The sequence below is a fragment of the Oncorhynchus masou genome, chromosome 14 (genome assembly GCF_036934945.1).
Source record: "Oncorhynchus masou masou isolate Uvic2021 chromosome 14, UVic_Omas_1.1, whole genome shotgun sequence".
NCBI classification, from domain to species: domain Eukaryota; kingdom Metazoa; phylum Chordata; class Actinopteri; order Salmoniformes; family Salmonidae; genus Oncorhynchus; species Oncorhynchus masou.
This window is the reverse complement of record NC_088225.1, coordinates 10,369,719-10,513,897: the sequence shown is the minus strand read 5'-3', so window position 1 is coordinate 10,513,897 and position 144,179 is coordinate 10,369,719. Positions and strand designations below refer to the sequence as shown.

The 144,179-nt window shown below is 42.4% G+C and overlaps 8 protein-coding genes across 15 annotated transcripts; 4 read left to right on the top strand and 4 right to left on the bottom strand.

The window, feature by feature from the left end:
* Positions 1-39,978: 39,978 nt before the first annotated feature.
* On the bottom strand, positions 39,979-42,207 carry LOC135554183 (ADP-ribosylation factor-like protein 4D). Of its 2 annotated transcripts, none has more exons than XM_064986303.1 (2): positions 42,068-42,207; positions 39,979-41,343 (listed from the first exon to the last, which is right to left on the bottom strand). In XM_064986303.1, the coding sequence occupies exon 2, from the start codon at positions 41,198-41,200 to the stop codon at positions 40,595-40,597; it is 606 nt and encodes a 201-aa protein (XP_064842375.1). In that variant the 5' UTR covers positions 41,201-41,343; positions 42,068-42,207; the 3' UTR covers positions 39,979-40,594. The 2 variants fall into 2 exon arrangements, with proteins under 2 accessions (XP_064842375.1, XP_064842376.1); XM_064986304.1 differs by having other exon boundaries at positions 39,979-41,304.
* Positions 42,208-48,192: 5,985 nt separating this feature from the next.
* Positions 48,193-54,851, bottom strand: LOC135554181 (transmembrane protein 106B-like). 4 transcript variants are annotated; one of them, XM_064986300.1, is made up of 7 exons: positions 54,782-54,851; positions 53,435-53,645; positions 52,584-52,737; positions 52,288-52,428; positions 52,133-52,176; positions 48,785-48,838; positions 48,193-48,310 (listed from the first exon to the last, which is right to left on the bottom strand). In XM_064986300.1, exons 2-7 carry the CDS (start codon positions 53,641-53,643, stop codon positions 48,193-48,195), a joined length of 720 nt encoding a protein of 239 aa, XP_064842372.1. In that variant the 5' UTR covers positions 53,644-53,645; positions 54,782-54,851. The 4 variants fall into 4 exon arrangements, with proteins under 4 accessions (XP_064842372.1, XP_064842371.1, XP_064842374.1 ...); XM_064986299.1 differs by having other exon boundaries at positions 53,435-53,648; positions 54,782-54,835; XM_064986302.1 differs by having other exon boundaries at positions 53,435-53,648; positions 54,778-54,796.
* Positions 54,852-55,206: 355 nt separating this feature from the next.
* Positions 55,207-67,864, bottom strand: LOC135554166 (next to BRCA1 gene 1 protein-like). Of its 2 annotated transcripts, none has more exons than XM_064986273.1 (19): positions 67,628-67,864; positions 64,212-64,274; positions 64,095-64,113; positions 63,981-64,003; positions 63,638-63,823; positions 62,927-63,004; positions 62,569-62,765; positions 62,110-62,235; positions 61,626-61,829; positions 61,251-61,410; positions 60,825-61,094; positions 60,467-60,674; positions 60,054-60,341; positions 59,787-59,954; positions 59,257-59,662; positions 59,053-59,135; positions 58,567-58,642; positions 58,288-58,384; positions 55,207-58,069 (listed from the first exon to the last, which is right to left on the bottom strand). In XM_064986273.1, the coding sequence occupies exons 1-19, from the start codon at positions 67,727-67,729 to the stop codon at positions 57,896-57,898; spliced, it is 2,928 nt and encodes a 975-aa protein (XP_064842345.1). In that variant the 5' UTR covers positions 67,730-67,864; the 3' UTR covers positions 55,207-57,895. The 2 variants fall into 2 exon arrangements, 1 of the variants encoding a protein (XP_064842345.1); XR_010457659.1 differs by having other exon boundaries at positions 57,984-58,069; positions 58,544-58,642.
* Positions 67,865-67,926: 62 nt separating this feature from the next.
* Positions 67,927-77,475, top strand: LOC135554178 (proteasome activator complex subunit 3-like). Its single transcript, XM_064986294.1, has 11 exons — positions 67,927-68,226; positions 68,782-68,814; positions 69,024-69,086; positions 71,143-71,247; positions 75,238-75,289; positions 75,531-75,646; positions 75,782-75,850; positions 76,010-76,077; positions 76,184-76,238; positions 76,324-76,410; positions 76,534-77,475. Exons 1-11 carry the CDS (start codon positions 68,182-68,184, stop codon positions 76,612-76,614), a joined length of 774 nt encoding a protein of 257 aa, XP_064842366.1. The 5' UTR covers positions 67,927-68,181; the 3' UTR covers positions 76,615-77,475.
* A 6,535-nt stretch (positions 77,476-84,010) lies between these two features.
* LOC135554167 (amine oxidase [copper-containing] 3-like) lies at positions 84,011-87,343 on the top strand. Its single transcript, XM_064986274.1, has 4 exons — positions 84,011-85,627; positions 85,844-86,129; positions 86,237-86,369; positions 86,495-87,343. Exons 1-4 carry the CDS (start codon positions 84,055-84,057, stop codon positions 86,774-86,776), a joined length of 2,274 nt encoding a protein of 757 aa, XP_064842346.1. The 5' UTR covers positions 84,011-84,054; the 3' UTR covers positions 86,777-87,343.
* Positions 87,344-92,101: 4,758 nt separating this feature from the next.
* Positions 92,102-95,279, top strand: LOC135554172 (glucose-6-phosphatase catalytic subunit 1-like). Its single transcript, XM_064986287.1, has 5 exons — positions 92,102-92,538; positions 92,762-92,871; positions 93,730-93,835; positions 93,981-94,096; positions 94,330-95,279. The coding sequence occupies exons 1-5, from the start codon at positions 92,321-92,323 to the stop codon at positions 94,836-94,838; spliced, it is 1,059 nt and encodes a 352-aa protein (XP_064842359.1). The 5' UTR covers positions 92,102-92,320; the 3' UTR covers positions 94,839-95,279.
* A 3,807-nt stretch (positions 95,280-99,086) lies between these two features.
* Positions 99,087-114,095, top strand: LOC135554168 (histone acetyltransferase KAT7-like). 3 transcript variants are annotated; one of them, XM_064986277.1, is made up of 14 exons: positions 99,087-99,236; positions 105,232-105,379; positions 106,211-106,372; positions 108,054-108,293; positions 108,471-108,553; positions 108,708-108,794; positions 108,982-109,080; positions 109,365-109,475; positions 109,961-110,146; positions 110,287-110,376; positions 110,483-110,623; positions 110,711-110,804; positions 110,934-111,187; positions 111,775-114,095. In XM_064986277.1, the coding sequence occupies exons 1-14, from the start codon at positions 99,222-99,224 to the stop codon at positions 111,871-111,873; spliced, it is 1,809 nt and encodes a 602-aa protein (XP_064842349.1). In that variant the 5' UTR covers positions 99,087-99,221; the 3' UTR covers positions 111,874-114,095. The 3 variants fall into 3 exon arrangements, with proteins under 3 accessions (XP_064842349.1, XP_064842350.1, XP_064842351.1); XM_064986278.1 differs by lacking the exon at positions 108,982-109,080; XM_064986279.1 differs by lacking the exons at positions 108,982-109,080; positions 109,365-109,475.
* Positions 114,096-124,992: 10,897 nt separating this feature from the next.
* LOC135554175 (shiftless antiviral inhibitor of ribosomal frameshifting protein homolog) lies at positions 124,993-130,562 on the bottom strand. Its single transcript, XM_064986289.1, has 9 exons — positions 130,161-130,562; positions 129,550-129,685; positions 128,815-128,864; positions 128,587-128,646; positions 128,225-128,266; positions 127,927-128,082; positions 127,595-127,698; positions 127,344-127,504; positions 124,993-127,122 (listed from the first exon to the last, which is right to left on the bottom strand). Exons 1-9 carry the CDS (start codon positions 130,185-130,187, stop codon positions 126,905-126,907), a joined length of 954 nt encoding a protein of 317 aa, XP_064842361.1. The 5' UTR covers positions 130,188-130,562; the 3' UTR covers positions 124,993-126,904.
* Positions 130,563-144,179: the final 13,617 nt, after the last annotated feature.

The window sequence follows — 144,179 nt, the reverse complement described above, 5'->3', positions numbered from 1 at the left end:
CCTGCTTTACTTCCACAAAATAACGTTTAATGTTGCTTTATTACAATTTCTTCATCTGCCTAGTCACCTTTATGAGTTAAATAAAGCTTAATTCATCTCCTGCTACATTGCATGGGCGGACTGGGACAAAAATTAGGCCCTGGCATTTTATCCGTGCCAGCCCACATCACTGTGCCCACTGCCAACTCACCCCTTTCCACAGAGGGTTCTACCTGGAACCAAAAAGGGATCTCCAGTGCAGTGCAGCATTTCTCAACTATTTCTGTACCAGTGACTGGCGAGAGATGGTCCTTCTCCTCTTTTTTAACCAGCTCATGTTTAAAACAAATACAATATATAAAAGCCCCACTGGAGATACAACTCACCACTATAACTGTGCCTCTGTTCTAGCCATTTTGTTTGCCTCCCTGTTGTGCTGCCCATCTCTCTCAGTATTTTCTCTGCTGTCACTGTGCTTTTTGTTCTCGGTCTGTCTGCTTAAAGGGCTATTCCGCCACTTTTCAATCTCATTGTCATTATCTCCAGCAAAATACCAGTGTCTACATGTGTGAAACGGCACATTTCCACGTTTTGTAGGAAAACGTACAGTGTTAAAAGGTTCTACCTGATGACATCATCAAAAGTCACAACATTTTAAGAACAGTGATGTTCAAACACTATGAGATTCACAGTGATGTGGGGAGCAAAAAAATACCATCCCTTTGGCTAGAAACTCGTGGCAGGATTTGAAAATCACATTTTTTTTAAAACTTTTAATCCTACCCTGTTATTATAAGGGCACAAGGCGAGACCCAGATGCAGACACAGGAGGCAGATGGTTAGAGTCTTAGTTGTTTAATTATATCCAAAAGGACTAGGCAAGAGAATGGTCGTGGACAGGCAAAATGTAAAAACCAGATTCTGAGTCCATGAGGTACAAAGTTGCAGACAGGCTCGATGTCAGGGCAAGCAGAGGGTCAGGCGGGTGGGTACGGAGTCCAGAAACAAACAGGCAAAGGTTAAAACCGGGAAGACTAGAAAAAGAGAATAGAAAACAGGAGCTTGGGGAAAAACATGCTGGTTGACTTGAAAACAAGACAAACTGGCACAGAGAGACAGGAAACACAGGGATAAATACACTGGTGAAAATAAGTGACATCTGGAGGAGGTGGAGAAAATCACAAGAACAGGTGGAACAGATCAGAGTGTGACAGTGATGTCACAGAGAAGCTCTTTTTTAGGAGGTTTCTTCTTATCTTTTTAATGACGGATCACAGAAACAAACAGTTTTCACATATGTAGACACTGGTTTGGTGCTGGAGATCATGGATGTGGGGTTGAAAAGTGGCGGAACGTTTACGGAAGCCGTAAACATTTTAAAAGCCAAGCAAAAGACTTAGGCTACAGTATCTTGCAAATTTGTGCCTATCATATGTTCCGCTGAATCAACACCTACCCTTAGTGTTAATTACTATTACAGGGCTCCAGACTAATATGTTCCCCTGAATCAACACTTACCCTTAATGTTAATTACTATTGCAGGGCTCCAGACTAACATGTTCCCCTGAATCAACACTTACCCTTACTGTTAATTACTATTGCAGGGCTCCAGACTAACATGTTCCCCTGAATCAACACCTACCCTTAGTGTTAATTACTATCACAGGGCTCCAGACTAACATGTTCCCCTGAATCAACACCTACCCTTAGTGTTAATTACTATTACAGGGCTCCAGACTAACATGTTCCCCTGAATCAACACCTACCCTTAGTGTTAATTACTATTACAGGGCTCCAGACTAACATGTTCCCCTGAATCAACACCTACCCTTAGTGTTAATTACTATTACAGGGCTCCAGACTAACATGTTCCCCTGAATCAACACCTACCCTTAGTGTTAATTACTATTACAGGGCTCCAGAATAACATGTTCCCCTGAATCAACACCTACCCTTAGTGTTAATTACTATTACAGGGCTCCAGACTAATATGTTCCCCTGAATCAACACCTACCCTTAGTGTTAATTACTATTACAGGGCTCCAGACTAATATGTTCCCCTGAATCAACACCTACCCTTAGTGTTAATTACTATTACAGGGCTCCAGAATAACATGTTCCCCTGAATCAACACCTACCCTTAGTGTTAATTATTATTATTATGCAGCGTTTGATTTTGAATGTGGGGAGCCGGCTGTTACCCACTGATCAGTAGTAGTATAACAGAGAAATTGCACAAAAACCTTAAACATTTTTCTTAAAAGGTTGCAGGCCATGTCACATTTTCATTGATTTATTTTTATATACCCAAAAATATTTTGGTGTGTCAACTTCGACCAGCCCAAAAATATTGTCTAGCCCATCTGGCATTTGCCAGAGTTGCCAGATGGCTAATCTGCCCCTGCTAGGTTGTGTGGTCTTTTCCTTCATAATGTGAAGTTGATGAAAGAAAGAATATGATGCATTTAGAAGTCTCATTACTTTTACAGTGAACACTTCCTCTAGGGTTATGTTGTTTTGGTTGTGAATTAGATATGGAGCCTACAGTGGAGGCAGTCTGAAAGATGAAAAACTAACCTTCAGAAAGGCAGAATGAACAAATAAAAAAGGAAGCCTTCCATTCTGATAGAAAAAGTTGTGTACTTAAGGATCAGTATTTAGTACCATCATTATCACATAAAATAGTTTCAGCTGTCAAAAACCTCTAAACTCAAAAACGGCAATGTAGAATCTCAGCTCTGTCAGCGTATCGATCCTTGTCTGTCTTCTTGCTTCATCTTCGTCCTTTGAGAAAAGGAAGAAAACAGGAGGGCTCCATCTTGAATGAAAATAAAAAATAAAAGTTGTTCTTTAAAGCTGCATGACTTTAATAATTCAGGTGAAAGGGCCGTCTTTGCTCATTTTCACCCTGGATAAGAGAGGTGGTATGTAATGGGTTGGGGGGGGGTTTCAAGGTGCTCTTGAAGCAGAATTAATGTGCTTGTGTGTGAGGGAGTTTATGCCCCTCTCTCTATTCTCTTCCTCTCTTCCTCATTCTCTCTTTCTCTCCCTCCTCTCCGCATTGCAGCAAACGATGCCAGCTCAGGACGAGGCTCCAGTGGCTGGCATGTCCTCAGGCTCTGGCACACTCCCGCTGTCACCTCCCATGGGGCCTGTGTATGTGTGAGTGTGATGGGTGCCTGCGTGTGTATCTGTGAGCGGGCGTGCATCAATGTATGTATGTGTGTGCGTGTGTGTGTGTGTGTTTACATTCAGATCCTGTCAGAGAAGTTGCTCTCCTGTTGGCAGGTCACAGATCACAGATCACAGCAGCACAAACCAAGGCCACCTTCTGTCTGGGTGTCAATGCAATTGAAAATTCCACAGACTCCCTGCTGGGTTCTGTAATAGCTTGGTTAGTTACTTCCTTCCTGTCCTTTTCTCCTTAAGTGTCCTCGGTGTGCTGCGTGACTATGGGCAGGATGCTGCATACCAGCTATGACCTACATACTGTAGTCATCAGCAGATAGGAGGGAGGGAGGGAGAGAGAGTATGTTTAATCACAACCAGGAAGAAAAGAACAGGACTCTGGCTATTGCACTGTGACGTCATCAACCTACACGTTGCATTGGCTACCAAGGTCGATACCACACACACTCACTCGCATACACATATTGCTACATGGTAGCAACACAACATGGTAACAGCACAAAACATGGTACAAACATTATTGGGCACAGACAACAGCACAATGGGCAAGAAGCTAGAGACAACAATACATCACACGAAGCAGCCACGACTGACAGTAAGAGTGTCCATGATTGAGTCTTTGAATGAAGAGATTGAGATAAAACTGTCCAGTTTGAGTGTTTGTTGCAGCTCGTTCCAGTCGCTAGCTACAGTGAACTGAAAAGACGAGCGACCCAGGGATATGTGTGCTTTGGGGACCTTTAACAGAATGTGACTGGCAGAACGGGTGTTGTATGTGGAGGATGAGGGCTACAGTAGATATCTCAGATAGGGGGAAGTGAGGCCTAAGAGGGTTTTATAAATAAATATCAACCAGTGGGTCTTGCGACGGGTATACAGAGATGACCAGTTAACAGAGGAGTATAGAGTGCAGTGATGTGTCCTATAAGGAACATTGGTGGCAAATCTGATGTCCGAATGGTAAAGAACATCTAGCCGCTCGAGAGCACCCTTACTTGCCGATATATAAATTGTCTCCGTAATCTAGCATGGGTAGGATGGTCATCTGAATTAGGGTTAGTTTGGCAGCTGTAGTGAAAGAGGAGCGATTACGATAGAGGAAACCAAGTCTAGATTTAACTTTAGCCTGCAGCTTTGATATGTGCTGAGAGAAGGACAGTGTATCGTCTAGTCATACTCCCAAGTACTTGTATGAGGTGACTACCTCAAGCTCTAAACCCTCAGAGGTAGTAATAACACCTGTGGGAGGAGGGGCATTCTTCTTACCAAACCACATTACCTTTGTTTTGGAGGTGTTCAGAACAAGGTTAAGGGCATAGAAAGCTTGTTGGACACTAAGAAAGCTTTGTTGTCGAGCATTTAACACAAAATCTGGGGAGGGGCCAGCTGAGTATAAGACTGTATCAACTACATATAAATGGATGAGAGAGCTTCCTACTGCCTGAGCTACGATGTTGATCTAAAGTGAGAAGAGCAAGGGGCCTAGGATCGAGCCTTGGGGTACTCCATTGGTGACAGGCAGTGGCAGAGACAGCAGATTTTCTGACTTTATACACTGCACACTTTGAGAGAGGTAGTTAGCAAACCAGCTCAAAGACCCCTCAGAGACACCAATACTCCTTAGCCGGCCCACAAGAATGGAATGGTCTACCGTATCAAAAGCTTTGTCCAAGTCAATAAAAATAGTTGAGCAATATTGCTTAGAATCAAGGGCAATGGTGACATCATTGAGGACCTTTAAGGTTGCAGAAACACATCCATAACCTGAGCGGAAATGCATACCCGAGAGAATACTATAGACATCAAGAAAGCCAGTCAGTTTTTCTACCATTTTTGATAAACAGGGCAAAATAGAAATAGGCCTATAACAGTTAGGATCAGCTTGATCTCCCCCTTTAAATAAAGGACGAACCGTGGCTGCATTCCAAGCAATAGGAACCTCCCCAGAAAGGAGAGACAGGTTAAAAAGGTTGGAGATGATAGGGGCAACAACCTTAAAGAAGAAAGGGTCTAAACCATCTGACCCAGATGTTTTTTGGGGGTCAAGTTTAAGGAGCTCCTTTAGCACCTCAGACTCAGTGACTGACTGCAGGGAGAAAGTTTGTAGCTGGGCAGGGGGGGAAAGGAAAAGCATCAGGGATAGTCACATTAGAAAGGGTGAGAGATGAGGAAATGTTGGACGGCAAGGAGGCATGGCTGAGTCAAATAGGAATCCTGACTTCATGAAGTGGTGATTAAAGAGCTCAGCCATGTGCTTCTAGTCAGTAACCACATCATCAACATTAAGGGGTATGGGACATGGGCAGCTGTGAGCAGGAGGGTTTATTCTTCAGGTCTTTAATCTTTTTCCAGAACTTCTTGGTGTTAGGCCCACAGAGAGAGAACTGCTCCTTAAAGTAAGAGCTTAGATCAGATAGGGTACAGGCCGGTGCTGATGGAGGACGATAGCACCCAGTAACAGTCAACAAAGAGCTATTTGAAAGTTTAATGCTTAAAACCAGCAAATCAAATTGTTTGGGGACAGACTTGTTGGAGACAACCGAGCACTGAAGGTGATCCTTGGTAAAGATTGCCACTCCCCCACCTTTGCCGAAAAAAAGGTTATAACCAGAAAGGTTGATATCAGTATTCAAAACACTCTTCCTTAACCACGTCTCAATAATGACTAACACATCTGGATTGGAGCTGTGAACCCACACTTTCAATTGATCCATTTTAGGTAATAAGCTTCTTATGTCCGTGTTTCTATGTTCATAACAGTTTTGTTATATTTCAGTCTTCTGTGATGTATATCAAGTGTAATATTGGGATGCAAACTGAAAATGTATTACATTTCAACTCTATATCTTACATAATACAGGTGTATTGTTTTTTTAAGCCCATAACCATGTCAAATCAAAGTTTATTTGTCATGTGCGCCAAATACAACAGGTGTAGACCTTACAGTGAAATGCTTACTTACAGGCTCTAACCAGTAGTGCCAAATATGTATTAGGTGAACAATAGGTAGGTAAAGAAATAAAACAACAGTAAAAAAGACAGGCTATACACAGTAGCGAGGCTATAAAAGTAGAGAGGCTACATACAGATACCGGTTCGTCAAGCTGATTGAGGTATTATGTACATGTAGATATGGTTAAAGTGACTATGCATATATGATGAACAGAGAGTAGCAGTAGCGTAAAAGAGGGGTTGGTGGGTGGTGGGCGGGACACAATGCACGTGTGATGTGTATACTTTTGTTTTCAAAGTCGATTGTTTTAAGACAACCAAGAATCCCTCTGTGTGACCCTGATTTCGCCTGCAGTATGAAAAGGTCCAATGCAGCTGTTTTTAACTCAATATCTAATCATTTCTGGGTAGTAATTAAGTACTTTACTGTGATTGTTTTCAATTCAAATGGTCAAAAAGGAACAATAATGGCTTCTTAGCAAAGAGCAACTTCTCAAGCAAGAATGTTGCTATGACTGTCTGCGAATGATCTGAGTGAGAGGCCTGATTGGACGAGCCTAATGGAAGCGACAAGTAACCAGAAAACTAGTTGTTATTTGTAGAATGGTTTATTAACTTATACTGGCTGATGATGTCACCAGGCAGGCCAAAACTCCTACCAAAACAGGCTGAAATTTCAGGCAATATTTTTAAACAGCTCTTTTGCTAAAATGGCATTGTCATCATTTTTACAATTTAACAGTATTATTCCAACCTCAGAGCGTGGAAATATATATGTATACAACATAGGGAAATCATGTTTTTGACTGCACTGGGCCTTTTAAAGTAATCTGTTATGTTTATATTTAATAATTGTACACAACATTATAATCTAGTACCAAAGCTCCATGATTTATGTAGTGGAGTAATATTTAGGCAATGTGCAGTTATGTAAATTCACTTGACTTTTCAAATTAATACGGAAATATGGCAATGACTAACTACACTTATGTAATGCACTTTACACACAAAAGAACAGAAACACCTCCCAGATTGGATAAACTGATAAGTAACAGTAGTAGACATGATAGAAGTGATGTACAGATAATTATCTGATCTGGTCTGGGTGATGAGCTTAATTCAGTGCTTTAATTCTCTTCTACCACAAATCAATGCTGTGTTTTATTGTCTCATGTATATTGCACATTATAATGTGAGTTATGTGGACTGCCAGTAAAATACTTGGTTTTCCACACCTCTTTACCACACCTCTGTGATGCCCAACGATGGTCTCTGCTGGTTTGAGCTTGTTCGTCTGAGATGTGGGCAGTAGCAGTAGCTGGGGCATCCCAGTGCAGTGGTCATAATAAATGTTGATTCACTGCATCTGCCAGCCATGCTACTCCTCCTTGCCCTGGGCCTCTTAGTAAGAGCTGACTCATTGGTCCACCATCACATTTCTTTCATCAAACAAGGTCTGCAGCCTCTTGTAGTACCATATCTCCCTTTATTATGTATTGTTTAGTATTTTATGGATTTAAAATGACTATTTGTATATATTTTTTTCTATATTATTCGTGAGCTTGTACTTGATTCAGCAATGATGGGGAAACAGTAGGAAATTATGTTATGACATACTGTCTGTTTTGTGCTCATGTAGATGAATTGTAATGTGATACGATGAACATTTGGTGTCTGATTCTAGTTAATCCCTGTTCCTTTTCTCTCCTTTTCACCAGGACTCAGGGCTCCAGCAGAGGGCTTGTGGATATCTGATATGCCGTTTGACTGGAGGCGTGCTGCAGTATGCGGCACAGGGAGAAGAAAACATGCAGAAACGTATTCATGTGGCAAGGTCTAGTAAAGATTGGAAGGGTAAGATGCCTCCTCTAATAATACTCTGTGCAATTGGATAAAAGAGAGCATTCTAGAAAATCCCACCGCTGCCACTACTTCTCAATCCACCTAACAGCGGACAGACAAAATGGAAGCCGTTGCAGTTATAAAAATGCCCTTGAGATGCCCACTTTTATACTTAATCTCTTACTGGAATCCTAGTTTTCCTACTGTACTGTATGACTGAGGGAGTTGGCTGCCAGCTTAAAAAACTTCTTAGGGTTGAGATCCCGCAAACGGGATCGATATGACAACAGCTAGTGAAAGTGCAGGGCGACAAATTCAAAACAACAGAAATCCCATAATTAAAATTCCACAAACATACAAGTATTTCACAACATTTTAAAGATACACTTCTTGTTAACCCCACCACAATGTCCGATTTCAAATAGGCTTTACGGCGTAAGCACCACAAACGATTATGTTAGGTCAGAGCCAAGTCACAGAAAAACACAGCCATTTTCCAGCCAAAGAGAGGAGTCACAAAAATCAGAAATAGAGATAGAATTAATCACTAACCTTTGATGATCTTCATCAGATGACACTCATAGGACTTGATGTTACACAATACATGTATGTTTTGTTCGATAAAGTTCATATTTATATCAAAAAATCTCAGTATACATTGACGCATTATGTTCAGTAGTTCCAAAAACATCCAGTGATTTGCAGAGAGCCACATCAATTTACAGAACTACTCATTATAAATGTTGATAAAAATACGAGTGTTATACAGCAGATGAAATGTCAAACAGTTCCGTTACAGTCCGTAGAAACATGTCAAACGATGTATAGAATCAATCTTTAGGATGTTTTTAACATAAATCTTCAATAATGTTCCAACCAGAGAATTCCTTTGTCTGTAGAATTGCGATGGAACAGAGCTCGCTCTCACGTGAACGAGCGTCACGAGCTCAAGGCATTCTGGCAGACCTCTGACTCATTCCCCTCTCATTCGGCCCCACTTCACAGTAGAAGCATCAAACAAGGTTCTAAAGACGTTTGACATCTAGTGGAAGCCGTAGGAAGTCCAACATGACCAATATCCCACTGTATATTCAATAGGGAATGAGTTGAAAAACGACCAACCTCAGATTTCTCACTTCCTGGTTGGATTTTTTTCTCAGGTTTTTGCCTGCCATATGAGTTCTGTTATACTCACAGACATCATTCAAACAGTTTTAGAAACGTCAGAGTGTTTTCTATCCTAATATAATAGTACTATGCATATATTAGCAACTGGGACTGAGTAGCAGGCCGTTTACTCTGGGCACCTCTGGGCACCTTATTCATCCAAGCTACTCAATACTGCCCCCAGCCATAAGAAGTTATTAACACATTATATTCTGCTGAACCAGGCTCAGGTTTGTGTGAGTTGAGTCAGTTCCCTGCCATAGTCCACACATTAAGATACTGAACCAGGGTCAGCCAGTTGTTGTGAATGAGGTCACTGGTGATGATTGAAGTGACGCAAGCCTGCCACTCATACTTGCTTGCATTAGAGGCTGGTACTGGGGTTGCATGCCCATTCGGGAGATTCCATGCTTGTCATTCTGGGAATGCCTAGGAATCAATGAGCCTCTGGATTGGGACCATGTCATTGCACAGCACAGTACATCAGGATATACAGTATCAGAACACACACACACACACACACACACACACACACACACACACACACACACACACACACACACACACACACACACACACACACACACACACACACACACGCGCACACACACACGCGCACACACACACGCGCACACACACACACACACACACAGAGAGAGGGTGAGGGAGAGAGAATGGAGTACAACAGTGGACAAGCACAGAAACTCTTGAAACAGGAAGCACACACATTAACAGCCCACTAACATAGACACCTTTGTCTATCAATCTTAATGTTTTGAGTCTGAGAAATAAGATGGATGAAAAATAAAAAGATGGGTAACTGGAGCAGGAGGTCAGAACTAATGTTTGTTGTCTATCTGGGCCAGGCCGGGAGAGACCAGGGAACACCCACGGCATGAAAGCAGCAGCAGTATCAAGTCTATCCTTGTTCTCTGTCTTGTGGGCGGTGCTACTAGCAACCAGCACGGGGGATGGATCATGTTCAGATAAAATCATTTGCCAAGCAGATGCCAGGGAGACTTGTATTTTGTGTTAATCCTTCCTGGTCAGTCAAAGGCTTTTAGAAAAAAAAGTTATAATTTCATTGTTTTCTACAAAGTCATGAAGAGTTCTCATTTTCGAAGCACATGTTCATGCATGATGTTCATGAAGCGTTTATAGGCTGTATCAACTATATTTACGTTCTTCTTATGGTTTTACATTCATGAATACATGTTATTGTCTAATTATACATGACTCCGGCTTTGCTAGGTTTTGGGACAGACGTAATAAGAAATTACACAGCCTCATGCCATCACAAGGCCTAGCTCGTAAACTTTAGTGACCTCATTTCCTATTCACAATGCCATGGTGTCACTTGGTATGTTGAGAATGTTTGTTAACTAGGTGTGGTCATGACTTGAAAATTCACTGCGCTATGTAGCCTGGTACAGTTAGGACTGTTCATGATACACAGCACAGACAGGTCACAGACCTGACGAACAAGATCCCCCAGTTGAGAGAGGCCATACGGGTTCCTTCTCTCTATAACAGCAAAACTAGTAAGTTGCATCACTCAGATGGGTGCAATTGGTGAGGGTGTTTGAGGTAGGTAAGTGCTGTGGAATGTTTTTATCTGAAAGGTGATTAAGTACATATTCGAAAAAGGATGTAGGTCACCAGTCACATCAGAAAAAAAGATTTGGTGACATCCATTTCTGTAACATTGGAAATATGTTATCAATCTGTTTTTGGCCACTGTGTCCATCTGGCCCCCCAAAAATATCCCAGTTCCCCAGGGCAGTGATTGGGGACATTGCTCTGTGTAGTGACGTTAAACGGGTGTCCTGACTCTCTTTGGTCACTAAAGATCCCATGCAACTTATCATAAGAGTAGGGGTGTTAAACCCGGTGTCCTGGTTAAATTCCCAATCTGGCCCTCATATCATCATGGCCACCTTATCATCCCCAGCTTCCAATAGGCTCATTCATCCCACCTCCTCTCTCCTGTAACTATTCCCCAGATCATCGCTTTAAATGAGAATATGTTCTCAGTCAACTTACCTGGTTAAGAAAAAAATTAATAAATAAAAGACAATTGCTAACACTCCAAGACTGTGTGTTTGGTAAAAATCTGTGTGATAGTTGACTAGGAGCCCTAGTCCCTCAGCCCAATCTCTATATAAATAAGGATTGTCACACACACACACACTTCCATGGCAACACAAGGCAGTCTACAATCTCACCTAAATTGTATTTCACAACTTTGATGATACCATTGTTTTCTTAAAGGAACAAACTGTGTTACTATTGTTTGTTTTCTCCTCCCCATGTTGACTCACCACAAATACAACCTGGTTCATTCTTCTCTTCCAGAAAACCTGCATTTCTGTCATTCCTTTGTATCCACAGCTGCTCCCTGCAAGTTTCAACTTTTACAGTAAGAGCACTTGCACAAGTACAGTGTAATGCCCTTCTTGCAAGCTCCAAACCCAACAATGCAGTGATCAATATCAATGTAGCACTAAAAATAACATAAGGTAGAACAAAAACACAAGAGATGAAAATAAGAAGAACTTGAGAAAGAAGCTACATACAGTGCCTTCAGAAAGTATTCACACCCCTTGACTTTTTCCACATTTTGTTGTGTTACAGCCTGAACCCCATAATGTCAAAGTGGAATTATGTTTTTAGAAATGTTAATAATATGAATTAAAATAGAAAAAGCTGAAATGTTTTGAGTCAGTAAGTATTCAACCCCTTTGTTATGACAAGCCTAAATAAGTTGAGGAAAACACTGACCTCTTATCGTCGCCGGTGAACAGGCCTACCACCGCCGTGTCGTAAGCAAAATTATGGTGTTTGGGGTGTGAACAGGAGGTACAGGAGGGGACTAAACACACACCCCTGTGGGGCCCTAGTGTTGAGGTTCAGCATGGTGGATGTAAGGGATTTCCTCCTCTTCTTCCGAAGAGGAGAGGCGAGAAGGATCGGAGGACCAATATGCGGCGTCGTAAGTGTCCATGGTTCTTTTAATAAGAAATACTACACATGAACAACTGAATACAAAAAACGTGGAACGAATGAAACCCAAAACAGTACCGTGTGGTGAACAACACAGACACGGAAACAAACACCCACAAACAAACAGTGAAACCCAGGCTACCGAAGTATGATTCTCAATCAGAGACAACTAATGACACCTGCCTCTGATTGAGAACCACACTAGGCCGAAACATAGAAATACCCAAATCATAGAAAAACAAACATAGACTGCCCACCCCAACTCACGCCCTGACCATACTAAATAATGACAAAACAAAGGAAATAAAGGTCAGAACGTGACAGTGGAGGTGATGTTGCCTATTCTCACCACCTGGGGTAGGCCCGTCAAAAAATCCAGGATCCAGTTGCAGAGGAAGGTGTTCAGTCCCAGGGTCCTAAGCTTGCAGAGAGGCTAGTCAGGCAGGTTTTAGGCTCTTTTATGCTAAGCTAACGTTAGGTTAGTTATTAAGTAACATTCCTGTGCATCTTACACATGGTTTCCAATTGGCATAATGTGACATTCTAAATCTGGGCATATAGAACATACATTGAGCAAAGGTTCCTAGTAACATCTTGAACTTTCTGTTTACTCTCTCTGAAATTCTTGCATATATTACTTTTACTTGGCTGTGTTATGGTTGCTCTGGGATCATTATAGAGTTTTTATACCTGTTTAACTGCCTCCAATCCCTTCATTCCCCTGTAAACAAACACACTCCCCAGCCAGCCAGCGCCAGCCACCAAGGCCCTGATTATCAGTCCTGATGTTGCTCTAGGATCTGTCTCGCTGAGATCCATTCAACAGACTGTCTAAATATAGCCATGGTGGACCAGGCAGGATGGGACTTGTGGACTTGTTTTCTTTGGACAGTTGCAGCAGTGTTTTTGTTTTAGTCGCAGGAGAAATGTTTTTACCAGACACTTGGTAAGAGACCTGGGGACTGTGGTGGATGGTTAACACATTCGTTATCTTACCACTGCACTGGACAACAGGGGTACATTTGAGATAGACCACTGCAGTTTCCCACATTTCTGAAGCTATACTTTTCAGGTTGCCTGTCAAGTCTATAGGCAATGTTTTGTAGAGAGCTAAATATAGTGGCAAGAACATTCCATCTGACTAAAAGGAAATGGTGTCACTTGCTGTGTATGAGTTCGAGGTTTTAAGTGATTTTGCTTTCATAAGGAAAAAGGTCATAATAATTTATCATAACCACAGGGTTGCTGTACTGCACATTCCCTACAAACAAAAACCTGCAGTGCACATCTTGAAAGGGAGTTTGAGAGCCGGTTGACTGTAAGAGTATGTCTCATAGCTAAAAACCCATGTCACTCCACTGAGAGGCCCTCACACCCACACACATCCCACACAGACCACTCCCTTGTTTCCTAAAGCCCAGTTCACTTGTGGCTGTTGAGTTCATCTGTCAGAACTGCTTCCCCGGCCTAGAATCCCCCTCTACTGTCCTTCAGAGGAAGACACAACACAACACAGCAACACATATAGTTGGTAGACTGTAAAAACGGATGTGTGCGTATGGGAGATGGGTATTTTTAGTGTTGACTGACCCTATTTTGTGATCTTTGTGTTTTTACAGAGCTTTCTTATCTAGAACAATAGCTCTACTAACTCCAGTTTGTTCCGGTATTGAGTTCATGACTCAAGGACAGGTAAACAATAGGCCTGTGTCCTACTGGGACATCCCATCAAACAAAAACGAAAGCACCCATGTGATTCAATATGATGCACAAGAGATTAGTGTTGTAGAAGACTGCGATTCCTGGCCAGCAAACATACATACAGATGTAGGATCTCCATTTGATCACTCTTTTGTTGCTGAAAAATGTATTTGAGGTTTAAAAAGGCTTCTAAAGTTTGTCATTTCCACTTTAAAATGTCAGACTTGATTTGTCCTAACGAAAAATGTATCAACGCCCACAAAAATGTTACATTAATTCTAATCCACATAATAACTCACAATTCCTGTTGCTGCAGGATTGTTTTCTTGACGTAGCAAACTGGCTCAAATTAAGATCCTACATCTGTAATGACAATAGAAAACAATACAATACACAATATACAGAAGGTTCTATTTATGCCTGGATGTACAATCTTAGCTTCTAAACAAATTTGATGCCCTAATGACGGCCAAATTAATGTCCATCAAGGGGTAAATCATGTTTTGATCGAAGCGAAATAGCTATGTTCATTTCAGGAATATGTGAGGGAAATGCGTTAGTGATTCTGAACCTTCAGCAATCTGAAAATCTGCTAGAACTGTCTGCTAGAATTTGAGATTAAATTCAGAGGTTTTGCATTTTTTAGAACCACCACAATATGTCTGGCAATAAAAAATACATTTGAAGACCAAATATTTATCCCCAGACTTGAATTGAATTTTTCCCTTTGTGAGTTTCAAACAGCATAGGCTAATCACAGGGCATTATTCAATCACTATTTAAAGGCCCAGTGAAGTAGAAATTCTGCTTTCCTGTTTTTTTGTATCATATTGTACAACAGTTGATGAAACTAACACTGTAAAAGTGTGAAGAAATTTGATCCGTGTTATTTCCTGATAGTTGATGGTTGAAAATGCAATCTATCAGGGTGGAGTTTTTTGCTTGCCTGGTGACATTATAAATTAATTTAGACCAATAACGAAGACAGTTCCAAACCTCAAACTTCATTGCTTAAGAAATAGGCCTAGATTCGATCAGATCAAGTGTTAACTAGCAATAGCAGACACCCACATAGAGGACAGGGGGCCGGGTCTAGCCTTTTGGGAGCCCTAAGCGACACCCCCCACCTAAAAACATTTTAGTGGCCCCCCCTCTTGACCGTGATTTTTTAAAAACTTTTATTTGAAAGTGAATTTTCTTGAAATTCTATACATTTTACCATGCGGTAGAGATAATTAATTGAGTGACTGTCGGTGACTGACATAACAAAACCAAAAAAATTGGTGGTTTGGTGGTGTCAGAGGTGAAATGGAGGTAGAACTGGATTGGAGCCATTCAATCTGTGAGCAGCTGCTCTTGCGATCATTGTCATGAAGCCACGCCCACATATTCAGAACAAGAAAGTGCAGGCTATATAGAAATAATTACGCTCAAATTGAAAAATCGTTCAACTAAATAATAAGGATTTCTATCATCCTAGTTGAGATGTAGATTACATCTCACAGTGTTGTAACTTGTAAAAAAGGCTGCATGGGGTTTCTGTTAATGTGACTCAGCCAATGGCAACGTGCAGCCAATGGCAACATCCATTTTGTAATGCCAGGAGTCATTTGTGGATTTGACAGACATAATGCAGTTCCACCTCTGATACCATCAAAACAACTTCTTTACGGATGTTGGCTAAAGCGGATCTGAAGCCATTTTTGACTCTTTCTGACCATTTTAATGGAAAACTATTACAGTAAGTTATTAGTTGTTCCCTAGAAATTATCTGATTTTGAGATAAAAACGGCTGCATTGGGCCTTTAATATGCTTGACTGCCCTTCACACAGAGATATACGACTGGTCTCCTTGAGAGGTTCAAACACAGCTGATATTGCGGGCATATGGGACTGGAAATCCCAGAAGGCATTGGGAGGGGTGTGCCATCGCAGTAGTTGGAGGGATGGGGGGTTATAGGGAGCTGAGCCTCCTGCATATCTGATGAGAGTGGAGAACAGAAGATTTGGGGGTTATGGAGAGGGGGGGGGGGGTCAGGGAGGAGAGGGGGTCAGGCATAGATGATGGAAACCCAAAACAAAGAGACACAAAGACAAGCCTCGACCTTGAGCTTACAAAAGGCACACGCTCGACCGCAGGGGATTCACCCTAACCCTGACCCTGTCTCTGCCAATGACAATGGCCCATAAGTGCTCCTCATTACTTCTCATGTGGTCTCCATTTCATACCACGCCTTTCAAGATCAAAATGTCTCTAGAAGACGATCCTGGAGAGAGCAATTTCAAGTTAAAAGTGTTTGCGTGATAAGCTGGTTAGTCAACTGGTCAACTGCTTAAGGATTGTCTCCAAAAAACCATAAACAATATTGAAAAACTATACCCTCAACCTGTTCTTGGTTCTTTCTCTATACAGTAGTGTCTACTAACATTTTTGGTGGCAATCTTCAAAAGCTTGCATTTACTGAGGGAAAGGAGTACACCATACGTGCCTCTTAACCCTCGACCCTGACACAGCCGCAAAAAAATAAACCTAATTTCCAACTATTTAGACTGGGAGAGCTACCTCTCCAGGTAGATAATAACTGTTGTAATCACCAAGAGAAACCAAACTGTTACTGTGGCAACCAGGTCTGACATGGGAAGACCCCTTACTGAAAATAGGAGACAAGTAGACATTTTTGTGAGGGCGGTATACATTTTGTGTGTCAAATATGATTTTAAAAGGTTATGAGGTTGAATATCCAATGCGAAAAAATGCACAGCCTTAAGCTCCTGAGTGGGGCAGTGGTCTAAGGCACTGCATCACAGTGCAAGTCCTTGGTTCAAATCCAGAATGTAACACATCTGGCTGTGATTGGGAGTGCCATAGGGCAGGGCACAATTGGCCCAGGATAGGCTGTCATTGTAAATAATAATTTATTCTTAACTGACTCGCCCAGTTAAATAAAGGTTAAAAAAAAAATATTACGTAATCCTAGTTGTTTGTCAAGGATCAGTTGGAAAACATGTAATTTACCGTGTTGTATGTTGCATTTAGTGTACCATCTTCCACAGGAAGTCATATCATCAACATACAATTATGTGTTTGCTTGGGTGTTCAGGCAGACCAGGGACTGCGGTTTGTGGTGGCACAGAGGAAGTGGACAGTCTGTCACTGAGACAGACAGGCAGGAGACATGCAAATCAGATGACTTTTAAATGGACCATGATGATATCAAAGATAGAAATGACGTAAATGTTTTTCTCTCTCCTCTGGAACTTCTAACAAGCTCCCGTTGTTGATGTGTAACTTAAATACAGGTTTCCATAAAAGGGAAAAACGTTATAGATTAACATGAATAACGTAATAGTTCAGAATGATAATGAGGTACTATGTACCATGAACATTTGCACAGATATGGCAGTTGATAAGCAGGAGCCCAAAAAATGTGCATTGTAACAATCAGTTTTAAATGTTGGATATGGACTTGTGGTGAGTTTAAACTAAATCAATAGGATTAGCAATGGTTCAACTGTGACTGTGAGCATACACCACAAACTTTATCTTCCTCATACTCCCTGGGGTCAAATCAGTTCAACTCTCCCAGGCACCCATCGCCACCTTCCAAAAAAAGACATTCCCTTCCACTCCCTCTGTATTTCATTCTCTTGGCGGTTGCTCCCTTATTGCAGTATTAGCTATAATTACCCCTGGCTGTCCCCCCAGCATTTAATCTGCCCGTTTCTCTCTCCCTCTCCCTCCCTCCATAGGCTAATTGTGGAGCGGGGGATCTGTATGTGGCCTGACTGTGGCGTGATCCTTTGAGCTCTATCATGGCTGAGACGGAGACAGAGTCGGAGCTCAGAGACGTTAATCAGACTTGTCATGCCAGAGGCTTGGAACTGCAATGAGCAGTGCAGAAAGTGATGAGTGACTCTTTCTGCAGAGACTTGTTAGAAGGGGTCAAGAAGGGTCAAGAAGGGAGTAGAGTGAGTGGTCAATTGGAGGGCGAGGGCACCCCTAATGATAATATAAATAAATCAATACAAAATTAAGGAAACATTAAGAGCTGTATTTGTCAAAAATACGACATGGTCTAATGTGCATCAATCAATTTCCGATGGACTCTAAATATATAGCACAGCCCCAACTCCCAGGCCTCCAGTCATGTTTTTCCATCCATGACAATGTACGTTCTTAATTGACTCCTACACAGTGTCTCTATGACGTGTGTTCCTTGAGCCCTTCCTGTCCTTGTTCTTCCAGCTCTGTGTTTTCCTCCTATCAGGTGCCAGCCTTCAGGTGGGAACCCAGGTGACCTGTGGTGGTGTTTAGGGTTTAGCTCTGTGACGTCAGAAGCTCAGTATGTCAGAAGAAAAGGAGCCCAGGTTGGCTGCAGACAGACCTGCTCTAAATAAAGCTCAGGTCAACCTGCCTGCACGTAACATTGGTGCTCACATGGTGTCCTTGACAAGTGAAAGATTGGCATACTGCCTTTAGAGGTATCTTCTTGCTGTTGAACAGGCTAATTGGAATGTTCGCTGTATATTTTGAGAATTTTCCCAAAAATTCTGTTGTTTTGGAGTCTGTCCAGAATTAAGCAAACAGTCACAGAAGGAGAGGGTGCTAGTTAGCTTAAGAATAATAATAATACTCTCCCAGTGGGGAATAGGGCCAATGCCTGTGAGAGAGGAAAGGAGATGATGAGACCCAAGAGGCAAGGGGAATCAGATGGACTGTGGAGAGAAAAGTCACTAAGTGTTCCTGCTGAGACAGTATCTGACAGCACCACAAAACAAGTTTGTCTGTGTTCCTATTGCTCGGGCTCTCTTTCGCACACGCACACGCACACGCACACACACACACACACACAGCTCCAATTTGGGTCCTCTTCGTTCTAAATATACAGATCTGAGACTGAGATTCATCAAAAGAGCTTCTTCCTCATCACATTCTAATGCAAACCACAAACACAAAGAACACCTCGACACCGAGCACACTACACTAACAACATAATTACAGGGCCGTTAATTTGGGTCGCTTGGGTGCATATACGAAAGACTGTGATAATTGGGCCTTGCGAGCCTGGGATGCTACAGTGGAAGAGTGGAAGACAATGAGGATAGTGTGCGGCCATGTGGGATGGAGAGAAGGAGACAGACAGGCGAGTGGATGACAGACCTGTGGATTCCCTCCCCCCAGGTGTGACAAACAAAGGGGCTGTTGTGGAGGAGTACAAGAGCTCTGTAGTAGGCTGCAATTACATGGAGGAGAGAGAGAGACAAAGGAGAGAGAGAGAGCGAGAGACACAGAGGGAGAGAGAGAGAGAGAGAGAGAGAGGGAGAGAGACAGGGAGAGAGAGAGTGAGAGTGAGAGAAGGGAGTGAGTGAGTGTGAGAATGGAGAAGTAGAGACAGAGAAGGAGATAGATATTGAGGGGGAGAGAGAGGGACAAGGAGGGAGAGGAGAGAAGCAGAGGTCATTGAGAGATAAGATAGGAGAGGTAGAGGGAGAGAGAGAGAAAAGGAGGAAAAGGAGGAGAGGAACAGAGCAATGTAGTGCAGGCTCAGAGAGAGAGACACAGCTAGGCAGTGAAAGTGAAAAATAGGAGAAAATGGTTGAGACAGAGATGGGAAGCTTTTCAAAGATTTGTAGAGATAAATAAGAAGATGAGGGATAGGGGTATATGGGAGAGAAGACAGAGTTAGAATCCACTAGCTGACAAATACTAGGCTACAGGGGACAATCATCAGCCAAATGCATAGGACCGGGGACAAACACTGTCAAAAATGAAAAGCTTTGTCATTGTCAATATTATTGATGTTTATCATTTCGTTGATAAATCATGTATCCCTTGTACTTATGGTTTACAAATCTTTTGCTTATTTGACACATTGACAGGGGGAATACATACAGGGCGACATCTGACAAGTACATAGTGAGAAAGGGGAGTTACTGTTGAATCAGGCTGTGGTTGTATTTAACCCAGATAAGGGACATGAATGCACTGGTCCAGACAGTACAAAGACTGAGCACAAACACGTCAGCTGTTGGCTTATAGGTCCATACTATAAGTCCATACTGTAATAATTGTTTTTCTCAGATGATCATGTGATACAGTGATACACAGTAACTAACTGCACATATACCATTTGTCTCAAGTGTCTGATAATAACCACAGTGTAATCACTACTTGTTTTCTGACAAACCAAGTGCTACTGGATACATAACCCCAAAATACCTATAAAGATTTTATCACATGCACCGAGTACAACAGGTGTAGACCTTACAGTGAAATGCTTACTTACAAGCCCGTAACCAACAATGCAGTTTTAAGAAAATACCAACAAAAAAAGTAGGAGATTAGAAAAACAAAAAATTAAGGAGCAGCAGTAAATAACAATAGTGGGTCTATATACAGGGGGTACCAGTTCAGAGTCAATGTGCGGGGCCGACAGTGTCGAGGTAATTATGTACATGCAGGTAGGGTTATTAAAGTGGCTATACATAGATAATAACAGAGAGTAGCAGCAGCGTATGGGGTGGGGGAGTGTAAATTGTCTGGGTAGCCATTTGATTAGCTGTTCAGGAGTCTTATGGATTGGGGGTAGAAGCTGTTTAGAAGCCTCTTGGACCCAGACTTGGAGCTCCGGTACCGCTTGACGTGCAGCAGCAGAGAGAACAGTTTATGACTAGGTTGGCTGGAGTCTTTGATAATTTTTAGGGCCTTCCTCTGACCACGCCTTGTATAGAGGTCCTGGATGGCAGGAAGATTGGCCTCGGTGATGTACTGGGACGTATGCACTACCCTCTGTAGTGCCTTGCGGTCGGGGAGAACTTGCAGTTGCCATACCAGGCAGCGATTCAACCCGTCAGGATGCTCTCGATGGTGCAGCTGTATAACCTTTTGAGGATCTGAGGGCCAGTACCAAATATTTTTTCCTGAGGGGGAATAGGTTTTAACGTGCCCTCTTCACAGCTATCTTGATGTGCTTGGACCATGTTAGTTTGTTGGTGATGTGGACGCCAAGGAACTTGAAGCTCTCAAACTGTTCCACTACAGCCCCGTCGATGAGAATGGGGGCGTACTCGTTCCTCCTCGTTTCCTTTAGTCCACAATTATCTCCTTTGTCTTGATCACGTTGAGGGAGAGGTTGTTGTCCTGGCACCACAGTCATGTCTCTAACCTCCTCCCTATAGGCTGTCTCATCGTTGTCGGTGATCAGGCCTACCACTGTTGTGTCATCAGCAAGGTTAATGATGTTGTTAGTGTCGTGCCTGGCCGTACAGTCATGAGTGAACAGGGAGTACAGGAGGGGACTAGGCACACACCCCTGAGGGGCCCCCAGTGTTGAGGATCAGCGTGGCGGATGTGCTGTTACCTACCCTTACCACCTGGGGGCGGCCAGTCAGGAAGTCTTGGATCCAGTTGCAGAGGGAGGTGTTTAGTCCCATGGTCCTTGGCTTAGTGATGAGCTTTGAGGGCACTATGGTGTTGAACGCTGAGCTGTAGTCAATGAATAGCATTCTCACATAGGTGTTCCTTTTGTCCAGGTGGAACAGGGCAGTGGGGAGTGCAATAGCTTGAATCATCTGTGGATCTGTTAGGGTGGTATGCAAATTGGAGTGGGTCTGGGGTTTCTGGGATGATGGTGTTGATGTGAGCCATGGCCAGCACTTCAAAGCACTTCATGGCTACAGATGTGAGTGCTACGGGTTGGTAGTCATTTAGGCAGGTTACCTTAGTGTTCTTGGGCACAGGAACTATGGTGGTCTGCTTGAAACATGTTGGTATTACAGACTCAGTCAGGGAAAGGTTGAAAATGTCAGTGAAGCCACTTGACAGTTGGTCAGCGCATACTCTCTCTCTAGCCTTACATTACAGTATGCAAACATGCATGTACACTTTTATACTACATATCCTCCATAGGCACACATACTGTCATTTGCAGCTGCACATAAAGATATGCACATACTTTTGCGTATACCATAAAGTAGAGCAGGCAGTAGGCTAATGAATAATGTATGTGGAGAAGGATAACATTAGTGGTGGATGTGAGAGGATGTTCTCAGAAGATACTGCCTGGTTCTAGAATGGACAGGGGGAGAAATATGAATTCTAAAGAGGATTAAATAAATGTCTAAATGACGTGTGTGGAATTCCTATTTTATTACTCAGCTCCACCTTTTCCTGTCTGCATCACTGATCCACAGAGTGGAAAATCCAAAGTCCAAACTGTCTGGATGATCTCTGAAATGGGAAAAACAGATTCGCACTTGATAGGCTAACAACCGTATGCAAACTAGCTTTGGTAAGGAAGTCAACAAGACAGTCTCTCCTGAGTTTGTCTGTCTGTCTGGGAGAAAATGTTATTTGCAGATTGTCATAAAAAGTGGGGGAAAAGTACTTTAACATCTATTCCCTGATGACCAGTGTGTGGGATGATAGCCATGGTTTGTTGAGTCCTGTTTTCCCCTTCAAATCTGTGGTGTGACTCTGGCCATGTGTTCTGACTAGGGCCAGATGGGATGCTGGGTAATCTTAGGCAAGCGCTAACAAATCTCTCGAGGTTGGAACTAATTCAATGAATGAATTGTATCTACTGTTTTTCAGTAGCAGAACGATCCCAAAAATAAAGGCAGAGAGTGAATTTCTCACACATACATATTTACAGATGGTGGCAGCGTTGGGATCATGTGGCATTGCATTGTGTGTTTTGAAACCCAATCCCATAGATACTTCCTAGGGTTTTACCCAAGACACCCTGCACCACTATTTTTGTCCCAGATCTGGTTCACCTACTCCGTTCAAAACTGTAACATTTACAGGTTTATGGGAAAACCTGGCCATGAGCCTAAATGCTTATGGGCAAGTCTTACCTGATCCAACAACCCAACCTTTAAAGATCCAAAAAAAAAGGAGAAAAAAATGGTGTCTCCTTATGTCTTCAACAAGCTTATATGTCTCCTTATGTCTTCACCAAGATGAATCTACATTACATCCTATATGTGGAGGCTCGTCACACATCAGTGCTGGTTCCATTTCAGTCTAACGCATAATGTTCCACAGAAATATGTGGGCAGTAATATTGACTTCATACACTGTTTTCTTTGTCTGAAAAAGATCCTGTGTTCATGGGAGAAACATGGTTGTCATAAAATGTGGCTTTTTATCCTGGATAAAAGAATGCTTTTGCTAATATAATTTACCAAGGTCATTTTTGTGTGTGTGTGTATGACAGTCATAATTACGCAGACAAACCAACATTGATAGGCTTACATTGATTGGCTTACAACAATTGCCCTTTATTTACAGTTCAATGCCAAACTAAACCGACGTGCAGAAGAACAAATCTTCACATGGTGTTATGTGACTATTTCTTGTGTCGTCTTTCTCTACTTTCTTTTCTGCCATGTTGTGTTACCATGTCAAGGCTAGGACTGTTGTTTTGTCTGGTTCCCCAGCACATCTGGCTGAGCTCAGTTGTTTCAAAATGAAACAGTCAAATAAAAATCCAAGCACTCGTTGAAAGTATCAATGGTAATCAAAACAATAGGTTGGAAAACCAGCAGGGCATTTCAGTGGCATTGCTGCTAAACAGTCTGAGACTAACATTTCCCTTTGCAAGACAAGCAGATCTGAGGTGAGATCTTTCTACAGGGGCCGACTGATCCATCTTCCCCTCCTCCTCTTCCTCCGCATGCTCCTCCCCACTCCTCCTGTGCCACACATGGTTCAGTCTCTCCTGCTGGGGCTGAAATAGCTGTGGTGGATTAGACATGGAGGGGGACCAGTCCAAGTGTTAACTGTGCTACATGGCACTCACATCGGAAGGAATATCGGATTTTGAGAGAGGCTATCCACTCTCAAGGTATTGTTCTACTTCGAGTGTTGAAATGTAAAGATTATAATCCCAAACATTTTAAAAAAGAGCCGTAAGATTGTAAAGAAATCAATTTTGTCCATGAAGTGTGACTTCGTGCAACAAAGCAACGCTTGAGATTTAATGGACCAAGAACAACCTCTGTGTGATATCCACTTCTCTGTGTCCTCAGCTTGTACAAAGAGACCCCAAGGGAAGTGTTTGTCACCAAATCTCATTAAAGTAGTACAGGCACTTGGACAAAGGCAGGACATAAAGTGGAGAATAGGGGGTTGCCATTGCTTGATTGGCAGTAACATTTTGTGACCTCCCTGTGCAGCAGGGTCCCTCACTTTACGACCAGGATTTAGGAGCTCAGTGGCGGCCAGGGTGAGGATGAGGTACAGGTTGGGTGGGAGTGTTGTGAGTGTCTCCTCTGCGGGGGCTGGCAGACTAATTATCCACACCAAAGGACTCACCAACATCGAAGAGGTCTGTGGATTTATAGCCTGTTGTCACCCTTCTCATCCCTGTTATGTCCGGCTTTTGTTCAGGCTGAGGCTCCCCCACTCGTTGATTTAAAGCGTGGGTCTACCACCTCACTCTGAAAGAGACAGATATCTTCAAACATTTCTGTTTATACAATCTGTCTATGCAGCACCTCCAGACACAAACACACAGTGAAAACCTCCAGACTCCCAGACATCACAACTCAGACATACAGCAACATCCAGGGAGAACCTTTTCAATATCAAACCTAACACTAAAACTGACCCTCACAAGTCTCCAAACACTAACAAGCACACCCTGTATGAAACCAGTAAGGTTGATGCATTATTCACAGAAGGAAACCTGTGTGCAGACTAAACATACAGTAGACAGAACCTTCTGTTGTTGTGAATCAATGTGATAAAATATTCAGCACTGTTGTTTTAGTCTATTTTATTTTTGTTTTTTATTTTTTTTCTCCCCAATTTCGTGGTATCCATCGCTGCAACTCCCGTACGGACTCGGGAGAGGCGAAGGTCAAGAGAGGCGAAGGTCAAGGGCCGTGCGTACTCCAAAACACAACCCAACCAAGCCGCACTGCTTCTTTGACACAATGCCCGCTTAACCCGGAAACCAGCCATACCAATGTGTCAGAGGAAACACTGTACACCTGGCAACAGTGTCAGCGTGCATGCACCAGCCAGCCACAGGATTTGCTAGAGCACGATGGGACAAGGACATCCCTGCCGGCCAAACCCTCCCCTAACCCGGACGACTCTGGGCCAGTTGTTCACCGCCGCCCCATGGACCCAGTCACGGCCGGCTGTGACAGAGCCTGGATTCAAACCAGGATCTCTAGTGGCAACTGTGCCACTCAGGAGAACAGCACTGTTTTTTTTTGTTTAGTCTCAGAGTTATCTTAGATCTGAAGAAAGTCATGTCAGGTCAAACTCAAACCTTTGATATTACATGGGCAGACATGTTTATTAAAGAGAAAGTGCATTCAGAAAGTATTCAGACCCCTTGACTTTTTCCACATTTTGTTATGTTACAGCCTTATTCTAAAAAGGATGACATGTTTTTTTTTATTCTCATCAATCTACACACAATACCCCACAAATTTGCAAATGTATTACTAAATAAAAAAACAGAAATCTCATTTACATAAGTGTTCAGACCCTTTACTCAGTACTTTGTTGAAGCACTTTTGGCAGCGATTACAGCCTTGAGTATTCTTGGGTCTGTATTTGTTTTTTTTCCGCCATTCTTCTCTGCAGATCCTCTTAAGCTCTGTCAGGTTGAATGGGGAGCGTTGCTGCACAGCTATTTTCAGGTCTCTCCAGAGATGTTCAATCGGGTTCAAGTCCGGGCTCTGGGTGGGCCTCTCAAGGACACTCAGATCCTTGTCTAAAAACCACTCCTGCATTGTCTTGGCTGTGTGCTTAAGGTTGTTGTCCTGTTGGAAAGTAAACCTTTACCCCAGTCTGTGGTCCTGAGAGCTCTGGAGCAGGTTTTCATCAAGGATCTCTCTGTACTTTGCTCCGTTCATCTTTCCCTCGATGCTGACTAGTCTCGCAGTCCCAGCCACTGAAAAACATTCCCACAACATGATGCTGCCACCACCATGCTTCACCATAGCGATGGTGCGAGGTTTCGTCCAGATGTGACGGTTGGCATTCAGGCCAAAGAGTTCAATCTTGGTTCTCATGGTTTGAGAGTCTTTAGGTGTCTTTTGGCTAAATCCAAGCAGGCTGTCATGTGACTTTTACTGGCTTCTGTCTAGCCACTCTACCATAAAGGCCTGATTGGTGGAGTGCTGCAGAGATGGTTGTCCTTCTGAAAGTTTCTCCTATCTCCACAGAGGGACTCCGAAGATTTGTCAGAGTGACCATCAGGTTCTTGGTCACGTCTCTGACCAATGCCCTTCTCCCTGACTCCTCAGTTTGTGGGACCTTATATGGACAAAAGGTCAGATTTCGTAACCTAATAAACTCAGCAACAAAAGAAACGTTCCTTTTTCAGGACCTTGTCTTTCAAAGATAATTTGTAAAAATCCAAATAACTTCACAGATATTCATTGTAAAAGGTTTAAACACCGTTTCCTATGCTTGTTCGATGAACCATAAACAATTAATGAACATGCACCTGTGGAATGGTCGTCAAGACACTAACAGCTTATAGACGGTAGGCAATTAAGGTCACAGTTATGAAAACTTAGGACACTAAAGAGGCCTTTCTACTGACTCTGAAAAACACCAAAAGAAAGATGCCCAGGGTCTCTGCTCATCTGCATGAATGTGCCTTAGGCATGCTGCAAGGAGGCATGAGGACTGCAGATGTGGCCAGGGCAATAAATTGCAATGTCCGTACTATGAAACGCCTAAGACAGCGCTACAGGGAGACAAGATGGACAGCTGATCATCCTCGCAGTGGCAGACCACGTGTAACAACACCTGCACGGGATCGGTACATCCAAATATCACACCGGCAGGTCAGGTACAGGATGGCAACAACAACTGCCGGAGTTACACCAGGAATGCACAATCCCTCCATCAGTGCTCAGACTGTCCACAATAGGCTGAGAGGCTGGACTGAGGGCTTGTAGGCCTGTTGTAAGGAAGGTCCCCACCAGACATCACCGGCAACAATGTCGCCTATGGGCACAAACCCACAGTTGCTGAACCAGCCAAGACCGGCAAAAAGTGCTCTTCACTGAAGAGTCGCGGTTTTGTCTCACCAGGGGTGATGGTCGGATTTGTGTTTATCGTCGAAGGAATGAGCGTTACACCAAGGCCTGTACTCTGGAGCGTGATCGATTTGGAGGTGGAGGGTCAATCATGATCTGGGGCGGTGTGTCACAGCATCATCGGATTGAGATTGTTGTTATTGCAGGCAATCACAACGCTGTGCGTTACAGGGAAGACATCCTCCTCCCTCATGTGGTACCCTTCCTGCAGGCTCATCCTGACATGACCCTCCAGTATGACAATGCCACCAGCCATACTGCTCGTTCCGTGCGTGATTTCCTGCAAGACAGGAATGTCAGTGTTCTACCATGGCCAGCGAAGAGCCCGGATCTCAATCCCATTGAGCACGTCTGGGACCTGGCCTAGGGCCATTCCCCCCAGAAATGTCCAGGAACTTTCAGGTTCCTTGGTAGAAGAGTGGGGTAACATCTCACAGCAAGAACTGGCAAATTTGGTGCAGTCCATGAGGAGGAGATGCACTGCAGTATTTAATGCAGCTGGTGGCCACACCAGATACTGACGGTTACTTTTGATTTTGACCCCCCCTTTGTTCAGGGACACATTATTCCATTTCTGTTCGTCACAAGTCTGTGGAACTTGTTCAGTTTATTTCTCAGTTGTTCATACAAATATTTACACATGTTAAGTTTGCTGAAAAAAAATATAGTTGACAGTGAGAGGATGTTTATTTTTAACATCTGATAATAAACACAGAGCTCTGTTGACAGAGCTGTGCAGCTTTATTGCCAAAACTTTTGAGGATTTTACATTTAGTTGACGTTGTCTTCCAAGTTGTTTCTGCAGGTTGCAAATAGCAAAATTAGAATCACTCAAGCTGAATTAAATGTAAAAGGATTTGAAAATAAAAAGCTTGGGGTATGCTACGTGCTCCGTTGACATTTCACAGAAACCTTTTTATGTGAGTAATGTGCGTGTCGGATAAAAAAAATCTCATGACAGGCCCGATGGAAACAGAATTTGTTTTGGAAATCTTTCCAAATGTTGACATAACAAAATACGGTAGATGCTCCTTTCCAATAAATATCGAGGGTCTTATTCTGGTGACATGATCATCGATGCTTGTCTGCTGTTTGACAAATAAAAATAATCTTGCTCTTTTGCCCATAATAGTCTTATCATGTGGGCTATACATGTGCTCTAGCCAAGAGCACGCGCACATGCCAATAACAGAGTGGGCACACTTGCTATATCGCAATTTTTTTCGTGAGAAAGCCGTCAGTAGAGTTGAAAATGTAATGGAACAAATGGGAATTTAACTGCAAACAGTATTTTTATGTGCACTATGTCGTCATGTATTTTCATGTGCACTATGTCGTCATGTATTTTCATGTGCACTGTCGTCATGCAAAGCCTTTTCTCTGTAACAAGTCAATTTGATGGAAACATCTCTGGTGGGAAAATGTGCATATTGTTTAAATGCAGATTTTAGAATTTTTGCATGAAAATCTGTCTCCTATTGGATGGAAACCAAACTATTGATACACTTGTTTTTGTGAGAAGTTTTTGAAAAAGCACAGGAACTTTGCATTAATATGAACAGCGTATATCATGTCTCAAAATCGATGTCTCTTATTTTTATGCTGTTTTATGTCCTCCAGATTTGAGGAGAAAGATGACAAGTTCAGTGGTAGCCCTTAATTCTCACACAGCATCTGACACCATGCTATGTTACTAATTTTGACCATCCTACCAGGGTAAAAACTTCAATACGTTTTGAACGGATTATGATAGAGATGAGGTTTGGACAATTGGTTTTCTTAGAGGATCATCATCACAATTAACATCTTATTTTACCCATTGGTCAAAATATGCATTTTTTTATTTTACACCGTAAAAAGTAGCAACAGTTTAATCCAAGAGACGACAAACATTATTATGAGCTAATGACCTAGGTCTAACCTTGATAAGCTATTTTGTTTTGAACAAAACCTGTTCGTAACCAGGAGCTACTACCAATAATCTATTGTGTTATCATATTGGTTAGTCAAACAGTGCAGAGCGAGAGTACAATGCTGAACATGATAAAATCCCACCAATGAACCCAGCCCCCATATTAAAGGTTAATGTGGGGGCTGCACCTCTGATGATATACAGCCCGGCCCCACAAAAGCAGTAAATGTCTGATGCTTCCAGAGGGTCACTCTTGGTAACCTGCCAGTGGTTTCTGTGGCTCCCGAAAGGGAGGATGGTCAGCATTTGGGTGCGTTGTCATCCAGAGAGAAACTCTAATGCCTCCATCCTCTCTGGCTGCATCTGTCTGTGTCAGTTCAGTGTGTTGCCTATCTTCGTCCATTACATTTCTTCACAGCTTTTCAACACCCCCTTGTCTCGGGTGTTAATTTAAATGTCTATTTCCATTTCACATTCCTAAAAAGGTCCTAACAGATCAAAATAGAGGAGACCAGCGGGGACCAACGCAGCATCAATTACTCATGATGTTAGTAATTAAGCATGTAAGCCTGTTGGGAGGTTAAGTTTACACTGAGTGTACAAAACATTAGGAACACCTTCCTAATATTTAGTAGCGCTCCCTTTGCCCTCAGAACAGCTTCAATTTGTCGGGGCATGGACTGTACAAGGTGCCGAAAGCGTTCCACAGGGATGCTGGCCTATGTTGACTCCAATGCGTCCCCACAATTGTGTCAAGTTGGCTGGGTGTCCTTTTGGTGGTGGATGAGAATGAGGGAGCAAGATAAAAAATAAAAATATGACCATGACCTTATTTCTATTACAGCATATTTGATGACTATCATTCATATTCCATTCACCCAGCTATATGTAACATTGATAGGTTTAGACTACTACATTATACTCACATTTTCCCTATACCCATCATGAGGTTGCTACAACCTAGCCTACGAATGAAAGTTTACAACATAGGTGCACAGGTCAAGAGAAGATTTGAGTAATCAAGGTGACAGTGACACATTAAGTACCGCCTTGCACACTCTTGCCTGCATCTAGCTGATCTAGGGTGGCATCATTAGTTGCAAATTAATGTTATTTTATCCCCATTTAGTGCCGTTTGCTTCTGTTTAAGAACTGTTTTTCAACAGAATCTGCAAAATGTACACACCTGATCACCCGCAAACACTGTTCACTTTCATAGCAGCCACATACAAACAGCATGATCACTTTGCTCGTTATATAATTCCTTCTTGCATCTACGCGCTCTCCTCCTCTCACCTTTTTCCTTCGCTTGTGGACTTCATTGCACAACACAACAGCTTTCTGTGACCAGGTGAAGAAAGCCAAACCTTTCCAAGCCAAACATTCATATCATAACCACTAACCGCTAAACACAGCCTACATCGTTGTCACCATATTAGCTAACTTCATAGTCAACATAATTACTAAAACTAACACGTTAGTAAATCCACTACAATCCTGCAGTACAGTGTCGAGCAAGCAGTTTAGCAGTTACACCGGTGGACTCAGTGGCAATAAATTAATCAAATCGAAAGCTTACCTTAACTTGGAAGAGTTCCAGTGTTGGATAGCCATGGTCAGCTAGGTAACATAGCATCCCCCTCTGTTTTGAGCCGGGTGTTTGAGCAGGCTAAACTAGCTAGCTGCATTTGCTAGCTAAGTAAGTGAAAGTGAAAAAAATAAAACAAAATATAGCTAGCTCTATCTCTCTTGCATTTCTTAAACAATTAATTTGTTCAAAACTGTTCAACTATTGTCTTTCTCTCTTCGAGTCAACTGCTCACCACAATATATGCACTGCAGTGCTAGCTGTAGCTTATGCTTTCAGTACTAGATTAATTCTCTGATCATTTGATTAGGTGGACAACATGTCAGTTCATGTTGCAAGAGCTCTGATAGGTTGGAGGACGTACTCCGGAAGTTGCATTATTACTGTGTCAGTCTATGGAAGGTAGTGAGAACTCTGAGCTTCCTAGGTTTTGTATTGAAGTCAATGTACCCAGAGGAGGACAGAAATGAGCTGTCCTCCGGCTACACCGTAGTGCTACCCTACAGAGCGCTGTTGAGGCTACTGTAGACCATTGCAAAACTGTGTTTTAATTAATTATTTGGTGACATGAATACACTCTATTTAGTATAGTTTTATCTAAACAGGATAACTTATTTTAATGTTTCACTATTTTATTTTTGTGAAATTTCACTAAGGAGGGTGGTCCTCCTCTTCCTCATCTGAGGAACCTCCACTGCTTGATACACACAGGAAACTGTTGAGTGTGAGAAAAATCCTTCTTTAACCTGTCTCCTCCTCTTCATCTACACTGATTAAAGTGGATTTAAGAAGTGATATCAATAAGGGATCATAGCTTTCACCTGGATTCACTTGGTCAGTCAATGTTTTGTGCACTCAGTGTATATGTTAGAGAATACGGACGGAAATGAGGACGGAAACTTCAATTCAGGAGAAATAAGCCAACAAAATGTTTTATGCATTCATATAGTGGAATAGTGTTCTGTAGCTTTCATAGGGCTCTATTCAATCCATATCGCGGAAGTTCAGCATTACAGCGTAATTGAAATTTAAAGGCAATGTCACCGCATTGGTGGAGACCACATTCACAGTAAACGCTGCATATGTTGGGTTAATCGGACAGTACCTTTAAATGTCTAGTGCGCAATCTGTAATGCTTCAGGATACAGATTGAAAAGAGCCCATCACCTTCATATTTCCGGTAATCATTTCAGATATTGGTATGTAGCTGGTATTTTGAGGGCCGTCAATACTCTTCAATAATATTACAAAACCAAAAACTTTGAAGGAGCCTTTAAAGGGGAATTTTAAATAGGCTGTATGAATTTGTATGTAGAGGAAGAGGGTTTACCAGATGGTTGCATGTTAAGATCCCAAGCGGTGCATATTACATGCTGTGCCCTTGAGAGGGGCACTTAACTTGGATTGTTTCATTGTGTGCATCGTGCCTTTAAATGGATTACCTGTTAAATATATGCATATCTGAATAGAACAGAACAGAGGTAGAATGGAAAGAGAAGAAGGATTTGAAGCTTAAAAGGTTATTGGGTCCTTTATAATCAACAACAGTCTCAGACAGACTTGATTATCTTCACATGGAGCTTTTATCATATCCATGTTGTTCTTTTAAAGCCTGACTGACACTGCTAATGGTGTTATATATGCAGACAATGCAGACAAACTGGTGATACATTCCTTGAATGTCTGGCATAGAGTGGCACCTTGCTGAGTAATCTAGCAGGAGTCAACCTCTACATGCAAGACTGGTGGTGAGACCTGAAAACTGAGTTTTACAGCTGAGGCTCTTAAGTGGAACATAGTAAAACCAAATGTTGACTAAAATGTGTGATTACTTTGACATGAAAGTCTGTATGTAATGATTACACTTCTCTGTATGTTTCATACACAGCTCACGCAAAGATGTGGAAAACCAATACTCATTTTCCCATGTCCTCTCTCATTCAGAAATTACTCAAACTTTCCCTGGCATGATGGTGTGCCGTAGACTCCATAATGGCGCAAATCGAGAGGTAGAGTGCCCAGGGCCCGGGGTGGTAAACTAATCATCAGTCTACTTGACAGGCTACACCACACTATCAGACCCATCATATAAAATCCCTGAATCATTTCAAAACAACAGCCGTTGTTTCTCGGGTGATGTCATCAACTGGAGGGTATAACAGCTGCTATGGCCAAGCTGAGATCCAGACTGTAACTGTTTGCCCTGCAGTGCTGTGTCCCTGTGTGGTGCTCTGACAGTCTGTTTCCAGAGAGCAGCAAAGCTAAAGGCCAAGGAGAGCCAAGCAGAGCAGATTCTCCAACCTCAGCTGCTCCAATTAAAGCTTTGCTGGACTGTTCAGGCAGACATCCAAGCCCCAGAGAGTAAAACAACCAGTTTTGTGTCCTAATACCACCCTCTTCTCCCTTGCTCTCCCTTATCCCGGCACCCATCTTGGCTGTTAGATAATCCTTACTCCCCTGGGCCAGTACTTTATAGTGAAAACAAACTGTGATCAGCAGACTGCCGGGGCTGTGAGGAGCGACGGGGAGAAAAAGCAGAGACACTGTGGGCTCTGTTAACTTACATCATGTCACTTGTCTGTCATGAGGTAAATGGTCAGTGATAGAGAGAAACAATACAGACTTGATCAGTGATAACAAATTGGATGCACATAACGATGTACTTCATAACAGTACTACAAGTGATGTAACCAGCCCACATGTTATTCTTCCTTTTGCGGGCTTTTCACAAAAAAAGCACAATTCCATTTAGTTAAACTCTCCAAATAGTTCCAGAACTATACTTCTCGCTTGTGTCACACCACCACCAAAAGACGGCAATTAATTAAATATCCACTGGTGTGGCAAAATTGTAGAATGGGCTGGACAGAGTTCCCAAAGCGTTTAATGAGAACATTCCTGAGTGTAATAGCGGATGAAGTATCCTGGGAGCTCACAGCTTGGGCTGAGGCTAGAGAGAGACACATTTCAATGGCGCAGAGAGAGAGAGAGAGAGACGTTTCAATGGCGCAGAGAGAGAGAGAGAGAGAGAGAGAGAGAGAGACGTTTCAATGGCGCAGAGAGAGAGAGAGAGAGAGACGTTTCAATGGCGCAGAGAGAGAGAGACGTTTCAATGGCGCAGAGAGAGAGAGAGAGAGAGACGTTTCAATGGCGCAGAGAGAGAGAGAGAGACATTTCAATGGCGCAGAGAGAGAGAGAGAGACGTTTCAATGGCGCAGAGAGAGAGACGTTTCAATGGCGCAGAGAGAGAGAGAGAGAGAGACGTTTCAATGGCGCAGAGAGAGAGAGAGAGAGACGTTTCAATGGCGCAGAGAGAGAGAGAGAGACGTTTCAATGGCGCAGAGAGAGAGACGTTTCAATGGCGCAGAGAGAGAGAGACGTTTCAATAGCGCAGAGAGAGAGACGTTTCAATGGCGCAGAGAGAGACGTTTCAATGGCGCAGAGAGAGAGAGAGAGAGAAAGAGACGTTTCAATGGTGCAGAGAGAGAGAGAGAGAGACGTTTCAATGGCGCAGAGAGAGAGAGAGAGAGAGAGACGTTTCAATGGCGCAGAGAGAGAGAGAGAGAGAATAAAAATGAGAGGAACACAAAGATATTGTTTTCATGCACAAATGCATTCTTATCTTAAGGCCACTGTGGTAAACACCAAGTCAGTCTCTCACTGTCTCCCCCACACACACTGACTAACATAGACCACACACTTGTCCTACATTGTACACTAACCTACTGATTTCTGACAGTTTTAGATCTCTACTACCTACATTGAAAAATAACATTGTCCGGGGGCAGATAGGAACATTTTGCAATATGAGTGATAAGCAAGCAAGGACATCTACCCAGAACTAACTGTCAGCATGGACTGTCTTCGCATTGAGAGAGGAACTTTATGGGCCAAACAAGATATCACAGAGGAAGAGAAACAATAACAGATGATGGGTCTTATATTTGCACTTACAAACCAATGGCAGAGTTGTCCATTCATTTAAAAACATGTTTTTTTGACCTCTTGTTTTAATGGAAAACTTTGGTACAGAAAAATACATACTTATCTGAGAACCAAAGTAGGTTTGTGCTTTACTGTCCAAACCATTTCATTGTACCCTGGTGTTGTGGGTTACAACAAGGCCCTGAGGCCAAGTGCTAAATGACTGTTTGTAGCAGATAAATCACACAATCTAGATGGAATTACACAGATGCTGATCTAGAGCTAGTTTTTACACCAGGATTATAAGAGGGTATACTGATCCTAGATCTGTGTCTATGGGAAAACTTCTACCTGAAGATTGCAGCACAGTGCCAAATAAACAGGATCTGATTGACGACCGTGTGAGGTAGAGACAAGTCTCTTTAATTGCCTCCTTAACGCCTGAGAGAGCCATGTCTCACAAGGCGCTGTGCTTGTTTCCCGAGCAACCATGTTTGTTGACAGGTCTTAGTTGGGTTTGCTCTGTTCTCGTTGGAACATGGAGTAACAGGTTGCAGGCATATGGGTGCAATAAACACAAACACTATGTTGCCCCTTATGATTCCTCAGTTGTCCTCACTGTGACACAGTATTTAACAGTTAACCTGACTTCTAATAATAATGTGATGTTAGCCTTTCAACATCTCACATCTCCTTGCAAGACACCACACCTGGGTTTAAATGACTAAATTATATTCACATACATAAAGTAAGTATTCAGATATTTTTTCTTTGAAAAAAAAACAAATAGTTGAATATGCGAATGTATTTGGAAATACACTTGGAAAGTATTGGCATGTATTTTCAAACACAAATACGATATTATTTAAAAACTCCCATGCATTTGAACTCAGTTCTGTTTGGTCCTAGGGTTATTTGAAATAACGTATTTGGAAACAAGTATTTAAAAATATCTTCAAGTAGTAGGCTATATATATATAGGAAGCCATTTTTTAAAAATGCTTTCAAATACTTCAAATAGTAAGTTGATTTGGCACCACATTATTCGGAAATAGTAAAAAAATACAGAATATAAGTATTTAAATGACAAATACTAAACCCAGGACTGCAAGACACACAGATATGTGACCAAGGCCAATCCATGTATGAATATCCCCATTCACCATTCATTATTCCCAATAGTAGGAGGCAGATCCCCTTCCAGACACCAGTGCAGGAGCTGATTGCACAGTAAAAATTTCAGGTCACATCGTTATAGAGTCACTCATTGGAATTGGCACTTGTTCCACCAGCCTGGCTAAGACAGTAATGGAGCCGGGTTGACCTCTATGGATGGGCCAGAACAGAAGACATAATTTACCTCCTGGCCCTCAGTGTCAAATAGAGTATTAGAATGTCCAACGCAGAGAGACCCCTGGATCTGCCTATTAACCCCAATAACCCATTAAAAGGTACAGAGGCAAGATAGGATGTTATGTATGCAAAGAGTGGTTTGTACAGGCAAAAGGAGAGATATTGATCTCTCTTTCACCATGGTTTCAGTTAGATTTGCTTTCATAAAATTGCAGATTTCTGATGCTGTCTTGTCACTTTTATCAAAAATGGACTACAGTTTAATAAGAGAAGCTACATTTATCGTACATCATCACATCTTCAAAGATGAATATCAAAAACATAACAGATGGCTTTGTTTGAGATCACACGTGAAGCTGAACTTGCAAGTGGCGCTAAATCTCCCTTTGTGCACACAAGCACAACCCCAGGTCATTGGAGAGAAACAGAAACACTAAGAGAGCACTCAACTGATGGCCCATCTGTCAACCAGCTGTATTCATGCAAAAGCAGGGACTATCTCAAATGGAAAAGATAGAAGAATGACAAGATTATTTCATGTTCTACCAGGAACTTGTAAGCAAAACATTTGGCAGCAAATATACTTACAACATTCATAGAAGATTCTTGTAATATCTGACTTATATGTTGCATGTATTATATTATATAAACCATACAAGAGACAGGTAAGCTAAGCCTTCTAAAGTCTCATACATGGGACATAATCATTTCAAAGCACTTGCATACCACTGTCTGGTGTCACTGACACATGCAATGTGACAATTATTGAAAAAAATAAGCAAAGTTCACTGTGAGGATGAGTGGAAGGAGGAGGAGCAGGAGTAGGAGAGGGTGAAGAGGAGGAGAAGATGGTGAAGAGGAGGAAAGGAGGAAGACAGGAGGAAATTGATGAATGACTAATAGCAGAAGTTCATCTATTTAGTTATTAAGTGGAGATCTCCAACAATCATTCTCATGACAGCACATTAGTAATGTGACAAATATCATAGCTAAACTGGCTTAGTGACAAATATCATAGCTAAGCTGGGCTTGGTTAAAACCCTGGGTGGGAGACCAAAGGCATAGCTGAAAATACATCAACTGTCTAGCACGAGATGCTGCCCAACCTTAACCATTGAAACGCATACCTGAAAATGTTAAAGTATTATATTTTTCTTATAACTGTTTTTTTATATTTTTTTTACATGTTGACTTTAAAAAAAAAGTGAAACCTATAAGGAAAGCATTTATTTTGTTACATTCTCAGCACATACACATTCCTTATAATATTCATAGATGACTCATATTTTATCTCAAATACTGCCATATCTTTGTGGGAAATGCACCACATCATGTACTCACTTGTGTATGTCATATAAGGCATATACATGAACACATATACAAATACACCACTGCCATACAAGATTCGCACTTTATTTTCATGATTCTTTTCCATATGCGGTGTAGTTGGTATCACTACTGTGGGACTGGCTTAAAAATCACTGACGTTGACATCAAGCTTGGGGTTAACCACGTGTTCTCTTGATAAGTGTGTGAATTGGACCATTTTATTTTCCTGCTAAGCATTCAACATGAAACGAGTACTTGTGGGTGTCAGGGAAAATGTATGGAGTAAAAAGTATATTTTCTTTAGAAATGTAGTGAAGTAAAAGTAAAGGTTGTCAAAAATATAAATAGTAAAGTAAAGTACAGATACCGCAAAAAACAAATTAAGTAGTACTTTCAGCTCATTGGCTGTCAGACTGGGTATCTCCTTTAGTGCCTGGGGGACAGTGCATAGCCAGGCCTGTGTCACTGCTCAGCTATTCTTTAGAGTGGCTGTGAATCACAGGGTTTGTTTGATATAATAGAGCTTCACGCAAGCTTGATAGCTTGCCTCTGCACACCCTTCACTGCTATGACGTACTAGCTGCAAGCTATACTATGGGAGCAACAACCTGTCAAATTCTTCTGCTCGACTTGTACCCACCCTTACAAAGCATTCCCTGTGAAGTACGTAAAAGTAAACTACAAGACCTACACTGCAGTTCAAGTACACAAATAAGTTGGAATTTTTTACCCTTGAGAAAAAGTACTCCTTAGCACAGACTAATTTCCCTGCCTTATTACCTCAAAGCTGAGGGGCGGCAGTGTAGCCTAGTGGTTAGAGCATTGGACTAGTAACCGAAAGGTTGCAAGTTCAAATCCCCAAGCTGACAAGGTACAAAATCTGTCATTCTGCCCCTGAACAGGCAGTTAACCCGCTGTTCCTAGGCCATCATTGAAAATAAGAATTTGTTCTTAACTGACTTGCCTAGTAAAATAAAGGGGAAAAAAAATTGGAGAGGTAATGTTCTATTCAGGAAGCACGATGTGTGAGCCAACTTAAATTACCCATAAAGCTATAGCCTCCCATAGAATGTGGAGATACACATCAGAAACACCCTAAATTACAGCACTGGCCCAGGGGGGGTGAAATGTAGCGTGCAGGGCATATTTAGGCATCAGGGCCTAAATATGTTAGCATCCAAGCTGGATGAATACTTCTACTGAAAAATGTTTCCTTAACTTCAATTCATGTAGACCTGCTTTACATGGTTTTGGTATTGAGCCTTGGGAGAGCAGAGCACTTTGATGAAATCTCAAAAACACACTAATCAAATAAAAGTTGAATTGCATTTAACTTGGCTACTGTGTTTTCTGTGCTGGTTTGAGTCAATACTGCTGACTAATCCAGCTCAAGTTGCTGACACACAAGGTAATTGGATTTGGTATCGTATCAGTAGAAGTGTATAGTTGGTGGTGAGACTGTGGCCGTGACGGGGGTTGGGGGGGGGGGGGGCTGGGTATTGGTGGGTCCTTCTTACATTCCTGCATGACTTGTCTTCCCAGATCGGCCTGCAGGCCGTCCGCACACTAGGTGTCTCATTTATGCCCTGAACAAATGTGCATGAAAACTAGTCTTATTGAATGGCAACATTTAATTGAAGAATCCTTACTTGACCAATCACCGACGAAGGGGTGTAGACTTCAACTAGCCTCAATAAGAAAAGTGCGCTCAAACAGCCCATCAAAAAAAACTGCTGAACACCAAAACGTCACAAAATTTGCAAAAACTGTTTCAACTGGGAAGTATACGGTAAGCTTAAGGGTGAAAATGTCTCCAAAACAAAGGTGATGCAATTGGAATAACAGCATGGACACAAAACCTCAAAGGTAGCAATACATACCCCCAAAAATGTGTGAGAGACAATTCAAAGACATTGTATTAATCTGGTCATGGCCCCATTACCTGATAAATAGAATGACCAAAAATAGACTAAAGTGAAGGTTTTCGTGTGCTGGTGTAGGCACCTAGCCTCCATTATGGATTTGAATTATGTGGTACGTTTGAAGTCAGCTTTCCTTTCATATGGCTTTCAAATATTTATACAGGCCAAACTCTGTAGCTCCTTGAGCCTGTTTCATGGTATTATGTGAACATACAAAAATCAAACAACTTCTACTAAATCTGGTGATTTCCACTATACAATATGGGTCACTTGTTCAAACCTGTAGATTATCGCTACTGATGAAATACATCTGAGAAACCAGTTACATATTAGCACCGGGCAAGAACTAGGTTATTTTCATTGTGGCACTATTGCCAAAGTAGTGCACTGTGTCAGGAAGTGACTTAATCTCAGGTTTAGAATTGCCTGTGGTTTTTGGGCTACCATTTAACACTGCCCTTTCTCTCAATGGAAGGTGAGATGTCCTTCAAGAAAATTCTAACAACTATTACCAATTATCTATGAGCTAATTACACCATTTGTCTAATACATTTTCTGATCAATTAATGACTTAATGGAGCTAAAAATAGATCTATAAAATAACTGGAAAACTGACAATGAACATCCTTAGACTTCTGATGTGAAAATCACTAATTAAATGTCATTGAAGAATACAGGTAAGCAGTTCCTCTTGCGATTGATGCAAAAGCTATGATTGATAAGCCAAAGAGATGGTTCGTTCTTTAAACGATCTCTGCCAGGGTGGGATCCAGCAGGCAGATGTTAAAGGAAAGATTAGTAATTGAAATAGAAACACAAGCCGTTGTCTCCTGAATCCAAAGGACACTTTTTCAATGACGTTAAGAAAAACTCCCTCAAAAGCACAAAAAGGGAAACTGGACCAAGGACCTATAAGTTATAGGGACCCTAGGTGTTCTGTTGAGAATACCATTAAGTGCACAAACATTTTGATATAACAAGGGCAAACTAACACTTGGTCAGCATGGTCATATAAACAGATGGAAAGGGGGACTCCCAGATAATGTCTTCAATAATTTATTCACTTGTAAGTATTACAAAAAAATATGTACACAATGTAAAAACATATTAGTTGTAACAACTTCACACATTTAAGTCCATCATGACAAGCAAAACTGTGGTAAAAACTTGCATCATGGTTAGCAGCCTCAGGCCTCGTGCCAGCAGGCATTTTAGTTCCAATGCCATCCGAACAGTGGGATGAAATACTGTCCCTCTTTTGATCTACAAAAGCGTCGTCTTTTCCAACGGGGAACCACCTCCGTGAAACAAAGTGAACTACAAGGTAAACTAAATTAGAACTACTACAAGGTAAACTAAATTAGAACTACCATACATCACTGGACATTTGGACTAGACCGTGTCGACACCACAACTTGATAAAAAGAAAGGAGGGCAATGTTTATAGAACAAAAGAGCCACTGTAAAGGGCTTAACGTAGTCCGTGCTGTGTCCAACGTATAGTATAACAGGTCCATTTCTCTGTCCTCTGGACTGACCGTCACTGGGAAACCAGAAGCAGATGCGTCAGGGCACAAATTTCCCATAAAATTCCAAGGAACACTAACGAGGTCCATTCTGCGGGCGAAGCGCCTTTCGGAAGCTCAGACGTACAGCTCATCTCTTCTTCTTACTGTGTCTGAGCAGCTTCTTCCTCTTTAGGATCATTTCATATAGTTTCTCCAGGCCGGGTTGGAGCCCCTGGCCATTCAGCGCGCTACATCCCTGGGTGTGGTGCAGTGTGGAGTTGCTAAGCTCGTGGAGGGCCAAGGCCTTCTCCACCTCCACAGCAGAGACTGCAGAGTCCAAGTCCTGCTTGTTGGCAAGCACCAGAATTGGTACTCCCTGGTTCTCTGCCGAGCGACTGATGCGGTGGAGCTCCACCTTGGCCTCCTCCATGCGCTCAGCCTCTGCAGCATCCACAACAAACACCAGGCCATCAGTGCGACGTGTGTATGACTTCCACAGGGGCCGCAGCTTCTCCTGACCGCCAACATCCCACACCTGGAAGGTGGTGGTGGCCCGCGAGCTTCCAACTGCTACTTTAATCCTTTCAGTGTTGAAGCCCTTTGTGGGGATAGTCTCCACAAACTCCCGCAGCTTTAGTCTGTACAGCAGGGAGGTCTTTCCTGCAGAGTCCAGGCCAATGACGACCACATGCAGAGACTGGAAGTTGGGGAGGAAAGGAGTGTTGGGGGCAATCTCTGTTAGCTGGTTGCCCATTCTGGCTGGTTGCCTGGTCCTGATAGTGAGGTGGCAGACTAGTCAGGGAGGTGGTGGGTGTCTCCAGAGAGGTGAAGCCTTCACACCTACTTCAAAGGCAGCAGCTGCAGACCAGGAGACAGACAACCAGACTCACTGATGACCTTGTAAAAAGAAAGGAAACTGGCAAGATTAGATATGTTTTATAGATGGCACCATGGCTGACAATCATTTATAAGTTTAGTCTACTGACACTGCTTTGGGGAAAAAATTAACTGCCCATTTCAGTTAGCCACACGTTTCTCAAAACAACCCTGCGTATCTTTCCATAGCAGAAAAAAAACGAGTTTCAATATGTAATTATATGGAAATGTAACTGAATTGCCATTACTGTTTAACAACACTGGCTAAAATCCTGTTCACTTTTTCTTACATGGCAATACGAGTAGAGTGTACAGAAAAACGAATTGACAACATTGAAATGTGTTTTGTCAATAAGGCACAGAATATTCTGGTCCTTTGTATGTAATGTTACTTCAGCAAACGTCTCTCCTGTGTCCGGTTGGCTCGTTACATATGCGGCTGCATAGTAACGCTGGTGTCGCTGACGCAAGCTAACTAGTTAAAATTAACGCGAAATAAACAGATAGTACATCACTTTAATGAAGTGTTGGCCGTCTAGGTAGATAGTTGGCTAACAATTCTTTAGTTGTAAGTAATTCCAGTTGGGTTAACAAACATTGGCTAGTTACTGTGCTGCACTTGCAATGCTGGCTCTGTCCGTGCGACAAACAATATCTAAAATTCGTGACACTTAGCGTTAATTAGTTAGCTAGTTGAACTGAACCAAACAAACGATGTTAGTTAGAACATTACACGTAATCTTACCTTTATAGCGTGTCTGTATTGAATCAGACAACATAATTCCAACACAGACAAGCACAAATCCACACTGAAGAAGAAGAATTCCAAAAGAAGCGGTGCTAGAACCACCAGCGTCCCTCTACTCGAATCTCCAGACAAGGAATAGAACCAAAGGTGCTGAGCGCGACTGAAGAACACAACCCCCACGAGTGACGTAACGAGAACACTCCCAGTCGCAGCCTCCCCCGAATGCAATGACTTTTAAATGGAAAGTGGTCAGAGGTCAACTTTTGAGCTCTTATCGACAGTAATCAGTCCATTGCTTTTGGAATTGTCAAACTAAAGGCATAAACAAAGTAGCATGTGTGTACGCTTAGCTTGGTTGGCTGTCTTGGCTGTTCACCTTTTTTTATTTAATCAAAACATAATCGTAAACCACTAAACAGTAACCTATTTCATATTCTGACATGAGACGTCATGTTCAGTAGCCTATGAGAACTGTATACCAGCAAAAATCATGGAAATATGTGTATAAAGTAGTTGGGGTTGCCGCTTGAGGTCCTTCTGCTCTGAACAAAGTTGGGGGCAGCAAGGGGACAATGGATCGACTGTGGCAATTTGAATGCTAATGCCTTTGTAGTCTTTTCCTTGAACAGCACCATGATAACACTTCAGTGAATGAGCCGCTGGAGTTGGAGTGCCCTGTATTCATAGGGCATGTGTTATGCAACCAGCCAGATCATATCAGCATATCTGGGAGGAATCCAGTTACTACTCTCAGCACAACACTTGCTGGTTGTAGCCTGTCATAAGGGGAGGATGCAAAACTGTGTGCAGATTTGAGAATAGAGTGGTTATCAGATGTACCCACAGTGCAGCAAATGGAGGGCAGATATCGCACATGGGAGTTAAATGAAAACTCACAGGGGAATTGAAATTGAGAAATTGTGTCAGCGTGTGCAACAATAATGATCTTTCCTGCAGAGCAGGATTTCATGCCGAAGGGTCTGCCTCTGAGCGAACTCAGTAATTACATGCAGTCAACGTTCAAATCACTGACAAATTATCTTTCCAGTGAAGCAAATCAAATCAAAAATACTGTGCTTCTTCTCTCATCGTAAATTCCCTCGATCTGCGCACACACACAACACATACATTTTTACTGTCATTGTCACAAGGGAACAACCTCAATATACAATGGACAATTATTAATTGCCACTACATTCATAGAGCAGTTGCTATCTTAACAAACAATTGGAAAATTATAAATTGGGTACCAATGAACTTTTAGGGCTGAATATATCATGCAGAATATATGTTTCTAAGTAGACTGTCTATGCATCTACTTATGTATTGTCATTGGCAATTACTGTGTTTGCTTTGTATGAGAAAAAAAGTCTAGAAAAACAAATAGGCCTATGTTTTTTAGATTAAAAAAACAACATAAAAGCTTTGATCAATTGGAATTTGAATGCAAGAGAAAAGGCCTCCAGACTGAATCAGTAGAAAGGAGCTGGTAGCCTTGTGGTTAGAGCGTTGGGCAAGAAAACGAAACCCTGAGCCTGCAAGGTACAACTCTGTCGTTCTCCCCCTGAACAAGGCAGTCCACTGCTCCTAAACTGTTATTGTAAATAAGAATTTGTTCTTAATAACCGACTTGCGTGGTTAAAAAAGGGGGTGTTTTACTAAACATGACAGTAGCGCCCTCTACCGACTAATAATGGAAATACATCCATATATTGTAAAACTTACACCTGAAAGATTCACAGGTGCAAAACTATTGCAGAACGACAATGCATTTGGTAAGTTACCAAACGTGCATTGCACATATTACATGATCAAATGGGTTGGAGACTTCCAGACTCCTCAGGTGAGAATTGTATCTCCAGAGGGTGAACTACTGGGGTGAGTAATTATTTACCTTTATCTATGACGCCACCAACTCAAGGGAGCGTTCAGTTGCTAGGTAACTTGCGAGGCAGGTGGGAAATACTTGAAGATGGAAAATTGAGGTCGTCATCGTCATCATTAGCTACCTGCTTGAGGCTGCTGAAGTCCACCTTGCCTCTGAGGGCAAAACAGCTTTTTTTTCTCCAGGGATTGTTGTAAGTGAAAGATCCAATAATTCTTTGTCATTTTTGCATGCTGAATTTAACAGGGTATATATGTTTTTCCTTATCAATGTAATATTTTAAAGTAGCTGTACTTGCAAATCATTTTATTTTGCTACATTCCTCATTGTATATCTTATTTCAATCGGTTAACCTAGATTAATAATCAACATAGCAGATCCAGTACATCAAGAGGTTCATTTTAATGTCTTACATGATTTTCTTTAATTAATGGCTGTTCGTGTGGTTACTCTAGGTTATGTTTATACTATCCAGGGACAGCTATTGCCTTTTTTTTACACACATTCATTGAAACTTCTAATGCAGCAGTGTGGAGACATAGAGGGAATAACATCAGTGGCCCCTGTTTATATTAAGACAAAGACAAGACATTGTGTTGGTATGTCATTAATCAGAATTGGCGAAACGGTGATATTGGGATTTGTCTGTCTATCAGGTTACAGCACTGGCACTGTGGTTTAATGATAGTTAGCTCCACTCTCCCACAGATGCTGGTGTAGGATGTCTGCTATGCATTGGGAAGCCCGGCGCCGGCAGACCATGGTGGACCGCAGGATGTCCAGGGCCAAGCAGCAGGTAGGCTTGTTCCATAATTGATTAGCACCGGAGGTGGAAACCAAAATCGGACATGTGACACCCATGTGAGGGGTCAACCTCATTTCCTATTATTAGTTTTGAAGGTTGTGTCCCTCTGGTCATACCTTACGCCTCAGCTGAATGTTTCATGTGTGCCAGCACTGACCGAGAGCCAATGAATAGCCTTGAAATTCAGGAAAACGTCTGAATCGTCTGAACGTCTGAATCCCTCACCTTCAGGTGGCATTAAATGTCATTGGCTTACGCTTATATATTCAAGCACCTCTTGAAACAGCAGAGCAAGGTGCTACTGTACTCTTATTCAAAGTTAATTGCTGCAACACAGTCCATTATCACTTACAAATAAGTTTGCAAGTTCCTTGTGGTAATTTGGTATTGAGAACAGGGATCATTGTATAGGATCGCAACTCCACCACATTTTGGATGTTCAACATTGACCGGTATTCAGAACTTGGAGGACATTAACACCTGTCTAAGTGGAGGGTGTAAAACCAACCCGTCACTTGGGGTGAACCCCTCCCTGTCTGAGGTGTGCAACTGTTTACAAAACTGTGAAGTAGTGTACAACTCCCCAGGTTATGTGCAAAATATCTCAGGTGCATGTGGTGTTTTTGCTGCATGTCAGGGTGCCTCAAGTAAACAGCATTTACAAGTACCTGTTTTGTTTGTGCAGATGACAAAGGACCCTTCAGAGCCAAGCTCAAAGCCACTGGCAGAGTCTAACACACCAGCTCAGCAGCCAGGTAATATCTAAATGTTTAATTTGCACCGTTTTTGTTGTACCTAAAAGGGTGACAAACTACTAACAAAACCATATTCATTATAAGACATGCTCATGTTATGTCTCATGACTAGGCCTTTCAGAAAAGCGACTTTTTTTAAACTTATTTGTAAATCTCTGAACCTGCAACCACAACCATCTTCTGACTGTAATTCAGGCAAATAAGGTAATCACATCTCATAAGCAAACAATTACATGCCCAGAGGCTTCTGTTTAAGGAGTTATATCTGTGGGCTCATGTTCCAACATGACTTTGCCTTGTCGTCCAGCAAGTAGCCCACAATACCAGAGCCATTAATCCCCAATTGACTCCAACACTTTGAGAACAATGGAATTACAATTTACTCTCCAAAGCCTTCTATTGGCTCATGAATATCTCTGTAATCTGGTAGCTTCTTGCTTGCAGGCACATCAATGATTTCCATTAACTGAGTCAACAACAGCCTATCCCCCAGAGGTGACATGGACACACATCCTCACCACAAACAGAAAACCTCCCATTTAGGAGGAATGCTCAGATCGGAGTGGTCTACACTAGTCAAGTTTCCCAACTCCAGTCCTGGGGATAACACAGGACCACAGCACAAGCATAACATATGTTTATGATCTAAACATCAATAATTGAAGCAGGTGTGTTAGTGCTGGTATTGAACAAAAATGTGCGGTCACGTGGGTACCCGGGACGAAAATAGAACCAACTGTCTATACAGTTTGATAATTATAATGGCTCTAGCCTGACCAAATCAAGTCTCCACAGTAGCAGAGGGTGTCACGCTCCACCGTCCTCTCATTAGAATGAGGTCTGTTAAATAATATATGGGGCCATGCTCTGCACTCCTACTGTGTAGTGTCTCAAATATCACAGATGAGGAGTTATGGGGATTGGAAACCTGAGGTTTGTGGCAGGCAGCCAAATCTTGGGTTGTGTTCAGTAGAAACAAACAGGAGAAAATGCTTGGTTACAAGTTCAGGTAGTGGTAATTATATTCTGCTTCAAAAAAATTTCCCTGTTTCATTCTTACTGGATGCAACCTCCAGTGAGTGCCTGTCGTTGGAGAGAAATGACTAGAAGTAGTCGCCAGCCCGTTGACATGGGTCACGTACAGTTCATTGGCATGGCCACCTGCATTGTGCTATTTTGCAGGTAAATTATCAACTGTGAAACTACAGTCTCAGACAACTGGACCAGGATAACATGTTCTTAGTAACAGAACGCAGATTACAACATATCTGTACAAAGTCCTGGAGTACTCTATGAGCACTTTGATGACTTCCTCTCTTGACCGTAGTATCCACTAACGTGCCATTATCTTCTCCTTCTTGTCTTCCAGCCGTGACAGAATGTTCACACTGCAAAAACAAGCTCCAGTCCAGTGCTAAGATTGACAACAGATACTCTGTGAGTGAATGGGATACACCGTGATAATGCTATGTATTATTGATATACAGTACATAAGATTATAGGAGTGTTTTTATTTCTCAACATTACAGTCCATACAGTACTCCCAGCAGTGGTGAAGAGCCCATATCCAGTCATTGGTGAAGACGACCCATATGGACTGGACCAAACTGTCATCAAGGAAACTTTTTCTATGTAACTTTAGCACCACTTAGCGGCCGTTTAAATATACAACATCCTTTAATTATGTGACCAAACAAGGAACTTGTATTCTATTTTCTCAGGCTTCGTGATTTCATTATTGAATCATTTAAAATGCATAGAATGTGTTTCACTGATCTGACAAAGGTGGAAACAATGCACTAAAACCCTTAACATAAGAGGAAGTAAATATTAAGAGTATTTGAACAGACCATAAGAAACATTGCCATGATTTTGCTGTAGTGCAAGAACAAGGGAGTAAATTAGTTGTTTCCCCATTCCAAAAATACCCGTGGTGACACTACAAGTCTATGTGGATTCCAAACAATGTAACCATTTTTCCCTCACTAATGATCCAATTTCAGTGACACAGAAAAACCATAGGTGATTTAATATCCAGATCTTGTTAGAGCTGTTAGAATTAGTATACAATTAGAGATGATGGTTTAACATAGAAATCACATGTGGTCAGCAGTCAAAGACAGAGAACTGTAATTCCCATGTGATTCCATAGAAAAGTTGTGTGATCAATGCTACATAGTTGTATGCATAACGTTAAGAATACTTACATGGTTTTATCTACTTTAACCAATTAAAACACATACAAAAGTAATTTACTTGTTTGTAGAAGTGCACCGACAATCTGTTTTATAGGAAATTTTGCACAAATATAACATCTGAATTAAATTTGTGCAAATTTGTAGTCTTTCAGTTTCAGAGGAGCTCTTTCAGTAGGATATAGTGGCAAAAAAAGTAATGTTCACAGTGCAGAGCCTCCAACCACAGCGATGACCCTACTTATAAAGCTCTAAAGAGGTGCATAAAAAAGACAAACAGAACATTTTAGAGCTTTAATTTGAATTTCAAGCTCCACATTTTTGTTGTTTCTTTCTTCCCCATAACATTTGGATTTTGCAAGAAAAACCATATGGTTTTTGACCACACTGTCACACGGTTGTTCTCCACAGTTCACCTCATGACCTGCTCCTCAGTCTTCCCCCTCACCCTTGTCATCCTGCCCCTAATGGAGCCCTTGTTCTCAGGGTGTAGGGTTGATGAGGTGGGGTGTTGTGGTGTTAGACCCACAGTCGATGTATTCAAACGTGTCCAGGGAAAGCTGCTCAAAGTGGGCCAGGTAGTAGACAGTCATTGACATCCTGAGGGAGGAGGATGGTTACAGATTATACAATTTTTCATCTATTATTTATCAAATGTAATGCTAATTTATGTAATTGTACCAGACTTAGGTCAGCCAGCGATTAAGGTTTCCTAACCGCAACCATGAAATAAACTCTCTCTTAAACCATCACTGTAAAAACTGGGCCATGTTAACAAGCAATACAGCCCTTTTATATCCCTTCCTCGGAGTTTAACCGCTAATAAGAAATAAATAGGTCAGTCTCTGACCCCATTGGTTCACTAGGTGAGTGAAGTTGTGTGTCGGTTTATCATCAAAACATTTAGTCATGAACTATTATGGTATTACATTTTTTGTCCACTGAACACAGATTCAACATGATTCTTGTTCATTGTTGAATATATGCATTATAATCTAAATGGATCATCTGTGGGAGCAAAGCTACATTTGGGGGGGTGTTTTACCCATACTAACTGACTGGGCACATACTCACTGAAGATGGACAAATAACGTGTGGATCTTGATCGTAGATTTCTTGCAGTAATTGCTGGGAAGAATAAATTGGAGAAAATCATGAATAACTTCAACCCACTGGGCACAAACTAGTTGAATTAGCGCTGTTTCAATGTAATTTGACAACTTATTGTGATGTGAAATCTATGGAAAATACATTGATTTGAAAAGAAGTCATCAACTGTTGTTTTGAGGGTTACATTTCAACAACAGGATTATGTATGTCATCATGGTAACCACATTTGAGACATTGTATAAAATGTTGAATTTGTAACTTTAAAACAGTCAGAACTTCAATGTTATATCCACTATCAGAAAAAAAACAATAGGCTGGGCAGCACCTCCTACTGAAGAATTATTCCATCTACAGCTACCCTTGTGTCTCCCATTCAGGTTTTTAACCAAGCCCAACTTAGCTATGAGATTTATCATTGACTATTACCAATGTGCTATCGTGACAATTATTATTGAGAGATCTCCACTTTAAAACAAAATAAATTCACTGTTGCTAGCAAAGTCATTCCAAAGGGTAGGTTTAACAGTAAATTCAAATATGATCATACTTTAGCACTTATCATCAATGATGCTATTTAGGCCAATATCGCATTTGCAAAGTCATCAGTTTTTTAAATTCAACCTAGAATTAACCTAAAAATAGACAATACAATAGGCCTAGCGTTTCAAGCTCTGGTTGACTTCAAATCGAATGAGATGCACCTTCTACTTGAAAGTTACATTCGTGCCAATGACTTAATCTGGCTGTAATTCCAAATGTATAATGTGTGTTGGATCTCCATCTTAACCAAAATGTTCAAGAATAGGACTAAATACATTCAAACTTTATTTAAAGTGCATTGAAAGTTTAATTTAATCCTATTCTTTAATTTAGATTTTTGGTTAAGATGGCTTCATGAATACAACATAACATTGTTAATTTGTAGACAAACTGGATTTTAAAACCAGACTAAGACAGTGGCACAGATGGAACTATCCAAGCAGATGATTAAAACCTTCAAACATCTCGTGTAGGCTTACCCTGGCGTGACATTTTGTAACCATGTATATCTCTCAGATAAGGTGATTTTTATCAATATAGTCGCCTCTCTTTACTCAGATTCTAAAACTCAAATTAGCATCAAAGTAGACATCATGCAAAACTACAAATCCCTGCGCGTCATCTCTTGCTGACACCTTTGCTAACAAGTAGTGTTAATTTAAAACTTGCACAAGAAATATATTAATTACTAAATTTAGATAGTTAATCCAAAGATTCTTACTTTTGCCTCGATTTGGCAGTCTCATCCAGATCATCATGGCATTTGTAGTTCTGTATGATATTAGCTGCTAATGTGGCTTAGTGTTAAATGTTTTAGGGGTAAATACAGGCAAATATATTGATATATCACTTAGTCCTAGAGACTACACAGTTATCAAAAATATCATTCCAGGGTAAGCCTATACGAAACAGCCCTTATTTCAAGTGTTTCTAAAATCCCCTATGGGAAAAATGAATGGTGGGAACTCTATTGGAACCATTTCCTTGCTTGACTGCTAAGTTTTATGGGAATTATGACTCATACTGTGGTACTCTATGGGACTAAGCCAGTTGCTCAGATGGAACTAGCCAAGCAGTAGAGCCAGGTAACTGCCAAAATAATGGAAACACTTGCGTAAACGAGGGATAAAATGAATATTGAAACCGGTATCCGGAGTGAATTAAGCAATTAACATCCCCATCATGATAATGGTCATGTATAAAAATGCTTGGCAGGCCACTATTTTGGCTACGGCCAATAGGATAATAAGTACCCCCATCCACAGGGCACGAGTGGTCACTGTATGGTTTGATGAGCATGAAAATGAGGTGAACCATATGCCATATCAGTAAGCAGATCTCAACCCAATTAAAACACTTATGGGAGATTCTGGAGCGCACCTGAGACGGCATTCTCCAACAACAACACACCAAATTACAGAATTTCTCATGGAAGAATGGTGTCGCATTCTCATAGAGTTTCAGACACTTGTAGAATCTATGCCAGGGTGCATTGAAGCTGTTCTGGCCCAACACCCTATTAAGATGCTTTAGGTTGGCGTTTCCTTTATTTTGACAGTTACCCATACATCTCCTTTAAAAAAATGTTGATATTTGGTTGCGTTGTCAACCAAACAATTCAATGTTACTTCTGTAATAGGGTAAATTGTTTAAAGTTAAGGCTATCTTACAAGAGAACGTAACATTCAACCTTAAAATGAGTAACATATCCAAGGCCACATTGAGGATACTGTAACTATACATTTATGTAACCATATAAAAGTCTGCATGTTCAAAAAGCACACAGGTCCTCACAGGTCTGTGGAGATTTCACAAATTCTGTCATCTGTGTAGAATATCGAAAGGCATTGATCAGTTGCACCATATACTTTTAATGTAATCTCAACTGCAATCTAGGCCATTTGGTTCTGCTTTTAAAAGAAGTGCAGTGAAAACCACCTGTTTTATCAATAAACAAAATATGACATTGCTTTCCCATTTGAACTTTGCTGGGCTTTTAAAATGCTTGAAAGCACAGTGATATACATTTGGGGGTGACGACAACCACAAATTGAATTGTTATTCCAATGGAATTTGGTTGAAAGCATAGTGACAACACAATGGAAATTCATCTGTCTTTTTGAGTGGGTAAATGTAGGTTGAAATCTTATTGATCAACATGTTAACCAAATTTTAACCAAGTTTCCACGTTAAAAAGACATGGGTGGGAATGCGTTTGACTACTTTCAGTCCAGAGGCACTTTCATTTTGTGAAAAGGAATTGCTACTGCTAGTGACAATTAGCCTGCAACACATGGAGAAAAAAAATGGAGATGGATTGCACATGCCAGTGCTCCCAGCTAAGCAGGTTATGCTAGTTTATGTACTTTTGTAAGACAAATACTTAATATCTGTTCAAACATTTAATAGTCATGCCTCAAAGTTGCTCTAAATACGAAAAAAAAAAAACATTTACAGTTTTGCTCAGTCTATATACATTATTTAAACCTAGCCAAGAAAATGGAAGAGAATAACTGTCTGTAGAGCACACAAAATAAATTCTCACATTTACAGCGAATGAGTTACATTACTTTCACATGACAACATGCCAATCAAAATAAGCCAACTTTACAGCACAACAACATTAAAAGGACTGCGTCACTATATTGTAAATGTGTTACCATGGCACTTTGTGTAACCAAACAGACACAAAAGCAGCTTTATGTCTCACTACTGACGCGATGGAATAATCAGCACCAGACACAATTTAACCAAGGTTATACTTGTACTTACTTCAGACCCTCCTCCACTAGCGTGACAGGAATCTCAAAGGCAAACTGTCAGGGGAAATAATGAAGAGTGTTAGTGAGTCAAGTAACAATATTTAGAGGCTTTCAGAAGTTAACATCTCCGCAATATAGCAGTTGGTAATGATGGGAGGTGCTCACCGTTTTGTCCGTGAGTGGTTTGACGGTGGTGACATTTTTCACATTAGCCTTGCCCACAACCGTTTTATCAAAAAGAGCCTGCACTGTCAAGTTGTAGGCCTGAACTGTAAAAAAGTTGTCATTGGTAATATTCAGGATGTTCTGTGATGGGAGAGAGACAAGGCGATTATTACATTCACCTCCAAAAACACACTCCAGTGATGCAGAGGAAGAGACAAGAGGCCAATAATTTTATGGCAAAGCCCAGAGAAACCAACTGTGTGGTATATGAATGAATAAGGCCAATGAGGTCTCACCGTGATGTTCATTTGGACAGTGGTCGGGGTAAAGTAAACATAGACAGACTTGACAGCCCCAGGTGAGAGGATGACACTGCGAGGAAACAAGAAGAAGAGGACCAGCGAGCTGACCAGCAGGCACAGCGTCACCGACACAGTGACATACAACTTCCTGTAGGGGGACATGATATGTACAAGTTGAGTATTGATTGAAGGCCCAGTGCAGTCAATGTTTTTTTCTTTGTTTAATATCACATTGTACAACAGCTGATGAAATTAACACTGTAAAAGTGTGCTTTTCTTTGGTTTGAAAATGTAATCTACACAGGATGTTCTAATCAGCAGGTTTGCATGGGCAGGTGTTTTATATTTCCATGGTCACATCCCCATGTGGTTAGTAGACCAATAACAAAAAGCTCCAAATCTCTGCAAATAACAGCTAATTTTCCTCTCTCCAGTCATGCTGCATTCAACTGCTAGTTGGAACTCTAAAATGTACAACTTGCTAACTGGTTGTTATACACATGCTGCTTTCAAGGAATCAGCAAGCCGGGTGTTCCGACGAGCATGTGAACGTGGCATATGACCACATTGCTAGAGAAAGTTTAGCTAAAAAGCTTGTTAATTGAAATATATTACAGTAAGTTAATTCATTGTTACCCTGCATTGCATTGGCCATTTTAACATACCGCAAGTGTTTTCATGCAGTATACACAAAACACACCTAGATACAGATGCCCACTCACGGAACACAATAATACTTTGCACACACACTGAACATCTCTACACACCATAGACTTAAAAGACCTTCTAAATGCTGCATGTGGGAAATAAAACAAGTGTTGCTATAAATCTCAACAAGGTCTTACGTGTGTCGTGGTTTCAGCCTCTGATCGGAGCAGGGGATCACTGCCACCAATTTGCTCTCCTGGCCTCGTGGGATGCGGCCCGTGCCCTGGCAGGTTGGGCAGTCCAGTGTTTCCTCAGAGTGTCTCCTGTTAGAGGTCTTTCTCCTGTCCTGCTGGGGTACGATGGCCTGCTCATCATTCTCACTGGGTTGACTGGAACCAGCTCCCATGCCTACTAAAGAGACAGTCATATATACAGGTAACTGCCAAAATAATGGAAACACCAATATCAGGTGTCTTAACAGGGCTTTGGGCCACTACGAACCACCAGAACAGCTTCAATGCACCTTGGCATAGATTCTACAAGTGTCTGGAACTCTATTGGAGGGATGCGACACCATTCTTCCACAAGAAATGTCTAAATTTGGTGTTCTGTTGATGGTGGTGGAAAACGCTGTATAAGGTGCTGCCCCAGAATCTCCCATAAGTGTTCAATTGTGTAGAGATTTGGTTACTGAGACACACACACACACCTGCAGGGAAACATTTGACTCCCATTCAAAATCCTATTTTCCCTAACCCCCCCCCTAGAAATAACCTTTTATTTGTGGTGACCTGCAAATAGTCCCCAGTCAGGCAAATTTTTGTTTGTTTACAATTATTGTGGGTACCAGTATGCACTCCTCTGAGACCCCTCTTTCAAAGTCACTGAGCTCTCTTCTTCTAGCCAAAATAATAGGCAACTGGGGATTTTTTATATGACCCAAAGCATGATGGGATGTTAATTGCTCAATTAACTCATCTGCTTTCAATATACTTTGTATCCCTCTTTTACGCAAGCGTTTCCTTTATTTTGGAAGTTGCTTCACATCAATATAATGATACTTTACTATTTGATATTTGTGACGACAAAGGATTATATTTTATGTATGTATGTGCTTTGCTGTCTTGGTGGATTTCAATGGAGGTTATTTTAAATGCATACAATTAGACGATGTCTGACTTCGCAGACACCATAAGTATGAACCAATTAGATCGAATTCGGCTTTGGCCATACATCAAACATTTTATGTGAATTAAGACTACAATTTAGCAAATAACCGTGGGCGAACGTTAGTTTGAATCTAAACAGAAATTTGACTACGCATTTATAACACTCCGCATACATCTTGTGATGAGTTTCGTTTCTCTGCCACCCCTGAAGAAAACAACTTGTTTCACTGTGTTTACTTGCCTTGTTTATGGGGTGTTACGATTTATAATGACGGCGCCGTCATCAAGATTATCTGTAATCTAACTCCACACAATACGCCTCACAGCAGTCGTGAAAATGGTCTAATATTATTTTTATGTTGGTCACATACTCACTAAGCAGTGGAGCAATTCCCTATCCAGATGAAGGTCACGCAGCGTAATTTTGCTGCCACCTACAGGAAAGAATTAAAGCGGCTATATGTAACTTTTTGGGGAACACGAACAAACTCACAAAGAGGAGTTCTCGATCTGTAATTTTCATCGAAGGGAAGTCTAAGAAGCGGTATTTTTATGCTTCCCGTGATTGTTTTATTTTCGAATCTTTTACTTTCAGTTTTGTACACCAGCTTCAAACAGCTGAAAATACAATATTTTTAGTTATGGAAAATATTTCAGTGGTTTAGAGGGTACAATTATTATTTACACTGCACTTGCTAGTAGTCAAACTGAAAATAGGCAAACGTTAGCAACCAGAACAATTTCTGCATAGTGCATCTTTAATAGGTATACTCCCACTTATTCAAAAAAGGAGTGACATCTAAGTGTAGTGACTTTTATTAGATACAATATATTTGTACATCACAGGTAGCCTATGTCTTTTAATTGCCTGGGAACCCAACATTGAATTGCATTGAATTCTAGGTCGGCAGAAACGAGCGTTTGAATCAGGAAAGTTTGCTTTCACGATCTCTACAAGCCAGAATGTTGAATAAAATTATATTTTTACGTACTTTACCGGTTGTCTTTTGTGGTTGGTCCTTTTGGTGGAAGGAATGTCAGACAATATCCACAGGAAAGTATAATTACATTCAGATTTCACCTGAAGCATGAGCAAAACCATGTAAACACGTGCACGGCAAGTAATGCATGTATTTTTTATCATGTGTGCATGCTGGTAAAGTACATTAACATATTTTATTCAACATCGAATTCGTGAGTATAAACTTTTCCTGATTCAAATGCTAAATTCTGCCGACCTAGAATTCAGTGCAATTCAACGTTCCAGGTAAATCTTAAGTGCAACACAAAAAGAGTTCAGACAATCTGCACATTATCCCTCCCAAAAAGTTCTCATTCTTCACCCTCTATGAAAATATCCTGCCCATATATGGAAGGTATGAATGTTTCAAGTACATGTAGACATTTATGAATCGCACTGTTTCTGACCTCCATTAACCTGCCATAATGTCTGACATATAAGTTTTCCACTGTGGGAAAAGCTTACGTGAATTCAAAAGACCACAATCCTTATTGTCCTTGAATTTAGTTTCGCTTTGACACCCTAAAAGTTGACTCAAAAGTAGCAATAAATCAGATACCATCACCTGGTAGGACTGTACATTTGAGTCATTTAGCAGACACTTATCCTTTGGTAAGACCCTAACCCTAAGAACCATTAAGACTACACTATTCCAAAATAGGGTCGATTCAAAGTGTTTTTGTATTAATGATTTTTACCAACATCCATTTGCTACATTATATGACTGCCCACTGTAAGTGTTCATTCTTTTTCACAATGCTCACAACCCTGTCAATTTCCCCTTAGTGTACAATACTTAAGCAAACCTTTCCCGTATCTTTTCTTCAAATATAAACATATTAGTACAGTGGAAATTCAAGCACAATGACGTGAGCAAGCTTCAACCAGAAGAACATAGGCAAATCTTCCTTTACATTTCAGAAACAGCCCTCAAGCAATCAAGTCTAAAACAAAAACATCTTTTAACAATGACCTCCTAGGATCACCTGAAACACGTTAGCATTTCCTTATTGAAAAATAATAAAAGCATTTCAAACTAGTTACATAATGCTTGATTTCAGTTTAAGTTCTGAAAGAACTTGACGTACATTTAAAAAATAATAATGATGCCAAGTGGAACGAGTCAATGCTTTTGATATATCATGATCACCAGGCCCCCTGTATGGTTCTGAAAAGAACCCCCTCCATCTGAGGACAATATTGAGCAGATTGAAGACATTTTGTAAAGGACGTTAATTCATTTCTTGATAAAATCCCTTCAACAGGACATTAAAAATTATAACATCCTTCACTTCTTGAGCAGCTAGTCTTTTGGGTTTGCATCAATATTTATTTATTCCATGTGCAACAAAAGAAATAATTTGTATATTATATTTACATGATTTTTCTTTTTAAACCCAAATATACTCATAGTTAAGAATGGTGATTAATATACCCTCTCAAAATGGAATTAAATGGAGTGCATCAATGTAATGGTCCTCATTTCAAAAATACTTCATGTGTACACCATTACGCACAGATATCCATAGCATGTTGTCAGCCATGGCACGACAACACAGAAAGTAGGGGAATGATTATCTTCAATCAATAAGACACGCACCGTGTCTACAGTACGCTGATACTTTGAACAGTTAAGCTGAGAAAGGTTTAAGCATGTGGTGGTGAGTGTTTGTGTGTGTTTTTAATTGCTGTGATCTGAACGAAGCATAGCGTTCTTCAACACTGACAGTCATTCCCACTTGGAACGAGGACCCTGACGTGTCCACTATTCAAACACTCTATGAAGTTGATTAACGTCATACAATGTTGACTACTGCCACAGCTTATAGAAGTAAGTCCTATATGGTTCTGTCTCTCTGTGATAAATATTACACCCAACACCCCTTCAGCTAATCTCACACCTGTTCCTGTAACTCTTGTTGAATATACCTGGTCTATGGCTGCATATTCAGCCTGTATTCCAATCTATGATTTCAAGGGTGAGTATACTGTTTAACAGGAATGGCTTGGCAATAGCAACTTGTGATATGTTTGCCATTTGTTACCACAGCAATGAAGGTGTTCTCCTGGAAAGAGTAGCCCACCTCCTCCACCCCCCTTCGGTCTCCTCCTTTCCTATGCAAAAGCCAACAGCCAGAAACGGCCATGTTAAATGAATATACATACATACATACATACATACATAACATACATACATACATACATACATAACATACATACATACATACATACATACATACATACATACATACATACATACATACATACATACATACATACATACATACATACATACATACTGTAGCTATTTGATAGTCTAAATATCCCAAAGTCCGTGGGAATGTCTCTAGGTCATAAATCAGGATACCTCCTGTCAACTTGGTCCCAATCTAAAAAGAGGAAGAAGAGACAAGAGGTTAAGGCATCAGAGGTTAAACCCATGACGCCACCCCCGCTCTTCTTTCTCCTCAGTAGCGGGTGGAGTACCAGTCATTGTCGGTCATCTGGACCAGTTCGTTGACCACGTCCAGCAGGTTGTAGTTGTGTTTCTTCAGCAGCCGCTGGTTGAGCGGCCGGTCACCAAAGCCCATCTCCACCAGCACCCCCATCATGGTGTCCTGGGTGGCTCCATCCACTGGGGGCTGCAGGAAGGACAGTATACTGTTTAAAATACACCTCCTAGATACTAACGACTCTGATAGTCAGCAATGACATGTTAAAGTAGCCTCACAATGGTGGCATTCCAGTTCGATGTCTCAACCACCATGTTGATATGACATAGCACTCCTCTGAGATTGCAAAAAGGATGACCGTGAATGCTATCATTAACAGTACTGTAGGAAGTGAATGGAGGACTGACCTGCACTGGGCCAGGCTGCCCAGTGAACAGAGCCTTGTAGGCGGATGCTGCGACAGACAGGGCTCCTTTCACCAGGCCTCCAGTGATGCCTGGGTGCCTAGAAGGAACAAGACAGACAGAGAGGGCCAGGGAGTGAGTCTTACTGACACCATTTTGTTTCTGGTCAGCCAACACTAACATCATTAAATTGACATTCCACTTTAACAAATCTCTTTTAACAAGAGAGATCTAGGAAAATATTAGCATCTGAACTGACTGAGTTGCACATCAGGGTCCCACCTAGGGTCTTCGGAGTTGTCTTCTGAGTCATCAGAAGCAGATGGGCTGTCTGGTTGGCTGTCTGGCTGCTTGGAACCTTTCAGACACAACCACAGAGATGACTGGTTGGTTATGTTCTGGGAAAAGGATATACCGATATGCTCATATGCTCATATGGATAAGTTGTAGCGCTCTAGAGGGGAGTGTATACAAGGTGCTCTTTGACAAGAATAACTCTCCAAGCAGACCTCTACTCCATAGCCATTGACCTCGTGCTTGGTACTTGCGTTCGTTAGAACCAAGCAGACATATTGTACTTCATGTGGTATTGTACATACCGCTGAATGCCCAAACAGAAAAAAGGCACTGCAGCAAGCAGAAAACATTATTACTGTTAGGGCATTGTCGTCAGTTAGGCCCAACTTCCTTCATGTGACGAGCAAAAACACTTTGTTTCCTTTAGTTGCTGGAACTACTGTTCAGTATGTGACCGTGTGTGTTCCTTACCATCCTCTGACTCCCCCGGCTGGTAGACCTCAGTCCTGTCCAGGGACTCCACTGCTGCCTCGGTCTGATCATTGCAGTCTAGGCTGAAGACAACACCAACAATATACATCTACATTTTGGAACATCTCAGCAATTTAGCACTGTCAAAGTGTGTAATAGCACTGTAAACCTATTTCCAAGCACTGCTGGCCCAAGGTTTCTCACCTGGGTGTAAGAGCTGAGTTGAGCCGAGGGGGTGCCACCACCACAGGGGTTAGGGGCACGGCGTCCAAAGTCTGGGAGGTGCACAGCATATCGTTGGCGCTGCTGGAGCCTGAAACCGTCTCTTCTGCTTCATCGTGCTCCCCCTCGGGAGTGGTACGGCCCTGGTGGTCAGGGTCTGTGGGCTTGTCGGGGGCGTCGCCAGGCTGGGAGAGGGCGGAGCTGTACATGGACTCTCCCAGCGGGCGGCTGGTGTCGAAGCAGTCAGGGAGGATGATGATGTAATCCTCGGATGAGGCAGAGGAGGAACGGCTGCGGGGGCCCCTGTTCTCCTCTGTCAACTCTCCTTTATCTTCGTCCCCGCTGGCGTCCACGCAGATGCTCTCGATGTCTGACTCCAGACCCTCATCTGCAAACGGTCAAACTATTTAATTGTTGTTTTTTACCTGACAATAGGGCCCAGATTTGAGCTCAAGTGGTATTTATCAACCAATCAACTAATTGAAAACAGGAGGATAAGTTGGGCCAATCACCTGGCATCATCAGCTCTGGTATAGCCATCTGGGGTGGTGCTAGGGCTGTGAGAGGAGCCACAGGTAATATGTCCCGGGTTTTCTCCAACCTCGCCTCCAAACGCTTCTCAACACCTTTCCCTTTAAGAGAAGAGGAGGCGGAGCCACCTTGGGCTGCTGGGCGGACCACTGTGAAGATCAGGGAAAGTAATTTTGGTTATACTATGTTATGGCCCTTAATCTGGTATTAACATAGGCTTAATATGGAACTAATTAATAAAAACTCACCTTTGCCGGGGCAGTTCCCACGCAGGGGTGTGTGGTCTGGGGCCTCCTCCAGTGTGAGCGAGCGCATCACCGTCTCACACACAAACTGAGTCCCGCTCATATCCTCCTCTCCCTCCTCCTGGGCTGGAACCCGGCCCCCCTCTGCCCCTGGCCCCAGGCCCTGAGACGGCTGGATGCTTTTGACTCCCTGGGCCTGATGGGCCTCTGCTTCCTCCTGGATCAACCCCAGGGTGGGCTTCTCCTGCAGGGCACCGTCATGGGGCAGTGGGGATATGCACGGGGTCATATCTGTGTGGAAGGGAAAGAGAGAATGAGAGAGAAATTCAGAAAAAGAGACAGAGAGACCCTAAGTGCAGTCAACTGATTCGGAACACCCTGCAGATTTAGCATGTGAATAGCAATGGAAGGCTTACCTGCCGGGGTGTTGTTGGGCACACTCTCTATTTCCTGAACAATGTTGATGTCCAGCAGCTCAAAGGAGAGTAAGTCCTGGGCTGTGAGCAGGTCCACAGAGGGAATGTAGTATTCTCCTTCGTCTTGGTCCACTGACATGAGTGCTTGGTCCCTAGAGGCTGCAGTACCAGACTTCCCACCCTTATCTGTGGAGAGGGGGTTCTTCCCCTGTAGAGTACCAGCAGATTGAAATATGTTACCCAGACAGAATACATACTTAACTGAGATTACTACCATATTTTCCAGATAACTACAGCATTGTATAGCAGTTTGGGATTGGCCACTGAGAACCAAAGTCAAGAGGATGGGTGGACTTGCCTGAGGGGTGACACAGGGCGACACCAGCACGCCATCTGCCATCACGGCTGCAGGGGCCAGGGGGTCCACCACAATGCTGCACCAGACGCGAGGGCCAAACTGCTCCCCACCGTGTGCCAGACGCCAGTGGGAGGTGTATGAGCCTTCCAGGGCTGGGGCGCATAGGGCCACGCTTACCACGCCCACCTGACCTGGCTGCAGGAAAGGCACAGCCACCTCACGCCAGCGGTCACCCGACGCCACCGCCAGATTCCCCCACATGAACTTCAGCTGAAAAGGAGATGGGGGTAGAGAGAGAAAGAGACTGTCAATGTTATGCCTAACTCTCATTGTCGTGTCCTCCTTTCTGCTAAGAGTACTGTGGCTGTCAATGGTAACCTCAGATAATGTGCATATCCCAGGTGCATCCTCATCCCATAATAGTACCTTGGTTTCAGAGCTCCAGCTCACGCTGCCAGTGTTTCTCATCTTCCAGTACTTGATGAACTTCGTGCCCGGGCGAAGACGAGTCCCATCAGGCAGGTTCTCATCCAGGAACAGGGCTGTCATGGCTGGCACCACCAGAGGGCAGGGTCGCTTGGGACGTCTGGTGGACACAGCGCCAAAATACACTATTAAACCACAGAACATCTCTACAAAGCACAACTCTCGCTGTCCTTTCCCTCCTTTTGACAGCAGTCTAACTACAGAAACAAGACCTGTGCCTCTCACTGATTTGACCTTAAGATACTGCTGGCAAGGCTTTGTATTCAGTGTATCTCCTTTCATCTAATTTTGGCGAACTGTCCCTTTAAGACGTACTCTGGGCTGTTGGCCTGGGTGGCCCTGGGTTGGAGCAGGACGGGGGAGGAGCTCCCGTCGCCAGCAGCACTCCACTGCAGGCCCCTCCTTTCCATCTTCAGCTGCTTCCTGATCTCCTTTACCTCCGCCTTCAGCTGACGCTTCTCAGCCTTCAGACGCTGCTTCTCCGCCTTACGGAAGCTCCGGTCCCCTCGCCGGTAGAACCTGGGGACGAGGTAGGGAAGGGGAGAATGCAAGGGTTTCTGATTGGCCATCATAGAACTTTATCTGTCCTGACAACCTTCTGATGACAATGATCATTGTAGGATTGAAAATTACAAACACAAAACAACCCCCAAAATGGAGAGCCATTTCTCATATCAAACGATAGCAGCCCCATAAACAAGAATTAATTCACATTGGCACCCCATGAGCATTAAATGAGGTTCCAAAAAGTGAATATGTAACTGTTACAATATGTAATATTTTCCAGCCCTGGTCTTACCTGCTGTGGTCTGGGGCTGGTGAGCCGTGCTCAGGGATGGAGAGGGGTGTTCTGGCTCTCACCAGGTTGTGGCTGGGGTCATGGGAGAAGCTGCAGGGCTCACACAGTGTGCAGGACGTACACACACTGGGAAAAAGAAACCAGACATTCAGGGAGCGGCACACCAAACAAAGGCCCTTCTGATTATTTTAAACTGATCTTCTTTGGTTTCGCATACTGAAGAAATGGAAATGACAACTGATCGAAGGAATTAGTTTGTTCTGGAGCAACACAATGTATGTTGGAGGCACTAAATTCAAAGTATGTGGGAGTAGGCTATTTACAAAAACATGTAAGAAAATATCTGATTACACTGGTGTTTATTTACCTTAACTCACATTTTAACTAATTCACATTTGTCAATGTCTTTTGTCAAACTCTTTCTCGAAGCCACCTCTCTTCTCATCCACCCCTTCTCACCTGCACTGGTATCCTCCCCCAGCGGTCTGGCCCCGGCAGCTGCTGCAGGCAGGGGTGGAACTAGGACCCCCAGGCAGGGTGGAGGAGGTCACCTCAGGGATCTGGGCCTCAGCCCCAATGGGCTTGTGAATGCAGCACTGGCCCGAGAACTCCCGACAGATCTTCTCCACTGCCTCCCTCACTACTTGGTCTTTGAACTGGATGACAAGAGTGTGGGTTACTGGTTAGCTAGTGAGTTTAATTTCAATCTAGAAAAATATACACATACAACCATATAATGTCAAGGTTAAGTGGTGTGATTCTAAATAGTACATTCATTGACGATAAAACCACAGTAATTTCCAAATCATCTCCTCACCTTCTCCATGTAAGATGTAAACCATGCTGGAGGTGTCTTATCTTCCTCTTTGGTCCCCTTTAGTTCTTTCATGATCACCTTGGAAACCAAAGTAGAAACACATCGGTGAGAAATCAGACAAATAAGCCATATTTATTTTTAGGACACGCAATGATTTAGTTTGGTCTTTACTTTTATTAAATTAATACCTAATGACACAAAAGCTCATCCAATTTGAAAGAATTAGCTATATAAAAGTAATAGTGCTGAGCGAGTAGTACTTTGAGGTCAGGTTTGATTATAAAAACAACATTAAATACACTATGCATTATGTGGGTTGAATGCTGTAACACAGAATAAAGCAATGAATGAAAATCCCATGATGATGGTAGTGACTGATCATTACTGCTTATCAACCATCATTTATTCACCATACATTAATGAAATATTTCAGTTGTGTATATTATATTTGTTTTATTTGATTACTTTATTGGGCCAATTGTGCGCTGCCCTATGGGACTCACGATCACGGCCAGTTGTGATACAGCCCGGGATCGAACCCGGGTCTGTAGTGACGCCTCTAACCGCTGCACCACTTGGTCCCTATAATTTAACCAACATTGGCCCATTAGTTGTTTAAAAACCGAAACATAACCAAAATGTTGGTTAATCGCTCAGCACTATTTAGTAGGAAGTATACAGTAGTGTGCATATCTATAGCTCTGTCCTTACCATGCCCTGTTCGGGGACAGCAGCCTGGACTTTCCGGCTCACCACCTGAGCCAGGGTTGGGCAGTGCTGTGGGGGACGGAACCCTCTCTTGGGCTCCCCTCCACTGGCCTTGGCCGGCACACGCGTGGGCTGACCCCTGGTCTCATACACATTCATATGCAGCCGGTTCCCTTGCCTGGATGCACTCTGATGAAATCAACAGAGGAATGATGGTCAATGTATTGCTTTGTTACTGAAAGGTGTATTTTGGATCCTGCCTCAGGTAACAGTTCCACTTCACTTGAACCTTTTGTCATCATAAGGCCTAAGCAGGGACAGGAGTCAGATTTAAGTTACCACCTACCTTTAATGCCTCCTCATACTCCACTAGAAGAGGAAAAATATAATTATTGGACATGTTACATTGAACAACTAATTAATATTATGTTTGGTACAAAATAAGTGTTTTATTACTCACTTTGGCTGTTTATGGATACCTGAAACACAAAACGGAAATGTATTGCAACAACATTGTAATAGCATTGTATTACCAGTCCCAACAAATTAACATTGCCGTAACTCTTCGCTCACTCACCTCCTCATTCTCCTCATCAAAATAAGTAACTTGTAGATTACACAGGCCAAAGGACCTTTTCACCTGTAGACAAAAGACACAATCTATAAACCACCCAGTGTATTACATGATTCAGCAAGCTGTATCTCAGACAAAGGACAGGCGCCTCCAAAAGGAATAAAAGTGATCCTTTCAAGAAGAGCCAAAAATCAATCATCTTATCACGGTTATATTTAGGCTATGCCGTAGTATCCCATATTTGCTCATTGAATGAACAAGCAGGGCTATGATGTAGCATATGATGCTTGAAAGGAAAATTGATCGGTCTCCTTGAAGGCAATGCCATGGCAACATGGAGACACAATGGCATTTTCAATGAGGATGAACTCCGTGACTGGTGACTGGACAGCAGAGTGACAATGGAGTCTGAGCTTGCTGCTGCCAGGAGATTCAGAGGCAAACAGTCTCATAAGCTCTCCATATAGGACAAACAACAACTGGCATCTACCATTCAGTCTTGCACTCACTGAAATTAAGATGTCCCATTTTACTGTGGGAAGAGAGAGAATGCAGCCCATTGCAAGATATTTTATTGGCTTGTTTTGGAAAGTGACACATCTTGGCACAAGGGGATGTTGTCAGATGAGGTGGCTTGGCTCAAATGTTTATTTTGACATCATATGGCTGGGCTGTTAAACCCTGGAGTGAGAGACGGAACCCTCAAGTGTCATAAGCCAGACTCGCCCTCGAATCAATACCACCCACAATGACGTCAAAAAGCCTATAGTACTAACATGAACCAAGCTATCATAGGTGAGTAACATGTTCTGTTATTGTAGTTATGAAAAGGAAATGAAAACCACAGAGAACTAGCAACATTAACTGTAGCACGCAGTGTAGCCCTCCATCTCAATAGCCTGACTGTTGTCAATAAAGTGTCACTAGGTTAAATATGAATTAATCCCAAAATGATGCAACTGAATAATAGATGATACTGGGGATTTTTTGTATATATATATCTTTACCTTTATTTAACTAGGCAAGTCAGTTATTAAGAACAAATTATTATTTACAATGATGGCCTACCAAAAGGCTTCCTGCGGGGGAGGGGGCTGGGATTATTTCATTGTTTTATTTTTTTTTTAAATTTAAAAAAAAATATAGGACAAAACACACATCACAATACTACATAAAGAGAGACCTAAGACAACAACATAGCATGGCGGCAACACATGACAACGAGAGGTTGACCGATTAAATCGGAATGGCCGACTAATTGGGGCCGATTTCAAGTTTTCATAACAATCGGTAATCTGCATTTTTGGACACCGATTATGGCAGATTACATTGCATTCCACAAGGAGACTGCGTGGCAGGGAGACTACCTGTTATGCGAGTGCAGCAAGGAGCCATGGTAAGGTACTAGCTAGCATTAAACGTATCTTATAAAAAACAATCAATCTTAACATAATCACTAGTTAAACTAGTAATATCGTCAACCATGTGTAGTTATCTAGCTTCTCCTGCGTTGCATATAATCGATGAGTTGCCTGTTAATTTATCATTGAATCACAGCCTACTTCGCCAAACGGGTGATTTAACAAGCGCATTCACGAAAAAAAGCACTGTCGTTGCGCCAATGTGTACCTAACCATAAACATCCATGCCTTTCTTAAAATTAATACACAAGTATATATTTTTAAACCTGCATATTTAGTTAATATTGCCTGCTAACATGAATTTCTTTTAACTAGGGAAATTGTGTCACTTCTCTTGCGTGCAAGCAGAGTCAGGGTATATGCAACAGTTTGGGCCGCCTGGCTCAATGCGATCTGTGTGAAGACCATTTCTTCCTAACAAAGACCGTAATTAATTTGCCAGAATTGTATATAACTATGACATAACATTGAATGTTGTGCAATGTAACAGCAATATTTAGACATAGGGATGACACCCGTTAGATAAAAATACGGAACAGTTCCATATTTCACTGAAAGAATAAACGTTTTGCTTTTGAAATGATAGGTCATTAATATGGTAAAATACGGAAACTAAGGCTCGTATTTCTGTGTGTTATTATAATTAAGTCTATGATTTCATAGAGCAGTCTGACAGTGGTGGTAGGCAGCAGCAGGCTCGTAAGCATTCATTCAAACAGCACTTTCCTGCATTTCCCAGCAGCTCTTCGCTGTACTTCAAGCATTGCGCTGTTTGACTTCAAGCCTATCAACTCCCAAGATTAGGCTGGCAATACTAAAGTACCTATTAGAACATCCAATAGTCAAAGGTATAGAAAATACAAATGGTATAGAGAGAAATAGTCCTATAATAACTACAACCTAAAACTTCTTACCTAGGAATATTGAAGACTCATGTTAAAAGGAACCACCAGCTTTCATATGTTCTGAGCAAGAAACTTAAACATTAGCTTTTTTACATGGCACATATTGCACTTTTACTTTCTTCTCCAACACTTTGTTTTTGCATTATTTAAACCAAATTGAACATTATTTATTTGAGTCTAAATAGATTTTATTGATGTATTATATTAAGTTAAAATAAGTGTTCATTCAGTATTGTTGTAATTGTCATTATTAGAAATATATACATTATAATCTTTTTTTTCTTCTTAAAAAAACAAAAATCCGCTGATTAATCGGTATCGGCTTTTTTGGTCCTCCAATAATCGGTATTGGTGTTGAAAAATCATAATGGTCGACCTCTAATGACAACATAGCATGGTAGCAACACAACATGACAACAACATGGTAGCAGCACAAAACAGGGTACAAACATTATTGGGCACAGACAACAGCACAAAGGGTAAGAAGGTAGAGACAACAATACATCACACAAAGCAGCCACAACTGTCAGTAAGAGTTTCCATGAGTAGATAGGTTCTGCTTAGTCTATTTTGACAGCCACGGCTTCATGCGCTCATACCAAGAATGTCACTGGTCATCTTTACTGTTGTTGTTGTTACCATTGACATGGTTACGACGCATGTATACTCATCTACGTGGATGCCCTCGACAGAGCAGGCAACAAATTCATTTCTAATGCACCTTCATCAAAATGTAGGCCTATTGTAATATATCCACTTTTATTAATAGCAGCGACTCTTATTTTAGCATTGCTCGATATTATGTTGTTGCGACTGGGATGTTGTTGTAGTACTGATTTTCTTTTCGTTTAGATCGGTAGCTACAGTAACTACTAGCTAACATTAGGCCCTAATTGTTAAATATTCGATTGTCATAGCTAGAACAATGTTTTCAACTACAGGGTATCAATAATTTATACAAGGTATACAACATTTAGCAAATTAAGCGGCCGGCGATCGATGGTTGATAGCTTTAGCTTCAGTAACAGCCTACCGTAAAGGTATGCCAAGGTGAATGCTGCTATGAAAACACCAGCGTCGTTATCCTGCTTACCATGGCCTCCATTGACTCCCAACTCTTCGTCTCGGAACCTGACAGAAGAAAATTCTTCGCATTCCCCCTGAAATTCACCTTCAAATTGATGTAGAAGTCCATTGCTTCTTGGTTCTCTGAATTAAAACATATCAAGGAAAACAAAAAATGAATCACTGTTGCCGAGATAAATACAGATTGTCTGCCTTTATGGTATGTGACTTATCCGGATGAGGCGTCTTTTCTGTTTACATCATCAGCTATGTAGACACACCCATACGACCACGTGACAGAAACGCATATTTGAATCAATGTTGCGTAAAAATAAACACTGACACACAGTTAATGTAATACATGGACGTAACGTTTGTTTATCCGAATATAATCTTACATTTTAAAATAATCCACGAGAAACATAGCTAGTGATGCGTTTTTTTTGGTCCACGTGGTTGATTACGAGTCGCATCTTTCCTACGTCATAACTTGATTTCGAAGCAGTGTGCGGCAAAGCAACTACGAGCCACTTAAAACCGTTTTTGTTTGTTTATGTCAGTTAATTTGATTTATTTCAAATTATGTCTTCAAAGGGCATTAAGGTAGACAATGACCTCAAAACAAAGGTAATGTTTTCACAATTTCTTTGACGCAGAAGTTGAATAATTGAGAATGCTTGCCAGGCCTAGCTAGGGAGGTTAGCTGCATTTTGCTCATTGATTATAGTAGCTAGCTACGTTATTAGCACAGCACAACATCTATGAATGTTCAATTTAAAAAATCTGAGCTCAGTAAGTGGTGTTTGTTTATCTATCCTGTTGAGACTGGACAGTAGCGATTTGTTTGTTTATCTACAGTATCCCGCATCACACATTTTAAGCACGCGGGCTGTCTTTTTCTGCAGAAACGGCAACGTTAGCTAGTTACGTTAGTAACTCTATTTCCAATTTAATCTGTTGTAACACTAACAGTTCTTGGGGAGAGCGATAACATTAGCATATGTACAAATTTAACTAGATAGGTCGCCTGCTAGCTACAGATAAAGACACGACGGGGGGAGTATGATGTTAAGAACAGCTGCTCCCATCAAACGGCACATGGTGTTATTGGACTGTCATTCAACATGGTTTTACTTTCACTCACATGTCATAAGATGTGTTCGAAAATTGTTATTTTCTCAGGTTGACGCCTTCAGAGAGCGGATCACGGGTGAGGTGAGTATCAATATTATGTCATCATGTTCCTATATTAGACTTTTGATGGTCCTGGTCTTATATTTCATACATTTTACCAACCACAAATAACTATCAATCAAAAACCACAAATAACTGTTTGGAGTCATGTAGTGGAGGCATCATGTATATAATGATGCTGGTGGACACGTGAACATTGATTTTAAAAAACAACCTTTGTTCTTTACTAGGCTGAGAACCTGGTCGCAGACTTTTTCCCCAAAAAGTTGTTGGAACTTGACAGCTTTCTGAAGGTAATTCATATTCTAATAACAGGGATTCTATTGTTGTACATTTTATTGTCAAAATAGAATCGAGGTTAATCCAGAGCCCCTTAAGTAAGGGTAAGGATTGAGCATGCCTCCATCGATGTGGGTTGAGAGCCTGAAGTTCCTGTGTCTGTATCACTAATTAACATGGTCCACACTAGAGCTCGGCCGATAAACCGAAAATGATCAACACCAATCAAGAATTTTGACGATATCACTCATTATGATACGTAGCCTTTACTAGTGAAATTTGATGTTAAATACACTTGCTAATATGTGTGATTCTTAATGGAACAGTTGATGGCAACAATCATCAAACCAGTAGTACATAATAACTGTAGTGCACATTAATGTTATAACTTATTGTTATTGCATCAATTCAGGCAATTTATTGCGCTTTGGATTTGTCCATATCACCCAGCTCTAGTCCACATGTTAGTTTAGCTTACGTTCCTTTCCTCGCCCCTACCTGGGCTCGAACCAGGGACCCTCTGCACACATAGACAACAGCCACCCACGAAGCATCGTTGCCCATCGCTCCACAAAAGCCGCAGCCCTTGCAGAGCAAGGGGAACAACTACTTCAAGGTCTGAGTGAGTGACGTCACCGGTTGAAATGCTATTAGCGCGCACCCCGCTAACTAGCTAGCCATTTCACATCAGTTACACACACCAACACAGTCGTGAGGAAGGCACGACAGCGCCTCTTTCCCATTTAGGAGGCTGAAAATATTTTGCATAGGCCCTTGGATACTCAACGTTCTACAGCTGCACTATTGAGAGCATCTTGGCTGGCTGCCTCACTGCTTGTATGGCAATGGCTTGGCATCCTGGGTCGTGCGCACTACCGTCCAGGGCCTCAATACCAGGCGGGTGTCAGAAGGCCCTAAAAATTGTCAAGTACTCCAGCCACCCAAGTCATAGACTGTTCTCTCAGCTACGGCACCGATGCACCAAGTCTGGAACCAACAGGACGCTGAACAGATTCTACCTGCAAGCCATAAGATTGTTAAATAGTTAACCAAATAGATACCTGGACTATATGCATTGAACCTTTTGCACTCTCTTTTGACTCATCACATACACTGCTGCTACTGTTTATTGTCTATCTTGTTGCCTAGTCACTTTACCCCACGTATATGTACCGTTGAAGTCGGAAGTTTACATACACCTTAGCCAAATACATTGTAACTCAGTTTTTCACAATTCCTGACATTTAATCCTAGTAAAAATTCCCTGTCTTCGGTCAGTTTTAAGAATGTGGAATGTCAGAATAATAGTAGAGAGAATGATTGATTTCACATTCTCAGTGGGTCAGAAGTTTCCATACTAATTATCTGTATTTGATAGCATTGTCTTTAAATTGTTTAACTTGGGTCAAATGTTTCAGATAGCCTTCCACAAGCTTCCCACAATAAGTTGGGTGGATTGTGGCCCGTTCCTCCTGACAGAACCAGACTTGTGGAAGTCTACACTTTTTTTTCTGGGGTCTTGGCTGATTTCTATTGATTTTCCCATGATGTCAAGCAAAGAGGCACTGAGCTTGATGGTATGCCTTGAAATACATCCACAGGTGCACCTCCAATTGTCTCAAATGATGTCAATTAGCCTAACAAGCTTCTAAAGCCATGACAGCATTTTCTGGAATTTTCCAAGCTGTTTAAAGGCACATGCAACTTAGTGTGTGTAAACTTCTGACTCACTGGAATTGTCCTAGTGAGTTATAAGTGAAATAATCTGTCTGTAAACAATTGTTGGAATAATTACTTGTCATTCACAAAGTAGATGTCCTAACTTACTTGCAAAAACTATAGTTTGTTAACAAGAAATTCGTGGAGTGGTTGAAAAACAAGTTTTAATAACTCCAACCTAAGTGTATGTTAACTTCCGACTTCAACTGTACATATCTACCTCGTACCCCTGCACATCGAGTTGGTATATCCAAGTTCTCGTTACTCATTGTGTAATTATTCCACATGTTATTTTTCAAATTCTCTAAGCATTTGACAAATACACTGACTTGATTTCTTCATCCTTTCCAGGAGCCCATTTTGAATGTCGCAGACCTGAAAGATATCCACTCCGAGATAAACGTCAAAGTACCTGACCCAATCATTCTCAACAATAGTCATGATGGAGTAGATGTGGTATGTTCATGGATTCTCATTTGCATCAAATCAGTATCATGAAAGTGTATACATTCAATACAAAAATTCATATTTACAATGACTGCCTAGGAACAGTGGGTTAACTGCCTTGTTCAGGGGCAGAACAACATATGTTTACCTTGTCAGCTCGGATTCGATCTAGCAACCTTTCGGTTACTGGCCCAATGGTCTAACCACTAGGCTACCTGCTGCCCCCACGGTTACAGGTAATAAACCTGATTTAGCAAATCGGATCTTGATTGAAGACACCGGCACCCTCATAGATATCATCCTGACCAACCTGCCCTCTAAATACACCTCTGCTCTCTTCAACCAGAATCTCAGCGATCACTGCCTCATTGCCTGCGTTCGTAATGGGTCTGCAGTCGAACGACCACCCTAAAACACTTTCTAATTGACCTGTCCCGGGTATCCTGGAAGGATATTGACCTCATTCCGTCAGTAGAGGATGCCTGGTTATTCTTAAAGTGTTTTCCTGACCATATAAGCATACCCCGTTTAAAAAAATGTAGAACCATGAACAGATCTTGCCCTTGGTTCACTCCACACCTGACTGCCCTTGACCAGCGCAAAAACATCATGTGGCGTTCTGAATTAGCATCGAATAGCCCCGCGATATGCAACTTTTTTTAGGGAAGTTAGGAACCGATATACACAGGCAGTTAGGAAAGCAAAGACTAGCTTTTTCAAACAGAAATTTGCATCATATAGCACAAACTCCAAAAGGTTCTGGGACACTGTAAAGTCCATTGAGAATAAGAGGACCTCCTCCCAGCTGCCCATTGCACTGAGGCTATGAAACACTGTCACCACCGATTTTTAAATCCACGATAATTCAGAATTTCAATAAGCATTTTTCTACGGCTGGCCATGCTTTCCACCTGGCTACCCCTATCCCGGTCAACAGCCCTGCACCCCCCACAGCAACTTGCCAAGCCTCCCACATTTCTGCTTCACCCAAATCCAGATAGCTGATGTTCTGAAAGAGTTGCAAAATCTGGACCCCTACAAATCAGCTGGGCTAGACAATCTGGACCCTCTCTTTCTAAAATTATCTGCCGCAATTGTTGCAACCGCTATTACTAGCCTGTTCAACCTCTTTCGTATTGTCTGAGATCCCCACAGATTGGAAAGCTGCCGCAATCATCAGATTACCCTCTTCAAATGGGGAGACACTCTAGACCCAAACTTCTACAGACCCATATCTTTCCTACCCTGCCTTTCTTTCTAAGAAACCGTATGCAACAATATGATGAAGTGTGAATATTTCTGCCACCCACACACAGCAAAACGGTTCCAAATAAATGACATTATTACGTGTTCCACCAACAACGTTATTTACATTATTAAATGTCCATGTGGGCTGTTATGTCGGTAAAACCACCCGCTCTCTCAAACAGAGAATTGGTGAACATAGAAGTTAAATTAGGAGAAACGACAGGGATTATCCAGTCGCTGTACATTTCAATGACCTGAAGCAGGACATTTCCACCTTTTAGATTTTGTGGCGTAAAGAAAGTTAAGATATCAGACAGGGGAGGTGATATTAATAATACTCTGAGTAAAAGACAATGTTTTTGGATTTTCACCCTCCAGACATTATTTCCTAAAGGACTTAATGATGAAATGCCTTTGTATGTTGTGAATTTGAACATGAAATATGTCTCTTGATTATTCTGACGTTTTTCGTACAATGTACCCAGTGACTAATGAAAACTTACTATGTCCTCATTGAGATTTTACAGACGTGTTCAATACGCCTTATTTATACACTTGTAATATTTATGAAATGCATACTGTTATATTTGGTAGGACTTATTTGTTTTTCCTTTGCCTCCAACCCCTTCGATGTGTAGAACGGATGTTGGTGGGGCCAGGTCTACATAAGGGTGCTAATTGTTTTTAAATCACAAAAGCTCTGACGAAGGCCGTGTGGCCGATACGTAATCTTATTAAATATCGGTTTTACTATCAAGAGCAGTGTGCAGTTTCCTTTTTCCTTCATCGTGTTCAATTGTTGCCATGCACCTGCAAATAAGATTGCTCAGATGTGCGAGTGCCTTTTGAATTTTCTAAGGTCTTCGAAAGCCAAGTTTAACAAACAGATTACCGACCATTTCGAATTCCGCCGCACCTTCTCCACTATGCAATCTGGTTTCCGAGCTGGTCATGGGTGCACCTCAGCCACACTCAAGGTCCTAAACAATATCAAAACCACCATCGATAAAAGACAGTACTGTGTAGCCGCCTTCATCAACCTTGCCATGGCCTTCGACTCTGTCAATCGCCACATTCTTATCGGCAGACTCAACAGCCTTGGTTTCTCAAATGACTGCCTCGCCTGATTCACCAACTACTTCTTAGAGTTCATTGTGTCAAATTGGAGGGCCTGTTGTCCGGACCTCTGGCAGTCCCTATGGGGGTGACACAAGGTTAAATTCTCAGGCTGACTCTCTTCTCTGTATACATGCTCTTGCTGCTGGTGATTCTCTGATCCACATCTATGTAGATGACACTATTCTGTATACTTCTGGCCCATCTTTGGACACTGTTAACTAACCTCCAGACGAGCCTCAATGCCATACAACTCCTTCCGTGGCCTCCAACTGCTCTTAAATGCAAGTAAAACTAAATGCACCGATCGCTGCCCCCACACCTGCCCACCCGTCCAGCATCAGTACTCTGGATGGTTCTGACTTCTGAGAATATGTGGACAACTACAAATACCTAGATATCTGGTTAGACTGTGAACTCTCCTTCCAGACTCGCATCAAATATCTCCAATCCAAAATTTCAGCTTCCTATTTTGCAACAAAGCATCCTTCACTCATGCTGCCAAACATACTCTCGTAAAACTGACCATCCTACCGATCCTTGACTTCGGCAATGTCATTTACAAAATTACCTCCAACACCCAGCAAATTGGATGTAGTCTATCTGTTTTGTCACAAAGCCCCATATACCACCCACCACTGCGACCTGTTGGCTGGCCCTCGCTTCATATTCGTCGCCAAACCCGCTGGCTCCAGGTCATCTATAAGTCTTTGCTAGGTAAAGCCCCGCCTTATCTCCGCTCACTGGTCACCATAGCAACACCCACCTGTAGCACGTGCTCCAGCAGGTATATCTCACAGGACATCCCCCAAAGCTTTGGCTGCCTTTCCTTCCAATTCTCTGCTGCCAATGACTGGAACAAATTGCAAAATTCACTGAAGCTGGAGACTCATATCTCCCTCAATAGCTTTAAGCATCAGTTGTCAGAGAAACTCACAGATTGCACCTGTAAATAGCCCCATGTTTCTTTTCTTCTCCTTTGCACCCCAGTATCGCTACTTGCACATTTAATTTTCTGCACATCTATCACACCAGTGTTTAATATCACCCGAGTGTTTAATTGCTCAATTGTAATTACTTTGCCACTACAGCCTATTTATTGCCTTTCTTACCACATTTGCACACTGTATATATATTTTTTTCTATTATGTTATTGACAGTACGTTTGTTTATTCCATGTGTAACTTTGTTGTGTCACACTGTTTTGCTTTATCTTGGCCAGGTCGCAGTTGTAAATGAGAACTTGTTCTCAACTGGCCTACCTGGTTAAATTTAAGGTGAAATAAAAATACTATGAAAAGTAGAATCAGGTGTGTTACTGCTTGGCTGGAACAAAGGCCTGCACCCACAGTTAGCTAGCATTTTGTTTATAAGGGTATGTTCCACATCTGAAAGAGACTACCCTGAACAAAGTGGAGGATAGCCAACACCAGCAGTCTCTCACTCACTTTAACATAACACTGTGAAGGAATGTTAATGAGACATAAACAAAATGGCTCATTGACTCTCAGCAGGTCACTGTGCTCAATGCACTTGACCATTTCTGTTTGAGGGAGAAAATGTGGAACCCCTTTGATCAAGGGAGACCTGTAACAGAAGTAATGCTTATGTTAACGCGTGGTTAATGTTTTATAGCAAAATTCCAGAAAACGGAAAATGGAAGATGGACTCGACGATATCTGTCAAGGTAAACCCTACTGCCTGTAGTCATGCCATTTGATACTTGCACAATAAGTCTGATGGCATTGCTGTACTGTAAAATACACTTTATCTCTTAATGTCTGTCAATGCCGACTTTTGCCAGAACCATTCATCTTTAATACATTTATTGATAGAAGAGAATAGTAGACTACACTTGACTGATTTGCAGTATTCTATATTAGCTAGAAACTGCTTGGATATTTGACCTCTGAATCCCACCTCTCTAGATGGCCCCAAGATGTTTGTCATGCCAGGGGGCATGATAAAGAGCAACGGCCAGCTGGTGGACCTGATCGAAAGAGTCAAACCAGAAATAAGAACCCTCATAGAGAAATGCAACACGGTATGTACCCACAAACACAGCCATTTTTCTTTGAGGGATTTATTGATTGCTTTTTGAGGGCTCTCCCACTGAATTGCTTAGTGGAGATCTACTGTTAAGAAATGACTGTCTCATCTGTATGTCTCTCACTCTCAGGTCAAAATGTGGGTCCAGCTCTTAATCCCCAGAATAGAGGATGGTAACAACTTTGGTGTATCCATCCAGGTATTATACTTTCCCATCAGTATGAGTGCAGAGACATGCACATTCGCATGTCTAGTTTCTGGTCTACTTTTATGAACATATCTCCATCACTAGTGTGCAGAAATTGCACTCCATTGCCTTTCTGTCAGATGATGCTGGTCTTGTTGTTTCTGTCCACAGGAGGAAACTGTTGCTGAGCTCAGGACTGTGGAAGGAGAGGCAGCCTCTTACCTGGATCAAATTTCCAGGTATGCCACAGTATACACTACCTTGTGTTTTTATTTACTGCACAAAATTCCCTTATGAATCTATAAAACGGTTCCTTGGACTGTCTCAAACATTTGTCTTCAACAGGTATTACATCACCAGAGCAAAGCTAGTCTCAAAAATTACAAAGTACCCTCATGTGGTAAGTGTTAACTGCATACTGTTTACATCCACATCCAATCTGCTGCCCTGAGTCCTCTCGTTGTTGACCATCCGTCTGTCTGCAGGAGGACTACCAGCGCACGGTGACTGAAATAGACGAGAAGGAATACATCAGCCTCAAGATCATTGTGTCAGAGCTGAGGAATCAATATGTGAGCAATACATGCACACCGGTCTGGCTCTGTTCAACCATGTTGTATCAATGTTATGTTAGCCTGACATGTTCTGGTGCAGATATTTGTTGACTGTAATAACCAAACCCCATTCGCTTGCAGGTGACATTACATGACATGATCCTGAAAAACATAGAGAAGATCAAGAGGCCACGAAGCAGCAACAATGAAGCCCTCTACTGAACACTCTACTTCTCCTTATCCTCTTCTCACCAACTCCTAGTAACAGCCACATTGGCAGTATTTAGATAGGCAGCCCAATTCTGATATTTGTTTTCCACTAATTAGTCTTTTGACCAATCAGATAAGCTTTGTTGTGATTGGTCAAAATGCCAATTAATTAGTGGGAAAAAAGCTCCAAATTGGGTTACCTGTGTGAATGCAGCCATTGACTGTAACAGGCTTTGTTCTGGACTATTATCATCAATTCCCTCAAGGTGGACTTCAAAAGAACCTCCTTAGACATGTTCTGAAACATCCCATGTTTCCAGGACTCATGAGAAGGTTGTACCTTGATTATGGATTTTTCTCCATGTCGACCAATCAAGCGGGCTTGAACTGAACTGTGTCCTTGTTGTCTGTGTGCTTGTAGTGTGTATGCCTTGTGTGGAAATCATCATGGGAGTTTCACAGGTATACTTTGTCTGTTTTATCTTAAGTTTGTTTTTAAGGAATTATTTTTAGGATTCTGAAGTGCTTGGTGGTAACTATAATTAGCTGTATGTGAGATTGTCAAGGTGAGTGTGTGGGAATGCTCAGTCTGCATTTTAGTTGTAGTGTAGCTTGCAGTCCTGTCAGTTATTTCTATTTTATTTTTTCTTAGGGGACTACTCACAAGTACATTATGAAGGACTATGGTCTGTTTCCAGCACAATATGTAATTGCCATCCACTCCCACTCTGATCTTGGGAGTTTCAATTGTGTTAAAAGCCAGATCTGTAATGTTCTCATATCCAGATGCTACGTGATGAGAGAGATGTCTTTACTGTATCTCTCCCTTAATTGTAATTTTGTTTTAAGAATAAATATTTTTACTTAATACAACTTGAGAGAATGACATGGTTTCTCACCTGTTGTATATGCTGAAACTGTGTCTCAAAGAGCTTGTGTCGTTGAATTCAAGCCTTGCTGTGAAAATGATTAACCTCAGGATGAGGGGGCAACATACTTAGAAACCTAGCTATTAATATCTCATTTGCTACGTATTTTCATACACATGTGAGCAAATCTGCATTTTAAAAAATATGTGCATTTCCCCACGAGAGGTGTTTCCATCACACTTTTTTTGTGGATAAAAGGCTGCGTGATGAAGTTTCATGTACTGAATTAAGGTCAGTGTTTCTATGGCATTTTCAGCTCTACAGATTTAGTTTTGTCACGCAGTGTTGTGATAAATGGCAAATTTGCCCAGTTTGGTTCGCATGCTCTAGACAAGTTTGTTGATGGTGTACACAGGTTAGGTTATATGATAAGATGGATAAGAGCAAGATAACTTGTATTTGTTAATTGGCAGCTAAGCACTGTTCATGTCACTAGCACACAAATTCAGACCCTTGATTTTTATTGGAAAGGAGCATCAAGCGCGCTTTCAGCACCCTGTAGTGTAGACGACTGCATGCTTTACCAAGTTGCAGTGGGATGACCACACATCATAGCAACGTGTGACTGCAAATTTACCTCGATGTTTATTCTATCAAATTGCTTAAGAAATTTCACCACAATTCGGCGCACAATTAATTTTACCGACACAAAGATCCTACCGTGTCGAGCGAACAAATTGTAAACATTTACAGAATTGTAAGGAAACATCCTGTTTCTTTCACACTTGTCGTGATGTATTTTTATGCGGCAGGCCTTCACACACAACTTGATGGATTCATGGTTATAGGGGAACTTTAATCGACTACAGCATTATTCAACTCTTACCCTAAGAGGTCTGGAGCCTGCTGGTTTGTTCTACTTGATCATTAATTGCACCCAGGTCTAAATCAGTCCCTGATTAGAGGGGAACAATAGCAGAAAATAAAAAAGCAGTGGCATTGGCTTTGAGGTCCAGAGTTGAGTTTGGGGGCACAACACTATGCACTCGAGTAGTGGTGGTATAGGGAAGTGCACCCGAGAGGTCATGTATAACAGGCAAAATAATGGGAAATAATCTAGAATTGGCTGCTGGTTGGTCATGGGCAAGGTTGTGTAGGTTACTTTCTAAATGTAACCTGTACTTTCTAAGTAATATAATTTAGGGATTACCCAAACTCAGCAACGTAGTATGTGTAATTTCAGTTTCTTTTGGATTACTTTCCCCTTAAGAGGCAATAGAAGAAGACGAAAAGGACCCATCAAACGGATTTGGTGTGTCATAGTGGTCTCTGACTTGTAGTTAGACTCACTCAGGTGGAACAAATTTAAACTTGAGTATCGGTGTACACATCACTGACAAACGGAAATTGTCCACCCTCACAGACAGTGTGGTGAAGAAGGCGCAACAACAGCGCCTCTTCAACCTCAGGAGGCTAATGAAATTTGGCTTAACACAAAACCCTCACAAACTTTTATAGATACACAATTGAGAGCATCCTGTCGGGCTGCATCACCCCCTGGTACAGCAACTGCACTGCCCACAACCACAAAGCTCTCCAGAGGGTGGTGTGGTCTGCGCAACGCATTACCGGGGGTGAACTTCACCCCGTTATCATCCAGAAGGTGAGGTCAGTACAGGTGCATCAAAGCTGGCACCGAGACTGAAAAACCGCTTCTATCTCAAGGCCATCAGACTGCTAAACAGACATCACTTACACATCAGAGGTGGCTGCCTATAGACATAGATTAGGAATCACTGGCCACTTCAATAATGTCCCTTATCTAGCATTACTCCTCTCTGATGTATAAACTGAAATCCACAATATTATACAGTATCTTGGTCACTTTTAAATTGTGTTTGCATATTGCATCACCCATTTCATATGTATATACTGTATTGTATTCTATACTACACCACTGACTGTTAAACAGCAATCTCCAGCACACCAGAGGATGCTGCCTATAGACATAGATTTGGAATCACTGGCTACTTTTACTCATATGTGTAAACTGTACTCTATACTATTCTATGGTATCTTAGTCACAGTTACACCCACAATATCTGCTAAACACGTATGTTACCAATAAAGTTAGATTTTAAATAATCATCTCTTTTTTAAGTATCTAATCTGTTTAAAATATTTTTGCTGGTAAAATTATCTTTTTTTGTAATCAGTTTTTTTTAGATAACTCCCCAACCCTGCTCACATGTGTGATATGAAATGTTCATATATAGTGAGAGTTTAGAGAGACGGTGAGTCTTCAGCACATGACTTTACTGTATACAGAACAGTGGTTGTTTAGAGTAGCATCAGTGCCTGCTAAGGTTTATTGTACTCTTATATATGATACAGTTGGTTCTTAAAGGTAAGTCTTGTCAGGGGTTACATCTTATCCTGACCTGAACAATGTTCCAAAAGATCCCATCCAGCTGTAAATGCAACCCTGTGATGTGAATGTTGTTAATGAACTCTTAAAGGGAATGGTTGGTGTGGGCTGGTCATCTCAGATAAGATGTGCACCTCTCACAATATATACAACTGGCAACCGTTCCTTTACCGCTTTCTTCAGACCTCCCCTGCAAAATGGTCGCTCAAGGAATATATTCGTCAGTCAAATGGATGTTGATAGTCCTTGGCATTGCCTCAGTAATGGGGAACATTGTTCTAATATGGCTTAATACGAGAGATGTGACAGCAGGGCAACAATTCCTTGCTCAACCTCTCCACCCTATAACAGGTGAACACAAGGAGAGCAGCGTTGTTTTTGCTGACCTATCAGCTGAGGAATATCGTCAAGTACGCGACTACATGGGCACAATTCCAGACATAAACATTTCGTACTACTCACAAACTATGCCTTTTGATGATTACTTTAATCGACCTTTCGCTGCCAAATAAAGTGGATACGCTGCTCTACCTGGATGACAATGGACCCAAGCCGGTGAGAGACCCGAGGAGGGAGGTTTTCCATGGCACCCTCAGGTACATTAAAGACAAAAAGACAGCGGTGGAAAAGTAAAGATACTGTACCTTAATAGAAAATTACTCAAGGAAAAGTGAAAGTCACCCAGTAAAATTTTACTTGAGAGAAAGTCTAAAAGTATTTGGTTTTAAATATAATCGAAAGTAAATGTAATTGTTATATTATTCCTCATCCACCAAACTTTACAGTCGGCACTATGCATTCGGCACGTAGCATTCTCCTGGCATCCGTCAAACCTGGATTCATCTGTCAGACTGCCAGATGGTGAAGCGTGATTCATCACTCCAGAGAACGCGTTTCCACTCCTCCAGAGTCCAATGGTGGCAAGCTTTACGCCACTCCAGTCAATGCTTGGCATTGCGCATGGTGATCATAATCTTGGTGTGGCTGCACGACCATGGAAACTCACTTCATGACGCTCCCGACGAACAGGTCTTGTGCTGACGTTGCTTCCAGAGCCAGTTTGGAACATGGTAGAGAGCGTTGCAACCAAGGACAAAACGTTTATGCGCTATGCACTTCAGCACTCGGCAGTCCTGTTCTGTCAGCTTGTGTGGCCTACCACTTCGCACCTGAGCTTTTGTTGCTCTTAGATGTTTCCACTTCACAATAACGGCACTTCCAGTTGACTGGGGCAAAAATCTGACAAACTGACTTGTTGGAAAGGTGGCATCCTATGATGGCGGAACATTGAAAGTCACTGAGCTCTTCAGCAAGGCCATTCTACTGCCAGTGTTTGTCTATGGAGATCGAATGGCTCTGTGCTTGATTTTATACACCTATCAGCCACGGGTGATCAATCAGGTCTCCATACCCACATCGATAACCACACATGCAGCCTAGCGTTTTGGGGGCCCTAAGCAAAACATTTCTTTTTTTTGTAATTATGAATTGTGTTGCTATATTGGATCAATAGAATATGGGGAATAAAATGTATCCAAATATACCAGTTAATCCTGAAATTAAAGCTAGATTCCTTAATTGAAGAACAAAAAAAGAAAGCCATCCATATCGCGGTCACCAACGCCCCACGACCCAACGAGCTGAACACTTTTTTCTCATGATTCGAGCACAATGACCCTAAGCTGCCGAGGAGAGCCCCCGACGACGACGTGGGCTACACACCCAGAACATATGTAAATCATTCGAATGTGTTAACCCTCACAAGGCTGCTGGCTCAGACTGCATTGCTAGCCCTGCCCTCAGAGCATGTGCAGACCAGCTGGCTGTTGTCTTCTCTGACATTTTCTCTGACTAGGTCATATCGGTCAGGCCGCTATACACCCCTTCAAGATGTCCACTATCATCCCTTTGCCCAAGAAAGGGAAAGTAATTGAACTGAATGACTACCTTGACCAGTAGCACTCACTTCTGTTATCATGAAGTACTTAAAGATACTAGTCAAAGACCATATTACCTCCCTCCCTGACACACTCGACTCTCTCCAATTCGCCTACCGCCCTGACAGATCCACCGACGACGCAATCGCCATTGCACTGCACACTGCCCTTAGCCACCTGGACAAAAGGAATGCATATGTGAGGATGCTGTTCATCGACTACAGCTTGTTCTTCAATATCATAGGGTCTGAACTCCTCCTTATACAACTGGGTCCTTGGCTTCCTGACGGGACACCCTCAGGTGGTGAAGGTAGGCAACATTACCTCGTCGACACTGATTCTCAACACAGGGGCCCCACAAGGGTGCGTCCTCAGTCCCCTTCTGTATTCCCTGTATACACATGACTGTGTGGCCTCACACAGTTCCAACTTCATCATCAAGTTTGCTGACAACACGACAGTAGTAGGCCTGATTACCAACAACGACAAGACAGTTTACAGGTAGGAGGAAGGCTCTCTGACGGCGTAGTGCCAGGGAAACAACCTCTCCCTCAATGTTAGAAAAACAAAGGAGCTGATTGTGGACTTCAGGAGGAACCATTCTCATCAACGGGGTCACTGTGGAGACAGTCAATAACTTAAAATTCCTTGGTGTACACATCTCAGAGAACCTGAAATGGTCTAACCACACGGACACGTGAATAAGGCACGACAGTGACTCTTCAACCTCAGGATGCAGAAGAAATTCGGCCTGTGCCGAAGGGCCCTCCACAGTGTTCTACAGGTGCATCATCGAGAGCATACTGTTGGGCTGTATCACTTACAGCAACTCCACCACCACGGACCGTAAGGCGCTTCAGAGGGTGATATGTGCAGTCAAATTCACCATTGGGTGCACACCGCCTGCCCTACAGGACACCTACAACACCAGGTGTCGCAGGAAGTCCAAGATGATCATCAGGGACCCCAGCCATGCCCTGTTCACCCTGCTTCAATCACTCAGATGCAAACAGTTATAAGGGATTTCTGGCCTATGTTCATACAAGAGACCACAGGAAATGTATTTGTTCAGAGGTTAGTTTGTTTAATAAGGATTGCAACCTGGAGTATACACTTACAGTAATTTGCAAGTAACACACTCAGTTCTCAAGAGCGTGTTTGCCCTTTTTCTCCCCTACTATGGTTAAAGCAGCACAGGGTGAAGTCCCTGTGCTGCTTTATAAGCTCATAATTATCAGTTGCTAATACAAAATTTTCTCTGCTAGCCATGTTTTGAGGGTATACATTGTTCATTTACATTTAGGCCTACATTGTTTACAAACATTGGTGTAAAACGAGCTTATATTTTGGGTTCTGATGGGGTAAGTCTACGACAGTTGAACTACCTCATGAATCAATGGGTATAGGCTACATCATTCATGTATAGCCTATATCCAAAAATGGATGTAGCAACTAAGAGTTATAGCTGTGTTTGTTGGTTAGAATAAGAGAGCTCCTTTTACGGCTTGCCTCAGAAAGAAAAGTGAGGAGCGCTATACACTATAAACCTACTTCAAACTGAGGACTTTCAGAAAGGCTGCCAAGACTTGTGGCTTTCCACTTACATCAAATGTTGGGAAGAGAATGTTGGCTGCGTTCCCGAAACGCAAAACTATTCCCACCAGGGTCCAGGAAACACTGCGGGCGACAACAGACGAATCAAGACGGCGTTTTTTCACTTCGACAGTGCAGTGAGTCCCAGTCTAGTGAAAATCAACAAAAGCAACACCATCAATTGTTTTGTCTGCGCGTGATGCCTGGTTTATAGAGGCTTCCAAACTAAAATAACCATTATAGTGTATTTCAACTTCAAGAAGAAGTTGCTCTTGCAAACCACATTTTACATGAACAAATAAAAATATATTTAAAAAATATATCAACATAACTAAGTCCCTTGAACGAGTGTTTATTTGACAGGAACCCTTTCCACAGTATGTGCGTAAAATACACTTTACGCAGGAGGAATGTTGGCCTTTATCCAAAAACTATTGGATTAAATCCCAGCAATTGCATAACTTTATTCAAAGTATGGGAGAACTTTGCATTTCTTGAGGGTGCTGCATGGGGGTGGGACGAGGGACGGACGGGTGTGGCTCATCCCAAATTCATTTGCGCGCTTAATCTTATTTTATGCTCCTCGCAATCGCCTACTCTATCCAGAACACCCCATGGTGTTTAGATGGTGGTTTTGAGAATGACTTCATTAGTTAAATGGATATTGATACTCTTTGGCCTGATCTCAGTAATAGCGAATATTGTCATTGTATGTCTTTACTCAGGTAGGCTGCCCAAATGCTCCTCGAAGCCGCATCATGTTTTCAAGGGAAAACACAATGAACGCAGCGCGGTGTTTGCTGACCTGTCCGCCGAGGAATATCTCCAAGTCCGCGACTATATGAGTAATCAGAAAGACTTGGATATTTCTGTCAATGCGCTTACAAAGCCTTCAGGGAATTTCCTCTTCTTAATTGATGTTTTGTTGCCAAGGAAAGCAGATGCGCTTGGCTACCTAGATAACAATAAGCCCAAGCCGGTGAGAGAGGCGACTGCGGTGGTTTTCTATGGCACCCTTGGGCACATTAAAGAATATGTGGTGGGACCTCTCCCCAACCCGATTTATCACCGCGATGTCACCGTTGAGAGGTATAAAGAAGAGTTGCCCATCAATGCGCGTACGGTCACCATTGGTGAATATGCACTTATTTCCAAGTTTATTAATGAAGAGGTATTTACAAAACTTGGTAAAATTGTGAAAGAAAGTTTTGATGTCAGTAAAGAGAAAACCCTGAATGGTTTCGAAGGCATGCCTCGGGGTGTCAAATCGGGAGAGAGACAGACATGGATATCTTTCTTTCGTGATTTGAGTGGGATGTACATCCACCCTGTAGGTTTGGAAGTTTTAATCAACCACGAAAGCACCAACGCGTCTCTTTGGAGTGTGAAGAGATTACTTTATAACGGACAGTACTTCGACAGTGTGGAGGATCTTCTAAAACAATATGATGATGGAAAAGTGACTAAAATTGTGTATAAACCTGTCCAGAACTATGCATCACTCAAACTTAAAAGTAAACCCACCGGTTTAAGCCCTCAGCAGTTTTACGCACAAGGTAAACGCTTCAGTGTCAAGAATAATCATGTTATGTATCTCGAATGGAGTTTTGCGTTTGGTCTGAGTTCCCTCACCGGTATGAGAGTTTTTGACGTTCGTTTCAAGGGGGAGAGGATAGCTTATGAGGTTAGTGTTCAAGAGGCAATGTCAGTTTATGGTTCCATCACACCCGGCATGATTCTGACTAAGTTTTTGGACTCTAGTATCGGAATAGGTCGCTTTGCGCACGAGCTCGTTCGAGGCGTGGATTGTCCGTACGCGGCAACCTACATCGACACTTTCCGATACATCGACGTCAGTGCACCTCAGATATTCAGGAATTCAATTTGCCTTTTTGAGCACAATACAGGCCGTCCTCTCAGAAGACACTTCTCTGACTTTTTCAGCAATAGTTATGGAGGCATGGTTAACAGTGCCTTAGTTTTTAGGACCATTACGGCCATAGGTAACTATGACTACTTGTGGGACTTCATTTTTTATCAGAGCGGCTCTGTTGAGGCCAAAGTGCATGCCACTGGATACATATCGTCATCTTTCAATGTTGACGGCAATCTCAAATACGGACACCAGGTGACAGAAAATACTATTGGGAACATCCACACTCATTTCATCAACTTCAAAGTTGACCTGGACGTGTTGGGTAAGTGTGAACAATACATTTGGCCGAGTATGAACCGATGAAAGGTCAAGCACAGTTATAAATGTTTTAAATTTTCTTTTGGCCACTGAAGACTTGGTTTGAACCCCAGTTGGTTACATTGGTGCTGGACATGTCTGTGAGTTATCTTTCATTTCAATGATAGGATTATAACATGATCCAATAATTCAAATTTTGAATTGGGTTTCTGTACCACAGGGGTTGAGAATGTATTCCAGACCAAGGACATGAAGTTTATGAATGTGTCTTTACCCTGGATGCCGGAGCGCTATGCCATGGTTCCTCAGCTGGTGGAGGCCCAGCTAAAGACTGAGAAGGAGGCTGCTCTCCGCTACGACACCAAGACGCCACGCTACCTTCACATCGCCAGCAACCGCACCAACCGCTGGGGCCACCAGCGCTCCTACCGCCTCCAGGTGGTCAGCTTCACCGGTGACAGCCTTCCAGAGACGGAGCCAGAGGAGAAGTCCATGTCTTGGGCTAGGTGAGGCTCCCTCCTCTCTCCTCCTAAGATCCTAATTCCCAAAACACAGGTTACAGCTAGACCAAAGGCAAAGCAGTTTGACCAACCTTTGTTATTTTATTTGACAGGTATAAAGTGGCCATCACTAAGCACAAAGACTCCGAGCAGACCAGCAGTAGCCTGTACAGTCAGAACAACATGTGGACACCAGCAGTGGACTTCAGCAAGTACATTGAGGATGACGAGAACATTGAGAACCAGGTGTGTTTTTGATCTTATGGCCGTTGTCCTTACATATATTTTACCCCTCTCTTGAGATTTGCACATTTTCAGGTCATTGATAAATGAAGGTTTGGTTGTCACCAAAGTAGTGCTTTTTCGTCTAGGACCTGGTTGCCTGGGTAACCACCGGCTTCCTCCACATTCCCCATGCTGAGGACATCCCCAACACAGTTACCGTTGGAAATGGAGGCGGAGTGATCCTGAGACCACATAACTACTTTGATGAGGACCCGTCTATTCACTCTCCAGACGGGGTGTACATCAGTCCAGGGTCAGAGGGAAACTGTGAAAATAACAAGATGGCCTGCTTGGCTGAAGACGCATGCAGCCCAGTCGTTGAACCCTTCACCTACAATGGGTTTGAAGGGACCATAAAGTTTGAATAGTGAAAAAAAAGTCCCCAGTCCCAATCCTGAGTGTGCTCTGCACTAAACACTAAAACACTTGTAAAAATGTGAATCTTCCCCGAGACAACATTTGAAATCATTAAGAAACAGCATTGGATTTCTAACTTGGCATGGACTCTACAAGTTGTCAAAAGTGTTCCACAGGGATGCTGGCCCAAATTGACTCCAATGCTTCCCACAGTTGTTTCAAGTTGGCTGGGTGTCCTTTGGGTGGTGTACCATTCTTGATACACACGGGAAACTGTTAAGAGTGGAAAAACCCAGCGGCGTTGCCGTGTGCCTGGCACCTACTATCATTTTGTCTTGCCCATTAACCCTCTAAATGGTACACTCACTGTATATATTCAACTCAATACAGTATAGGTTTATATCTGCTCATTTGAATACTTTATCACTGCACTGAGGCTTTTTAATTCACTTCCGTCTGACCACTCTCTGTATGAGGAGGAAGCTGGGACTCTCCGTTGATTGTTTATGTTTTTACCTTACACACAAGAATGAATCTGTCTAGTTGTCTCTCCCAATAAAAATAATTGTTTAAAATGGGCCGGACCTCAGCTGTTTCCTGTTTTTTCAGTCTTTCTACTCCCCATGGTGTCTGCAGAGACCAGATCAAAGTGGGTGAATGAACTCCCCACCCCTCCTCACTTCATGGGAACACAAGTTCTTGTTGTAATGCATTTTAATACATTGAAAACATTTTTTAACCTTTATTTAACTAGGCAAGTCAGTTAAGAACAAATTCTTATTTACAATGACGGCCTATACCGGCCAAACCCAGACGACGCTGGGCCAACTGTGCACCACCCTATGGTGGTCACGGCCGGTTGTGATACAGCCTGGATAAGAATTAACTTAGAATTTTTTTTCACAGTACAATAGGCTAACAAATTTAAACAGCACTGCAATTTATTTCCTGTAAACATGCATTTCTGGGGGGTTTGTTTTTTAAGGCCATTGTGAGTCTGTAATTTCCCCCATTGGATAACCCACAGATTTTGTAACATATCTTGGCGCAGCCTCCAATCCTTACAAAAGGTGACCTGAAAATGACCTCCTCTCGCTGGCCATCGTAAATATTTGAAGGAATGTCCATGCAGGTAACAGGCCTCTTACGCTGAACTTTGTCCACATTTTGGAGTGATGGATTTCTGCTCCGGTGCTAAGTGCCTCTTAGACCTGTGTAGGCTGCTCATCACACACACGCACACACACACGCACACATGTCTACTCCCACTTGTGTTGCAAAACGTCTGTTTGAATTTAACCTTCCACTTTCAATAAATTCCACTCAGATTGTGTAGACATTCAGTTACAGACCAGATGCTAAAGTGTTAGAATGTGAGGGGAATGGATACATTGAATCAACACTGGAGTTAGTGGTGTCAGAGAAAATGTTCCTATGGAGATTACCACATCTGGGTTCGCATGATTTCAGTCAGACACCAAGGACACTTTGGTTTGTCCTCCATTCTAATTAATGCCTGCAGGCTAGCTTGGTTAAAACAAGAAACATTTGTAAAAAAAAAAACAATAAAAAAAAACACTCACTTCGCTGGAAAGCGAAGGAACTTCATTTGACAAATTCCTAACTTGACTCCTGACATAGCAACCACACCCCCCTCCCCCTAAATAAAGAGGAGATAACTGCATCTGTGTTAATGTCAGGGACATTTTCCACTGGATTCAAACTCTCAGCTGCCTAGTGCTGGTCACCCCAACGTCCTCGCCCTGTGACCCTCCTGCTCCACTAACCATATAACGGTCATGAGTCATGACCAGTAGACTGCTCCAGTTACTGGTAAGAACCCCCCACACACTGATCTCAGAGGTACCAAATACTGGTTGTCAGTCTCTCCAGAGGCACCTTCATTCTGAGAGTCACTCCCTTGGAGTTGAAAAGTCTGCGCCAAGATTACTAGACTTAGACTAAGCAGTAAGAAGACTTGAATATAGGCTATACACAGGATAGCCTATAGCCTACATAGAAAGATAACATATTTCTATACAACATTAGACCAAATGCTGGCCAGATAAAACCACACATCTTTAACTATTTACCTGAGTTCACTTGAGCTTGATTTTCATTTCATAATGAAAGACCCATGCACAACTATTAGGTAACTTCAACCACGGGAAATGTTTTTCTTTATGGCAACAAGAAAATCTAGCAAAAAGTACTCAATGTCAGGGTCTCTTGGTTCAGGGCATGCTGCGAAGAGTCTGAACTGACTTGGGAAAGTATGTTGGAAGTTTCTATAAAGAACCTTACTGTCATAACAGGACTGTTTATCATTTGGATTCTCTTGGCAGACTGCCTGGCGAGACATCGAGAGCAACATGGGTGTCACATACTATAACTTCATCTGTCTATTCTCGAGGGCAATAGATGGAAAGTTGCCTACAAGTTGAGGTTCGTGATAGTATAGTACAACACTTCCTTTGATCCTGTAGTCATTAGTCTTGTTTCTCTTTCAACAACAACTTCTATAACAGATGCATAAATGTTGAACAGACCAGATGACTTTATAAACAAAAGCTCAACTTTATGGCTAAATTGTATTGTGTAAACACAGTGATGCTATTTTAATACACTAATATATCTGATGCAGCACATCAAATTATTGTTTATTCAATATCTCAATGTGCTTGTACCCGTCCCTATTAAAATAAACCATAAATAAAATGAAATCTAGGCCTATGCATGGTGTGAGACCCCAGTATTTGAATACCCTTAGGAACTTCCTCAAAGGTAAGCCTCTCCAACTGATGAAAGAGGATGCTGACAAAGTCCAGAAACTCGGGGAGGAATCCAAAAATCTCCCATTGACATCAATGCATTATTTCCGCAAAAGTCTGAGCCTTGTGATTCCCTGGTGCTAAAAGACTCCAGTAGACCGTTATCCTCCTTTTATAACGTGGTGAACAACAGCAACACTAGACAGTGTAATGAACGCATGGTGACCTGCACAGGTTTCCTCTCTAATGCATCATGCATCCTCACACTTGTGATGAATGTGTTGGGGATGTCTGTAATCATTAACTGATAGACCTGGTTTGGTCATAACTCACAGTCCCAAACAGCCACAGCTCAGAGGACTGATCTCCATACAAAGCAGACAACCATTGGCTGAACATTCAATATTTGGACAACTGTGTTTTTCTCTAGTTTATCAGCACAGTCCACTGGGACAGATGGTACCTTGGGGTGCAGGGCAGTGATGTTGGTGATGTGGTCTATGGCAAGGGTATTATTGGTGATGGAGTGCCCGGTTTAACCTCTGTTTTAACTCTGTTTATTAAGCCTGGTTATAGCACTCTGGTAATCAACATGGCGCAATTAAGACAATTGCCTTGTTAATCACAGACATATTTGTGTAGACATAAACAAGAGACTCTTGGCTGAGTAAACATATTCACAGTTACATGTTTCATAGCAGAGATCAACCACAGTTAATGACCTCCTTGAGTTTCAATCTCACACCAGTAGCAGTCCCTTGGCTGGCTAGAAAATATCAATAGGTTTGTAATGGATTTACAAATGTTACATGAATAAATATCGCAAAAATATATCCTATTATACCATCAGGGAAGAGTTCAACAAAACACACTTAGATCATGCATCTCTCACCTGGTTTCCCTCTCCCCACCCCACACACACGTTCACTTGTCTCCCCCCTCCCTAAACGTGTTTCTCAAGGAAAAGCCATCCGCTCCATTAGGGCAGTTGGGGGGGTGGGGGACGGACATGAAATGGGAATTGTAGGATGTGTGTGTACGTGTGGTGGGCTGCACAGTGGGACCATGCTAGTGTTATTTTTAGCTCCCTGGGGAAGATTATGGTTTGTGGAGCAAACAACAGCAGCAGCAGCAGGCAAGGAACAGGCCTAATGTCTGTCAGCCGGCCACAGCCAGATAACATATCACCTTGGAAACTTGTGCTGGTTGGAGGATGGTGGCTGGGAACACTCAGCTAGAAGTAAACACAGACCCTCTCATCCTCCCCTCCTCTTCCCTCCATGCCTACCCTCACTAAACGAGGCTACACTCTTTTCCATCACTAGCTCGGCATGCCTGTCCAGTGTGGGTTTTTCCATATTGCCCTCTTTTTTCCCCTCCTCCTTTGGCCTTCAGCAACACATGCAAAGTAGTATGTCCTGGAAAAGTCCTTTCTTAAAATGGTTAACCATACACTCTTAGAAAAAAAGGAGCTATCTAGAACCTAAAAGGGTTCTACCCGGAACCTAAACGATTCTATCTAGAACCTAAAAGGGTTCTACCCGGAACCTAAACGATTCTATCTAGAACCTAAAAGGGTTCTACCCGGAACCTAAACGATTCTATCTAGAACCTAAAAGGGTTCTACCCGGAACCTAAACGATTCTATCTAGAACCTAAAAGGGTTCTACCCGGAACCTAAAAGGGTTCTTCGGCTGTCCCCACAGGAGCACCCTTTTTGGTTCCAGGTAGAATCGTTTAGGTTCTGGGTAGAACCCTTTTGGGTTCCAAGTAGGACCCTTTCCACAGAGGGTTCTACATGGAACCAAAAGTGTTCCACGTGGAACCAAAAAGGGTTCTCCTATGGGGACAGCCAAAGGACCCTTTTGGAACCCTTGGAGAGTACATGTAGTTTAAAGCAGTCATTGAATGAAATAACAATAATGGATCAATGAGACATTGAGAGATATTGAACTTTTGAAAGGAGAAATCCGTCAGCGATTCATTGGCGCTTATATTGAACCCATACTCTTGTTATTGTTCAACTCCACTATCCCCATAAGAGGGCATTCAGGCGGTGGGGGAAAAATAACACCTCACATTTACTTCATCTGGCATCTACTCACTCTGAGCTCTCAACAGGGCAGGGAGCGATAACTGGAGGAGCAGCCCCTGCACATGTGACGGTGGTGATGAGTATGTGTGCATGCATATGTCTTTCAGCGGTGGCTGGTGGGAGGAACAATAGCAGGACTGGCTCGTTGTAATGGCTGAAATGGAATTAATGGAACGGAGTCAAGCATGTGGTTTCCATATGTTTGCCACTGGTGTGTGTGTGTTCGCGCGTGCATGTGTGTGTGTGTGTGTGTGGGGGGGGAGGGCCAGCAATACAAGGCCACAGGTAGTCCCCATGGTGATGCACTGGCCAGCTGGCTGCAGTGCAGTCGGTCATGATGTAATGTTTGTCCAGTTCTTTTCCCTCCTCACTCTCTCCAGTTCAAAGATCAGGCGTGGTGGAGTTACCAGGTGTTCACACAGCGTATAAAAGGGATGGCAGTGGTGACAGGTGGGCACTGGACAGACAAGTAGCACACACTACAAGGGCTGCACAGAGACCTCACACCACTACCTCTCGACTTTATCGGACAATACACACAGAACTATGGTACTGCCAGCGGGCATCTCAGCAGACACCTCTGCTCTTCTGACATAGGATATCAGACAAGGCAGTAGCTATAGATCAGTTGTCGAAGACTGTACTTAACGTTAGTGTGACTGTCCGATACAGTGAACTAGAGAGCAGCCATGGACACCGTCCACGCCTATGGGGTTAGCACCACACGATACCTCCAGACTCACTACAGGGACACTCAGAGCTGGTTCCTGTTTGTTTCCATGGCAGCTGACCTGCGGAACACCTTCTTTGTCTTCTTCCCTGTGTGTTTCCACCTGCGGGAATCAGTGGGGGTCAAGCTGGTCTGGGTGGCTGTGGTGGGAGACTGGCTCAACCTTATCTTCAAATGGTAGGTGACTGCTAATACTAATACTAATCACAGTGCTCAGATGCTAAGATAAAGAATAACAATATAATACGTATATTTCCAGGATGAAAATACTGCAGGTTCCGAATGTTTTAACAATGCTATGAGAACGATCCAACAGATGATTCCTCCATTTCGTATGTTGCCAGACAGAGGAGGATTCAATATGTGATACATGATATATTACTCTCTCATGTCTAAACAGGATCCTGTTTGGCGAGCGTCCCTATTGGTGGGTTCAAGAGACTCCTTACTATGCCAACTCATCAGCGCCACAAATTGAGCAGTTCCCTATGACCTGTGAGACTAGTCCAGGTGAGTGCCTGTTTGTCTGCTGCTGGTGGCAAAACCACTTTCCCTTCTGGAGAATCCATGCAGTATTTTCAACTCAAAATGAATTAATTCCATAATTTAAAAAAAAAATCTTTATTTAACTAGGCAAGTCAGTTAAGAACAAATTCTTATTTACAATGACGGCCTACCAAAAGGCAAAAGGCCTCCTGGGGGGACGGGGGGGCTGGGATTAAACATACAAATAAATGAAATAAAAATATAGGACAAAACACACATCACGACAAGAGAGACAACACAACACTACATACAGAGAGACCTAAGACAATAACATAGCATGGAAGCAACACATGACAACACAGCATGGTAGCAACACAACATGGCAGCAGCACAACATGGTAGCAGCACAAAACAGGGTACAAACATTACTGGTCACAGACAACAGCACAAAGGGCAAGAATGTAGAGACAACAATACATCACGCAAAGCAGCCACAACTCTCATTAAGAGCGTCCATGATTGAGTCTTTGAATTAAAAGATTGAGATAAAACTGTCCAGTTTTAGTTTTTGTTGCAGCTCATTCCAGTTGCTAGCTGCAGCGAACTGAAAAGACGAGCTTTAGGGAACTTTAACAGAACGTGACTGGCAGAACGGGTGTTGTATGTTGAGGATGAGGGCTGCAGTAGATATCTCAGATAGGGGGGAGTGAGGCCTAAGAGGGTTTTATAAATAAGCATCAACCAGTGGGTCTTGCGACAGGTATACAGAGATGACCAGTTTACAGAGGAGTGTAGAGTGCAGTTTGATTCAGTTGGATTCCATTCAGTTCGCAATTTTTCTTTCAAGCAAAACTGTACTTGACAGCAGTTCTCCTCTCACAGGTAGTCCGTCGGGTCATGCCATGAGTGCTGCAGGGGTTTACTACGCTATGATCTCATCACTCCTCGCCATCCTCCTCAAGGGACACGGGGGTCACATCAAGAACTGGTAAGAGGACAAATTCTGTTGTTTATGCTGTTAATCAGAGTTTATCCGCTCGACACAATTATCTAGATTGAATGATCCAACTCTAGGTGACTGTGTGTCTTTTCCCGTGTGTGTGTGTGTGTGTGTGTGTGTGTGTGTGTGTCAGGTGTGTCCGCGGGACCCTGTGGGCTGTCTTCTGGTGTGTGCAGGTGTGTGTCTGCCTCTCCAGGGTTTTCATTGCTGCCCACTTCCCTCACCAGGTTGTTGCTGGGGTCGTCACAGGTCAGTGGAGAGCCCCAACTCTTATACCGAATTCTAAATCAAACCCTATACCCTACCCTGTTGTGTAAGTGTGCCATTCAGAGGGTGAATGGGCAAGACAAAAGATTTAGGTGTCTTTGAGCGAGGTATGGTAGTAGGTCCCTGGCGCCTTTGTTTGGTGTTTTCCCATTTGAGAACATGCAAGTGAAAGCCGGGAAAGAACTTCTCTTTGACAAGCCTGTCCGTTTTCCTAGGCATCCTAGTGGCGGAAACCTTTGACCGGGTCCACTGGATCTACAGGGCTAGCCTGAGGCGCTACGTCTACACCACCCTCTCCCTGCTCTCCTTCGCTGTGGGCCTTTACCTGGTCCTCAGGGGCCTGGGGGTGGACCTGCTCTGGACCCTGGACAAGGCCCAGCGCTGGTGCCAGCGGCCCCAATGGGTCCACATAGACACTACACCCTTCGCCAGCCTCCTGCGCAACACCGGCACTCTGTTAGGCCTGGGCTTGGGCTTGCACTCTCCCCTCTACGCCGAGGCCCGGAGAGTTGGCGGTGGCGCCACCTACAGGCTGGCATGTGTGGGCGCCACACTGCTGCTGCTCCACCTACTGGACTCATTCAGGCCACCAGCCCACACCAGGGCTCTGTTCTACCTGCTGTCCTTCTGTAAGAGTGCCACTGTGCCCCTGGCCACTGTGGGCATAGTGCCCTACTGCGTGGCCGGGGCAGCGGGACAGAACGGAAAGAAACACCAGTTTTGAACTAATTGGAACTTATTGTAATTCTGTGAGAAATGCCATGAAGGGACAGACAGAGGCGGACTGTCATAGGAGATTCAGGAATGTTCACTCCAGTTGAAAGGGCTTGAAGGTCGGTCAGTAGACACTTGTTGCTGCATGAGGTGGATGTTTTATATTAGATTTTTTTCTCTTTTGTTTGTCACATGCACAGATGTAGTTGCAGTGTACAGTGAAATTCTTAAGCTCTGAGCTCCAGCAGTGCAGGTGTGAATGAAACAATAAAAAAATATTATTATTATAATTATTATTATTATGTATACATGTTTACAATGTGACAATGGTAAATATAAAGGTTCATTGGGTGTGGGCAGGGTAATTGTCCGTTGGGGGGGATAAAATGTCCATTGAGGGATCGGCTGTCGTTTTTTCAATGGAGAAGGGCTGGTAACCTCACGCAGTGCAGTGGTCATGGACAGGGCTTGCCCTGAGAAATTAGACAGCATAATAAATACGTTATTAGCTCACTACTTGGTTTTCTTTTCATATGATATGAGAGTCAATTCTTTTAAAATTAAATATATATATTTTTTTTTATTGTGTACAGTCCACATTAATCATGCTCTATGAAGCAACCACTTTTCCTATAAATGCCCTGTGATTTATAATACCCAATGGCACATTTCATTTGACAATCAAATAGCATAATTAATAATCACTTACTGTAGATAGACCACAGTTCATTTATTTGTTATCGCTCTCAGCCAGAAAAGCCTGTGGAGGATTCCGTCTTTAGATTGTAAAATCAAGAAGCACTCCCAATCGGTTTCTTGTCTTCATGAAATATTGTTATAGGGAGTGAAGGAGGGTGAGCATAGAATTACATATATACTGAACAAAAATATAAACGCAACAAAGTGTTGGTCCCATGTTTCATGAGCTGAAACCAAAGATCCCAGAAATGTTCCATACGGACAAAAAGCAGATTTCGCTCAAATGTTACGTACAAATTGGTTTTACATCCCTGTTATTGAGCATTTCTCCTTTGCCAAGATAATACATTCACCTGACAACTGTGGCATATCAAGAAGCTGATTAATCAGCATGATTATTACACAGGGGGAGCATGCAATTGAATGACTGCAGGAATGCAGACCACGTGTACTGCAGTCCACCGCGAAACCGACTTCAGTGGGCAAATGCTCATCTTCGATGGCCACTGGCAAGCTGGAGAAGTGTGCTCTTCACGGATGAATCCCAGTTTCAACTGGACTGGGCAGATGGCATTGTGTGGGCGAGTTGTCAATTTTGTGAACAGAGTGCCCCATGGTGGTGGGGTTATGGTATGGGCAGTCATAAGCTACGGACAATGAAAACAACTGCATTTTTATCAATGGTAATTTGAATGCACAGAGATAACGTGACGAGATCCTGAGGCCCATTGTCGTGCCATTCATCCGCCGCCATCACCTCATGTTTCAGCATAATAATGCACGGCCCCATGTCGCAAGGATCTGTACACAATTCCTAGAAGCTGATGATTTCCCAGTTCTTCCATGGCCTGCATACTCACCAGACATGTCACCCATTGAGCATGTTTGAGATGTAAGACAGCCTGTTCCAGTTCCCGCCAACATCCAGGAACTTCGCACAGCCATTGAAGAAGTGGCCACAATCAATAGCCTGACCAACTCTATGCGAAGGAGATGTGTCGCACTGCATGAGGCAAATGGTGGTCACACCAGATACTGACTGGTTTTCTGATACAAAACCCTACTTTTTTTGTTAAAGGTATCAGTGACCAACAGATGCATATCTGTATTCCCAGTCATGTGAAAGCCATAAATTAGGGCCTAAAGAATTTATTTAAATTGCCTGATTTTCTTATATGAACTGTAACAGTAAAATCTTTGAAATTGTTGCATGTTGCATTTATATTTTTGTTCAGTATAGAACTCTATAGAACTCGGTGGGAGTGAGACTTAGTAGCAAAGACAGAGTATGTGGGGGAGGGGAGGTCAGCTACACAAGACCTCCCCTGATATACACTCAATCAGCGCTCTATGATGAATGAATGGTCTATGTACAGTGCCTTGCGAAAGTATTCGGCCCCCTTGAACTTTGCGACCTTTTGCCACATTTCAGGCTTCAAACATAAAGATATAAAACTGTATTTTTTTGTGAAGAATCAACAACAAGTGGGACACAATCATGAAGTGGAACGACATTTATTGGATATTTTAACAAATCAAAACTGAAAAATTGGGCGTGCAAAAGCCCCTTTTACTTTCAGTGCAGCAAACTCTCTCCAGAAGTTCAGTGAGGATCTCTGAATGATCCAATGTTGACCTAAATGACTAATGATGATAAATACAATCCACCTGTGTGTAATCAAGTCTCCGTATAAATGCACCTGCACTGTGATAGTCTCAGAGGTCCGTTAAAAGCTCAGAGAGCATCATGAAGAACAAGGAACACACCAGGCAGGTCCGAGATACTGTTGTGAAGACGTTTAAAGCCGGATTTGGATACAAAAAGATTTCCCAAGCTTTAAACATCCCAAGGAGCACTGTGCAAGCGATAATATTGAAATGGAAGGAGTATCAGACCACTGCAAATCTACCAAGACCTGGCCGTCCCTCTAAACTTTCAGCTCATACAAGGAGAAGACTGATCAGAGATGCAGCCAAGAGGCCCATGATCACTTTGGATGAACTGCAGAGATCTACAGCTGAGGTGGGAGACTCTGTCCATAGGACAACAATCAGTCGTATATTGCACAAATCTGGCCTTTATGGAAGAGTGGCAAGAAGAAAGCCATTTCTTAAAGATATCCATAAAAAGTGTCGTTTAAAGTTTGCCACAAGCCACCTGGGAGACACACCAAACATGTGGAAGAAGGTGCTCTGGTCAGATGAAACCAAAATTGAACTTTTTGTCAACAATGCAAAACGTTATGTTTGGCGTAAAAGCAACACAGCTCATCACCCTGAACACAGCATTCCCACTGACCATTCCCACTGTCCCCACAAACATGGTGGTGGCAGCATCATGGTTTGGGCCTGCTTTTCTTCAGCAGGGACAGGGAAGATGGTTAAAATTGATGGGAAGATGGATGGAGCCAAATACAGGACCATTCTGGAAGAAAACCTGATGGAGTCTGCAAAAGACCTGAGACTGGGACGGAGATTTGTCTTCCAACAAGACAATGATCCAAAACATAAAGCAAAATCTACAATGGAATGGTTCAAAAATAAACATATCCAGGTGTTAGAATGGCCAAGTCAAAGTCCAGACCTGAATCCAATCGAGAATCTGTGGAAAGAACTGAAAACTGCTGTTCACAAATGCTCTCCATCCAACCTCACTGAGCTCGAGCTGTTTTGCAAGGAGGAATGGGAAAAAATGTCAGTCTCTCGATGTGCAAAACTGATAGAGACATACCCCAAGCGACTTACAGCTGTAATCGCAGCAAAAGGTGGCGCTACAAAGTATTAACTTAAGGGGGTTGAATAATTTTGCACGGCCAATTTTTCAGTTTTTGATTTGTTAAAAAAGTTTGAAATATCCAATAAATGTCGTTCCACTTCATGATTGTGTCCCACTTGTTGTTGATTCTTCACAAAAAAAATACAGTTTTACATCTTTATGTTTGAAGTCTGAAATGTGGCAGCAGTGTAGCCTAGTGGTTAGAGCATTGGACTAGTGACTGAAAGGTTGCAAGTTCAAATCCCTGAGCTGACAAGGTACAAAATCTGTTGTTCTGCCCCTGAACAGGCAGTTAACCCACTGTTCCTAGGCCGTCTTTGAAAATAAGTATTTGTTCTTAACTGACTTGCCTAGTTAAATAAAGGTAAAAAAATATATTAAAAAAAGAAAGGTCGCAAAGTTCAAGGGGGCTGAATACTTTCGCAAGGCACTGTACATCCTCATCAAACTTCTCGCTATTCATCTTGTGTACTGTACTGTATTTTACCTCAGAAAAAATATACACAGTCTATTTTTATGTAAACTCTATGAGTCAGTGTATTGTCAGTGTATTTCACTGTACATTATCTGGGGTCCTTGGGATGTCCGTACTTCTAGACCCTAACCTTACATTTCAACTTGTAGTATGGTAGGGACTTCCCATGGATTCCGGATAGTAAGGGGCCTTTACACAATGGACCATCATGTACATGTTACAACACTGCCATCTAGTGGCCAATTGAATAACAGTAGAACCGTTTCAAAACATTCCGAAACGTGTCGACTTGCTTGAACATACCACGGAAGTGTGAGACAAACGTTGAGCGGCATCTCCAGCCAACCAGTTTCATTAGTGAGCATTTTCATTTTAAAACGCTGTTTATTTTTTACAGCTAAGGGATAGCTAACGTCTTAAAACAGACACCGTTAAAGTGAAATATGCCTCGGAGAAAGGTAAGAACTTGGTTTATTTATATACGTAGTTGTAAAAATACAGGTGACTGACTCATGCTAGCTATATCTAATGTCAATTTGTTTAGCTAACTTACTATCATGTCGAAATGTCACTATAACGTGACAGATAGGAGCTAATTGAGCCCTGGTTGGCCTTAAAGCATAACACAATCAATTTTGTGTAACATTTAGAATAGCACAAATGCCATGGCAAGCTGATGCGATACTGGTCTAGTTAATGCTAACCAGCTATCCATGAGTGTGTTCATTCATGGCTATAGTGATGGGGCGCATTTGAACATCATTTCAAAATCGCTTTAGCTATCTAATGTAGTTATCTATCTTACAGATGAACTAGAAGTGATAGAACCAAAAGCTTGGTGGAACAGGCCCGCAGGGTGTACGGAAAAGGTGTTATCTAGGTTCAAAGCTCTCTGGCTGAAGCTAGTTGAATCCTGCTGGTGGTGAGGCAAATACTTGTCTTCCTCAAAACAACGATTTCATTGGATTGATTCAGGAATAACATAGTGTCAATTGGTTTAATTTTCTCCTGTCCCGCCTTTCCTCACTTGCAATTGGTTAAAGACACATAGTGCCCTCAAGATTGTTGAACCATTTTCATCTCGAAATTATTTTCGCTACGCTAGATGTCAACGTAACAGTATGGTAATGTTGATATACATATGCATGGTCCGTTGCATGTTCATGTTTGTTTTGGAACATTTATGGAGTGTATTTCAGTTCTGACCGTTGGTAAATGTTTTGATATGGTGCATTGTGGGAAAAGTACTACGGAAGTGTTGCTTGCACACATGCTCCTCCTCCACATTAATCAAGATGTAAACCATTGACGCTTGTAAACAATGTTTTCGGTGATTCTTGTATTTTATGTGCTTGTGCTGTTGGATTAGGACTTTTTTTCTGTGTGGAGTATTAGTATTCCAGTCCAGTTTGCTTCAAAACATACAATGCCTTCAGAAAGTATTCACATACCCTTGATTTATTCCACATGACAGCCCGAATCCAAAATGGATTAAATATGTTTTTTCTCTCTCACCCATCTACACACAATCTACACACAATACCCCATAAGTATAATAACAAAGTGAAAACATGTAGTTTAGAAATGTTAGCAAATTTATTGAAAATTAAATCAGAATTTTTCACGCCCGTGAGTCAATACATGATAGAATCACATTTTTCAGCTATTACAGCTGTCTTTTTCTGGTAAATCTAAAAAAAACGTTGCACACCTGGATTGTGCAATATTTTCACATTATTTATTTTTTTAATTCTTCAAGCTCTGTCAAGGTGGTTGTTGAGCATTCCATTTTCAAGTCTTGCCATAGACTTTCAATCCGATTTTAAGTCAAAACTGTAACTAGGCTACTCAGGAACATTCCATGTTGTCTTGATAAGCAACTCTTGTGTATATTTTGCCTGTCCTGCTGAAAGGTGAATTTGCCTCAGTGTCTAGGTTTTCCTCTAGGATTGTGCCTGTGCTTAGCTCTATTCCATTTATTTTATCCTAAAAAATTCCCTTGTCCTTGCTGATGACAAGCATAACCATAACATAATGCAGCCACCACCATTCTTGAAAATATGAAGAGTGGTACTCAGTGATTGTGTTGGGATTTGCCCCAAATATAACACTTTCTATTCAGCAAATGGCGTGAGGAGGTAAGGCAAGAAATAGGCCATAGTGGCGAAGTAATTACAATTTAGCAAATTAACACTGGAGTGATAGATGTGCAGATGATGATGTGCAAGTAGAAGTACTGGTGTGCAAAAAAGTAAATAAAAACAACATGGGGATGAGGTAGGTAGATTGGATGGGCTGTGTACAGCTGCAGCGATCGGTTAGCTGCTCAGATAGCTGATGTTTAAAGTTAGTGAGGGAGATATGAGCCTCCAACTTCAGCGATTTTATTTATTTATTTTTAATTGATTTTAATTCCCCCAAAAATTGTGCAATTCGTTCCAGTCATTGGCAGCAGAGAACTGGAAGGAAAGGCGGCCAAAGGGGGTGTTGGCTTTGGGGATGACCAGTGAGATATACCTGCTGGAGCACGTGCTACGGGTGGGTGTTGTCATCGTGACCAGTGAGCTGAGATAAGGCGGAGCTTTACCTAGCATAGACTTATATATGACCTGGAGCCAGTGGGTTTGGCGACGAATATGATGCGAGTGCCAGCCGACAAGAGCGTACAGGTCGCAGTGGTGGATGGTATATGGGGCTTTGGTGACAAAACGGATGGCGCTGTGATAGACTGCATCCAGTTTGCTGAGTAGAGTGTCGGAGGCTATTTTGTAAATTACATTGCCGAAGTCAAGGATCGGTAGGATAGTCAGTTTTACGAGGGTATGTTTGGCGGCGTGAGTGAAGGAGGCTTTGTTGCAAAATAGGAAGCCGATTCTAGATTTAATTTTGGATTGGAGATGTTTAATTGGAGTCAGGAAGGAGAGTTTACAGTCTACACCTAGGTATTTGTAGTTGTCCACATATTCTAGGTCAGAACCGTCCAGAGTAGTGATGCTAGTCGGGTGGGCTGGTGCGGGCAACAATCGGTTGAAAAGCATGCATTTGGTTTTTACTAGCGTTTAAGAGCAGTTTGAGGCAGCGAAGCAGTGTTGTATGGCATTGAAGCTTGTTTGGAGGTTTGTTAACACAGTGTCCAAAGAAGGGCCAGATGTATACAGAATGGTGTCGTCTGCGTAGAGGTGGATCAGAGAGTCACCAGCAGCAAGAGCGACATCATTGATGTATACAGAGAAAAGAGTCGGCCCGAGAATTTAACCTTGTGGTACCCCCATAGAGACTGCCAGAGGTCCGGACAACAGGCCCTCCGATTTGACACACTGAACTCTTTCTGAGAAGTAGTTGGTGAAACAGGCGAGGCAGTCATTTGAGAAACCAAGGCTGTTGAGTCTGCCGATAAGAATACGGTGATTGACAGAGTTGAAGGCCTTGGCCACGTCGATGAAGACGGCTGCACAGTACTGTCTTTTATTGATGGCGGTTATGATATCGTTTAATACCTTGAGCGTGGCTGAGGTGCACCCGTGACCAGCTCGGAAACCGGATTACACAGCGGAGAAGGTACGGTGGGATTCGAAATGGTCAGTGATTTGTTTATTAACTTGGCTTTCAAAGACTTTTTAATAAGGCAGGGCAGGATGGATATACAGTGGGGAGAACAAGTATTTGATACACTTCCGATTTTTCCGGTTTTCCTACTTACAAAGCATGTAGAGCTCTGTAATTTTTATCATAGGTACACTTCAACTGTGAGAGACGTAATCTAAAATAAAATTCCAGAAAATCACATGCTGTATGATTTTAAGTAATTAATTTGCATTTTATTGCATGACATAAGTATTTGATCACCTGCCAACCAGTAAGAATTCCAGCTCTCACAGACCTGTTATTTTTTCTTTAAGAAGCCCTCCTGTTCTCCACTCATTACCTGTATTAACTGCACCTGTTTGAACTCGTTACCTGTATAAAAGACACCTGTCCACACACTCAATCAAACGGACTCTAACCTGTCCACAATGGCCAAGACCAGAGAGCTGTGAAAGGACATCAGGGATAAAATTGTAGACCTGCACAAGGCTGGGATGGGCTACAGGATAATAGGCAAGCAGCTTGGTGAGAAGGCAACAACTGTTGGCGCAAATATTAGAAAATGGAAGAAGTTCAAGATGACGGTCAATCGCCCTCGGTCTGGGGCTCCATGCAAGATCTCACCTCGTGGGGCATCAATGATCATGAGGAAGGTGAGGGATCAGCCCAGAACTACACGGCAGGACCTGGTCAATGACCTGAAGAGAGCTGGGGCCACAGTCTCAAAGAAAACCATTAGTAACACACTACGCCGTCATGGATTAAAATCCTGCAGCGCACGCAAGGTCCCCCTGCTCAAGCCAGCACATGTCCAGGCCCGTCTGAAGTTTGCCAATGACCATCTGGATGATCCAGAAGAGTAATGGGAGAAGGTCATGTGGTTTGATGAGACAAAAATAGAGCTTTCTGGTCTAAACTCAACTCGCCGTGTTTGGAAGAAGAAGAAGGATGAGTACAACCCCAAGAACACCATCCCAACCGTGAAGCATGGAAGTGGAAACATTATTCTTTGGGGATGCTTTTCTGAAAAGGGGACAGGACGACTGCACCGTATTGAGAGGAGGATGGATGGGGCCATGTATCGCGAGATCTTGGCCAACAACCTCCTTCCCTCAGTAAGAGCATTGAAGATGGGTCGTGGCTGGGTCTTCCAGCATGACAACGACCCGAAACAAACAGCCAGGGCAACTAAGGAGTGGCTCCTTAAGAAGCATCTCAAGGTCCTGGAGTGGCCTAGCCAGTCTCCAGACCTGAACCCAATAGAAAATCTGTGGAGGGAGCTGAAAGTCCGTATTGCCCAGCAACAGCCCCGAAATCTGAAGGATCTGGAGAAGGTCTGTATGGAGGAGTGTGCCAATATCCCTGCTGCGGTGTGTGCAAACCTGGTCAAGAACTACAGGAAACGTATGATCTCTGTAATTGCAAACAAAGGTTTCTGTACTAGATATAAGTTCTGATTTTCTGATGTATCAAATACTTATGTCATGCAATAAAATGCAAATTATTTTCAGGTCTATCCAGAGATGTTTGATCGGGTTCAGGTCCGGACTCTGGCTGGGCCACTCAAGGACATTCAGAGACTTGTCCCGAAGCCACTCCTGCGTTGTCTTGGCTGTCTGCTTAGGGTCGTTGTCCTGTTGGTAGGTGAACCTTTACCCCAGTCTGAGGTCCTGAGGGCTCTGGAGCAGGTTTTCATCAAGGATCTCTCTTTATTTTGCTCTGTTCATCTTTGCCTCGATCCCGACTAGTCTGCCAGTCCTTGCCGCTGAAAAACAACCCCACAACATGATGCTGCCTCCACCATGCCTCACCATAGGGATGATGCCAAGTTTACTCCAGACTTGGTTTCATCAGACCAGAGAATCTTGTTTCTCATGGTCTGAGAGTCCTTTAGGTGACTTTTGGCAAACTCAGAGGGCTGTCATGTGCCTTTAACTAAAGAGTGGCTTCCGTCTGGCCACTCTACCATAAAGGCCTGATTGGTGGAGTGCTGCAGAGATGGTTGTCCTTCTGGAAGGTTCTCCCATCTCCACAGAGGAACTCTGAAGCTCTGTCAGTGACCATTGGGTTCTTTTCTTTTTCTTGGTCACCTCACTGACCAAGGCTCCGATTGCTCAGTTTGGCTGGGCGGCCAGCTCTAGGAAGAGTATTGGTGGTTCTAAACTGATGGAGGCCACTGTGTTCTTGGGGACCTTCAATGCTGCAGGCATTTTTTGGTACCCTTCCCCAGATCTGTGCCTCGACACAATCCTGTCTCGGAGCTCTACGGAGAATTCCTTCGACCTTGTGACTTGGTTTTTACACTGTTATGCATTGTCGACTGTGGGACCTTTTGTGCCATTCCAAATCATGTCCAATCAATTGAATTTACCACAGGTGGACTGCAATCAAGTTGTAGAAACATCTCAAGAATGATCAATGGAAACTCAATTTCGAGTCTCATAGCAAAGGGTCTGAATTCTTATGTAAAAAAAGGTTGCCTTGTCATTATGGGGTATTGTGTGTAGATTGGGGAGGGGGAAAAACTGTTTAATACATTTTAGAATAAGGCTGTAACGTAACAAAATGTGGAAAAAGTCTCTAGGGGTCTGAATACTTTCCGAATGCACTGTAGGCTACTGAATATAGCCTATTCACGTCGCAGTTAGAGCGGCTATTGCGCTATTTCCTCCCACATGTTGTTGGAAGATGACAACGAAAGTAATAGGAAGATTGGGGCACACAAGTGATGCTTCGTGATAATCATCAATGGATTCAACGATAGCATTGTGTTCATACAAGCTAACAGGAACCAAACCAAATAATCGTCATGTTTATGTTACTGATGTGCATAACTGACGACCGATCTTCCCTTTTGTTCTATGAAAGAGGAATGCTGGGAGCAGCTCCGACGGCACTGAGGATTCAGACTTCTCTGCTGACCATGAGCACACAGACCGAATCGAGACCTATGGGAGAACACGGAGGAACACACGCCTCACCCGGGCATCGATGCGACTCAGCCAAAGTTCACAAGGTAAATATGCCTTTTTCAAATCAAATATTTGTCACATGCGCCGAATACAACAGGTGTAGACCTTACAGTGGCTTACTTACAAGCCCTTAACCAACAATGCAGTTTTGATATGGAACTGTCATGAGATGGCCAATATATTTATATTGTTATGTTTCTGCATCAAGAACCTGCTGAATAACTATGAATCCTATATGAATCCCTTGGATTCCAGCCCTATGAGTTTTTAGTCTAGGTCATTGAACCAAATGTTATGACAATAATCTAAGTCAGAAGATTCAAAATGAAGATACTGAATGTAATGCTGGGGTTCTCTTTTGTCTGTCTGTAGCTATACCCATAGATGTGCTCATGGGTTATTATCGCTTGCTTGTACAATAGCCATTGTATATCAGCATTCAAACTCATACTATGAATAGGTTTAGACAGCAGTCATCACCCCCTGATCCCTATTCGGTTTGGCAGTCATGGTTTGAGTAGAGGATGATATAGTTTCCACTCCCTTTTGTTATTGAAAAAAACTGGATGCATTCTATGTGGTTTTTAAAAAGCTTGGCATGTCCCTTGGTCCTCAATTTGACAACTGAACTGATATTGTTAAGTGGTTATACACAAGTAGCCTACTGCTTGGGACTATGTGTTGTTTGTTGCCTGTACTCTACTGGTCAGTTATGTTGTGGAAACGAATCCGTTTGTTAAGGGAGCGTACGTAAGTGTCTCTGCTTGAAAGGGATTTGACCATTGACGAGACAAGAGTTGTAGCTCCTAGCCTGCTACATTACTGCTGAGGGCCAGAGACCCCTGAAGACATCTGTTTTTTTTATGTGTTTTTAGATTCCAGCTCTGTCCAGATCAGCCCAGCAGAGGTGGTGACCTTCTCTGCCCGGCGAGTGACCCGTAGCCGTAGTCTGCAGCAAGGGCCGCCGGTCACCCCCAAGAAATACCCTCTGCGCCAGAGTCGCTCTTCGGGGTCGGACACGGAGCAGCATGTGGAGGGTAGGAGGACGAGGCAGCATGGTCACTTTCTCTCACAGTTCCCCCCCTTCTCCATTGTCCACACCCGAGAGCTGGCCACCCACTGCGTTATTTATGTTATATTTTCAGTGTATCATTTTAAGTTTTCGAAGAGGCAGTGATGCTCAACTAGTGCTTTTCTACTCTTTAAGTTTGTTTTGGGCTTGTGTCCTCAAACATAGATGATTTGAGCTTGTGTCGTCCTCCACATGTTATTCCACTCATTTGTTATGTTTCTCAGACAGTTCTGTTGAAAATTGCAGCCTATGCTTGTAGCTACCATCCCTATTCATTCCTTTGAATTTCCGTTGCTGGTGTGGTGGGGTCGTTGTATGCGATCATGTATTGGGTGTTTGGTGTCATGATGAGTCATCATCCCCTCCTGTCCTGTTTCATACCTCCCAAGGCATGTTTTTACAAACCTGAAGGGGGTGTGCAAGAATTGTGAAAAATAAATGCATTACCAAAAGCATCACATTGACAAAACACCTCATTCACAATTCTGGATACAAGCCAGGCACTTGAAATATATGAACTAAGCCCCATCATGTGGGCTCCCAAGTGGCGCAGTGGTCTAAGGCACTGCATCTCAGTGCTAAAGGTGTCACTACAGACCCTGGTTCGATTCCAGGCTGTATCACAACTGGCCATGATTGGGAGTCCCATAGGGCAGCGCACAATTGGCCCAGCGTCGTCCGGGTTTGGCCGGGGTAGGCTGTCATTGTAAAACTATGTTCTTAACTGACTTGCATAGTTGAATAAAGGTTCAATTTTTTTTATTTTGTATTAGTAAGAATTTGTTCTTAACTGACTTAAGTAAAGGTAAAATAACTTAAATAAAGGTAAAATAAAAAATGTGAGGTGTCTGTCGGGCTTGTGAATATAACATCAAATGTACATATAAAGCCCTTCGTACAGCTGATATTTATTTTTTATTTATTTATTTAACCAGGCAAGTCAGTTAAGAACAAATTCTTATTTTCAAAGACGGCCTAGAACAGTGGGTTAACTGCCTGTTCAGGGGCAGAACGACAGATTTGTACCTTATTAGTTCAGGGGTTTGAACTTGCAACCTTCCGGTTACTAGTCCAACGCTCTAACCACTAGACTACCCTGCCGCCCCATCTCAAAGTGTTGTACAGAAACCCAGCCTAAAACCCCAAACAGCAAGCAATGCAGGTGTAGAAGCACGGTGGCTAGGAAAAACTCCCTAGAAAGGCCAGAACCTAGGAAGAAACGTAGAGAGGAACCAGGCTATGAGGGGCGGCCAGTCCTCTTCTGGCTGAGCCGGGTGGAGATAATAACAGAACATGGCCAAGATGTTCAAATGTTCATAGATGACCAGCCGGGTCAAATAATAATCACAGTGGATGAAGAGGGTGCAACAGGTCAGCACCTCAGGAGTGAAAACAGCAGGTCTGGGACAGGTAGCACGTCTGGTGAAAAGGTCAGGATTCTATAGCCACAGGCAGAACAGTTTGAAACTGGAGCAGCAGCACAGCCAGGTGGACTGGGGACAGCTAGGAGTCATCAGGCCAGGTAGTCCTGAGGCATGGTCCTGGGGTTCAGGTCCTCCTCCTCCGAGAGAGAATTAGAGAGAGCATACTTTAAATTCACATAACAATTCCTTTACATGTGTTCTTCTCCTCGTTGGCTCTTCCAGACCTGAAGCGAGCAGCAGACCAGGACGAGTCTCCGCCCCGCACCCCAACAGGTAACGCCCTCTCATCGGAGTCGGACATTGATGTGTCCAGCCCTAACGCCTCTCATGACGAGAGCCTGGCCAAGGAGCTGTCACTCAAAGACTCTGGCAGTGACCTCTCCCACAGGCCCAAGCGCCGCCGCTTCCACGAGAGCTACAACTTCAACATGAAGTGCCCTACACCAGGCTGCAACTCCCTGGGTAAATGATCTCATTCTTAACTGTCAGCTCCACCGTCAATGAGGGCAGGACATTTTATTTACATAGTTGACTTTTTGTGCAATGTGGACCTCAGAACGCTACACCTTCAAAACACACACTGTTAATTGTTATGTTCTGCATTTGTTTCACTTGACGTTCTGTTTTATTTGTTTTCAGGCCATTTGACAGGGAAACATGAGAGACACTTCTCAATATCTGGCTGCCCTCTCTTCCACAACCTCTCTGTAGATGAATGCAAGGTAAATCTACAAGACCTTAGAAGTTGGCTTTAGTGTTGAGGTGTGGGATTCTAGGACCGTGTCTGACATCTGTCTGCCTACTACTTAATAAAACAACATACTGTAGGCATATCTTTAGTAGGGATCGCTTACCAAACGGGATTTCTCTTCACAGACGAGGGCCTCCTCTCGTGACAAACAGGTGGAGGAGCGGACTTTGTCCCACCGGCAGGATGAGAACAGACACGGTACCCGTCACCAGGTACTATGATCCTGATCCTGGGCCTTTCATTTGGTCAACCATCTCATTTTATCACTACGCTACTGTTTTTGGTTTGGATTTGTCCCTCCTTGCAGTAAATGTTTCAAGAAAGGCAATAGAGCGTAAAATAGGATTTGGATTTAAAGGCAGTATCATGGCCGTTTCATAACATTGCATAATGGATTAGGCCCCAACGGAGAGACAGATGAGGTACAAGGAGAAGGTGACGGAAATGAGGAAGAAGAGGAACTCTGGTCTGCTAAAAGAGCAGAAAGACCAGTACATGGTGAGTGTGATGATCTGACCTCTAATCCAAACTCTAGGATAGAAAAAACGACCCTTTTCCATTAGTGCCAGAAGAAAAAGCTGTAGCCTACGCGTTGTAATACACTCTTATCCCATACGAAAGGTAAACAAATATAATACTTCCAATATTAAAAAGTGTCTCGCAAGCACAGTTTGACAACTGTTCGGACAACAGATATGTTGAAGGTAAATAATGTGTCCGGTTGAAGAGATGTGCTGATTGTTCTGAGGTTAAAGGCTTCTTCTCCCTCTCTGATGCCCCAGGATCACCGGCAGTCCCACGGCAACAACCGAGAGCCCCTTCTGGAGAACATCACAAGTGATTACGACCTGGAGCTCTTTCGAAAAGCCCAGGCACGTGCTTCGGAGGATCTTGTAAGAGAGAGAGAACTCATCGCCCTTCCTCCCATTTTCCTCTTTCTTTTCCTGAGCCTGTACTAGTGACTCTGGACTGGGCCCAGTCGACGTCCAGCTCTCACCGTTTATGGTGGGCAGTGCCAGACGGGGAGCATTCTGGGTAATCTGGCTACTCACACTGTCTGGTGTTGTCAGTTACAAGACCGGGTAGTTTATGGAGACGTTCTTCTTCGCTCTCTTTGAGTTAGATTTACTCTAGCCAATATCTTTTAAGAGGCTCCCCTTTCAGTCTTCTAAATCAAAGCTCTCTCTTATCCTTTCCACACACATTTCTAACCTTTTTTTTCTAAATGAAAGCGTAATCTCTGTGGTCGCTTCCACAGAGAGTAATGAGTTCTCCTCCCGTGGCGCTTTGCCTGCCCCTCTCCCTCGCTGTGTTGGTCAAACCTCTCTCTTCCTCCTCCCTTTTCTGTCCCCTCTCCCTGGTCCTCCGCCTGCTGCAGGAGAAGCTGCAGGGCCAGGTGGCGGAGGGCAGCAACATGATCAAGACCATCGTGTTTGGCCGCTACGAGCTGGACACCTGGTACCACTCGCCCTACCCTGAGGAGTACGCCCGCCTGGGACGCCTCTACATGTGTGAGTTCTGCCTCAAGTACATGAAGAGTCTGACCATCCTGCGCCGGCACATGGTGAGAACGTTGGTGCATGTCAATTCGTTTCTCCGGTGTTTTCTGATTGTTCTTTATGGATGGATTCAGACGTTTCAGAGTGGATCTCAGTTCTGAATAGGTTTTATATGATGGTCGGTGTTGTTCCTCCCTCTGTACAGGCCAAGTGTGTCTGGAAACACCCACCAGGGGATGAGATCTATCGAAAGGGAAACATCTCCGTCTTTGAGGTGGACGGTAAAAAGAACAAGGTGAGAGATTGCTGTGGTCCCAGGAATGTAATGTTATCCTGCCTTGTGAATGTTATGACTACCCTGCTCTGACCATAGCCCTGCTAAATGACCCTATCATCCACAGATCTACTGCCAAAACCTGTGCCTTCTGGCTAAGCTCTTCCTGGACCACAAGACCCTATACTACGACGTGGAGCCCTTCCTCTTCTACGTCATGACAGAGGCTGACAACACCGGCTGCCATCTTGTTGGCTACTTCTCAAAGGTAACCAGTCAGTCGTAGTCATAATGCTACGTTTAATTTATAAACTGCTTTTCTCAAACTCAAAACATCTATGCCCTCCCATTTTAGGAGAAGAACTCGTTCCTGAACTACAATGTCTCCTGTATCCTCACCATGCCACAGTACATGAGGCAGGGCTACGGAAAGATGCTGATTGACTTCAGTGAGTACAGCCACTACCTTGTGGTCTCTCTGTAACTCTACCTGACCTCTGTGTAACCCCGTGTGTGTTCCTGGTTTCTCCCTAACCTTGGTCTCTGTGTAACCCTGTGTGTGGTCTGCCCTCTCCCAGGTTACCTACTGTCTAAGGTGGAGGAGAAGGTGGGCTCTCCAGAGCGGCCCCTCTCAGACCTGGGCCTAATCAGCTACAGGTCCTACTGGAAAGAGGTGCTGCTGCGCTACCTCAACCAGTTCCAGGGGAAGGAGATCTCCATCAAGGAGATCAGCCAGGAGACAGCCGTTAACCCAGTGGACATTGTCAGCACCCTGCAGTCCCTCCAGATGCTCAAGTACTGGAAAGGGAAGCACCTGGTCTTGAAGAGACAGGTATGTCACCTACCATTTCTTCATATATTTATTCTTTAATCAGCCAAGAACAAGTTATTATTTAGTGTGACGGCCAGGACATTTCTCCAACTAACTGTGGAATTAGTTGGGGTTTGGGTTATTCCATTAGACGTCAGTTCAGTCCCGATATTGTCTTGGACATACACTTATCATTGAGCCTAGCAGTGCTAACGTGTTACTAACCTCACGGAGCCATCCTTCCAAATCTCATCACGATGACTTTACTATTGGGAGTCTGGAGACCTTTGGTATTGGATTTTGAGTAGAAGTGACGTTTCCCCTCAGGAGAGGCTTTTTTTTTGTTGCTTTTTAAAATTTGCTTTGTTTCTCTTTCTACCGTGTCAGTCAGTTTGCCTATGCTGTGTTAGTTGTGTATGAATAAATAAAATAAACTGAAACATGCTAAATATTTAATGGGTTTGAAAAGTGGCAACATGTCTAGTTTCCATCTATACCACTGTTGTCTGTCCATTTTTTTGTCTTCCTGAGGAGAACTTCCACAGGTTTTGGAACGGAGCGTGACAAACCTTGGCTTCTGAGGCTAATATGCTAACTATCTCCTCCAGGACCTAATCGACGACTGGAAAGCCAAGGAGACCAAGCGTGGCAGCAGCAAGACTATTGAACCCACTGCCTTAAAGTGGACCCCACCTAAAGGAACATAGGACACTTCTTCCCCCTACACCATACCACGCCAACTCTCCAACACAATGACCTGGGTTCAAAGCTCTCTATCAGGATAGTTTACTTCAAACAACTTTTTGATCAGTACACTGTGTTAGTGCAGAATTATTGATCATGATTATTGAGAGTCCTAACCAGGCTTAAGTAGTAGATCATAATAGCAACAAGAATACTGATGGTGGGTTGCTTGAATCTAGACCCTAGCTTGCCTCACACAACTTCTCAGTAGAACCGCATTAACCTTGTGAGCCAGTCAGTTAGTACGTATGGGAATATAGCTGTCTTTCTGGGGAGGGGTTGAGGTAACACAACAATGTATCCATGTGTCTTGATTGTCTTTAATATTTTCTGTTTGGTTTGGGCTTTATTTTACTTTATTTTTTTAAATATATTTTTTAAACTTCTGTTTGGTTTTACCACTGTTTTAAGCTGTTTTGGCTCATGTCCTTTTTAAGCTATTTTACATTTGGCTTCCTGAAAGATTGCCAATTCCCTTTCTTCCCCTTCTCTCCACAGTCTGCACTCTTTAAATTATTTAAAAGTATCGGACTGGTGAAAACGTTGGCTGGAGGAAGTTCCTTACCCCAATCCATTCCTTGTAAATCCATGAGGAAGAGTGCACAAGTAAACACTTTGGGGGAGGAGGAGAAGAACTGGAATTCTCAGTCAGGCTCTGCCTGAGGCCGAAGTGCGAATTTGATGTCAAGTTCAAGTCATGCTGTCAATATATTTAAATGATGGAGAGAAGATTTTATAGTACAGGTTTAGCAAGACAAAGTATATTTGAAGAAAGTTTTTAAAATGTGCAGGACTGGTTTCCTAGCCGTACTGAGAACTAGATTAGAACGTGTCAGTTAGAAGAGATTTTCTCTAACATGTTGCAGAGGAACAAGCAAATGCATGTAGTACACAGCAAAAGAGACTATTTGTCTTGCGCTGTGGTCAACCCATTTTATGTCTGCTTATGTGTATAAGGATAAAATAATGGATGTTACTGACTGTTAGACTGATTGTGCATATACATGGGATGAAACCAGAAATGATCTCCATCTGCTGTGTGTATATAAAGAGTTTGAGTTTCCACAGCGACGTATGGCCCTCATCTCTAGAATTTATAGCCACAATAGGGCAACAAATATATAAAGTGCACATCTTTATAGTTGCAGAAGAAATGGCCTTTACTGACCATATGTCAAAAGTGAACTCTTTATTAACACAGTAAAGGATTGACAAACTTCACTGTCATTCTGAAATAGTGTTAATCATTGTGTAGAGTTTTGAGTTTTTATTCCGTTTTGTGTTTTTGGGTTCTTTCTTGTGTGTTTAAAAAAATAAGCTATTTGATCCGTGTATTTGTATGTCAGAGGGGAGAAACAAAACAAGCTCAGAATCTGAGAGGAGGTATTTCTTCAAGGCTGCCGAAAAAACTGTATATTTCACCGTCATATTTCAATGAATCCAGGTTGAACTAGGAAACTAATACTCCAATAATTTGGCGTTATGATTATTTTCAGAATATAAGCACTCGTGTTGGATGTCCAAGTTAAATTGCATGTTAAAATAGTTTTGGGCCTGTCCGGCTTCATTCATTCCTTCTGCTTTTGAATGTTAAGTAAAAGGCCTTGAAATATACCTGCCCATCAGATTGTTTACTTCCTTATTTTGACTCTCTAAAACTAGATTGTACACTGTCCAGTATATTTTGGGGTATGATTTTGATTCATGGGTCTTCAAAGAGTCTGTATAATGTCAGCATCTTTGGCATGAATAGATGCTAACTTGGCCTAACATCACACAGAGGTATTATAGCAGGTCAACTTGCAGCTCATTTCACTGGAACCTGAGAAAACACTGCTACAACAGGTCAGCTGTTAATTTCCCCAAAACAATTCTCCTTTACCTCTGCCTTTCATATTTTGCCTCCCAACATGTTGCTGTGGGATGTGTTGTCTTGATGTTTCCTCCTGTGCCAGTCATGGCAGCTATAGAAAGACACTCAGTTTATCTGAAACCAGTGTGTGTGGTCATAATGTTCACCTTCATACAAGCATTTGTTTAATAAGCTATCAAAAGAGCAGTAGACCACTGTTGCTGCACAGCAGTCAGCAGTACCTCTGTACAGCATTAATATGTAGATAAGTTGTGTGCACCTGCTTTTGTACTTGCTTCCTCTCCAATAAATCTAAACTCCAAAATGTCTTGATCCTGTGTGCAAGGTGTTCTTTCTGAACTTTCTTGGGCAGCATCCTCTGTTTCCCCAACCAATTGCCACTACACACTGCAATGTGTTGCTGTCTCGGGTGCATGGATCAGTCTAGTGGTTTCATCTCCGTTCCATGACCGGCACCAAGCTGGTAAATCTACACAGTTGAAAGCAAATGAACACTACAAAAAGTGCACTTGATTGAACAAATTGTTTTTATTAAGGAAATGTGAACAGCATTGAGCCTTTGCCACATAGATGTGTAGGGGTTCACTGACAAATTATCAGCATTTGATATGAAGCACAGAAAAGCAAATAACTTTTCAATTTTAATGAATCTTGAAGTTCAGTAATGCTCTCAGTGATGGGACGTGTTAATTATCTTACATTAGACAAATACCTGTTTGTTTGCGCAACAATCCATCTAATATTATGCAACAACAAAATACTTGACTGAACATAACAAGCGGCTTGTATTGCAAAGAAGAGTACAGAATGATACAGTTAAGGAAGGCATAACATGTCAATTAGTTGCAGCAAATCCCTGACGCAGTTTAAACACGGGTCAAATAATTATTGACCCTTATTACACATTCCTTATGTTACATCAATTAAGCTTTGTTGCATGTATTGGATTGCTTTGACCTAGATTAATACTTTGAGCAACATTGATTATTCCAGTAACTTTGAACAATCAAGTTATATCTTCATCTCTAGTAATACTGGGGCTTGTTCCATTCCTCTTGTGACTCTGGAAAAAACAAATATGGAATAAATACATTAGATTGAAATTGTTCTGAAGAATGATAGCTAACATATTTATCATCTGGTAAAGTGCTTGACTCTACCTCCACTTGAGGACCTTCGACCCATGAGTCCAATATACATTTCTCCTTTATTTCCTGATGAAACACACACACAATATTTATTTTATTTGAGAAATACATAATATAGGCTATAGCCCAAAGCAGGCCAATTAATAATGCTTTCGAAACCTACTTTTCTGCCCCAGTCGAATCGGTTGAGGGACTCCTAAATTGTGAAATGAAATGTGTTTAATTCATTCAAATTTCTATCATTTCTATAAATTATAGCCTACAAACTCATTTAACTACGACCCCCCCCCCCCCCCCACACACACACACACACACACACACACAAAAAAACCAGACCAAATTAAAAGATATGAAAGTTGAATTGACCTGAGCTTCGCCCAATTAGTCCATGAAACTGCCGCGAGTTGGACCTCTTGATGGGGTCAGCCACTCGGAAGGCAAAGCCACTTTCCAACGGATCCCTCTGTAACAATAATTGTAACAGTGAATAAGTAAGATCAGCCTTCTATCAACCATTGCCATATAAGATGTCCTAAACGTGAAACCCAAAAATGATAGCTTGAACGTAGCAGGACGCTACAACATTCGCTGCTAACCAACTAGCTATGCACTTCAGAAGAGGGACGTGCGTTTTACCTGCCAGTTTTCAATCGACCAAATATCTCCATCGTCGCTGGTTGGGGTTCCCAGGGCACAGTAAACCTGCGCAAAAACTGCAACAATCAAAACCACAAACTTTAAAACGTTCATGTCGGTAAATTCGAGGAAATAGATGATAGGCAGCAGGTGTTTCTTCTGTTTGAAACAAACATATATTTATTAATAGGCAATGCCAAAATTGTGACAGTCTTTATAGTGTGGTCTCTCTCGTGTGCCTGTCAATCCGTAACGCTGTGGTCAGTTTATATTCCAATGTTTGGCTCCACCCCTCTCTCCATGTAGCATCATATGTGCATTTTTATGAGAATAAATATTGTTTTTGACATAGCTTTGTGCGCAACTGGTGAGCAAACTCACGAGTGTCTAAAGCCATCTGACCTTTTCTCATGATGCATGTGTTGTTTTTTTCCAACCCATTTGTTTCACATGGTGAGTTCGAATTGTTTACCTCTGGATAAATGCTCATCCAATGAGGACAAATCACTCAGAGGTGAGTACTATTGAGTTAGCACAATAAGCAATGACTTATTGAAGAAATATATATTGCAGTTGCAGTTGACTTGGTGAAAAAAATGCTAATTAGATCAATGTTGGACAAATCAAACCCTCTCTAATCAATATATGAATTGAAAAAAGTTTCTTATATCTTAATTAACATTTCTTATTCAGTAATTTCCCTCTTTCTATCTCTGTGTCAGACAGGGGATTCATGCAACCCAAAACCCGAGGGGGCACAAAGTATGTGAGGATGTCTGGTGGGTGGGCGGCCAGAGAAAGGCTATAAATATAAAATCATAAAAGCTCATTTACAAAATATACCCAGAACGCAATTATGTCATTAATTAGGAATGTATAACATTGCTTTGTTCATTATCACCAATAATTCAGCTATTTGCCAATTTGGAGAATCTAGAATTTTTCAAACATTTGGAACAGCTTTTTTTCCTGCAATCTAGAGCCATAAGCATTGTGCTTAATTCTATGTAAAACCAACATGGTTATTTTTCTGCATATCTAATCATACCTCTTCAGCTGTCTGTATCCTACAGACTGGTGTTTTTTTTATTTCATAAACTAAATATGCTACTTTGCATTTCTACTCAAATCTGAGTAAAATATTGAAATGAATGAGTCATATTCAGTACATTTAGTAATGGCTTGCTTTTCTAGTCTACCAACCTTGCCAGCAGGCATGCCAGCTGAGATAGTTAGACAAGCTACTCTAACTTGATAGCCTGAAATTTCTTCTTGGTAGCTAGTTATGAGGTAGGGTGATTGGAAACATATCTGGGCTAGCTAAAGCCAACTTCATAAAATTGCTACAGATGTAGGATCTTAATTTGATCACTTGAAAAATTAAAGGAGAGGCGCACATTCTAGGAGCTCAGATGCAATAATTTAATAACCAAAGTTTTAACAGACAAGCTGTCTTCACATAGTGTCAAAGGACACACACAGGTGTCTGTAATCATGTCCGGGTGTGGCCTGATATCATTGGTTAATTCTCAGATATAAAAACAACTTACCAAAAACATGAATGGATAGCAAATGATCATAGATACAATTTGGCTACATAGGCCTACAAACATTTACAATAGCAAAATCACAATAATCACAAGAATGGCCTCAGATAAAAGTCTACGTTAAGACCGAAAGGAACAATGGTCTTTAAATTAAAGATCCAGGCAGCCTCTCGTTTTAACAATAAATTGTCGAGGTCACCCCCTCTCCTATGGAGGGTGACATGTTCGATGACGATATAAAGTAGGGATGAAATTGAGTGGTTTGCTTCCAAAAACTTAGGAAATGTAACACTTGTAGTGTATTTGAGGTTTAAAAAGGTTTCTGAAGTCTGTTATTTCCACTTTGAAATAACAGACTTGATTTTCAATTACAAAAAATGTATCATTCCTTACAAAAAATTGCATCAATTATAATCCACATAATATTTCCTATTGCTGCAGGATTATTTTCCTGCTGTAGTAAACTGCCTCAAATTAACATCCTACATGTGTAGGTGTCTAGTAGTATTACAGAGAAACAATAACAACAAATTAAACAAAAACATGTATTGTTGTTGTTTTTTTCCTTCCCCACGACACATCTGAGGGGGAACGTGCCCCTGTGCCCCTTATGGGCATGACACCTCTGGTGGCAGATCTGCATGTAGCATGTAGGCCTACATCTTCCTTGTGTTTTATGGTATGCGTCACATAGCAGGCATAGGCTAAGGTCTATGTTAATACACACATACAATACATACATTAAAATACAGGCTGGATATACACTACAAGAAAGAACAAAATAACATGCTACACATGTGTTGGTTATATCATCCCTCTAATGATAGATGGACCAATTCCAGGCTGAAGTACAGGTGCTATTGGATGTGCGTGACAAGAGTGGTTCAATCAGCACATAGCCATGTGTTTTGCATTCAATATCCCAGCCAGTCACAAAGGTTCCTAATATCCTCATTGTCTTTTTGGACATTGGGGTCAACTCTAGGGATGAATCTGTAAAATGAGATTGCTGCTCTATCCAGCTCAATCCTACCCAGGCCACAGAGGTTGTTTCAGTGAAATGGCAGGTCTCACTGAGTAGGCAGTCAATCTCAGGCATGTTGCTGCCTCATGTCTAGAAGTGTGAATATGTGCCAGGAAGATCAGGCTGGCTGGGAAGTTAAGTTAACTTAGTGTCTTTGACAGGATTCACTTTTTTTAATCTGATTGATAAAAAAACAAAAAAAGTATATGTAATAAAATGAACGATTGATACAGGTGAGAGGTTATATAGAACCTGCCAGAATTACATGATATAAATGACTGTAATCAAGCTGTATTGAAAATCAGACCCATTTGAAAATCATTCTCCATTGAAGTCATTAGGGTCAGTATCAATGGACATTGTGGAGATAATGACATATTTCTGGAAGATAAAAAACTGAAATAAATGTTTAGTCTAGTCATCTTTATTTTGTGTTTTACAGTCCTGTTTCAGACATATAACTGAAACAACATTTTGGTAACATAGCTGTGTTGTGTTAATCATGTCTGGCACAGCTCAAGAGATCAGCCAAATTAGATGGAGACATAGCAGCCATGTTGTTGAGGAGTTTTCTCCCAGCTATCTGACCTTTCAGAATCATAAAACACACAGCATTCTGCCCATTGATGCGCGCACATCATTTTTGCGACGTTGTCAGGCAACCCATCTACAAAGAGCAATAAATAGCAATAAAGAATGTTAGTCTTCAAGTTTTCAACATCTGGCATCAACTTGAAAGCTTCTTTATTAGTTATTGTAATTCATTCGGAAATTAGCCTGCTAACCCTACACACATATGCTACATCTTATAACTCTGAGGGTATTAATGAGCAAAAATGTGTTCCTAGAATTAGACCTCGTTGAAAAGTCATCCCACCTGGGCGATACATGTCAGCCATTTCTATTACAGGCACCGAGGAATGCATAGGTTAGATTGACTTCAAGCCAATTAGGATGAGAATTTATGCCATTTCCTTCTCAACACTTCTGCCTTCAGTTTTGAATGTCACACTGCCAACTAAAACGCTCCTCAGGGAGAGCATGATTAGTCCCTAGTGTTGTCTCTCTTGTTCCACCGATCAAATCAAATGAAATTAAGCATTTCAGACATAGAATGCAACGCAATGTGCTTTACAGGAAAAAATAATGAATAACCTACGAAAATAAAAAAATGAAATATTTACTACACAACAAACGTCAGATAAACCAACACAGGTTTGGCCCTCAGGTTCTCTGACAGGCTATTCCAGAGGTTGGGGGTATAATAACTAAAAGCTGCCTCTCCATGCCTCTTGGCCATAAGCTTTAGGACAGTTAAAAGGACAGTGTCAGAGGACCTGAGGGACCTACTGGGTACATAACTTAAAAGACATGCATTGGGGTGAACAATCGTGGATTGATTTAAAAACCAAGAGAAGAATCTTAAAATGAATTCTAAAACTCACAGGCAGCCAGACCTTTAAACTGATGTAATGCGTTCTCTCTGTCTGGACTTGGTCAGTACCCACGCTGCAGCATTCTGTATGTTTTACAGTACAGAGACCTTTAAACCGGTGTAATGTCTGCTCTCAGTCTGGTCTTGGTCAGTACCCATGCTGCAACATTCTGTATGTTTTACAGTACAGAGACCTTTAAACCGGTGTAATGTCTGCTCTCAGTCTGGTCTTGGTCAGTACCCACGCTGCAGCATTCTGTATGTTTTACAGTACAAGAGACCTTTAAACCGGTGTAATGTCTGCTCTCAGTCTGGTCTTGGTCAGTACCCACGCTGCAGCATTCTGTATGTTGTACAGTACAGAGACCTTTAAACCAGTGTAATGTGTTCTCTCTGTCTGGTCTTGGTCAGTACCCACGCTGCAGCATTCTGTATGTTTTGCAGTACAGAGACCTTTAAACCGGTGTAATGTGTTCTCTCTGGTCTTGGTCAGTACTCACGCTGCAGCATTCTGTATGTTTTACAGTACAAGAGACCTTTAAACCGGTGTAATGTCTGCTCTCAGTCTGGTCTTGGTCAGTACCCGTGTTGCAGCATTCTGTATGTTTTGTAGTTGACCAATGGCTTTCTTGGGTAGACCAGACAGGAGAACATTACAGAAATCAAGCCTACTTGTAATAAAAGCATGGATGAGTCTCTCTGTATCAGACAGAGAGAAATGGCCTCATCTTGGCAATGTTCCTCAGGTGGTAAAAAGCTTTTTTGGTCACATTCCTAACGTGTGATTTGATATTTTGTTCAGAATCTAAAGTAAAACCTAGGTTTTTTATCTTTTGTTTTATCTTTATTGCCCGTGAATTAAAATGTGCTACTAGATTCTCTAGTTTGGCTCCAACAATAAGTACCCCAGCTGGAGGACGTTGTGAGCCATCTAAGTATTTAAATCACTAATACGGCCTAATAATTTATCCGTGGAGCTAAAATCCTCTGGTGACACAGAAATGCAAAGTCGTGTATTGTCTGCATAGCAGTGAAAATCAATGCTTTGCTTACTGATAACGCTGCCAAGGTGTAACATATATATAAACTGAACTGTAAAGGACCCAAAATTGAACTTTGTGGGACACCACATGTGGTTTGTGTTTTATGAGTTATGTTCAACAAGGGTGACAAAAATGTCCCGACCGGTTAAATCAGTCCCAAACCAATTGATAACTGGACCAATGTCTTTCACATAGCTCTCTGGACCATGTCAATAATACAGTTAACCAGTCCACCGTCAACTATCAAGGCATTCATTTTATGTTAACAAAACATTCAATTTGATTGGTAATCATCTTTGTTTGTGCGTTTAGCATAACTCTCCCAGATGCCGACATTTCATCAAGGCACACATCTACAGAAGGGAACATTTAGTTGAGGTGAGACATTTCTCTCTGACACTTTGTGGTGATTGAAAGTAGTCAGACATCTCTGGCCATGTTTAGGCGTGGAGTGATGTGGGAAGGGTCAGAGGATGCAGACAGATGAGATGAGTTAGACCAGACTAGACCAAGGCTGATTTGAGGATGTGATCTAAGGAGGGTCCTCAGATGATCTGAGTGTCCTGATGAGAAACACTGTAACCGCTCTCCAAACAAACAGGGACATTTTTTTTGACTGCTTCTGTCCATATGAATTCTAGACTAAAAGGAAGGACAATACCATCATGTCACTGCTCATAACCGTCTCTACAGAAATGTGTCTACAAATATTCTGTAATTCCTTGTCTAGCAAGGTTAATACTGGTGCTATCAGGAGGCGAAAGAAATGCACACCTGTTTATGTGCTGGCTGGAAGAGTAGAACACTTGAAAAAGAAAAGGAGAGCCGCACTGGATGCAATCATTTTATAACCTAATAACCAACATTTCGACAGACAAGCTGTCTTCATCAGGGTATAGTCCTGGTGCTATATCATATTTATGCACATACAGTACCAGTCAAAAACGTTTGGACACGCCTACTCATTCAAGGGTTATGCTTTATTTTTAATGTAAAATAATATTGAAGACATCAAAACTATGCAATAACAAATATGGAATAATGTAGTAAAGAGAGCTTACTCCAATGAGTATATCATTCATATGACTGGGCATTTCCCTCAATGATGGATTGACACAATAATTTGCCTGAGAGACCAGCATGTTTTTGAGGCATGTTTCATCTAAAGTCCTCAACTGATTGGAAAGCAGTTCAACTCAAATCAAACATCAGTCAGTTTAACTGGTGTGTTGCCGTATGGTACACACTCGCTCTCCACTGCAACGTGTGTGCGTCACAGATGGGCTAGATCTCACTACCTGCCAGACTGAGCTGTGAGGTACACACACACCCTGTTAGGAAATTGTCTTTTAAAGAGCGAGTCACTGAGAGGCATCCGCCTTAATCTCCTCTCCACACCACTAGCTGCTGTGTGGTGAATTACTGACGCACTGTGGGCTTTATAATCAAGTCAACTCCTTTTCACTAAACTGTAACTGTCACATCGGAAGATAAGCAGTGTTAAATCACACACGGGATGGCAAGCCACTGTATTGAGTCAATGAATGAGTTGTGTATTCAATGCTCGGCAGGATCTATTTAGTCCAATCTTCTGTTTATTATATGAAGATATCAGGGTAACACATACTGTGATGCCATTGAAATTAAAGTAATAACGATATAACTATGCTATTTTATAGATAATTTATAAATCAGCAATAAACTTTTGCTCCTTTTTCAGGGAAAAGTTAACCTTGTAAATAGAGGCATTTCCAAGCTCCTAACTGCTTTCCATATGCTTCAATTTGGAAAATAAATATTATTTCCCAGGGGCATAGACTATGTACAGCGGGTCTGAAATGATTGACACCCTTGATAAAGATGAGCAATAATGACTGTATAAAATAAATGATTCAAATACTGAGCTATATTGTATGCTCAAACAAAGTGGGAAATTATATCATTTTATAGTAATACAATTGCTAAAAAAATTGATTTGGCTTAACAAGTAATACCTTTTTTCTCAAAAAGGTAGGGGTCCAAATGACTGACACCCCTAACGATTCGTAAAAATTAAGTAGTCAAAAGTTTCGTATTTGTTCCCATATTCCTAGCAAACAATGAATACATCACGCTTGTGACTCTACAAACTTGTTGGATCCATTTGCAGTTTGTTTTGGTTGTTTCAGATTATTTTGTGCCCAATAGAAATGAATGGTAATTAATGTATTGTGTCCGAAAATCCTGAATGACTACTGGTTTTATTGGTTTATTAGGATCCCCATTAGCTTTTGCCGAAGCAGCAGCTCCTCTTCCTGGGGTCCACACAAAAACATAGAACACAACAAGTAACAAAACACGGATACACTGATAGACAAGAACCGTCACACAAATGTAAAATACAACGATATACAAACAATACAACTAAAGAATGTGTGTATATTTTTATTTATTTTACCTTTATTTAACTAGGCAAGTCAGTTAAGAACAAATTCTTATTTACAATGACGGCCTACACCAGCCAAACCCGGACAACACTGGGCCAATTGTGCGCCTCCAAATGGGACTCCCAATCACGGCCGGTTGTGATACAGCATGGACTCTAACCAAGGTGCCTGGAGTGACACCTCGAGCACTGAAATGCAGTGCCTTAGACTGTGTTAGAGTGTGTCAGTGTGTGTCATTTCACAGTCCCTATTGTGCTATGAGATGTTGTTTTATAAAACATTTGTAGATCATTTTGATGTTTGCTTGAGTAATTGGAGATAGAAGGTAGGTTCCATATGATCGTGGCTCTGTATAATACTGTGGTGAGTCCCCTGTCTTGTGGAGTATGTATGAGTGTCTGAGATGTATGTTATCTGATTATACAGACGATCTGGAATTTTCATCAAAGTAATATTTCTCATAAAAACTACAAGAGAATACTTTAATATATCTTTAACTCTCAACAAGGAAAGATTGTCATGCATGTGGTTGATGTTATGCAGTTATGCAGTGCATCATGTTTCCATTGATCATCCTTGAGATGTTTCGAAAAACTTGTTGGAGTACACCTGTGGTAAATTCAATTGATTGGACATGATTTGGTATCACAGTTAACAGTGCATGTCAGAGCAAAACCAAGCCATGAGGTCAAAGGAATTGTCTGAGGAGCCCCAAGACAGAATTGTGCCGAGGCACAGATCAGGGGAAGGGTACCAAAACATTTCTGCAGCATTGAAGGTCCCCAAGAACACAGTGGCCTCCTTCCCTTTTAAATTGAAGACGTTTATAACCACCAAAACTCTTCCCAGAGCTGAGAGACTAGTCAGGATGAGGGAAAGATGAATGGAGCAAAGTACAGAGAGATCTTTGATGAAAACCTGCTCTAGAGTACTCAGAACCTCAGACTCGGCGAAGGTTCACCTTCAAACAGGACAACAACCCTAAGCACACAGCCAAGACAATGCAGGAGTGGCTTCGGGATAAGTCTCTGAATGTCCTTGAGTGGCCCAGCCAGAGCCCGGACTTGAACCAGATCGAACATCTCTGAAGAGACCTGAAAATAGCTGTGCAGCGACATTCCCCATCCAACCTGACAGAGCTTGAGAAGCTCTGCAGAGAAGAATTGGAGAAACTCCCAAAATACAGGTGTGCCAAGCTTGTAGTGTCATACCCAAGAATCGAGGCTGTAATTGCTGCCAAAAGGTGCTTCAACAAAGTACTGAGTAAAGGGTCTGAATACTTATGTACATGTGATATTTCAGTTTTGTATTTTTTTATAAATTAGAAAAAATGTCTAATAACGTGTTTTTGCCTTTTCATTACGGGGTACTGTATGTCAAGGGGTCTGAAAACTTTCCGAATGCACTGTAAGGGCAAGGCGTGCTGCTGTTTTCAAACAGCTGCAGATTTGCTAGGTTTTTCTCTGCTTCATTTGACCATATTACCGGACAGTAATCAAGATGGGACATCTTCACAAAAACGTGGTCAATATGATAATTGGCCATCCTGTCACGAGTCCGACCGAGGGTGGTTCCCTTTCCCCGGGCGGGTGGCGCTCGGCGCTCGTCGTCACCGGCCTATTAGCTGCCACTGATTGTCTTTCCTCCCCCTCCTTGTATGTTTAGTGGTAGCACCTGTTTATGTTTAATTCGTTTGTCTTTATTAGACAGCCGGCCCGCCTGGTTGTTGTGCGGGATTATTTCAGTGTAACCTTCGGCTCTGTTGTAGAGGTACGTGTTAGTGCCTGGTCGTGATTTTTTCCGTTGTACATTTTGATTCCCTGTGTTTGGGAGCGTAACTATTGTGAGCACCCTGTGGTGCGTTGGTGCTATTAAAGACGCACAGCATTGAACTCTCTGTCTCCTGCATTTGACTCCACACCCACGACACCCGGAGCATTACACATCCAATGATAATTCAAATCAAAGTTTATTTGTCACGTGCACTGATACAACAGGTGTACAGTAGTATCCCTTACAGTGAAATACTTACCTACAGGCTCTAACCAATAGTACAAAAAATGTATTTGGTGAACAATAGGTAGGTAAAGAAATAAAACAACAGTAAAAAGACAGGCTATACACAGTAGCGAGGCTATAAAAGAAGAGAGGCTACATACAGATACCGGTTAGTCAGGCTGATTGAGGTAGTATGTACATGTAGACCATCCAATGTTATACCTAGGAGTTTAGTCCCTCTGTAACGTTCTCCCTCATCATTATTTACGATTCATTACCTGTAATCAAGGTAGCACCCACATTCATCTAGAGGTGTTTAGAAACATTATATTCTTATTTACAATAAAAGTGATTCCAAAAAGACACAATACGTGATTTACCATTCATTTCTATTGGTCACAAAATGTTATGAAACACAACTTAAACGAACTGCAAATGCATCCAAAAAGTTTGTCGTAACAAGCTTGATGTAGTCATTGTGTGCTAGGGACATGGGACCAAATACAAAACTTTTGACTATTTTATTTATTCGAATCTTTAGGGATGTCAATAATTTTGACCACTACCCTTTTGAGAGAGAAAAATATTACTTGTTAAATAACATCTCTGTCTCTGAGGAATTGTATTATTAGTATAATAATTTCCCAGTTTTTTGTGCATACAATATAGCTCAGTATTTGAATTCTTTAGTTAATAAAGTCAATATTGCTTATCTTTGTCAATAACTTTGAACCCCACTTTAAATGTTTTTCTCAGGTTATTCTTAAACAAACAGAATAAATTATGCTTTATTGGTGTACAGGTATCGTCTAAATTATTTACAGTGATATATTAAAATCCACGGTGGCATGTCTGTGATTTTTCCTCCTAAAAATTGTGAAAGAATCCAGCCACCCATATCATAGACTGTTCTCTCTGCTACCGCACGGCAAGTGGTACCAGAGCGCCAAGTCTAGGTCCAAAAGGCTCCTTAAAAGCTTCTATCCCCAAGCCATAAGACTCCTGAACATCTAATCAAAACGGCCACCCGGAGTATTTACATTGACCCCCCTTTGTTTTTACACTGCTGTTACTCCCTGCTTATTATCTATGCATAGTCACTTTACCCCTACCTACATATATTACCTCAATTAACCTGTACCCCGCACATTGACTCGGTACCGGGAACCCCTATATATAGCCTCGTTATTGTTATTTTATTGTGTTACGTTTTGAATATTTTCTTATTTTCTTACTTTTTAAAAAACTCTGCATTGCTGGTTAAGGGCTTGTAAGTAAGCGTTTCACCTGTAGTATTCGGTGCATGTGACAAATACAATTTGATTTGAACCCGAGTTGTATTGAAAATTAATAATAGTATGATTTCATAATGCATTATTTGTGTTTTTTTGGGGGGGGAACCAAAATGCATTATTTGTGTTTTATAATATATTCTTGTTCAAGTTGATATGACAAAATCTATTTGAACACACATATTACTAGAAAGCTAACTCCTGAATAGGTAACCAAAAGTAAAGTCAGAATTATGGGCAGAAGCCAGTGCGGTCAATCTCCCCTTATCATTCAGACATTAACAAAGCAGCAGCAACAACACGTGGCAACACTTCAAGAAGCATAAACAAAGACAAAAGCAAAACATGAAACTAGTTATATCATCTCACTTATATCATCTGACTGTTGTGAATATTGAGCTGTATTTTCATGGTTTTTAAAATGAAAGGGAAGAAGAACCAATACTATGTCGGTAGGCCCATGAGATGCCATCCTTACACTGAATGTGAACCTAAGGTAAGCGTTGGAAGCACCATTGGGGAAGCATGGAAGCTGCTCACGACTGTTGGTCACTGGTAACATCAGTGCTGCTCTAGCTGCTGCTGCTACCACTACGGTTGTCCTCTTCACTCTCCTCTCTGATGTCATCCATGATGAGGTCGTACAGGTTCTCCAGGCTTCCTTGGCTCAGGCAGGTGTTGACGGTGGAGCCGGAGCTGATGTGGACGGAGCTGGGATTGACCACGCGAGGCTTCCTGTTCCTCTGGCGACTGCGGGGGTGGACACACTCTGTCCCAGGAACATGGGGCTCTGGCATGGAAGTACAAGGCCAGTTAGTTGGCTGGAGCCAGCAGCCAGACAGACATGCAAAAGGCCGCCATCTTGTGGTACTTGTTCGTAGTAACACACTCTACAAACCACAGTACATTGCACTGTACGGCAATCCTGTGTGTGTGTGTGTGTGTGTGTGTGTGTGTGTGTGTGTGTGTGTGTGTGTGTGTGTGCGCGCGTGCGTGCATGTGTAGTTTAACCTTGTCTGTTGTAACAGTCCTCAGCGAGGCAGCTGTGTGGGTTAGGTTTTCTGGGTCCTGCTCCTCCTACCCCTCCCTTGCGTGGAGGAAGAATCTCTGTTGGGATCACCAGAGTTCGGCAGGAGTAGCAGGGGGAGCCCAAATCCATCCTCCCAAAGCCCCTGATGGACAAATCAAACCAAGTGCATAGAGATTAAATCACATGTATAATGTCTTATAATCACACATGTACTGGACGCTCCAGTTTTTACCTGAAGGAGCGTGTGCATTTGGTGCAGCAGAACTCTCCAATACCCCACATTTTGTCATAAGGGACAGGGTCATATTTCTTCTTGCACAGGTGACAGCGAGATACCTAGGAGAGATGACAGTCAGTGGAGACCCCAGTTAGTAGATGAACTGGCCTTGTGAAATACACATTCTAAGACAAAGTAACAAGGTATCAGGAACACAGTTACAGACACAGGCATGGAGAAATACTTTTGAACTATTGTGCATGGGTTTGGCATGCACATCAAACAGAGTGTACCAATGTGTGGAGACCACGGTGAATACCAGGTGGGTATGTATGGAAGAGCATTACCCTCTTTCTCTGGGGTACCCGACGCCACCAGTCCTTGTCACAGGTCTGGCAGGCAAACTGGTGCAGGACAGAGGGGGTGAGGTGGCGCTGGGCATTATCAAACATTCTCTTGTTCTTCTCAGTGAGAGGCAGGACCCGCAGACGCTCTCCCAGCTCCTGAAAACTCAACACACACGAGCCACACACATAAAGGCAGGGACGCACTCATGCGCACACACACCTTTCAGTTAGCCATCCACTAAACCCTTAATCTCTTTCTCTACCAGTAAAGTCGGAAAATAGCCCGTGGTTGACTGACCTTGATATCATTATCATGTTCAGGCTGTCTGCTACCTCGAGGCTGTAGGGAAGACAATGTAAGTCATAGAATTAGAAATAGTCAAGGCAACCAATTTACCAACCTGATAATCAGATTGGATATAGGACCAATGTAATATGATAGTTTTATTCCCTCTTCCAGCCCTTGAACAGTGTTGTTATAATAGCTCACAACTCTATTCCCAATGTGTTATTACCCATTATCAATATGGTTATGGAATATGGAACTTCAAAATCAACAGAGATTATGCTGCAATGCCTGATATCCAGATGTCTTCTGATGAACATGGATTCTTTAACCCAATGAAAGAGGGACTAACTGACACTGTGACTGTGTTGTACCTGTTGTGCAGGAGGGACCTGAGGTTCCCTGTCCTCAGCTGTGAGTCTCTGCACCACATTCTGAACGAGAGAGAGAGAGGTGGGTCAAGGGTCAGGGTACAACTGAACTATCATGTTTATGACCACAAAGACCACATGTTTATAGAAGTACAGACCCGCCAGGATACACCCCTAAGCCAAAGAGACACACACAAAGCGACAGAGAATAGTATGGCATTTATTAATCACCTTGACAGCCTGATCTGTCTGTAAGCATTTTCTGTCCTCATCATCCAGCTCTGCACGGCAAGAGTAGAGAAAGAGGAAGAGTCAGAGATTAGATTGTCAACATGGCCAACCCTTTAACGCAAATAAAATGGGTCTGGTTGTTAAACCAACAGAGACCATGTCTGAATAGAGAGGTTAAAGAGGCCATCAGCAGCTGAAACAATAACAGTCTTCCTCGCCCCTGGCTCTGTAAAAAAAATGTAGGGATGGTGCTGGAGAAATGTAGGCACTTTTAAATGTATACGCAGAGCTATGGATGCAAGGACTGACCATCCATGATATAAAAATGATAGTTTTAACCATGTTTTGAAGATATATAGTGTTTGTTTTTAAAAATTGACTTTGCTTACAAACAATGGAGTAAAACAAGCGTATATTTGGGGTTCTGATGGGTTACGACAGTTTAACTAAGCTCACGAGGCATTTATAAGTTATATTCTTCAAGAATCAATGGGTACATATCATAAATGCACAAGTCCAACAAACGGATGTAGCAACTGCAGATTGCCCCTTTAAAGGAGAGTTTCCAGGGCAGATGAATCCTAGTTCTGTTCCTGGACTAAGGGGCACATTTAACGGAGAATCCCCACTGTACAGGCTTTTTAGTACAGGACCTGGTGTCTTGGAAACCTCTCCATAGGGGTTTCCTATGGTGGTATGACTGGGGTTTACATTTACTGTGAACCATTTCTTTACCGTTGCCTTTCTTCAGTATAACTGCCCAGGTGACCATTTGATGGTTGTTGGCATAGCGTCTCATCAGTAAGGTTGCCTTTTCCACCGCTATCTTTCCATGGAATGTCTCCCTGAACCGCCTGACACTTTTCTCCAGCTGAGTTAACAGACAAATAAGAAAAGGACAATAAGAATCTAAAATAAACAGGCTGGTCTCAATCATGTTGTAAATAAAATAGAAGATCGGGCACATTCAACATGAAGATCGACAGAACCTTTCAACAAATGCAAATGCAGCCTAAGGGCATGGTTTATTCAAAAACAGATCACAACACAGCGCACAATGAAACACACACTGCTCTTGCCCTGTCCTCTCTAACCACATAGGCCTACTTATAAAGTGTAATAACTCAATAGTGTTTGATGACGTTATTTAGGTTTAGTCTAAACGTATGAGAAATGTGATTAAAAAAAACATAATTCTTATCTAACGTTAAAAGTTTCACATCGACCATAACACAAATTGAACATTGGATCCGTAGGACTACAATACAAACAAGAAAGGCGCATACAAATTGACCATATAAAACAGTGTTATTGGCCAAATGAAAACTAAGTTTACCGTATCCTACCTCAAATTCATCTTGCAGAGAACTCATTTTGTTATCGTCTAGGCTTTTTCTATCCTTGTATGTCGTTCTATGGCAACATATTTTGCAACAATCGATATATTTCCATGTAGCGCTACAGTTGCAGTGTTGACTAACGTTAACAACTTTCACTTTGATAATATGCCGCGTTCAAAAGCACTGGGAACTTGGAACAATGCGATGTCAAATCATTACGCCAGGGATCTTTAGGGCGAAAAGTCGGAGCTCGAGAAAGAGGCCTGAGTTCCCGAGTTGAAATTCCGAGTTGGGTGACCGTTCAAATCAAATTTTCCCTGTTGGAGCTCGTTTTTTGTGCGAATTCCCATTTGTTTTGAATGCGCTGAAGTCGGATTTCGGGGTTCCCAGTTCCGAGTTGTTTTGAACGTATCATTAGACTGGTCATACGCACCACGCGTCCACACACGCCCACGCACGCCACACACCGTAAAAACCAACACACACCAACCAATGAGCACACAACCAGCCCCAGCTACTTCTTCTTCTTATTATTTGGTATCATGGCGTTTGCACATTTTGTTTGTGCATTTCGCCACCTACTGTGCGGTAGTGTATGTTCAATCACATTATACAAAAATAAAAAGTGCAAAAAAAAAATACACTGCTCAAAAAAATAAAGGGATCACTAAAATAACACATCCTAGATCTGAATGAATGAAATATTCGTATTAAATACTTTTTTCTTTACATAGTTGAATGTACTGACAACAAAATCACACAAAATTATCAATGGGAATCAAATGTATCAACCCATGGAGGTCTGGATTTGGAGTCACACTCAAAATTAAAGTGGAAAACCACACTACAGGCTGATCCAACTTTGATGTAATGTCCTTAAAACAAGTCAAAATGAGGCTCAGTAGTGTGTGTGGCCTCCACGTGCCACTATGACCTCCCTACAATGCCTGGGCATGCTCCTGATGAGGTGACGGATGGTCTCCTGAGGGATCTCCTCCCAGACCTGGACTAAAGCATCCGCCAACTCCTGGACAGTCTGTGGCTTTGGTGGATGGAGCGAGACATGATGTTCCAGATGTGCTCAATTGGATTCAGGTCTGGGGAACGGGCGGGCCAGTCCATAGCATCAATGCCTTCCTCTTGCAGGAACTGCTGACACACTCCAGCCACATGAGGTCTAGCATTGTCTTGCATTAGGAGGAACCCAGGGCCAACCGCACCAGCATATGGTCTCACAAGGGGTCTGAGGATCTCATCTCGGTACCTAATGGCAGTCAGGCTACCTCTGGAGAGCACATACTACCTCTGGAGAGCCCCCAAAGAAATGCCACCCCACACCATGACTGACCCACCGCCAAACCGGTTATGCTGGAGGATGTTGCAGGCAGCAGAACATTCTCCACGGCGTCTCCAGACTCTATCACGTCTGTCACATGTGCTCAGTGTGAACCTGCTTTCATCTGTGAAGAGCACAGGGCACGAGTGGCGAATTTGCCAATCTTGGTGTTCTCTGGCAAATGCCAAACGTCCTGCACGGTGTCGGGCCCTCATACCACCCTCATGGAGTCTGTTTCTGACCATTTGAGCAGACACATGCACATTTGTGGCCTGCTGGAGGTCATTTTGCAGGGCTCTGGCAGTGCTCCTCCTACTCCTCATTGAAAAAAGGTGGAGGTAGCGGTCCTGCTGCTGGGTTGTTGCCCTCCTACCGCCTCCTCCACGTCTCCGGATATACTGGCCTGTCTCCTGGTAGCGCCTCCATGCTCTGGACACTACGCTGACAGACACAGCAAACCTTCTTGCCACAGCTCGCATTGATGTGCCATCCTGGATGAGCTGCACTACCTGAGCCATTTGTGTGGGTTGTAGACTCCGTCTCATGCTACCACTAGAGTGAACGCACTGCCAGCATTCAAAAGTGACCAAAACATCAGCCAGGAAGCATAGGAACTGAGAAGTGGTCTGTGGTCACCACCTGCAGAACCACTCCTTTATTGGGGGTGTCTTGCTAATTGCCTATAATTTCCACCTGTTGTCTATTCCATTTGCACAACAGCATGTGAAATTGACAATCAGTGTTGCTTCCCAAGTGGACAGTTTGATTTCACAGAAGTGTGATTGACTTGGAGTTACATTGTGTTGTTTATGTGTTCCATTTATTTTTTTGAGCAGTGTATATAAAATAACTTATATATATATATATATATATACACAGTATATCACAAAAGTGAGTACACCCCCTCACATTTTTGTCAATATTTGAGTATATCTTTTCATGTCACAACACTGAAGAAATGACACTTTGCTACAATGTAAAGTAGTGAGTGTACAGCTTGTATAACAGTGTAAATCTGCTGTCCCCTCAAAATAACTCAACACACAGCCATTAATGTCTAAACTGCCGGCCACAAAAGTGAGTACACCCCTCAGTGAAAATGTCCAAATTGGGCCCAAAGTGTCAATATTTTGTGTGGCCACCATCATTTTCCAGCACTGCCTTAACCCTCTTGGGCATGGAGTTCAAAAAATGTCCAAATTGGGCCCAAAGTGTCAATATTTTGTGTGGCCACCATCATTTTCCAGCACTGCCTTAACCCTCTTGGGCATGGAGTTCACCAGAGCTTCACTGGTTGCCACTGGAGTCCTCTTCAAATCAAATCAAATTCACTCCTCCATGACGACATCACGGAGCTGGTGGATGTTAGAGACCTTACACTCCTCCACCTTCCGTTTGAGGATGCCCCACAGATGCTCAATAGGGTTTAGGTCTGGAGACATGCTTGGCCAGTCCATCACCTGTACCCTCAGCTTCTTTAGCAAGGCAGTGGTCGTCTTGGAGGTGTGTTTGGGGTCGTTATCATGTTGGAATACTGCCCTGCGGCTCAGTCTCCGAAGGGAGGGGGATCATGCTCTGCTTCAGTATGTCACAGTACATGTTGTCATTCATGGTTCTCTCAATGAACTGTAGCTCCCCAGTGCCGGCAGCACTCATGCAGCCCCAGACCATGACACTCCCACCACCATGCTGGACTGTAGGCAAGACACACTTGTCTTTCTACTCCTCACCTGGTTGCTGCCACACACGCTTGACACCATCTGAACCAAATAAGTTTATCTTGGTCTCATCAGACCACAGGACATGGTTCCAGTAATCCATGTCCTTAGTCTGCTTGTCTTCAGCAAACTGTTTGCGGGCTTTCTTGTGCATCATCTTTAGAAGAGGCTTCCTTCTGGGACGACAGCTATGCAAACCAATTTAATGCAGTGTATGGCGTATGGTCTGAGCACTGACAGGCTGACCCCCCACCCCTTCAACCTCTGCAGTAATGCTGGCAGCACTCATACGTCTATTTCCCAAAGACAACTTCTGGATATGACACTGAGCACGTGCACTCAACTTCTTTGGTTGACCATGGCGACGCCTGTTCTGAGTGGAACCTGTCCAGTTAAACCACTGTATGGTCTTGGCCACCGTGCTGCAGCTCAGTTTCAGGGTCTTGGCAATCTTCTTATAACCCAGGCCATCTTTATGCAGAGCAACAATTATTTTTTTCAGATCCTCAGAGAGTTCTTTGCCATGAGGTGCCATGTTGAACTTCCAGTGACCAGTCAGTATGAGGGAGTGTGAGAGCAATGACACCAAATTTAATACACCTGCTCCCCATTCACACCTGAGACCTTGTAACACTAACGAGTCATGACACCGGGGAGGGAAAATGGCTAATTGGGCCCAATTTGGGGGGTGTACTTAGGAGTGCCTCCGTAAGAAGCATTTCAAGGTCCTGGAGTGGCCAAGCCAGTCTCCAGACCTGAACCCAATAGAAAATCTTTGGAGGGAGCTGAAAGTCCGTATTGCCCAGCGACAGCCCCGAAACCTGAAGGATCTAGAAAAGGTCTGTATGGAGAAGTGGGCCAAAATCCCTGCTGCAGTGTGTGCAAACCTGGTCAAGAACTACAGGAAACGTATGATCTCTGTAATTGCAAACAAAGATTTCTGTACCAAATATTAAGTTCTGCTTTTCTGATGTATCAAATACTTATGTCATGCAATAAAATGCAAATTAATTACTTAAATATCATACAATGTGATTTTCTGGATTTTTGTTTTAGATTACATCTCTCACAGTTGAAGTGTACCTATGATAAAAAATGACAGACCTCTACATGCTTTGAAAGTAGGAAAACCTGCAAAATCGGCAGTGTATCAAATACTTGTTCTCCCCACTGTATATATATATATATATATATATATATATATATATACACACATTCACCACTAATCAACGCTACAACTATATAACACTATTTAATTTGTAAAAATCTCAAAAATCTCATACACCCAGCTGCCAGCTACACTCATTAAAAAACCCACAACCCCATTCCACTACTTTGACCCTATCTGCTCCTACACCATGCCAACGGCCTGGGAGGACGGGACACCCCCACTCACTCCCACTCAAAGCTCAAACAGGATAACTGATATATCCTAACATGACCTTGTCGGTTACCTTCACAGATTCTACTGTAACTCCTTTCCCACCCATCCTGAAACCACAAATTCATCTGCCAAAGGGTAAGGGTCCACTTTCTCCAAAAATGTCACTCCTATTGAATTACAGTAGATTATTTTTTATCATGTCCAACGATGTCAAGCTCTTCACCACACCGCACCACACTTATCTCGCCCTCATTTCCTTCAATTTATCCTCTAGAACTCAGTCTGGCTCATGACTCACTCTGTTTGACACCAATCATCCTCAACACTCCATCTCCATTTTTATCTCCATCTTCCTCAGATTCAAATCCAACTTCTACTTTTCCGCCTCCATTCCTCCTCAGAAATCCACATTTCTGTGTCCCTGTTCCAATATTCCTCTTCTTGTTCCATGATTCCTCTTCAGATCCCCTTTCAAGTGAACTGCTCCAACCAGCCCTTTGCTTCTTCTTCTTTGGGATTGGATTGGTGGATCACATCCAACTTTTAAAAGGTGCATACACCACCAGCTACTGTACTGGAGTGTAAGGCCAGTCACAGCCAAACCAAAATGGAATTATCTTCATTAGTCCTGTTCCTCTAAGAAAGGGAAATACTACTTCCCTCCCCTTTACTCCCCCCACTACACCACCAAAACTCCAACCCCATCCAGCCTTTCTAACCGTTCCACACAATCTCTCTCAATCTACATTACCAGTCAAAAGTTTGAACACACCTACTCAGTCAAGGATTTTTCTTTATTTTTACTATTTTCTACATTGTAGAATAATAGTGAAGACATCAAATCATGTAGTAATCATGTAGTATCCAAAAAAGTGTTAAACAAATCAAAATACATTTTATATTTTATATTCTTCAAAGTAGCCATTCTTTTCCTTGATGACAGCTTTGCACACTTGGCATTCTCTCAAGCAGCTTCATGATGTAAACTGGAATGCCTTTCAATTAACAGGTGTGCCTTGTTAAAAGTTAATTTGTAAAATGTCTTTGCTTCTTAATGCGTTTGAGCCAATCAGTTGTGTTGTGACATGATAAGGGTGGTATACAGAAGATAGCCCTATTTGGTAAAACACCAAGTCCATATTATGGCAAGAACAGCTCAAATAAGGAAAGAGAAATGACAGTCCATCATTACTTTAAGACATGATGTCACGCCCTGGTCTAAGTATTTTGTGTTTTTTCCATTTATTGGGTCAGGCCAGGGTGTGGCATGGGTTTTTGTATATGGTGTGTTTTTGTATTGTTTTTTTCGCATGTATTGGGATGATAGCTTAGTGGGGTGTTCTAGGTGTATCTATGGCTGTCTGAAGTGGTTCTCAATCAGAGGCAGGTGTTTATCGTTGTCTCTGATTGGGAACCATATTTAGGCAGCCATATTCTTTGAGTGTTTCATGGGTGATTGTCCTTAGTGTCCTTATGTCCCTGTTCTGTGTTAGTTTACACCAGTATAGGCTGTTTTGGTTTTCGTTACGTTTTTTGTAATTAATTCGTGTTTACTTTTGTTTACTAAACATGGATCGCAATCTACACGCCGCATTTTGGTCCGACTCTCCTTCACCTATAGAAAACCGTAACACATGGAGGTCAGTCAATCTGGAAAAATTTCTTCAAGTGCAGTTGCAAAAACCAACAAGCGATATGATGAAACTGTTTCTCCTGAGGACTGCCACAGGAAAGGAAGACCCAGCGTTACCTTTGCTGCAAGGCATAGGTTCATTAGAGTTACCAGCCTCAGAAATTGCAGCCAAAATAAATGCTTCACAGGGTTCAAGTAACAGACACATCTCAACATCAACTGTTCAGAGGGAACTGCATGAATCGGGCCTTCATGGTCGATTTGCTGCAAAGAAACCACTACTAAAGTACACCAATAAGAAGAAGAGACTTGCTTGGGCCAAGAAACATGAGCAATGGGACATTAGGCCGGTAGAAATCTGTCCCTTGGTCTGATGAGCCCAAATGTGAGATTTTTGGTTACTACTGCCATGTCTTTCTGAATCGCAGTGGAGGTGAACAGATGATCTCTGAATGTGTGGTTTCCACCGTGAAGCATGGAGGACGTGGTGTGATGGTGTGGGGGTGCTTTGCTGGTGACACTGTCTGTGATTTATTTAGAATTCAAGGCCTACTTGACCAGCATGGCTACCACAGTATTCTGCTATGATACGCGATCCCATCTGGTTTGCGCTTAGTTTGACTATCATTTGTTTTTCAACAAGGCAATGACCCAACATACCTCCAGGTTGTGTAGGGGCTATTTGACCAAGAAGAAGAGTGATGGAGTGCTGCATCAGATGACCTGGCCTCCACAATTACCTGACCTCAACACAATTGAGATGATTTGGGATGAATTGGACTGCAGAGTGAAGGAAAAGCAGCCAACAAGTGCTCAGCATATGTGGGAACTCCTTATTTTCCACCATAATTTGCAAATAAATTCATTAATCTTACAATGTGATTTTTCTGGATTTTTTTTCTCATTTTGTCTGTCATAGTTGAAGTGTACCTATGATAAATTACAGGCCTCTCATCTTTTTAAGTGGGAGAACTTGCACAATTGGTGGCTGACTAAATACTTTTTTGCCCCACTGTATATATAATATTTGTTGAACACTTTTTTGGTTACTACATGATTCCATAAGGGTTATTTCATCATTTCATACAGTTCACAAAATATCAACACATGCTCTCTTTCGTCCACTAAACACTCATCACACAGATCTGTCATGTCTCCCTATCATCCACAACGTGGCATTCAAACCTGTGTGCCCAAACTGTAGTCTACTCTACACAGCTTCCTTTCTCTTACATCCCATCCTCTCCACCTCTTCCTTTACTGACCGGTGCACGCAAAGAAATGTCCTCCCCTTATAACTAGCATCCCACTGCCTTTGCAAAAGATCGAGCCCTTTTGCCCGGATCAAGGACTTGACTTCCCTGTGTCCCAGCGGGACTTGAATATCTCCCCCTCTCTCCTCACAGCACTCTTAGCCACCACATCGGCCTACTTATTACCCACCACACCCACATGGGCGGGAATCCAGCACAAGCTCACCACCACTCCCATCCTCTCCAATCCCATTAACAGCACCATCATCTTCACAAACAAGTCGAACCTTTCCGACCTGCCAGTCTTCACACTATCCAAAACTGCAGCTGAATCAGAGCAGATCACCACTCTGAGTGGTTTCACCTTATCCACCCATCTCAAACCTATAATAATGGTCATCAACTCGTCCGCATATACCGACACATAATAATTTAACCGCTTACATACACTAACATTGAAATCTGAGATATACACCCCTGCCCCCAGCCAACCACTGACTGGATCATTTGAACTATCTGCATGTATCATAAAAAATCTCTACACACCGTCTCACGTCACCCAATTCTCTCTTGCCCTCAATCATGAAAACATCTACACTTGGTTAAGGAAACAGCCATGGAGGAACGTTCCTCAATATATTTGCCGGCCCTCTCCCTCTCTTCCCCAGTCCATACTCTACCACCTTCTGCCCGATTGTCCACCAGTACGCCCTCTGCTTTCCCAGTCCTCGCTCCCAGCATTCCCCAGGTGACTTGACCTCAGGATGTCCTTCTGAACTTCCTTTCAACCTCGCCCAGTACACTAATGCAAGTTTGTCCCTCCTTATCCTCAGTCGCAACTATCCACCTGCAATGCTTCAACAGGTGTCGTCCTGAAGGCACCCACACACCATCTCAGGGCCCTTGACTGTATCCTATCCAGGCTCTGTAGTAGCGTTTTGGCTGCCGATCCATATACAAAGCCCCCATAATCCACAGATGACCTGATCAACGCCTGGTACAAATACAACAGTATTTGTCTATTCGACCCCCAATCATATCCTGCCACTACCCTCATGAGGTTCAGCACCTTCCTACACTTAATTTCAATATACTCAACATGTCTCTTCCACGTTAGCCTCTCATCAAACCACATACCTAAATCCTTAAACTCAGACACTCAGACACACTAGACTCTTAGAAAAAAAAGTTCTGTCTAGAACCTAAAGGGGTTCTTCGGCTGTCCCCATAGGAGAACACTTTGAAGAACAATTTTTGGTTCCAGGTAGAACCCTTTTGGTTCCAGGCAGAACCCCTTTGGGTTCTGTACACAGTGTATTCGAGAAGTATTCAGACCCCTTGACTTTTTCCACATTTTGTTACGTCACAGCCTTATTCAAAAATGTATTAAATTGTAATTTTCTCATCAATCCACACACAATATCCCATAATGACAAAGCAAAAACAGATAATTTTTATTTTTTTCAAATGTATCAAAACTAAAAAACTGATATCACAATTACATAAGTATTCAGACCCTTTACTCAGTACTTTGTTAAAGCACCTTTGGCAGCGATTACAGCCTCACTACAAGCTTGGCACACCTGTATTTAGGGGGTTTCTCCCATTCTTCTCTGCAGATCCTCTCAAGCTCTGTCAGGTTGGATGGGGAGCGTCGCTGCACAGTTATTTTCAGGTCTCTCTAGAGATGTTCAATCGGGTTCAAGTCTGGGATCTGGCTGTGCCACTCAAGGACATTCAGAGACTTGTCCCGAAGCCACTCTTGCGTTGTCTTGGGTGTGTGCTTAAGGTCGTTATTCTGTTAGAAGGTGAACATTCGCCCCAGTCTGAGGTCCTGAGCACTCTGGAGCAGATTTTCATCAAGGATCTCTCTGTACTTTGCTCCATTTATTTTTCCCTTCGATCCTGACTGGTCTCCTAGTCCCTGCCGCGAAAAACATCCCACAGCATGATGCTGCCACCACCATGCTTCACTGTAGGGATGGGGCCAGGTTTCCTCCAGATGTGATGCTTCATATTCAGGACATAGAGCTCAATCTTGGTTTCATCAGACCAGAGCATCTTGTTTCTCATGGTCTGAGAGTCTTTTAGGTGCCTTTTGGCAAACTTCAAGCGGGCTGCCATGTGCCTTTTCCTAAGGAGTGGCTTCCATCTGGCCACTACCATAAAGGCCTGATTGGTGGAGTGCTGCAGAGATGGTTGTCCTTCCGGAAGGTTCTCCTATCTCCACAGAGGAAATCTGGAGCTCTTTCAGAGTCACCATCGGGTTCTTAATCACCTCCATGACCAAGGCCCTTCTCCCCCGAATGCTCAGTTTGGCCGGGTGGCCAGCTCTAGGAAGAGTTTTGGTGATTCCAAACTTCTTCCATTTAAGAATGGTGCAGGCCACTGTGTTCTTGATGACCATCAATGCTGAAGACATTTTGGTACCCTTCCCCAGATCTGTGCCTCGACATAATCCTGTCTCGGAGGTCTACAGACAATTCCTTCGACCTCATGAATAGTTTTTTGCTCTGACATGCACTGTTAGCTGTGGGACCTTGTATTTACAGGTGTGTGCCTTTCCATATCATGTCCAATCAATTGAATTTACCACGGGTGGACTCCAATCAAGTTGTAGAAACATCTTAACGATGATCAATGGAACAGGATGCACCTAAGCTTGATTTTGAGTCTCATAGCAAAGGGTCTGAATACTTATATAAATAAGTTATTTCTGTTTTTTTAAATTTGCAAATACTTCTAAAAACCTGTTTCCACTTTTTCATTATGGAGTATTGTGTGTCGATTGTTGAGGGGGAAAAAACAGTTTAATCAATTTTAGAATAAGGCTGTAACGTAACAAAATGTGGAAAAAGTCAAGGGGTCTGAATACTTTACAAATGCACTATAGAACCCATTCCACAGAGGGTTCTGCATGGCACCCAAAAGGGTTCTACCTGGGTTATCCTATGGGAACAGTCGAATAACCCTTTTGGAAGAGTGTACCTATATCCTGACCATATATTTTCAGTCTTACGTTTTTAGCCTTTCTCTTAGAATACACCATAAACCAGGGCTTGGCCACAGACATTTTAAACCCTCATGTTAGAGACCAATCTTCCACTACTCCCACAACTTCTTGATCACATATTTCACATTCCCACCTCTCTTCCACACAGCCCAATCATCGGCATACAAGACCACACCCACTACCTGTCTCAGCTCCTTGAATATGTAATCTATCATTAGGGTGAACAACACCGGACTAACCACACTTCTCTAAGGAGTACCATTGTCCACTTCCAACCCCATTGACAATTCTGACCCCACCCTCACGCGTATGACTCAATCGAACAGGAAGTCCATGATCCAGTTATACAGATGTCCCAGTCCTCATTATACAACCCTAACACTGCTTCCAACACACTGTCTGGTGCATGCTTAAACATCACATAACACACCCTATCTTCAGGGGCAGTCTGCCCGCAGCCCTCCCAACACCCTTGGCATCTCAAACATCCATAGCTGCTCCCGACTCCCCTTTTCTCTCTAAGACATTTCCAAGCTCTTTAACTTTTCCCTACGTCTCCTCATACTCTCATCACACGTGCTCACATTTATGAACTGCTGCAAACACCTCCTAGGACATTTGCCTTTTCTTCACTTGATATAGCTGTGACGTTTCCTTGTACCAACACTGTAATTTCAGCAGTTTAACCCTTCCCAATAATTTTTTAAAACATTTTCTAAACCTCACCAATTTCGGCCCCTATACCAATAGTGGAGCAAAATTCACACCATGCCTCCCCTTTCACTGTCTTAATCATTCTTCTGGCCATCGCTCTCTTCCTTTGATACTTCATGATGCACACAGGGAACAGTCACAACGGCAGCTGATATAATTACAGACATTACTGCCTCGGTGCACTCCTTCACAGACTCCTCCATTGATCACTTTTGTTCCACACGGTCACACAGGTACTAATGTCTTCCAGTTAGCTTTCTCAAAGCACCACCTTATGTTATTTTATTTTATTTTACCCGGTAAGTTGACTAAGAATACATTCTCATTTACAGCAACAACCCGGGGAATAGTTACAAGGAAGAGGAGGGGGATGGAATTGTAAGCTGGGGGTGATTAGGTGACCATGATGGTATGAGAGCCAGATTGGGAATTTAGCCAATACACTAGCTTTAACACCCCTACTCTTACGATGAGTGCCATGGGATCTTTTAGTGACCACATAGAGTTAGGACAGCCGTTTAACATCCCATCCGAAAGACAGTACCTTACACAGGGCAATGGCCCTGGGGCATTGGGATACTATTATAGACCAGAGGAAAGGGTGCCTTCTACTGGCCCTCCAACACCACTTCCAGTACACACACACACACACACACACACACACACACACACACACACACACACACACACACACACACACACACACACACACACACACACACACACACACACACACACACACACACACACACACTCTTCACTATCCCCTACAAATCAGCTGGGCTAGACAATCTGGACCCTTTCTTTCTAAAATTATCTGCCGAAATTGTTGCAACCCCTATTACTAACCTGTTCAACCTCTCTTTCGTGTCATCTGAGATTCCCAAAGATTGGAAAGCAGCTGCGGTCATCCCCCTCTTCAAAGGGGGGGACACTCTTGACCCAAATTGCTACAGACCTATATCTATCCTTCCCTGCCTTTCTAAGGTCTTCGAAAGCCAAGTTAACAAACAGATTACCGACCATTTTGAATCCCACCGCACCTTCTCCGCTATGCAATCTGGTTTCAGAGCTGGTCATGGGTGCACCTCAGCCATGCTCAAGGTCCTAAACGATATCTTAACCGTCATCGATAAGAAACAATACTGTGCAGCCGTATTCATTGACCTGGCCAAAGGCTTTCGACTCTGTCAATCACCACATCCTCATCGTCAGACTCGATAGCTTTGGTTTCCTCGCCTGGTTCAATGATTGCCTCGCCTGGTTCACCAACTACTTCTCTGATAGAGTTCAATGTGTCAAATCAGAGGTCCTGTTGTCCGGGCCTCTGGTAGTCTCTATGGGGGTGCCACAGGGTTCAATTCTTGGGCTGACTCTCTTCTCTGTATACATCAATGATGTATCAACCGATCGCTGCCTGCATCTGCCCGCCCGTCCAGCATCACTACTCTGGACGGTTCTGACTTAGAATATGTGGACAACTACAAAAACCTAGGTGTCTGGTTAGACTGTAAACTATCCTTCCAGACTCACATCAAACATCTCCAATCCAAAGTTAAATCTAGAATTGGCTTCCTATTTCGCAACAAAGCATCCTTCACTCATGCTGCCAAACATACCCTCTTAAAACTTTTTTTTGCCTTTACCTCCCTTATCTCACCTCATTTGCTCACATCGTATATAGACTTATTTTTCTACTGTATTATTGACTGTATGTTTGTTTTACTCCATGTGTAACTCTGTGTTGTTGTATGTGTCGAACTGCTTTGCTTTATCTTGGCCCGGTCACAATTGTAAATGAGAACTTGTTCTCAACTTGCCTACCTGGTTAAATAAAGGTGAAATAAAAATGATGGGTATTAAAATCACACCATATTAGCTTTCTACCCCTACACGTCCTATCAATCCCTTTAACTTTGCTAACAAGAGAGGTTTGCAGGGGTTATAGAAGTTAACTATTATGTTACCCCTATTCCTACATACAGTTAAAGTCGGAAGATTACATACACCTTAGCCAAATACATTTATACTCAGTTTTGAACAATTCCTGACATTTAATCCGAGTAAAAAAATCCATGTCTTAGGTCAGTTAGGATCACCACTTTATTTTAAGAATGTGAAATGTCAGAATAATAGTAGAGAGAATGATTTATTTCAGCTTTTATTTATTTCATCACATTCCCAGTGGGTCAGAAGTTCACATACACTCAATTAGTATTTGGTTGCATTGCCTTCAAATTGTTTAACTTGGGTCAAACATTTCGGGTAGCCTTCCACAAGCTTCCCACAATAAGTTGGGTGAATTTTGGCCCATTACTACTGACAGAGCTGGTGTAACTGAGTCAGGTTTGTAGGCCTCCTTGTTCGCACACACTTTTTCAGTTCTGCCCACAAATTTTCTATGGCTTTGTGATGGCCACTCCAATACCTTGACTTTGTTGTCCTTAAGTCATTTTGCCACAACTTTAGAAGTATGCTTGGGGTCATTGTCCATTTGAAAGAGCCATTTGCGACCAAGCTTTAACTTCCTGACTGATGTCTTGAGATGTTGCTTCAATATATCCTTTTAATTTTCCTTCCACGTGATGCCATCAATTTTGAGAAGTGCAACAGTCCCTCCTGCAGCAAAGCACCCCCACAACACGATGCTGCCACCCCCATGCTTCACGTTTGGGATGGTGATCCTCGGCTTGCAAGCCTCCCTCTTTTTCCTCCAAACATAACCTTGGTCATTATGGCCAAACAGTTCTATTTTTGTTTCATCAGACCAGAGGACAAAAAGTACGCTCTTTGTCCCCATGTGCAGTTGCAAACCGTAGTCAGGCTTTTTTATGGTGTTTTTGGAGCAGTGGCTTGTCCCTTGCTGAGCGGCCTTTAAGGTTATGTCGATATAGGACTCGTTTTACTGTGGATATAGATACTTTTGTACCTGTTTCCTCCAGCATCTTCACAAGGTTTTTTGCTGTTGTTCTGG

Coding starts and splice junctions, on each gene's coding strand:
- LOC135554183 (XM_064986303.1), bottom strand. CDS start 41,200: ATGGGCAACCAGCTAACAGAGATTGCCCCCAACACTCCTTTCCTCCCC.
- LOC135554181 (XM_064986300.1), bottom strand. CDS start 53,643: ATGGGAGCTGGTTCCAGTCAACCCAGTGAGAATGATGAGCAGGCCATC. Junction 48,839..52,132: donor CTAGTGGAGGAGGGTCTGAA/GTAAGTACAAGT, acceptor TATTCTTCCCAG/CAATTACTGCAAGAAATCTA. Junction 48,311..48,784: donor ACGTTATTTGTCCATCTTCA/GTGAGTATGTGC, acceptor CTCCTCCCTCAG/GATGTCAATGACTGTCTACT.
- LOC135554166 (XM_064986273.1), bottom strand. CDS start 67,729: ATGGACTTCTACATCAATTTGAAGGTGAATTTCAGGGGGAATGCGAAG. Junction 62,766..62,926: donor TTACATCTTACATGGAGAAG/GTGAGGAGATGA, acceptor CTTGTCATCCAG/TTCAAAGACCAAGTAGTGAG. Junction 59,955..60,053: donor TGGGAACTGCCCCGGCAAAG/GTGAGTTTTTAT, acceptor TGATCTTCACAG/TGGTCCGCCCAGCAGCCCAA.
- LOC135554178 (XM_064986294.1), top strand. CDS start 68,182: ATGTCTTCAAAGGGCATTAAGGTAGACAATGACCTCAAAACAAAG. Junction 76,239..76,323: donor TTACAAAGTACCCTCATGTG/GTAAGTGTTAAC, acceptor GTCTGTCTGCAG/GAGGACTACCAGCGCACGGT. Junction 76,411..76,533: donor CAGAGCTGAGGAATCAATAT/GTGAGCAATACA, acceptor ATTCGCTTGCAG/GTGACATTACATGACATGAT.
- LOC135554167 (XM_064986274.1), top strand. CDS start 84,055: ATGGTGGTTTTGAGAATGACTTCATTAGTTAAATGGATATTGATACTC. Junction 85,628..85,843: donor AGTTGACCTGGACGTGTTGG/GTAAGTGTGAAC, acceptor TCTGTACCACAG/GGGTTGAGAATGTATTCCAG. Junction 86,370..86,494: donor ACGAGAACATTGAGAACCAG/GTGTGTTTTTGA, acceptor TTTTTCGTCTAG/GACCTGGTTGCCTGGGTAAC.
- LOC135554172 (XM_064986287.1), top strand. CDS start 92,321: ATGGACACCGTCCACGCCTATGGGGTTAGCACCACACGATACCTCCAG. Junction 92,872..93,729: donor GACCTGTGAGACTAGTCCAG/GTGAGTGCCTGT, acceptor CTCCTCTCACAG/GTAGTCCGTCGGGTCATGCC. Junction 94,097..94,329: donor TGTTGCTGGGGTCGTCACAG/GTCAGTGGAGAG, acceptor CCGTTTTCCTAG/GCATCCTAGTGGCGGAAACC.
- LOC135554168 (XM_064986277.1), top strand. Junction 110,624..110,710: donor TTGTTGGCTACTTCTCAAAG/GTAACCAGTCAG, acceptor CTCCCATTTTAG/GAGAAGAACTCGTTCCTGAA. Junction 110,805..110,933: donor AAAGATGCTGATTGACTTCA/GTGAGTACAGCC, acceptor GCCCTCTCCCAG/GTTACCTACTGTCTAAGGTG.
- LOC135554175 (XM_064986289.1), bottom strand. CDS start 130,187: ATGAGTTCTCTGCAAGATGAATTTGAG. Junction 129,686..130,160: donor CTCTGCAAGATGAATTTGAG/GTAGGATACGGT, acceptor CTGTTAACTCAG/CTGGAGAAAAGTGTCAGGCG. Junction 128,083..128,224: donor AACATGATAATGATATCAAG/GTCAGTCAACCA, acceptor TTGAGTTTTCAG/GAGCTGGGAGAGCGTCTGCG.